Consider the following 144,179-nt stretch of genomic DNA (forward strand, 5'->3'; position numbering starts at 1 on the left):
TGGCTAATGGGTCGCGGGACTGAGCTATGAACGCCGGAACTTTGGCATTCAGCCATGAGGTCGACATCCGGTGTGCCTCAGCACTGTCTTGTCAGTGCTGAAAGACCTCCGGATGAAGGGACCACTCTCCCGAGGCAAGACCCTGGCGACTGAGAAAATCTGCCGCCCAATTCTCCCGGGATATGAACAGCAGAAATGACAGAATGGTTTGTCTCGGCCCATCGAAGAATGGGTGTTACCTCGAGCATCACCCTTCTGCTTTGCGTGCCCCCGACTGTGGATGTACGCCACAGCCGTGGCGTAGCCTGACATAATCCGAATGGGGCGACCTGCTAGAAGATGATGGAATTACAGAAGGGCTTGCTTGATTGCCCAAATTTCCAGAATAATGATCGGGAGACGTGATTCTGGAATGGACCGGAAAAGATCAGAATGTGAAGATATGCATCCTTGATATAGACGGATGCAACGTATTCCCCTTTCTCCAGTGACGTGATGACTGAACGGAGAAACTCCATTCTGAAATGACAAACCTTAACAGACGTGTTCAACAGTTTTAGGTCCCGAATAGGGTGCATGGTTCTGTCCTTTTTCGGAAACACGAACAGGTTTGAGTAAATACCCTTTGAACCTTTCACTGTGTGGGACCAGGGGGACGACTTAGTCTTTGCGGAGTGCATCTATGGCTTGGTAGAACGGTGCTGCACGCGCCTCCGTCTTTGGAGGAGACGACAGGAAAAAACGTGTTGGGGGAGGACACACATTCTATTTTGTATCCGGAGGTCACTAGATCTCTGACCCACTGGTCGTGAACGACCGCAAGCCAGGCTTGACCAAACAAGAGTAGACGGCTGTCTTTGGCCTTCGGATACCGCAATGAGTCATTGAGCAGAGAACTTGCGTTATCTAGAACCGTCCAGACCATGAGGGTCTGCTTTTCCAGGAATGAGTGGGCTTGTATAAAGGCTGGGAACCCATGTCCCTAAACGGGGGACATGGTGAACTGGAGGAAGGGGTGGTAGAGGACCAGCTTGCGGCGCTGTGAAATGGCAGGAACCGAACCTAGTGTTGGCTTCAAAAAGTCAGACTGAGCCTTCGCTGAGGAAGGAAATTACTCCTTCCTTCAGTAGCATCAGAGATAATTTGGTTCAGTTTTTTTCCGAACAATCACCTGCTGTGGTGAGGCAGGGAAGTTAAAGATTTTTTGGAAGCAGATTCTGCTCGCCACTCCCTAAGCCATAATGCTCTCCTGATAGTAATGGCATTTGCGGCTGCTAACGCAGCACAGTTAGCTGCATCTAGAGAGGCATGAACAACATAATACCAGGCCCGGGCAATCTGGTTAGCCAGAGCTTTTGCCCAGGCCACCATAGCTCTAGCTACCCATGTCGCGGCAAAGGATGGGCAAAGTGCTGCCCCAGTGGCTTCAAAGACTGACCGAGTGAGATTATCAATGTATCGGCCAGTGGGGTTCTTAATAGATGAGCCGTCAGACAAAGACAAGAGAGTTTTGGAATCGAGGCGTGATATGGGTGGATCCACTGCAGAGGACTCAGTCCACTCCTTTCTTAGAGTAGAAGCAAAGGGGTATCGTGTCTCAAGCGGCTTTTGCCCTGTAAATCGCTTGTCCGGGCGACTCCTGTGCCTCTGGACAATATCCGTAAACTCAGGGTGGTTAGCAAATACCCTGTGAGGGCGTTAGGTTCTTTTAAAAGACACTGAGTGATCAGAACTAGTCCCGGGCTCCTCGTCTACTCGCTTCAATCAGAGATTCTAGTGACTCCTGGTACTCTTGCGAGCCCGGGTCTCCAGACACATCAGACTCGCATTCTGAATCGTGTTCGCTGCGAATCCCTGATGAGGGGGAGCGGGAAACGGAGCTTGCGGACGCCGAGGCACGAGAATGCCTAGGGGACGAGCTATGGGGTAATTTCCTAGAAGATTGTACATCTTTTGTTGTGGCCCGGCTCGCTCTTTCAGGCGGGTTTCAATGTCTTTTGAGCTGCTGTTTCTGCTTCCTCTGCGCTGCTGCTGTGGTGGCTGCTGCTACGGTTCACTGTCCTCTATTCTGCCGGGGGACCGCTGGTTGCAGGGAGCATCTCACCATGCAACTTACATTTAAACCAGCCACTCGGCATCCACAAACCTACTTCCAGTTTCACTCCGGAAGTTCCTCCTCGTCATATGACCTCTCTGGCCGAGTCATCAGGGGGCACTTAGGCACGTCCCCACGCATGCGCCGGCTGGACACTCGGGAAACCCTGCACCAATATGGTACGGCAGCAGAGCTCCCCGCCGCTCACCCTGCAAGACCCATCGGTCCCAGCAGTGTTGGCTTAAGGACACCGCACCAGCGGCAGCAGGGGCCTCCCCGATGCCTGAAGCGGTCTGGCCGGGCTTGGACAATCTTCATCCTGATTCTTCAGGTATGCCAAACAGAAGGTTTCCGTCAGGGACAGGAAACCAACTGATGCGAGGGAGAGGTACCGCCCTTTTATCTGTAGGTTTCCTGTACCTGAAGGGCGGAACCCCTCTATCCATGGTGCTGTCATGGAGGAAGGAGAAAACAGGTCGTGTGCACATACAATTAGGTATCTGTATGTGATCATGCAGATGGTATCTAGAAAGGCCAGGCTGCTGAATACTTGTACAGATTTACATATTTCCATTACTTCACAGACCAGTTTTACATATTTTAATATTTTCTCTTTGGTAAAATTGAATTGAAATCATTTAAAAAATGAAAATCAAAAACATTTTATTTACATAAATAGTTTAGCACAGAACTTTACATAAACTACAGTTCACATTTTAAGTTATGCTGGCATGTAAGGAAACCCATACTGAGGTTTGTAATGTCACAGCAGAGGCTCACAGAGGTGAAGGCACAATGGAAATGTGACAAGTTTATTCTCTTGTGGAATAGTTTCTGTTTGAGAGCACTATAAAATAAATGTATAGACTATTGGACAGATTATTTACAAAGCAAATTTGCATGACCATAAATTTTTAAATAGGTTCAGACAGAAAACATTAGGTAGCAGCCAAATGTAAACCCTACACATGGCGCATATCAGTCACTGTCAAACTCTTCTATCCTTATCTCTTCATCTTCCATAATGGCCTGAGCAGTCATAGGTTGAGGTTGACTATTTGGAAGATCAGTTTCTCCTCCTTGACTGGAAGACAGTACTGAACTTGCTGACCTTTCCTGAGTCTTTGGTCTAATTTCACTTCCCCTTTCTTTTGTAGCTTGTCCATCAGGGGGGTCTTCTTCATCACCGCTGTCACCATATGGTACTCCGGAGTCCTTGTCAGTCAGGGCTTCAAGCCTCATCCTAAACCAACATTATATATAAGTCATGAATGGAATAATACAAAACGTAACAATATTTACAAATAGCATTGCTATAAAGACATTTAAATGGTTGTTCCCAAAATCACAATGTGGCCCTATAATGTACACATTTTGTATTAATTTGTGCCAATATAACTTTTTTTGCACATATCCCCAGAATTATGTCCCTCTCAGCTCTATTTACCCTTCAATTGCCATAGAAACCATCCTCTAGTAATTCCAGGGCTCCTGGTTGATCACGCGCAGTGGGGTCTGTGTCAGTTGGCCTCCATCTCTGACAATGCGTAATCTAATTTAAGAATAGTCTCCATGCCTCTGTGCACTGCCTACTTATGTATAGCACTCTGTATGGCGGATTTTATCTTTTGCCGACCACATCAGTATAGCCATCTGAGTGCTTTTAAATCAATGTTAGTTGGTTTCTAGCAGAGCTCAACTCTCCTGCACTCCTCTACATCAGGACTTGTAACTACTAGGCAGTGCAGAGCTGTTTGTAGACTGCTGCTGACAGATCACTGATGTGATTGCAATTACTGCTATGAATGTATATGGAGGAGGATAATCTTCTACCATATGCATCAACAAAGCTGTATTTGCAGTTTCATGATACTGATCCTCCTGTTAATTATTGCAGGTGTAAGGGAACATAGCCATCTTTCAGGCGAACAACTAACTTGTACATTAACTCGTAACTCATATTTACTGCAACACTTTTGTTAAAACTTGGTAGAACCTGATGCACAAATTCTCTACATAGCATTCTCTGAAGTCTCTCGTGCCCTGTGCTAGGTATGACAAGAACATCACTTTTACTGTGTTTATTTGAGAGTAAGGTGAGATATGGCATTCACAGCAGCTAAAATCAAATATTTAAAAAGCAATTTGAAAACCACATGACCACTCGACATCTGCAATTTGCAGTTGAAATGTGAACACAACTTCTGCCTTAAAACCAAGCACCTACAAGGGGTTGTTTACTTACATCTCCACCTGAAAGCCTTTCTTCAAATATAAAAAAGTACATTGTTTGTGGCCTAAGTAGCTTTATGGTTAACAGTTATGAATAAAAATCTTCCCAATAGAAACTGTGGCCGTGGATGGACACTGAGGGGGTAAGTGTAAATTGGCAGTAAAGCTTTTCTCATTTGCTGAAACAACGAGCTTGGCCACATTCATCTACTGTACTTGTGATTCTTGGTGTGGATTCTGCACAGAAAATCTGTTATAATCAACACTGCGTCACGTGCTTCGAGGTCTCAATACAGGCTCAGATTTTCAGTGTATTTACAACATTTTCCGGAATATAAGACGTACTTTTTCCCCTCTAACTTCTGGGGGAAAATGGGGGCGCGTCTTAAAATGCGGATATACCTTATCGGCGCGCCGCTGCGGGTTTCCGATGCTGCTGCTGCCGGTACCGAGATCTCCATCTGCACATGCGCCAACCCCCCCCGGCGGCCATTTTCCCAGAGTTCATCGCACAGGAAACAATGGATGGAACTGCCGGGACTCTGGCCTTTCACAAAATGTCGGCAGAGCAGCCGCACCCTGGACACAGCGCAGCAGCGTGCCGCACATCGGAACACACCCTCATCCCAGCCTGCAGCAAAGCTACACTCTTGCCCGACCCTGGGACCCCACTTCACCGGAGCCACCCCCCCCCCCCCCGGGTAAGCAATAAAATGCATGGATTATAAGAAACACCACCATTTCATTAAAAAAAAAATTTTTTTCCTATTTTTCTCCTCAAAATTTGGTAAAATAAGGTAATCCTTTGCAACGCAACCCACTGATACCAGTGCCCAAATAAATTGCTGCAGATTGACAACAAAACTGATGACAGAAACAATGACTGATATCTGAACCTAATCGATTTATCAAATTAATGAAACTTGGCTTAAACCAACACTGCCTAATGTCAAAGACAACACACTAGCAGATATGAGCACATCAGACGTGCTAATACAGCATGACAAGCTTTGTGATACCTTCCAAAATGTGTCTTCAATGGAAGCCTGCCAACATCCTGGATAAATGCAATTTGTGCTGCAGAAAGAAAAGAAATTACCTACATCAATACCCAAAAATGTAGCCAGGATCACTATTTACAAGGTCTGATTGACCGGTTAACAACAACTTTTGATGCAGAGTATTAATAACAACAAACAAAAGGAGGATAAGTGTTGAGGACAGGGATGTATACCAGGAAAAGGCAACGGTCGTGGCATAATCTTGTAGTGTACCTTGGTTTCTTAGAGGATTTGTCAGCTTTGCCAGGTATGGCACCACTTGGGTCTGAAGGCACATAGGTGAGGAACAGAAACTTGAGAACAGTTCTCTTGCTGCAAGTGTATTTTCCTGATACTGGCAGTAGAAATGAAGAGAAATGAATGTGGAGACCCCAGAAATACAGTTAGGTAGAAAAAATCCATAAAAAAACATAAAAAAACCAAAAAACATACTTTTAAGCATCAAATTACACAGAACAAAAATACAACAATATTGTAAAACAGAATACACAAGTTGTTAAACCAGTTTTTAGAAACGGCCTTACTACCTTTATAAGGAACATTTACGTTCAATTAACATTTTATAATAGGCTGTCCTGTATATTTACATGAAAAAAATAATACTATATCTAGTCACTGTAATTTTGGTAGCCTGCATTTTCACCAATTTTCACCTTTGCAGGCTCTATGTTTAGCTTACAAGTGACTGGAGGGAAATTTGCTGCTGCGATTTCTCCCATACACAGCACAGCACACAGAGAGGAAGAATTCCTGCTTTTCATTCCTTTTTAGAACAAAGATTACACAGCTGTACTGAACAGCTGTTTTCCTATTTTTCCAATTTTGTTCGTGCAGAAAAAATTGTAGTTTTCACTGGTACCATTTTTGGGCGCATTCAACTTACTATTCACTTTTTATTCCATCATTTTGTGGCAGGATAAATAAAATACAATAAATCTGGATGGTTTATATAATTATTGTGAAAACCAATTTATATATTTCATTTTAGATTTTACTACTTTTTCAGCAGAAAGTTTTTTTTTTTAGTGTGGGGGACCATTATACTCAGAGCCATAGCTTTTTCAATTTTCTTTTACAGAGCTGAATAAATACTTGCTTTTTTTTTTTAATGTAATGAGATGTACTTTTTGTCTGTACCATTTTTGGATGGATGCAACTTTTTGATCAATTTTATTTTACTTTTTGTGAGGTGCAGCAAGTAATACTTCACCATGACGTACATGTATGGCGAGAGGTATGCAAAGAAGTTAAGTATATATGCGGGGGGCATGGCCTAGCGCGGATGTGAGTGGACGCTAGGCAGAGGAGCTCCGCCGTCAGCTTTATGAAATATCCTTAATCAGGCCGTTCTAACACTGACCTGGGCACATCTATTGGCACAGTGAGTGCCCAAGAGTCGGGAGGAGACGCCGGGAGTGCAGAGGAGTGCCGAGATGGGGAGGAGGAGGCAGAAAGATATTGGGGAAGATGGCAGCGTGACTGCACAAGATGGCGCCGGGAAAGTGGAGGAGGCGCGGAGACAATCTGAGAGCTTTGGTAAAAGGTCACAGATCCTTCAGAAGCTGCAGCGCTTTGCAAGAGAGGAGGAGGGGGACACCGAAGAAGGTATAGTGCTGGAGGGAGAGGGGGTGAGCGATGAAGCCGCAGGAGATGCTGATAGCAGGAGAAGAGGGGGAGGGGAAGTCGCTGGCCCTGAGTGTGTGTCTGAGGAGGAAGACAGTGGAGCTGATGATGAGACCCCTGAGAGAGAGCCAACCTTGAAAGATGTCTTTATGGTGGTGTCGTTCTGCAAGAGCACACTGACTAGGTTGAATAGCCGGGTTGATAAGATTAAAGAAGAAATCACTGGCATTAAGGAGGCATTGAACAAAGCAGATACCAGGATGGGTGCTGTGGAAGAGAGGGTGAGCACCACTGAGGACTCTGTAAACAAAATGCAGAAAACTCAGACCCAGCATGCCCAAAAGATATCAGAAGTGCACTTAAAGCAGGACGATTTGGAAAATAGATCAAGGAGGAACAATCTCAGATTTGTGGGCTTTCCGGAAAAAGTAGAGGGCAACGACCCCACCGACTTTATTGAGCAATGGATCCTATCCAAGATCGACAGAGACTCGCTTTCCAGGGTGTTCGCGGTGGAGAGAGCACACCGTGTCCCCCTACGACCCCTCCCGCCGGGTAGTGCTCCCCGTACTATGCTGGCCAGGATACTGAATTGTAGAGACAGAGAGACTATCCTCCGGGAAGCCAGGAAGCTGCAGGACCTCACGTTTAATGGAAGCCGTATTGAAATATATCCGGACTATTCAGCAGAGGTCCAGAAAATGCGGATGAAATTTGGCGAGGTCAAGAGAGGAATGAGAGCGCTGGGAGTGAAGTATTCTATGATGTATCCTGCTAAACTGAGAGTAGCAGCGTTGGGGTCTGTTCAGTTCTTCCCGACCCCAGAAGAAGCCGTCAAATGGATGGAGAACAATCGTTCCAAGCTGGGAGCAGATAGAGACGGAGAAGGATGAAGTAGTGACTCTCGGACATATATCCTTTTTTCTTTTTGATGTTGTGCCCCGAGGCACCTGGTGTTTCAGAAACTTTTTTAGGGGTGTTGATCCCCGGGTGTTTTTTGATGATTATTGCACTATCCTTGTTAGAAAATGTTATGAGGCCTGATGAGTATTGATGAGTATTTTTGTTTTTGATGGAGGGAGTGATGGACGCCAAACGAAGGAGACTCAGTGGCTTTACATGGGTTTGAAATAATTGGGTGCTGGCTGTACCCTCTCTCGTTGGAAAGAGAGAATCAGCTAGATTGGGATGGAGGGAGGGGGGAGTGGAGGGGGACAGGGGGGGTCCTGTTATGGGGGAGTTCACATACTGCAATATAATATAGTGACCACAGGAGACCGATTATATTTTATATTTTTAGGACATAATGAGTGGTGATGTAAAAATTCTAAGTTGGAACGTACGGGGAGTATCAGATCCAAATAAAAGAGCGGCAGTTATGGCAGAAATTAGAAAGCATAACCCAGCTATCGCATGTCTATTAGAAACTCACTTGATTAAAGGAAAGGAAAATTGGTTGGAGAAAAAATGGGTCACTCGGGCCTATCACTCTATGTATTCGGCTTACGCAAGGGGAGTATCTGTACTGATACACTCTCATACTCATTATGAAGAAATTGATTCTTACATAGATAAGGACGGACAGTTTGTTTCTCTGCGTTGTCGAATTTCTGGAATATGCATAATTGTGGTGGCCTTCTATATCCCACCCCCATATTCGAAAAAGAAACTGCAGGAGATTTTTGAGTGGATTGGGGGGAGAGGGGATTGTCCAGTGCTAATATTAGGAGACGTTAATAATGTTATGAATGAGTATTGGGATCGGGCGGGTAATGGGGGAAATTGCCCTAGGAAAGACAGCATAACTCCATTTGGGACATATGTTAGCGAAATGGATATGATAGACTTATGGAGAGTACGTAATGAGGGGAAGAAATGCTTTTCGTGTTATTCGACTTCGTATCACACTTTATCACGCATAGATTTAGCACTAGGTAATAGGGGCATGGACAGAATGGTTGGGACGGTGGAATACTTACAGAGACTTATCTCCGATCACAGGGCAGTTGAGGTTAGTCTGAGATTGGGAATGGGGAAAGGGAGGAGAGCAGGGGGGACAATTCATCCGGAATGGCTCAAATGTTTAAACATGGGAACTATTAAAAATGATATTGTTGAGTTCTTTCAGTTAAACGAAGGCACTGCGGATCCATTCATAGTATGGGATGCCATGAAAGCTTACTTGCGGGGACTATTCATACGAGATATCTCGAGGCAGAAGACACGAACGAGGCAGGTAAACCAAGAGGCAGCAGATAGGCTCAGCAGGGCAGAGGAAGAGATGATAGTTAGACCCAATGCCGACACCCAAAACGCATTAAAAGAAGCACAAGAAGAAGTAAATAAGTTATATCTACAAGGGATAGATAAGAAAAGGGCATTCCGAAAAGCATTGTTCTATGAAGAGGGGGAAAAGGTGGGACACTTATTATCAGTGATTACTGCAGCGCAGAAAAAACCCTCACAAATATATAAAATTGTCACTAAAGATGGGGCAGTTCAGATATTGATAAACAAAACTTGGAAGAATTATTTACTGTGGAAGAGGTAGAGAAGGCTATCCTATCATTAACAAATGACAGGTCACCTGGATCTGACGGGATCCCGGGAAAAGTGTACAAAGAATTAATAGAAATTGTAGCGCCTAAATTTAAGCATGTACTTGAGGTGGCAGCAGAGAAGGGGGTATTGCCAAGATCTATGAGGGAGGCTGTAATCGTGGTGATTCCTAAGGAAGGGAAAGATGCCTCATCCGTAGAATCCTATAGACCAATCTCGTTATTGACATCAGATGTTAAAATACTAGCCAAAATGTTGGCGATAAGAATGTCTAGAGTTGTTCCAAAATTGATACATCCAGACCAATCAGGGTTCTTACAAAATAGATCTACCGCCATTAACCTGCGAAGACTGTTTTTAAATATTCAAATCCCAGCAGATAATAGGGGGGAAAGGGTGGTGGCCTCACTGGACGCACGGAAAGCATTTGACAGGGTAGAGTGGAATTATTTATGGGCAGTATTGAAATGTATGGGATTTGGGCACAGATTTATCTCCTGGGTTAAGTTACTGTATGTAGACCCGAAAGGATATATTAGGATTAATGGGGAGACCTCGGAGGCATTTGGGTTGTTCAGAGGAACTCGTCAGGGATGTCCATTGTCACCGTTATTGTTTGCTGTGGCGATGGAACCGTTAGCGATTAAAATTCGTAACTCCAAAGAAATACAAGGCTTTAGATATGGGGAATTGGAGGAAAAGATCGCCCTATACGCGGATGATATACTCCTGTTCTTAAAAGACGGCGGAGAAGCACTGACTGAGGTCATGGGCCTTATAGGGAAATTTGGATTCTTTTCCGGATTGAGAATTAATTGGGACAAGTCATGTATCATGGGGATTGATAGAGAGTTGGGATGTCGAGATGTGGGGGAGGCAGTTGGACACTTGAAAGTAGTTAAGGAGTTTAAATACCTCGGAATATGGGTATCTATGCCTGTATCTAGATTTCTCGAACTAAACTTGGACCCATTACTAGTTAAATTCAAAGTTAAGATGACAGCATGGTGTAAATTAGTACTATCAATAGTGGGGAGGATGAATCTAATTAAAATTATAATGATGCCTCAGTTGATGTATGTCCTCCATAATGCCCCGGTTTGGATCCCAAAGAAAAAATTTTACAAAATTAATACCATTTTTAGAGAATTGATCTGGGGGAAAAAACAAGCAAAAATTAAATTGGAAATACTGCAAAGGGGGAAGGAAGAGGGTGGGTTGGCGGCGCCAAATCCATGGATATACTTTGTAGCAACGCAGGGGCAGCACTTTAGGGGCTGGCGAGAGGAGGGGAACTTGAGCGTTATGGGGGAAATTTTGGCCCAACTGACCAACAAGAGAACATTGGTGCAGAGTCTAGAAGCAGGAAGCTTTGGGAGATTTGGGAAGGACATACCCACATTTGGACTAATGCACAAAATATGGCAGCATATCAAACTTCTTAGAAGAGTTGAGGAACTGACGATATACACACCTATCTGGGATAATGTGAACCTATCGGAACTATATAAACTTAAGGACTTTATCGATTGGGAGAGGAGAGGTTTGCAATATGTGTGGCAACTATTAGAGGGGTCCGAGATCAAGCCTTTTTCTGTCCTAAAAGAAGAGTTTGGACTCTCACGTAGTAGGGAATTTCGATATTTCAGTCTCAGGCATGCATTTCAAGCGCAGAAACAGACAACGAATATGACGGTACAGAGGGATGTGGTGTTGGACTATGTGTGTGCGTCCGGGGGTACGAGAGGTGTTATCTCTACCATTTATAGAGATTTATTATACTCTTACTTGGCTGGGTTTCCTCTAACAGTAAAATCTAAATGGGAGAGAGAAGTGGGGGAAATAGTAGATGAAACATGGGAGACTATTTTAGAGTACATACCTAAACTCTCTTTGAGTGAGCCAGGTAGGATATCCCAACTATAGATCGTACATAGAACATATAAGACCCCAGAACTTATGAGGAAAATGGGCTTGAGGGACAATGCGGAGTGTCCAAGATGTGGGTATGAACCTGCGGGAATGCTTCATATGCTCTGGTCTTGTCCAAGACTCTCGTCATACTGGGAGGAGGTTATAGGGCTTGTTGAGAAGATATACCGATGTGATATAGGAAGGGATCCAATAACGTGTGTGTTGGGATACGTGGAGGAGGTGTCGGTGGGGAGTGCCTATAAGTCCATCATAGCAAAACTCTTATATATTGCCCGTAAGCTGATCGCACAAAAATGGATCGATGCTGAACCCCCAACGATTGGGGAGTTTGTCACTCGTGTGAATAACGTAATCCGATTGGAAGAGAGAATTTATAGAAGACGACATACAGAGGCACACTTTGAAAAAATCTGGGCCATGTGGTTACAGTGGAGACAATCACATTGAGAAAGTCTGTATTGCAGTTGGGAAGGGGGGGGGAGGGAGGAGGGAGGAGGTTGTGTTTGTTTTTCTTCTTCCCTTTTTTTTTTTTTCCTTTCTCTTTCATGACGGGGAGGAAATTGAATGTCGTGTATTTTTTTTTCTGTATGCAATGGAGATGATTTGAAAGCTTTGCCTAAATGTAATTATAACGACATTTGAATATAATAAAAAATCTTTGGTTAAAAAAAAAAAAAGTATGTATGTATAAGAATAAAACATGTTGAACCTTTTTATTTACGAGAAGCCATTGTGGCTTATGTAGAGGTCGGAATCCAACTCCTGATTGACAACTCGCAAAAGCCCTGGAACTGTTGGCATGTATTATCCCTCTGCTCGCCACCGAAGAGCCATAAACATTCAGCGTGGATCGAAACTGGAGATAATAAAAACATATAAATAGAAACCACATACTCAACCCATCCCAGAAATATACATGACAATTGCGATCCTGAAAAAGGACAAAGATATGGACAAATTACAAAAATGTTTAATCCAACAGTATTATGATGGTATACAGCAAACAGTCTAGGAGTTATTGTGGCCCTTACCACACAGAGCACCAGTCTCACCTGTGCGGTGTCTGGTTTTGTAGCTCTGATAAACTTTCTTCAACGGGCCGGCAACGCTGGAGAGAGCGCAGGCAAGTATCAGAATTGCCATTTAAGACACAGCCCAAGCATGCGATTCAAAAAACCTTAGATCGCTCCAACATCATGTGCCATTTTGGACTTTCTTATACAGCAAATCTGTTAGTATCTCCGCACAGATCACTACGGATCTCCCTAAATATGAACATTACGGGTTTAACCAGATAGCACAGATTACAACGGTAACACTCCTTACATTCCAGTCACCAGTGAGACAATCGGAAGCACTGAGATACTCGCTGGCTCGTACAACGTCATCAATATCCGAGAAGAAATCCAAGTAGTTTTGGTGAAGATATAAGTTAAATAATTCACTTTGCATATGTGACTTCTCTACAACGGCCTGTGGGGCAGAAATAAGAGAAACATTACACAACTAATAACAAAAACACTAAAAACTAGACTGCCAGCAAGAAAAGGGTAACAGATTTTGTGTTATTCAGAGTCCAGGGATGCAAAATGGACAAGGCAAATCACAAAATATTCACCTGTATCTCCAGCATTATGACCCAGTCTCCATGACCCCTCTACACTGTACAGAAAATCTACCTATTCTTCACAATGCTCAGTACATTATTGCATAAGTCCTTCCAGAAAGTGCATGGTGGTATAACTCATCTAGTTAACCATTGGCCATAGGTAGAATCAGCTCTCACCGCAGTAATGACAATCCATGTACACCACAATGTGGGATGTGTTGGGATAAGTAAGGAATAGGAAATGAAAGCAAATTTCTGCTAATCCCCTCTGTAAAATGTGCACCATCATTACCTCTAAACAGAACACAGTCAGTAACCATTTTAGTTTACCCCGCGTCATATATAATAGCATTCATACTGGTAAAAAAATGTCTCACCTCTGGAAGTACCAGCAGCAGGTCTCGATCATGTTGTGATAAATGTGTAGGCAATTTATAGCAGGCCGAGTCAGATTCTGGAGCCTCCCCTGGAAATACAAGTGATTAAGTATATCACCAAATAAAGCCTCTATTCCCAATTCTCTAGTGCTCTGTACAGTTTATAGACTGGGATCATTTATACACAAATATACTGATGTTACAAACCGCATGGTAATGTCTCCATGCAGCTGATTTTCCTCCTATATGAAGATACTGCAGCCAAACTACAGCGTGTGCTGGTCAAAGGCCTAAAATCCTGATGAGACCCGCAAACACACAGGTCCTTTTCTAGTAATGGTTGTAAGGAGTAATCGCACATTTGACTACTCATTCACACTGTTATGATCGGCAGCACATGTGCTGCTGACCAGTGATAACTTTGGGAAATAAAACTGAAAAATAAGCATTTGCTCACTTGTCAGCTGATTGATGGGTTTGTTTATATTGGGCAATGATTAAAACGATCAAGTTTTCATTCTGCTGATCATTGGCCCTTTATTAAAAGCCTTCAGTCCTAAGGTCACTGAAGTTATTACAATATCAGTAAAGTAAGAATAACGCAACAAGAATAATCATCCTCATTAGCATTTCCCTCAATGGACTCAAAGCGCAGTCCTGGCCTGTGTTATTGATATTCTTTATAGATTTATTGCAGCATTAGAGAAACATTTAACAGAGTAAAATGCTTTGACTGATTCTTACTTTTACAGTGAAGTATTTTCCCCAATGCTCGGAACAAGAAAAGAGAAGCATCTTTGCCTCCGATGGCTTGAATTTCTTCATCTGCTTTGTCTCCAACATTAGATGATTTTTTTTTATTCTTTGATTTGGATGATGTTTTTGACATCTTTGAAGGTTTTCCTTTCTTCTTTGACCAGAATTCACTTGTCAATGAAGAATCTGTAATCAATGGAGAAATAGGAATAGCAGTTTCAGGCTACGATTACTGGTAATAAAATCAATTATTATTTCATTTTTTTAATTAAAGACATGAATTTCTGACAGGACTCTTTGGGTGTGCCTTTTTCCCCAACTCCAGACATTGTTTTAAGGACTGACTAAAGAAGACCTTTCATTAGTTTCAGCATGTTAAACTGGCCACAAAATTGTACAGCAGGTTGCTGTTCTGATTTAAAGGTACCGTATTTTTCGGACTATAAGATGCAGCGGACCATAAGACGCACATAGGTTTTGGAGGAGGAAATTAGGAGAAAAAAAAAAACAAGGAAAAAAGTGGTCAAATTTGTACTTAATATCCCCTATACTGGTAAATATGGCCCCTCATCCCCATCCTGATACACATGGCCCCTCATCCTTATCCTGGTAGGCAGGGCTGTGGAGTCGGTAAGCCAAACCTGCGAGTCAGACTCTTCAATTTCCCTTACACCGACTCCGACTCCCACACATATTGCTTATATTTAAGTGAAAAATTTATTGTATTTAATCATTTCTATGATACAATAATCAAGATATTTAGAGCATAATATCTATTTATTGGAATACAACTTTAGAACACAAAAAACTGTAATAAATTGTAAATATGTAATACACTGTGTAATATCGATTACATACATACGGTACAGACCAAAGTTTGGACACACCTTCTCAAAGAGTTTTCTTTATTTTCATGACTATGAAAATTGTACATTCACTGTGAAGGCATCAGAACAATGAATTAACACATGTGGAATTAGATAATTAACAAAAAAGTGTGAAACAACTGAAAATATGTCTTATATTCTAGGTTCTTCAAAGTAGCCACCTTTTGCTTTGATTACTGCTTTGCACAATCTTGGCATTCTCTTGATGAGCTTCAAGAGGTAGTCACCAGAAATGGTCTTCCAACAGTCTTGAAGGAGTTCCCAGAGATGCTTAGCACTTGTTGGCCCTTTTGCCTTCACTCTGCGTTCCAGCTCACCCCAAACCATCTCGATTGGGTTCAGGTCTGGTGACTATGGAGGCCAGGTCATCTGGCGTAGCACCCCATCACTCTCCTTCTTGGTCAAATAGCCCTTACACAGCCTGGAGGTGTGTTTGGAGTCATTGTCCTGTTGAAAAATAAATTATGGTCCAACTAAACGCAAACCGGATGGAATAGCATGCCACTGCAAGATGCTGTGGTAGCCATGCTGGTTCAGTATGCCTTCAATTTTGAATAAATCCCCAACATTGTCACCAGCAAAGCACCCCCACACCATCACACCTCCTCCTCCATGCATCACGGTGGGAACCAGGCATGTAGAGTCCATCCGTTCACCTTTTCTGCTTTGCACAAAGACACGGTGGTTAGAACCAAAGATCTCAAATTTGGACTCATCAGACCAAAGCACAGATTTCCACTGGTCTAATGTCCATTCCTTGTGTTCTTTAGCCCAAACAAGTCTCTTCTGCGTGTTGCCTGTCCTTAGCAGTGGTTTCCTAGCAGCTATTTTACCATGATGGCCTGCTGCACAAAGTCTCCTCTTAACAGCTGTTGTAGAGATGTGTCTGCTGCTAGAACTCTGTGTGGCATTGGCCTGGTCTCTAATCTGAGCTGCTGTTAACCTGCGATTTCTGAGGCTGGTGACTTGGATGAACTTATCCTCCGCAGCAGAGGAGACTCTTGGTCTTCCTTTCCTGGGGCGGTCCTCATGTGAGCCAGTTTCTTTGTAGCGCTTGATGGTTTTTGCCAATGCACTTGGGGACACTTTCAAAGATTTCCCAATTTTTCGGACTGACTGACCTTCATTTCTTAAAATAATGAAGGCCACTCGTTTTTCTTTACTTAGCTGCTTTTTTCTTGCCATAATACAAATTCTAACAGTCTATTCAGTAGGACTATCAGCTGTGTATCCTCTAGACTTCTGCACAACACAACTGATGGTCCCAACCCCATTTATAAGGCAAGAAATCCCACTTATTAAACCTGACAGGGCACACCTGTGAAGTGAAAACCATTTCCGGTGACTACCTCTTGAAGCTCATCAAGAGAATGCCAAGAGTGTGCAAAGCAGAAATCAAAGCAAAAGGTGGCTACTTTGAAGAACCTAGAATATAAGACATATTTTCAGTTGTTTCACACTTTTTTGTTAATTATATAATTCCACATGTGTTAATTCATAGTTTTGATGCCTTCAGAGTGAATCTACAATTTTCATAGTCATGAAAATAAAGAAAACTCTTTGAATGAGAAGGTGGTCTGTACTGTGTGTGTGTGTGTGTGTGTGTGTGTGTGTGTGTGTGTGTGTGTGTGTGTGTGTGTGTGTGTGTATATATACACAGTGGGGCAAAAAAGTATTTGGTCAGTCAGCAATAGTGCAAGTTCCACCACTTAAAAAGATGAGAGGCGTCTGTAATTTACATCATAGGTAGACCTCAACTATGGGAGACAAACTGAGAAAAAAAAATCCAGAAAATCACATTGTCTGTTTTTTTTTCATTTTATTTGCATATTATGGTGGAAAATAAGTATTTGGTCAGAAACAAGCAATCAAGATTTCTGGCTCTCACAGACCTGTAACTTCTTCTTTAAGAGTCTCCTCTTTCCTCCACTCATTACCTGTAGTAATGGCACCTGTTTAAACTTGTTATCAGTATAAAAAGACACCTGTGCACACCCTCAAACAGTCTGACTCCAAACTCCACTATGGTGAAGACCAAAGAGCTGTCAAAGGACACCAGAAAAAAAATTGTAGCCCTGCACCAGGCTGGGAAGACTGAATCTGCAATAGCCAACCAGCTTGGAGTGAAGAAATCAACTGTGGGAGCAATAATTAGAAAATGGAAGACATACAAGACCACTGATAATCTCCCTCGATCTGGTGCTCCACGCAAAATTCCACCCCGTGGGGTCAGAATGATCACAAGAACGGTGAGCAAAAATCCCAGAACCACGCAGGGGGACCTAGTGAATGAACTGCAGAGAGCTGGGACCAATGTAACAAGGCCTACCATAAGTAACACACTACGCCACCATGGACTCAGATCCTGCAGTGCCAGACGTGTCCCACTGCTTAAGCCTGTACATGTCCGGGCCCGTCTGAAGTTTGCTAGAGAGCATTTGGATGATCCAGAGGAGTTTTGGGAGAATGTCCTATGGTCTGATGAAACCAAACTGGAACTGTTTGGTAGAAACACAACTTGTCGTGTTTGGAGGAAAAAGAATACTGAGTTGCATCCATCAAACACCATACCTACTGTAAAGCATGGTGGTGGAAACATCATGCTTTGGGGCTGTTTCTCTGCAAAGGGGCCAGGACGACTGATCCGGGTACATGAAAGAATGAATGGGGCCATGTATCGTGAGATTTTGAGTGCAAACCTCCTTCCATCAACAAGGGCATTGATGATGAAACGTGGCTGGGTCTTTCAACATGACAATGATCCAAAGCACACCGCCAGGGCAACGAAGGAGTGGCTTCGTAAGAAGCATTTCAAGGTCCTGGAGTGGCCTAGCCAGTCTCCAGATCTCAACCCTATAGAAAACCTTTGGAGGGAGTTGAAAGTCCGTGTTGCCAAGCGAAAAGCCAAAAACATCACTGCTCTAGAGGAGATCTGCATGGAGGAATGGGCCAACATAGCAACAACAGTGTGTGGCAACCTTGTGAAGACTTACAGAAAACGTTTGACCTCTGTCATTGCCAACAAAGGATATATCACAAAGTATTGAGATGAAATTTTGTTTCTGACCAAATACTTATTTTCCACCATAATATGCAAATAAAATGAAAAAAAAACAGACAATGTGATTTTCTGGATTTTTTTTTCTCAGTTTGTCTCCCATAGTTGAGGTCTACCTATGATGTAAATTACAGACGCCTCTCATCTTTTTAAGTGGTGGAACTTGCACTATTGCTGACTGACTAAATACTTTTTTGCCCCACTGTATATATATATATACACACACACACACACACACACACTATGACTTATCTTGGCTAAGATAAAGCCTAGATCCTCAGGCTACATTCACACTATGGGCGTAGCCAGGATCAAACCTAGGGGTGGGGGGCAGGACCTCATACTGTTCCGCAGAATTTCATACTGCACATCTCAGCTGCTGCAGAACCTTATACTTCACACCACTACACTTGAAAATAAAGCCTGCACCTTAAGAAGATGTGGTGGTGAATGCAGTCTATTTATTCCAACTATCAGCTGATGTTGATGTTACTGAAGACGAGCAATGCCTGTCCTGGGCGTCCTTTTGGGCAGCTATGAGGTGTACCTGACTGGTGCTAAAAAAAAAAGGAGTGTTAGTCTGTGTGCTATCCGGTTTTCATTCTTTTTGGTACAGATATGATATGGATACAGATATGGATAAATGGATATATAGATAGAGCAGATTTCTAATCTGCTTTTGCTATTGAAAACATTATCTATGAGCTCAAAAACCTTTCAGGTGATGCCGTTTTTTAAAAAGCTGATCTGCTTTTGCAACTGAAAAACGTATCCTCAAAAAACGCAGGAAAAACGCTGTGTGTGAATGTAGCCTTAGATCAGGAATAGAACAGCCATTTATAGGACACTTCATAACTTTCCCAAATTCCTATGAAAAAATATTCAGCACATTCTGCATTGAACTACTGTACCCAATTTATTATATATTTTAGGAGTCGGAGTCGGTCCATTTTATACCGACTCCACCAAAATGAGCACCGACTCTGACTCCATGACTCCGACTCCACAGCCCTGCTGGTAGGAATGATCGCCCTCATCCTTATCCTTCCAGGAATGATCGCCCTCATCCCTATACTGGTATACAGGGTCCCCATCTCGTCCAAGTATGCACGGCCCCTTCCCTATCCTGGTATGCATGGCTCCATCCTTATCCTGGTATGATTGGCCCCATCCGAGTCCTAGTACACATGCTCCCATCCTAATTCTGGTATGATTGGCCCCATCACAAAATATAAAGAAAAAAAAAAAAAAAAACATTACACTTACCTTCCTCCGCTCCCTCGCAGCATCCATCATGCTCCGATTCCAGCAACTGCTTAATGCTTGTAAGCAGCGCAGGGACGTCATGCGGTGCTCACAAGCAGAGCACAGCGCCTGGAATACTCACCGGGACTGTTCATCGCAGACAGCAGTGAGTATTCATTACTCTTTAGTAGCGCGTAGTATCAGCCACCGGCTTCCTGCTGCTACCGGCGGTCACGTGTGCCGATACTTATGACAAATGAATATTCAGAATATTCAGGAAAGCTGAAGAAGTGTTAGTAATTACACTCACCTCAGCTCTACTGCCATAACTTTGTAATCACACACAGCTCTGCAATGAGATCAGTGATGAAAGCTGTCTGTTATTACATGTCTCACATAAGAGCAAACCTGTTTGAAAATGTTATGGGGGTGTAATCTTCCCTCCTCCCATGAGACATCTTACTTATGATTGGTACACGCCCCAGCCACATCATGGAATAGTTGGGTTTATCATAAGTCATAACCTAAACTTTAAATACAAATATCTATGCAACAGAGAGGAGAAATTATAAAATACAGTCTGGATAGCTCAGGATTGCAAATGATTCCTTATTTGAAGTAAAACATTGTTTAATAACAGGCAGGGAAATGTTTGATCTTGCAAAAAAGAATCAGCTGTGATCCCCTGCTGTAATGTCTGTATACTCTTTTGCTTTCTCCCCTACCCAGGAGCTGTGGTGTGATCAGACCATGTTCCTGCATGGTAATGTAAGGAGGTGGCAGGGAATCTCACGTTCCTCCTCTCTCCCAGGCACTGTTCACACAGGGACGGGGAACACAGAGCAGGGACTTGCAGTTGGGTTGCTTCCTGGTCGTGCTCAGAAGCCCAGGCAGCCTGCCCAAGGGCAGGTCGAGTGAGCAGAGTGACAAGCCGTGGAGATAAAGCTGTTGCAACAGTAAGGGGCCCCAAGCAGCGAACAGTGCAGATGGGCACCAGCTCGATAGGGCCATGCCATGACAGGGGCGGGAGCCACAGTGGAAGTGTTCCTGGCACCTTTTCTCATTGGAGCCAGACAAGGGGCTGATAAGGAGCTGGTGACGGGAGAGAACAGGAGGGACACAGACTGTCCAAAAGATACAGCCAAGATTGCCGGGCAGAGGAAGCTGCTAGTAAGAACAGGGCCTGTTCGGATGACTGGGAAAGAAAGAAAGATGACTCTGTATGTGATGTGTGCTGCCAAAGTAAAGACTGTTTTAATGTTAAGTTACACAGTTGAACAAGAACATTGGAGTACAGTGATTTAAGGGACTTATGTATCAGAAGCTGAAGTAACAGGGATCGTGGAGACTCCAGCAGCTGAAGAGAGTACAGTACTGCATGCAGAGCTGAAAGGACTTGTTTCATCTGTGCGGCGCCAGGGTGTGGGAACAGAACAGCTAGTTGCCATGACTACCACCCTGGCTGCCTTACAGTAAGACACAGCCATTACACAGCATTAGCAGGGGCACATTTAGCTCAGCACAGGAACATTTCAATTAAACACATCCAATTGTGGAAATTATTGCAAGATTTATTGATTAAAATCAACTTTTGTTCGTGGGAAAAAACCCTTTAAGTCATAAGTTCAGTCTTACCTTTAAGTGCTGAGAACTGAAGACTATTAATGGCGCTTCTAATATCCCCCGAACATCCGGAACACAAGAGCTCCAGAGCTTCCTTATCAGGAATAATGAATTTTCCTCCACTCTGAAACACAACAGCACGGTGCACATCACAATGCAGCTTTGTGGCGCATAGAGTACTTAGATTCAGGATATCATGCAGCTCCATAAAGACTATTTTATTTAAGATCACACATTTACTAAGAGAAATCTCAAGGATAACAATCTGCCTACTTATATGTCCAATGTAGAGAAAAAAATAATTTTGCTTTCCTTTCTAAACCGCTGCCACCGCTTTGTTAGCACTCTAAAGAGCTTACAGAGTCGTAACTTCTTCCCTGTAGCTGGGGCATGTCTGAGGAAAAGTCTCATTCGTCCTGAGTAGTCCAGTGGGCGGGCTGGACCATACTCCGCGCCTCATAAAAGCCAATCAGGCTCCTTTACAACCAATTGATATACAAAGAGGAGGCAGCAAAGCGAGATTAATGTGTGTGTGCTTTCAGAATTTTAATGGATGCTCAATTAAGCATTGCATTTTCCATGGCATTTGTAGGATCATTGTTGTATAGCGAAAAGGATTCATTTCCTGTGTCCTGCTGCAAGAGCTACACGAGATATCATTCTATCCATACTATCAGATATGATTTTTAACTATTGCTGATATATTGCTCTTGTGTCTATGTAAATTTTAAATATTCAATAAAAAGTGTGGAATATAAATGGATTATGAGGTGGTGTCTCAACCATGCACATACTGACCGTAGTAGCTTCTGTGGCTGCAATCCGGCTCAGCACTTTCATCATGCTGGTGGGTGCAACAGGATTGAAGCTGCAAGAGAACAGGAGCATTTAGTACACATGTATTTTCCAATAAATTGTATGACTGGTTTTCAGTGAAACATTAGTGACAGAAAAATCATCCTGCTATAGGGGTGGCCCACTCATCGCAGAGGGCTAGTATACATAATATATAGTTAAACTGAGGATCTGTCTGTGCACATCTGGTCTGTATAAAGCAGTACATGGCTACCCAAGAGCCCGTTCAAATTGCAATATTCCACACACTTTGTGGCCTTGTTGGGGCTTAAGGCCAGGACCAGGAAAGGCCAGGAATTTTTTTTGGTCGCTGGTCTCCCGCTGGCCACCACGCACGCTACGTGTGACAGGCGGGAGACCAGCGATCTGCTGGTAACTAATGTACACATCGGGTATCCAAGGGACACATTGATATCGTTGTCAGGATCGCTGGTGAGTCGCTATGTGTGACTCCAGCCTTAGGTCCGATTCCCCTCGGTTATAAAATTGCCAACGTAGTCAATGTGTGCTTTGTCGTGAATCATTTTCGAGTATATATGCCTACTGGAGGCAGACACTGAAGACAGACACAGACTGTTATTGATTTATTAATTTTGATTTACATTGATCATTTTTATGTTTTACTAGATTATGGCCCGATGCGATTGCATCGGGAGGATGCGATAGCATCACACCTCTTGCCATGTTAACCCTCAACACACACACTCCTCTCACCTTTCACCATCTCCACTCACTCTTTCACTCCACATACGACCCCTTCTCTCACTCCGTCTCTCATACTCACGCCGTCATCGCCGCTGCTCCACGATCCCCGACATCTTCTTCCGCCGGCGCCATCCTGGATCCAGACTTTGTCCACGCCGGCGACATGTTCTTGCGGCGACGCCATCTTGAGTATCGTGAAATCCCGTGATACTCAAGATGGCGTCGCCGGAAGAACATGTCGCCGGCGTGGACGACGTCGGGATCCAAAATGGCGTCGGCGAAATCTCGCGAGTTTTCCCAGTGTTCTCTAACCTTGTGCCAAAAACCTGCAGCCATGGGTTCTTCTAAGCAGCTGTCTAGCACTCTGAAAATGAAAGTGGTGGAGGCACACAAAGCAGGAGAACACTGTACTAAGACAGCAGTGTTACAAGTTCCCATTCCTCAGTTTGAAATGTAACTAAAGGGAACTGGTCACCAGAAAAACGCTGCAACCTGCAGACATGCGGTTAATCTGCAGGTTAACAGCGTTGCTATGCTGTCAGGTGCCTGGATGCAGCTGAATGCAGAGGGGAAAAAAATGATCTTTATTCAGTCACAGGGGCAGGGCGTGGTTACAGCGGCCGCTCCGTATACTCAGAGTGGTGACTGAACCGGCGCCGGCCACCCCTATGACTAAGTAACGAATACTGGTGGGAGAATAAAGATAATTTTCTCCCCGCTGCATTCGGCTCCGTGCCGGACAGAATCATAAAGCTGTTATCGGCAGATTAAACGCATATCTGCAGACTGCAGGTTAACAGCGTAATTCCCGAGGTGACTGGGATTCAGGTTAACTTGACACCGTCAATGGAACTGTTGCTTATAAGGACAAATGATTTTCCTTTAAATATCAAGGGTATAGTGTCAGATATTCTGATTGCGGCTAGGCTCACCTTTGCTGCTAAATGGAAGGGGATGTCTCTTCCCACCATGAGAGAAGTGGTGGACAAAATTAATATACATTGTCAATATGAACAAACTCTGGCGCACTCGTCAGTTACCAAGAAAAAGGTTGATCTAATATGGGAACCGTGGTTACTTAGTCAGAGGTTTGCCCCTTTGCATTGAAGATATATGTCTTTTCATATGATTTTTTTTTTTTTTATGCAAGTGTTGATATGTTTTCTGTTTTATACATTATGTCAATCTATGAGTATGCGCATTTATGCTTATGTTTCCCTTGTTTAAACCCCTACGTTGGGGGTGTTGTTACTTATATGGTTTCTTTTTCGAAAATATGCAATAAAAATGTATTGAAGTAAAAAAAAAAAAAAAAACGTAATTCCTGGTGACAGGTTCTCTTTAAGAAATGGCAGTTAACAGGAACAGAAAGATTTGGCAGACTCTAAGAGTTGTGGTACACTGTTCTACTATTCAGAGATGCCTGCACAAAGTTGGCCATTATGGAAGAGTCATCAAAAGAACATCTAAACCGGTGTTTCTCAACTCCAGTCCTCAAGACCCACCAACAGGTCATGTTTTCAGGATTTCCTTAGTATTGCACAGGTGATGCTGTTAATGCTTGAGCAGGTGATGAAATTATTACCTGTGCAATACTAAGGAAATCCTGAAAACTTGACCTGTTGGTGGATCTTGAGGACCGGAGTTGAGAAACACTGATCTAAACAAATCTGATGCATTTTGGAAACAAGTCCTGTTGACCGAAGAGGTTAAAGTAGAACTCGCAAAAGTATGTGTGGAGAAAAAAGGGCACAGAATTTCAGGAATAGAACATCTCGACAAGCATTAAGCATGGGGGTGGATCCAGGCGCGGACATATAGCCAGTACAGCTGCACCAGGGCCCGAAGTTGGAGGGGGTCCCTTGCAGGGTGGTAGTACTGACTGCAATCTGGCCTGTTGCATGGATCCCGAGGCTCCGAGGGGTCAATGGTCAGACTGTCCTAATCATATGCTGTGGGCAGGGAGAGATCCCTGCATCTCCACTGCCTACAGAAGATGGCAGCAGAGCTGCAAGAATCGGTCTTCTGCCTCCTGCCCGGTGCTCAGTCTCTGACACAGGCGCGCGTGACTTGATAACATCAGCACGCGGCGCGCTGCTTGATGTCAGCATGCAGCGCACGCATGTGTCAGAGAGAACGTTGCTGTCAACGAAGAAAGAAGCAGCAATGCCTCAGAAGAACAGAAGACAATTAGGGGGTTGGGGTCGGGGGGACAATGACGGGATGTGGGGGAAGAGTGAAAGAGGAGAGGGTAAGGTGCATAGGACACTTTGTAAAGAATTGAAAGGTGGGAGAAGACACGGTCAGGGACTTATAATGAATTGAGAATAGGGGGAAGATAAGTACCTGATAATGTCTTCTCCCACCCCCAAATTAATTATTATGCTATCAAGGACTTATCTATTTATATAAAACTCAAAATCTGTAGTAGCCCGCTTTATACAAATCCACAATTCTCGCCCAATTTGGGTGAAATTTGGCACGCCCCCTCTCCACCCACAGGAGCAGAATACTGTGCACGTTAAATCTCGCTACATAATAAGGAAAAAATGTGAAGGTGAAAGTAAAAGTGCTGAGGGGAAAACAACAGTTGTGACTTGACAGGGACGGATTATAGCAACGGCGCCAAAGAGTCGCTGCTAAAGGGGCCGCACCACCACACACACACACACACACACACACACCATACAAACCTCACACAGACAGCACACATACACCAACCCACAAGCACAACACCACACAAATGCCACAACACACCATACAAACACCAGACTACTCTAGACAAACACAACACAACACCCCACAAATACCACAACACCACCCCATAAATACCACATGCACACCACACACACACACGCAAGGACCACACCCGCATGCAATACACTCTGATGGATGCACCCTACGCACACTGAAGAACATTACTGAGCAGCAAAATTGGTCAGGACAAAAAATGCCTCATAGTAAGATTGTCATCATTGCTTACTATACAGGGAGCTTTCATCACTGAAGCTCCTGAGGTAAAGTGAAAGCTGAGCTCTGATTGGTTGCTTTGGGCAACTAGACAAGTCTGCCTGTGAGGTGGTTTTCATTACTGAGATGTGAGCTCCTTCAGGTCATAGTAATACTGTGTGAGGGCTGCTCTGTATTTACTATTCATCCTATTACATCTCTTATCAGTGTCAGGTGAATACTAAAGGGTCATAATACTAAGGACTGTTTTTTTTTTTGTTTTTTTTTTAAATGCCACCCAAAAAACGACCATCTATTGGGCAAGTTCATCCAAAAGCTAAGAAAGCAAAATTGTGTCAAAGAGCTGAGATAGGTGAACAACGTGACTCGCGGCTTGAAAAGAAATGGATAAGACAGGCTAAATGTAAGGCAGCTGAGACATCAGAGCACCGGGAATGTCGTCTTCACAAGAATCGGATAAGGCAGGCTGAAGCAAGGAATATGGAAACATCTGAACAAAAGGATGAACAGTTGTAATAGTTTATACTACATAACATGTATTGAATATGTAAAATCAATAAAAATGGTGAAATTAAAAAAAAAGTTCACATCAATATTACGACAAATTAGTAAAATGCCAAAATAAAAAAAAATTAAAGTGGAAAAGAAAATTTACTGTAGCACTCTGAAAATGTCAATTTCTGGGTGACGCTGAAAATTTTACTTTAGCCACCATAACCAACAATTTAACATATTTTCCACGAGCGAAGCCGTGGGTACTCTACTAGTATTGAATAGAAGGGACACAGGACAGAGGCTAAGACTATGTGCACACATTCAGGGTTTGCAGCAGAAAATTCTCTTGTCTATTTTCCCCACTAATTAGTAAGGGTGAAATACGTTGCAAGAATTGACAATATGTAGATTTTAATCTGCTGTAAATCTGCAAGGAAAAAATAAGAAACTTATGCGTGAGACTTCAGGGATCTCATTCACTTTGCTTGTACTGTAACATTTTGCATATTTTCTGCAGCAAAAAGTAGCATGTGCACCTTTCAGTTCATTGGAATGAGTCAAAGAGACTGAATAATTTATGTTCATTGGGTGGCAGAGATTATAGGTAATATGGGGCACAGAACGCCTTATCAGTTCATATTTGCATTGATGTGTGGCTAGTAGCATATTAATGGTGCAGTACATAGCTGTAGTCAGGGGTGCAGTGTGGGGGAGACACATACATTATATGTGACTTTGTTATTTTCATTGCTGCGGTGATTATCATGACGAGTTGTGGCAGGGAGATGTCAATATGAGGGTCTGACCAAATGGAGAAAAAGCAGCAGATAATGAATCTAATCAGACGAGACGTTAGCCGTTAATACCTGGATGTAAATATTATTCTGTATCTGTTCTGTGTGACTTGGAGTGATGCTATCTGTAAAATCCCTTAAGGGCCTGTCACACATAGCGATATCGCTGATTTTGTGACGCCACTGCGATCTCTCCAGCGATCTCGCTGTGTGTGACACGTATCAGCGACCGGCCCCCCGCCGGGTATCGCTGATCGTCGTGGGCCATTTTTTGATCGTTGGTCTCCCGCTGGCCAGCGGGCATCGCTGCGTGTGGCAGCGGGAGAGCAACGATCAGCGAGCTCCCAGCGCTGTAAGCAGACGCTGGGAGCTGGTATCCAAGGTGAATATCGGGTAACTAAGTGCGCGCGTCACTTAGCTACCCGCTGTGTACCTTGGATACCAGCATGCTAGCGCTGGGAGCTGGTACCCGATATTTACCTTGGATACCAGCTCTCAGAGCAAGCACGCTGGTATCTAAGGTACACAGCGGGTAACTAAGTGACGCGTGCGCTTAATTACCCGATATTTACCTTAGATACCAGCGTCCCTGTTTGGCAGCTCATCAGCGATCATGTAGCGAGGCACCAGCGATCCTGACAAGGTCGTATTGTTGTCGGGATCGCTGGTGCATCATTTAGTGTGACGGGGCCTTTAGGCTACATTCTCAATTTTGTGTGATATGTCTGTGTGAGGCCAGATTTTCTTTTTTTAAATCGACCGGCACATGGACTTTGTAGAATTTTACAGATTCATTCACACATCCGTGAAAATCATGGCTCTGAGAATGAGATAAGTGAGGCTCAAAGGATGCTTTGTTCTGGTCCAATTTTGAAGATCAGAATAAGACATGCTCAATGTGTCTGTAAAAGCGCGCAGCACAGACACACACACGGATACAGGACTGTAGCCTTATTATGTATAGCACAGTCTCCTAGTATACAGTGTACTCACTTATTATGTATAGCATAATCCCTTAGTATATAGTGTTTTCACTTATGTACAGTCATATGTAAAAGTTTGGGCACCCCTATTAATGTTAACCTTTTTTCTTTATAACAATTTTGGTTTTTGCAACAGCTATTTCAGTTTCATATATCTAATAACTGATGGACTCAGTTATATTTCTGGATTCAAATTAGGTTTATTGTACTAACAGAAAATGTGCAATCTGCATTTAAACAAAATTTGACTGGTGCAAAAGTATGGGCACCCTTATCATTTTCTTGATTTGAACACTCCTAACTACTTTTTACTGACTTCCTGAAGCACTAAATTGGTTTTGTAACCTCATTGAGCTTTGAACTTCATAGCCAGGTGTATCAAATCATGAGAAAAGGTATTTAAGGTGGCCACTTGCAAGTAGTTCTCCTATTTGATTCTCCTATGAAGAGTGGCATCATGGGCTCCTCAAAACAACTCTCAAATGATCTGAAAACAAAGATTATTAAACATAGCTTTTCAGGGGAAGGATACAAAAAGTTGTCTCAGAGATTTAACCTGTCAGTTTCCACTGTGAGGAACATAGTAAGGAAATGGAAGAACACAGGTACAGTTCTTGTTAAGCCCAGAAGTGGCAGGCCAAGAAAAATATCAGAAAGGCAGAGAAGAAGAATGGTGAGAACAGTCAAGGACAATCCACAGACCACCTCCAAAGACCTGCAGCATCATCTTGCTGCAGATGGTGTCACTGTGCATCGGTCAACAATACAGCGCATGCATAACGCCTTTTTGTATGACCAAACAACTCAATCTTTGTTTCATCAGTCCACAGGACCTTCTTCCAAAATGTAACTGGCTTGTCCAAATGTGCTTTTGCATACCTCAGGCGACTGTTTGTGGCGTGCTTGCAGAAACGGCTTCTTTCACATCACTCTCCCATACAGCTTCTCCTTGTGCAAAGTGCGCTGTATTGTTGACCGATGCACAGTGACACCATCTGCAGCAAGATGATGCTGCAGGTCTTTGGAGGTGGTCTGTGGATTGTCCTTGACTGTTCTCACCATTCTTCTTCTCTGCCTTTCTGATATTTTTCTTGGCCTGCCACTTCTGGGCTTAACAAGAACTGTACCTGTGTTCTTCCATTTCCTTACTATGTTCCTCACAGTGGAAACTGACAGGTTAAATCTCTGAGACAACTTTTTGTATCCTTCCCCTGAAAAGCTATGTTGAATAATCTTTGTTTTCAGATCATTTGAGAGTTGTTTTGAGGAGCCCATGATGCCACTCTTCATAGGAGAATCAAATAGGAGAACTACTTGCAAGTGGCCACCTTAAATACCTTTTCTCATGATTTGATACACCTGGCTATGAAGTTCAAAGCTCAATGAGGTTACAAAACCAATTTAGTGCTTCAGGAAGTCAGTAAAAAGTAGTTAGGAGTGTTCAAATCAAGAAAATGATAAGGGTGCCCATACTTTTGCACCGGTCAAATTTTGTTTAAACGCAGATTGCACATTTTCTGTTAGTACAATAAACCTAATTTGAATCCAGAAATATAACTGAGTCCATCAGTTATTAGATATATGAAACTGAAATAGCTGTTGCAAAAACCAAAATTGTTATAAAGAAAAAAGGTTAACATTAATAGGGGTGCCCAAACTTTTACATATGACTGTATACCATGAAGAAAGGCCTAATCATAAGCACTTCCTATTAACACCTACAACAATTGGGAAATATAAGCCACTTTATAGAAAATCCATTTTATTAAATATTACTCAATATTAAAAGTCATTGACAGAGATACAAAAATGCAAAATAATAGCTACCAGCAGCTGGTCACATACAAAATATCATGGATTGAAACATACTAGTGCACCAAATTACATACTTGGCATAAAAATATGGTTAAAGCTAACCACTACAACATGTCCTAAAAAATTTTTTTTAGCACTATAGCAAATATAAGTGGTTAAGATACCTACTGAATACATGAGAATTTAATTCAATCCAAATGAAATGCCATAAGGCTACATGGAAAAAGACTGCTGCAATGTGTCATAATAGCATTCTCCATAAAACAACCAAAGTGCACCTGTGCATACCTACTAACCTCATTAGCAGATAAAGCGCATATAAATTCAGGTCCTAAATACAACCATAAAGTGGCCTCTCAAGTGATTTATAGGGGGGTGATAATACATTTGGATCACATGGTTTTCTCTTTTTATGCACCCCAAAATTTTGCTTGCTCTGCAGCTGCTGCCAGACATTGAATGCATAATGCAATGTCACATGAGCTCTGAGATATACAACGACAACATCACTGGAATGGCACTGGTCCAAGAAGTATGTGATTTTTGGGGGGTTTCTGGGGCCACTTTAGCATTTAAGAATGGGTTGCCCAGTAGCGGACAAACCCCTATTTGGCAATATTTTAGGTGGAAATAAATTGATAGGTTAGAATAAAGAAGGCCTTCACCTGATATTGCAAACACACAAGTCATCCTGGATTTCCTTCGGGAACAGTCGTCTTTGATGGCTGTCACCACTCAGACTGTCTGATATTATGAACACTAGGGGGCAGCGACCAGTCTTTACAAATTTCCTGTAGTGGAATGAGAAAAAATGAGTTTAACTCAGCGAGGTGCATGAATATACAGCAAAAGAGCACACAATTTATATACTAACTTACCTGAGAATATCATGTAGACTTGAAGGATCCCTATAAAATTGGTTGGGCATATCCTGAAACAAAGTGGAAAAAAAATAAAATGATATTTGCCTAATTTTATGTAATGAACACACAATTGATCAGTATTACTCTGTGGAATTTAACACTAGAGGACATACAGTGCCTTGCGAAAGTGTTCGGCCCCGTGGAACTTTTCAACATTTTCTCACATATCATAAACATAAAGATACCAAATGTAAATTTTTGGTGAAGAATCAACAAGTGGAACACAATTGTGAAGTTGAATGAAATTTATTGGTTATTTTACATTTTTGTGGAAATTCAAAAACTGAAAATTGGGGAGTGCAATATTATTCGGCCCCTTGAACTTAATACTTTGTTGCGCCACCTTGTGCTGCAAGTCACTTGGGGTATGTCTCTATCAGTTTTGTACATTGAGAGACTGAAATTCTTGCCCATTCTTTCTTGGCAAACAGCTCGAGCTCAGTGAGGTTTGATGGAGATCGATTGTGAACAGCAGTTTTCAGCTCTTGCCACAGATTCTCAATTGGATTCAGGTGTGAACTTTGACTTGGCCATTCTAACACCTGGATACGTTTATTTGTGAAACATTCTATCGTAAATTTTGCTTTATGTTTGGGATCATTGTCTTGTTGGAAGACAAATCTCCGTTCCAATCTCAGGTCTTTTGCAGACTCCAACAGGTTTTTTTCAAGAATGGTCCTGTATTTGGCTCCATCCATCTTCACCATCTTCCCTGTCCCTGCTGAAGAAAAGCAGGCCCAAACCATGATGCTGCCACCACGTTTGACAGTGGGGATGGTGTGTTCAGGGTGATGAGCTGTGTTGCCTTTACACCAAACATATCGTTTGGCATTGTTGCCAAAAAGTTCAATTTTGGTTTCATCTGACCAGAGCACCTTCTTCCACATCTTTGGTGTGTGTCTCCCAGGTGGCTTGCTGCAAACTTTAAACAACACTTTTTATGGATATCTTTGAGAAATGGCTTTCTTCTTACCACTCTTCCATAAAGTCCAGATTTGTGCAGGGTACAACTGATTGTTGTCCTATGGACAGACTGTCCCACCTCAGCTGTAGATCTCTGCAGTTCATCCAGAGTGATCATGGCCTCTTGGATGCATCTCTGATCAGTCTTCTCCTTGTTTGAGATGAAAGGTTAGAGGGACAGCCGGGTCTTGGTAGATTTGCAGTGGTATGATACTCCTTCCATTTCAATATGATCACTTGCACAGTGCTCCTTGGGATATTTAAAGTTTTGGAAATCATTTTGTATCCAAATCCGGCTTTAAACTTCTCCACAACAGTATCACGGACCTGCCTGCTGTGTTCCTTGGTCTTCATGATTCTCTGTGCTTCAAACAGAACCCTGAGACTATCACAGAGCAGGTGCATTAATACTGAGACTTGATTACACACAGGTGGATTATAGTTATCATCCTTAGTCATTTAGGACAACATTGGATCATTTTGAGATCCACAATGAACTTCTGGAGTGAGTTTGCTGCACTAAAAGTAAAGGGGCCGAATAATATTGCACGCCCCACTTTTCAGTTTTTGTATTTAAAAAAAATATAAAATAACCAATAAATTTCATTCAACTTCACAATTGGGTCCCACTTGTTGTTGATTCTTCACCAAAAATTTACATTTGGTATCTTTATGTCTGAAGCATGATATGTGAGAAAAGGTTGAAAAGTTCCAGGGGGTCGAATATTTTCGCAATGCACTGTATATTCACTAATAGACACCATTGACACAGCGTGAAGATTTGTACATACATTGCTGGTTTACTTTGAGTAAAAAGATTAAAAAAATAAATAAAATAGGTTCACTAATTTTCAACATAAAATTTCATATTCTTGATTCACCACATAAAATGCCGTTTACACCTGCTCCTAGATTCAGACTTTTCACATATGCCTGCCAGTAATGTATGCTGGATTTGAGGCTTGCCTTCCTCAGATCTTATGAAATGACACAGCTTCATTCCTGTATAGATTTCCCTTTATACAGCCCTTGAGGGATCTCACCTCTCGAGTTCTGCTTGACATTTTAAAGTGCATGACACCCTACTTTCTCTGCATAGATACTCATCTTCTGTTTTCACTGCCCTACTCCCTGCTTACTGACATGTGAGTTTTCTTGCAATATACAGCCTTCTTATCTTCCTAAATGCTATCCTTAGCACAGAGAAGGGATGGTAAAAGCAAACAAAAGCAAACTCAACAAGGTGTACAATATGCACCACCATCAGATATGTGAAGGAGTGGATTCTGTAACATCAAAATGGTAGGAAACTTAAATAAAAACTATTCAAAATGTTTCTTAATTTTGCAATTATGAAGCAAATAAACAATAATAAAATTTAAAAACATGGCGTCCATACCGTTTATGTTTCTCCAGTATAGTTATATTTCCCTTTATTTCTAACCTGTATGCAAAGTATTATTAAATCCCTCACAATTAACAGTTTGGAGACAGATTTCTTTCCCCTTCTATACATTGGCCAGCTTTGGTGATGAGCAGTTTATTTTGACTTTACTTTATGACTTACGTCGATAATGATGAGTTTTCTGTCAGTAGAGGGCGACTCTCCCATCATCAGAAGTTTGTTATATTTGTTAGCCCGTAAAAGAAAATCCTGAAAAAGAGCGGACTGAGACTGACTGGTGAAAATCTGGAACCCCATATCTAGAGGAGAAAATGGAAACGGACCAACATTTACAAGCCATACTGGAAATCTGATTAATGTTTCAATTAACTTGATTAACAAAAGGAACCTATGGAGGTAAAGGATCATTAGTAATTTGGACACAAAATCCTTACTGATGAACAGCATCTGAACATCATATCAAAAATTATTATACTATCAACCTCATAAAACACAGATCAGAAGGAAACAATAACTGAAGTGTTCTGTCAGCACCAATGCGCTGCTGAGTGGACTGTCAATCCAAGTGCCGGAGCGGGGTCACAGCCACCGCCCTCCGTTTAGTAAGCGATGACTGTAGCCTCCCTAGCATGACAAAGACAGCGGCTCCCTGGAGAAATAAAAAATTCATTCCCCCCCGCCGCCCTCTCAGCACTGCGGCCCGTCATCTTCATAACACTACTAATCCACAGATTAACACTATCTCTGCAGGTTAACAATGTTATTGGACATGACAGGTTCCCTTTAAAAAATATATAATAAATATATATATATATATATATATATATATATATATATATATATATATATAGTTTTTTTTTATTTCTGATCATGTTTTTTTTTTTTAAATTCCATATTAGCCAATAGAACTTAGACTCATGCTTCCTGTTCTGCATAAAAGACTTTTCAGCAATCGGATTGTCACCACAGGCAGGATTATGTCGACAGGTACCACAATGTACATAATAGAGGTGGTTTTACAGCTCACTTCTTTCCTTTCCCTGTACAATGCCAAGATTACAGCATGCTCAGATAAGGCTTCTATACAAACAGTCTATCATTGCTAATGTCTATGGGAGGAACAGGATGTAGTAGCGTAATGGTGTTTTTCACATTGAATTTTGCCTGTCGTCCCTTGGTCGCGTCAGGATTCAGACGTATATGCCAATGAGGCCATAGAATATAGTGGTGTCGACAGAGCAATTGTGCACTCTGACATGCAGAATTTTGGGGGTATACGGCTACTGGAGGCGGTCACTCAGGGCAGCCATCAAGGCATTACTGCCATTACTGGTGTACGGGGACTGGTGAGCAGAAGCAAAGAGGGGGGCCAGACTGGGTGAGACACACTGCCGAACCTGCGCTGAGGCAGCACAGCCAAGCCACCACATAAATGGACTGGCAGACTGTGTGGCACACTGGGGCCCGGGCTAGTTACTTTACTTTATTAAGCCCCAGGTCCCAGGTACCTCACAGCCACAGCTACTTACGTTCTATGGCCGAACCAGACGCTGCCGGACCTCCCTCTGTTCCTAAGCTACTGTCACGCCCGGGTCCTTGAGGGCCAAAAATTGATGATGTGCGCGCGCTCGCCCAAACTAAATAGAGTCCCCTATAAAGTCTTATGATATATACACATGCATATGTCCAACTTTCATATCTCCAAACAGGCAGGAGAGCAGCTTCCATAAATGTACAAGAAACAGAATACAATAAGCTGCAATCAGAAATACAGATTATAAAAAAAAAAAACACAATCTGATGTCAGTTATTTTAATCATCTTTTTATTAGTTTTATGGCAAACAAAACAATAGGAGTACAGCGTGTATAATTATATGTTGTGCACTTGGGTGAATCATTCAACTGATAACAGGTGTCCATACATAGAACATGAATTTCGAATGCACTATTGTGTTTCACAATAACAATCGCCAGTGACTATAGTCAAAGATCAAATTTAGGAGTCATGCGTTTCCAGTTCCATGTCTGGGAATTGTCTAGAGCACCTATCCGCATGGTGTAGTTTTTAGGGTCCATTCCCTCTTCAGATGGAACGGTTATTCTCCAAGTTCAGTTGTCGCATATTTCTTCCGAATAGTTATAATAATACATTTTATTTCTGTAGCGCCGACATATTCCACAGCACTTTACATTTCGGAGGGGATTTGTACAGACAATAGACATTACAGCATAACAATAATCACATAGATTATAACAAATACCAAGAGGAATGAGGGCCCTGCTCGCAAGCTTACAGTCTATGAGGAAAGAGGTAGACACGAAAGGTGGGTGGTAACAATTGCCCTGATTGTATGGACCAGCCATAATGTTAAGTGTGTAACAGTACAAACACAGAGGGCTAATGGATGCATAAAGCATGTGGGAACATGATGCGGGGAACCTGGTTATGGTAAAACTTTTGGCTGTGCCACACAGGGATAGATTAGGTTAATATGTTGAGGCGATAGGCCAGTCTGAATAAATGCGTTTTCAGGGCACGCTTAAAATTGTGGGGATTGGGGACTAATCGTATTGACCTGGGAAGTGCATTCCAAAGAATTGGCGCAGCACGTGTAAAGTCTTGGAGACGGGAGTGGGAGGTTATGATTATTGAGGATGCTAACCTCAGGTCATCAGCAGAACGGAGGGCGTGGTTAGGATGGCATACTGAAACAAGGGAGGAGATGTAGGGTGGTGCTGAGCCATCCATGGAGGGCTTTGTGGGTGAGGGTAATAAGTTTATACTGAATTCTGGAGTGGATGGGTAGCAGGCCCGGATTGGCAATATAACCAACCGGGCATTTTCCCGCTGGGCCGCTGTCACGTGGGCCGCTGCTGCGGCCACTGTTGCTCCTGCCGCCGGCCCTCTGCGGGCATGGCGGTGATAGTTTCCAAGTTCCTCCCGCACTGCAGGGAGATAAGCCGCCACGCCCCCCCACGCACCCCATCCTCGCCTTAGCATGAGACCCCCTCCCCCCCGCAGCCACTCACAGCGTCGCACTCGCTTGCCTGCTCGCTCTGTTCGCAGGACCTGTGATGAGGTCACAGGAGGGGAGGAGTCAGGGGGTCACATAATCAGGAGCCTTTGTCCAGACCCCCGATCATGTCACCCCTGACTCCGCCCCTCCTGTGACCTCATCACAGGTCCTGTGCGCTCAGCCTTGCCTCTACCGTCTGCAAGACTCTGCTTTGCTGTTGTCATGGTGCTGGTTGAGGTAAGTATGTGTGGGGTCAGGATTTACAGTGTGGATGTAGCAGAGCCGTGTGTGTACGAGGTGTACGGAGCGGAGCCGTGTGTGTACGAGGTGTACGGAGCGGAGCTGTGTGTGTATGAGGTGTACGGAGCGGAGCCGTGTGTACGAGGTGTACGGAGCGGAGCCGTGTGTGTGTACGAGGTGGAGCCGCGCGTGTACGAGGTGTACGGAGCGGAGCCGTGTGTGTATGAGGTGTACGGAGCGGAGCCGTGTGTGTACGAGGTGTACGGAGCGGAGCCGTGTGTGTACGAGGTGTACGGAGCGGAGCCGCGTGTGTACGAGGTGTACGGAGCGGAGCCGCGTGTGTACGAGGTGTACGGAGCGGAGTCGTGTATGTATGAGGTGTACTGAGCGGAGCCGTGTGTGTACGAGGTGTACGGAGCGGAGCCGTGTATGAGGTGTACTGAGCGGAGCCGTGTGTGTACGAGGTGTACGGAGCGGAGCAGTGTGTGTATGAGGTGTACTGAGCGGAGCCGTGTGTGTACGAGGTGTACGGAGCGGAGCCGTGTGTGTACGAGGTGTACGGAGCAGAGCCGCGTGTACGAGGTGTACGGAGCAGAGCCGCGTGTACGAGGTGTACGGAGCGGAGTCGCGTGTGTACGAGGTGTACGGAGCGGAGCCGCGTGTGTACGAGATGTACGGAGAGGAGCCGCGTGTGTACGAGGTGTACGGAGCGGAGCCGCGTGTGTACGAGGTGTACGGAGCGGAGCCGCGCGTGTACGAGGTGTACGGAGCGGAGCCGCGCGTGTACGAGGTGTACGGAGCGGAGCCGTGTGTGTGTACGAGGTGGAGCCGCGCGTGTACGAGGTGTACGGAGAGGAGCCGCGCGTGTACGAGGTGTACGGAGAGGAGCCACGCATGTACGAGGTGGACAGAGTGGAGCCGTGTGTGTATGGAGTGGAGCCATATGTGTACGGGATGTACGGAGAGGAGCCGCGCGTGTACGAAGCATACAAAGCAGGCTTTTCCCACGGACACAGGAGTACACTGCGGAGCCCCGAGGAGCATTTTAAAACACACACATGACGTTCCACCGGAAGTGATGTGCTGGAAGCTGACTGGAAATTAGATAATTTCTTGAGGAGATTGTGACGGAACCAGGAATGCTTCAGATCCATCACCGTGTCCTCCTCCGACAGCGCAGACAGCAGGATCGCCTTGGAATCAGGGATGCCGGCTATGTGAGCGGATCATGATATGTCCTGCACCGGGAGGCTCAGGTGGGCACTACAATGGGAGCCGGGCTGCTATAGTATCTTTGTAGAATCTTTCTTTCTCTCTTTTTCTTTCTCTCTCTGTTCTTTCTTTCTCTCTCTGTTCTTTCTTCCCCTCTTTCTTTCCTCTCTTTCTCTCTGTTCTTTCTTTCTTTTCTTTACTTCTTTCTTTCTCTCTGTTCTTTCTCTCTCTCACTGTTCTTTCTTTCTTTCCCCTCTTTCTTTCTCTCTCTGTTCTTTCTTTGTCTTTCACTGTTCTTTCTTTCTTTCCCCTTTCTTTCTCGCTCTCTGTTTTCTCTCTTCCTTAGTGCCAGTCAGTGTGCCCATAATGCCAGCCACTGTGCCCTCAGTACCAGTCAGTGTGATCAGCAGTGCTAAATGGGTGCGATTAGGTGTGGACATGGGTGTGACTATTTGTGAAATGGGTGTGGCTGGGCGTGGCCAAAATTTGCAGCGGCGCGCGCGCGCCGCAGTCTTTGTCCGTCTTTCCCTTCTTCAAAAGTTGGGAGGTATGATAGGGGCGGCTATGACCAGGGGGTCTGGTTGCCCAATAGAGAGCAGTTCTGCCAGGAATTCTGTAATCATGCATACAAAAGGGGACAGAGCTTTGGGAGGAGTACTGTACCTAAAAGCAATAAATAGGACTGAGCTGAAATACTGGGCACAGCTGTGACTACATGTTATATAGTCGTGTTAATCTCCTCTCACTTCTTGTAAACTACAAGTGTACAAAGATATTATATAGTCACCATGTGACTAGTGGGCCTGTGTAACTTCAAATGCCAGGGCTGAATTTTAGTCCCAGTCCGGCCCTGATGGGTAGCCAGTGTAATGACTGGCACAAGGTAGAGGCATCGGTGTAACGATTGGTGAGGAATATGATCCTGGCTGCTGCATTCAAGACAGATTGGAGAGGGGAGAGTTTGGTAAGAGGGAGACCGATTAGAAGAGAGTTACAATAGTCGAGACGAGAATGAATAAGAGAAACAGTAAGTAACAGTAAGAGATTTAAACATTCACTGGCGTGATAACATGTCTGTACTGCAAACCATTCAGACATTTCCAACATCTAACATGAACAGAAAAGAGAAAAGAAATGGAGAAGGAGATGAGGTGATTTGGGGAGCCCTCCAGCAGGAGGGTGGATGGTAGAGTTGGCGGGTCACGCAATGTCTGAATGAGTCCGAGAGGAGGTCTAGCATTGTATTGTAGTGTGAAGTAATCATTAATTGTGTTGTTAAATCCTTTTCGAGTTTACACGACCATCACATCTGCGTGGAGGTCTGTCTCCCTACTAAATCTATATATTCCTTGGATTTCCTAAATGCCATCCATGGAGCCCAGAATCTTCTAAATTTGTCATGGGAGTAGTGTGCATATGCAGCTACAGCTGTGGCCAAAAGTACTGACACCCCTGCAATTCTGTCAGATAATACTCAGTTTCTTCCTGAAAATGATTGCAAACACAAATTCTTTGGTATTATGATCTTCACTTAATTTGTCTTAAATGAAAAAACACAAAAGAGAATGAAGCAAAAAGCAAAACATTGATCATTTCACACAAAACTCCAAAAATGGGCCAGATACTAATACTTGGTTGCACAACCTTTAGCCAAAAAAACTGCGACCAACCGTTTCCGGTAACCATCAGTGAGTTTCTTACAATGCTCTGCTGGAATTTTAGACCATTCTTCTTTGGCAAACTGCTCCAGGTCTCTGATATATGAAGGGTGCCTTCTCCAAACTGCCATTTTTAGATCTCTCCACAGGTATATAATCTTGCCTTAAAGGGATAGATTCAGATAAAAGGGACTGATACATCTTGGTCAGGACGCCCCTTGGTTGTTTAAGTTGTGTTAGCACTGTTTCAAAGACAGTTTGCTCCCTGGTTGGGACACCAGCTTGCAGATAAGAATTTATAGCTTTTTAAGCCTGGAGAAATGGAGAAAATTGATCGGGTGCTCATGAAAATTGGCCTGTATCTCCGAGGGAAGTGAACCATCCACAAAGAGTGACTCTACTCCATTTCTGATCGTGTGAAGGAAGTCTGCTGACTTTGTTCGAGTTTGGTTTAGGTAGAGCCCTGGTAGATCCATAACCCTGGCTAATGGTGATAGGAGTGGAATTGGAGTGATTAGCCCAAGCGTGTACAATATGTCTGGAAATTGCGTTTGGGATTTCTAGCTTATGTATAAACTCTTTGGATGCATGGAGTGCAGTATTGATAGGTATTGGCATTGAGTCGTCCGCTATTTTTGGCCACAATTTATGTTTAACCCCTTAAGGACCGGGGTTATTTTCATTTTTGCGTTTTTGTTTTTCGCTCCCTTTCTTCCCAGAGCCATAACTTTTTTATTTTTCCGTCAATATGGCCATGTGAGGGCTTATTTTTTGCGGGACGAGTTGAACTTTTGAACAACACCATTGATTTTACCATGTCGTGTACTACAAAACGGGAAAAAAATTCCAAGTGCGGTGAAATTGCAAAAAAAAGTGCAATCCCGCACTTGTTTTTTGCTTGGCTTTTTTTGCTAGGTTCAATAAATGCTAAAACTGACCCACCATTATGATTCTCCAGGTCATTACGAGTTCATACAACAAATATGAACCTAGCACTCAACTTAAAGGTATTTGTAAGGCGGTTTATTGTAGTACACGAAAAAAGACGTTTCGGTCAATGTGACCTTCTTCAGTTACGTGTGGTATATAGATTGTGTAGAGCTTATAGGCATCTATCAGAAAGGACGATGGTGCTTTAGGCATTGAGGAGAATGATCTCTCTAAGGTAATGAGCTTGTCAGTATATAGGAGAGGGGCAAACGTGCCTCCAGATGCGGTGTCCACCGGCAATCTCTCTCTACACAATCTATATACCACACGTAACTGAAGAAGGTCACATTGACCGAAACGTCTTTTTTCGTGTACTACAATAAACCGCCTTACAAATACCTTTAAGTTGAGTGCTAGGTTCATATTTGTTGATTTAACGGTTTGGGAACCTAACCTTAGCACCATCTTGAGTTGTGCTCACGGTGTTCTTTCTATTATGAGTTCATAGACGCCAAACATGTCTAGGTTCTTTTTTATCTAAGTGGTGAAAAAAAATCCAAGGTTTGCTAAAAAAAAAACAAAACAAAAAAGAACACCATTTTCCGAGACCCGTAGCGTCTCCATTTTTCGTGATCTGGGGACGGGTGAGGGCTTATTTTTTTCGTGCCGAGCTGACATTTTTAACGATACCACTTTTATGCAGATACGTTCTTTTGATCGCCCATTATTGCATTTTAATGCATTGTCACAGAGATCAAAAAAACGTAATTCTGGGGTTTTGATTTTTTTTCTCGCTACGCAGTTTAGCGATCGGGTTAATGCGTTTTTGTTTTTTTTTATTGATAGATCGGGCGATTCTGAACGCGGCGATACCTAATATGTGTATATGTAATTTTTTTTTTTATTGTTTTATTTTGAATAGGGCAAAAGGGGAGGTGATTTGAACTTTTATTTTTATTTTTTTAAAAACAGGATTTTTGGGTTGCTTACCGTAAAATCTGTTTCTCGGAGCCTTCATTGGGGGACACAGAGACCATGGGTGCATGCTGCTGCCACTAGGAGGCTCACACTATGCACAAAAAAAGGTTAGCTCCTCCTCCGCAGTATACACCCCACCAACCGGCAGGAATTTCCTCAGTTAGTGAGAAAGCAGTAGGAGAAGTAACAATAGATTGAAACAGAACAGACAACTGTACATAACCAACAACATAAGAACAGGAGTTGTAGAACATGGGAGGGTGCTGTGTCCCCCAATGAAGGCTCCGAGAAACAGATTTTACGGTAAGCAACCCAAAAATCCTGTTTTCTCGTTCGCCTTATTGGGGGACACAGAGACCATGGGACGTCCCAAAGCAGTCCCTGGGGTGGGAAACAAACTTCCATCAGGCCAGTGGACTCACCACCACTGCCTGCAGAATCCTTCTACCTAGGCTGGCGTCCGCCATTGTAGAATGTCACAAACGTGTGAACAGATGACCAGGTTGCAGCTTTGCAAAGTTGCAGCGCGGAAGCTCTGTGGCGCACCGCCCAGGAGGCACCCACTGCCCGGGTAGAGTGAGCTCTAATTCCCGGAGGGGCCACTCGATGCTTGATCCGGTAGGCCTCCAAAATTGCCGACCTGATCCAGCGAGCAATAGTAGCTTTGGAGGCCGGCTGACCTTTCCGCGCCCCATCTGGAATGATGAAAAGAGAGTCTGACTTCCTCAAACGAGTCGTTCTAGCTAGGTAGACCTTCTTTGCCCTGACCAAGTCCAAGTTGTTCAAGGAGCGCTCCCGAGGGTGAGTTGGACCCGGACAAGAGAACAATATCCTCATCCAGGTGGACAGTGGACACCACCTTAGGAAGGAAAGAAGGTGGAGTCCGTAGAACTACCTTGTCCTGGTGGAGCACCAAGAAAGGGGAACGACAAGGAATGGCCGCCAATTCCGACACGCGCCGGATGGAGGTGACTGCTACTAGGAAGGCTACTGTCCATGAAGGGAGAGATAGGGAAACTTCCCTGAGAGGTTCAAAGGGAGGACCTTGCAGAACCTCGAGAACCAGATTAAGATCCAATGGATATACGGGCGCATGGTAGGAGGAGCCGCATGAGCCACTCCCTGAAGGAAGGTCTTGACCTGAGGACAGGAGGCCAATGTCTTCTGGAACAAAATGGATAGCGCCGAGACTTGACCTTTTAAAGAGCTGAGGGCAAGGCCCGCATCAAGGCCTGCCTGAAGAAACGCCAGGACAGAAGGGGGAGAAAATGACATGGGTGGAATGTTATTGGCCTCACACCAAGTGAAATAGGCTTTCTGGCCCGGATCATGGTATGAATAACCTGATCGTTTCAAAACCTTGGTCTCAATAGCCACGCCGTCAAAATGAGCGGCCGAGAATTGAGGTGGCAAATCGGGCCCTGAGACAGCAGATCTGCCCTGTCTGGAACCTTCCAGGCCGCGTCCGCGAGAAGGTTGACGATGTCCGCGAACCAAGACCTTCTGGGCCAATTCGGGGCGATGAGGATGACTGGACTTCCTTCTGCTTTGATTTTCTTGAACAGCTTGGGAAGAAGGGGAAGGGGAGGGAACAGGTAGGGGAGCTCAAACTAATACCAAAGAATGGTCAGAGCATCGGCGCCCCTGGCAAGAGGATCTCGAGCCCTGGATACAAACTGTGGGACTTTCCTGTTGAGGCGAGACGCCAGCAGGTCAACGTCCGGAGTTCCCGAACGACGGCAAAGCTGATGAAATACATCCGGATGTAAGGACCACTCTCCCGCCGCGGGACCCCCGCGGCTGAGAAAATCGGCGGCCCAGTTGTCCATGCCGGGAATGTGCACCGCGGATATTGTTGGAACTGAAAACTCTGCCGAGTGAAGAATTTTGGACACTTCCGCTAGGGCTGAGGCACTCCGAGTCCCCCCCTGGTGGTTGATATCTGCCACCGCTGTGGCAGTCTGTCTGAATACGGATTGGCAGGCCCCTGAGAAGTCTCTCCCAGTGAACGAGAGACAGATAGATAACCCGTATCTCGACGACGTTGATCGGCAGAGCTGTCTCTAGTCGACCACAGACCCTGAACAGTGTGATTGCGAAATATTGCCCCCCAGCCGAGGAGGCTGGCATCCGTTGTCACAATCTGCCAGTGAATGAGAAGGAATGACCATCCTAGGGCAATGAGAGGTGACGTTCGCCACCAAATGAGAGACTGCCTGACCTGGTATGAAAGGCGAATTGGACGATCCAGGGAAAGAACAGACCTGTTCCACCGAGACAGGATGGCCTGTTGGAGGGGTCTGGAGTGAAATTGAGCAAAGGGAATCGCTTTGATCAGAATGTCGTCGAGGTACGGAAAAAGAACGAGACCTCTGATCCTCAACAAGGCCATCAACGCCGCCATGATCTTTGTAAAAACTCTGGGTGCGGTTGCGAGCCCGGGAAAGGTGGGAACATGTAGATAGGCATCTTGAATGTCTATTGAACATATGAACTCCTGCGCCTCCATGGAAGCGATTACCGACCGAAGAGACTCCATCCTGAAATGACGCAATCGGACCCTCTTGTTCAGTAACTTGAGATCCAGGATGGGACGAACTGCACCATCTTTTTTTCGGCACTACAAACAGGTTTGAATAAAACCCTGTGAAACGTTCTGATTCGGGAGCGGGCAAAATCACCCCGGAACTGAGGAGAGAGGTGATGGATGCGAAGAAACCCAGACTAAGGCAGGGTCTTTTGGAAGGACTCGAAGAAACAATCCCGGGGATGAGAAACAAACTATCTTGTATCCTGGGGATACAACTTCCCTGACCCAAGCATCCTATACTGAGGCAAGCCAGACGTCTCTGTAGAAAAGGAGTCGACCGCCCAGTTGGGAAGGACCCTCGGGACTTCTTTGATAGTCATGCTGATGTGGACCGACCAGATCTGGACCTGGAGGATCTGCCCTGGGATGAGTGAGATAGCCAGGAGGGAGTGGGTCTGAAGGAAACCTTCTTTCTATCCTGGCGTGCTTGCGGCCTCTGTTGATAGACCGAAAGGGCCGAAACTGACGCCTTAGCGGAGGCCTACGAGGCTTGGACTGAGGGAGGAGGGAACTTGTGCCTCCAGTGGTATCCCTAATAATCTGGTCCAGCTGGGATCCAAAGAGACGCGCTCCCTGAAAAGGCAGATTGGTAAGGGACCTTTTTGAAGACAAATCCGCCTGCCAAGCCTTGAGCCAAATTGTACGCCGGATTGTCATCACGTCGCTGGACGCCTGAGCCGCGCAAGATGCGGCATCCAAGGAGGCAGAGAGCAGATAATCCCCTGCATGGGAGATCTGGTTAGCCAGTTCGGCCGATTGCTCCGGTTGGGCTTTATCTAGGATGCCCTTGCGGAGATCCTCTGCCCAAGTAGCTATGGCCTTTGCTACCCAAGATGAAGCGAAGGCTGGGCTTAGCGCCGCCGCAGCCGCTTCGAATACTGACTTTGCTAGGGATTCTATAATTCTGTCATTAGAATCCCTTTAGCGACGCCACACCTGAAATCGGAAGGACCGTGTTGTTAAGATAGTCTGGACACGGGAGCATCTACAGAGGGGGAAGCCAACCAGTTGTCGGTGAGCTCTTTGAAAATGGATAGAGCACGCTGAGACGCTTCCCTCTTTGAAAGCGTTTGGTCGGATTTTCTCTCTCTCCCTGGTAAGAATCTTGCCAAACTCAGAGTGGGAGACGAAGACTCTGGAAGATGTTTCTGCCCGTCTGAAACCTCCTGATCTGAGCGTTTCGCAGGGGAGTCTGTATTTCGAAGGTGTGGTTAATCGCAGCAATGATGTTCTGTACCGTAACCTTCATGTCTGCGTCCTGGTCCGAATCCAGCTCTAAAATCTCTTCGGATGACGCATCCGAGAACGCTTCACCTGACTCGGGTGAGGAGGCACGGGAAGGCGACTGCTGGGAAGGACTATGTGGAGAGACCAGGTCAGGAGAGGATTCCGGCCGGAGATCCTGCCTGGGTCTTTTGCGGCTTCTGCTGGCTGGCTCAGATGGAACCCCTTGCGACCTGCTGGACCCTGCAGAAGTGTCCAGGGGTAACTTATCAAGAACGGCCACTAGGGACTGAGACACCCTGGTGAGGTCCGCCACTGATTGTGATAGAGAAGAGGCCTAGCCAGGAATGGGGGGGTTCACACTCACGAGGGGCAATAGATGGTTCCTGGACGGCATCGGCTGAATGGGATTACTGCAGTCTAAACCGAGAGGAGTGGGAAAGCTCTCTGTGCTGGCGGACGGGCACGTTCCGGTTTGCGGTTAGACATAATGAAAGAAAAGAAGAAAGAACCCCGAGGAGAAGCCGGAAGGTTGAGGGAAAGAGGGCAGAGGAGGGTGTCAGTCTGCAGTTACAGAGCTACTCACAGTCCGGTGGCCCGAAAGGCGATGTGCCCAGCTCGTCTGAGATGCAGGGCCGCAGTAGAGGATAACGAGGAACCCCTTTCCGCTGCCCGGTGTCTTCAAAGGCGTCCGGCTGACAGGCTGCAAAGATGGCGGCAGCCTGAGGTAAAAGGAACGCGCGGTTCAGGAGAAAAGATGAAGAAGGGCGGAGCTAGCCGCCAGACCCGGAGAGAAGACCGCCCGCTGCCCAGCTACAGACTAGGAGGGTGGGTGGTCCTAGAACGGGCGGGAGAGCAGCCCGCCTATAACAGAGGGCGGGGGGCGTGGCCGCGACGGCCGAGTAGGCCCGAAATGAAGCCGGGGACTAAATTAGTATCGGCGGCCGCCTGTCAGCGCGGGGCGGCGCGGAAGTCCTGCAGTGCTGCCACGGCCACCCAAGAAGAAACCACCGCCCGAACAAAGCCCTCAGGATAAGCCCGCATAAGGGCGGGGGCGGGGAGAACAAGGCCCGCACCGCAGCCGGGGCCTGGCATGTGGAGGAGGCGCAGGCAGCTGAGGACCCTGCGGCACTGCCCTGTGCCGCTCCGAAGAATCCTCCAGTGGTGTCTTCAATAAAGGTACCTTGTAAATCCAACGCTATCTGAGTCTATTTTCCCCCCGTGTCCGCACCTCGTCCGACCGACAGGCTCTGGTAGGCGAGTGGGTGGGAGGCGGGGGGGCAAGGACCATCCGTATAGCTGGCACGCACCTGTGCAAAGCTCCTGGTCCTGCTGCGGAGAGCTATGAGGATACGGGGTGGCAGTACACGCCGTACTCATAGTCTCTTTGTGGGACTACAGATGTGACTATTCACTCTGTATCCCTCCGGAAAACCTGAAAAGGAACGACGCACATCGAGGTAGATATGGGTCTAATGAAAGACCCGTGTCCACCTCCTACTGACACTAAGCTAAACTGAGGAAATTCCTGCCGGTTGGTGGGGTGTATACTGCGGAGGAGGAGCTAACCTTTTTTTGTGCATAGTGTCAGCCTCCTAGTGGCAGCAGCATACACCCATGGTCTCTGTGTCCCCCAATAAGGCGAACGAGAAATACTTTTTTTTTTAATTTTGTCATGCTTCAATAGCCTCCATGGGAGGCTAGAAGCATACCATACTTGATCGGCTCTGCTACATATAGGCGATGAGTAGATCGCCTATATTGCGATATAGCTAAAGGAACAAGAAAAGCGCAATAGGGTCTTATCCGGGTTATTGCAGAAAAGATAAATTAGAATTTACTCACCCTTTTTAGGAGAGATTAAAGGATTAGGATCAGTAATCTGCTTGCTGCACATCCAAAGGTCAACTCTGCGACCGCTTCAACATCAGATTTCGGAATAAATTCTTGGATTTTTGTGCGCTACCAGATAAAATCACTAATCCAGTGTTTAGGAGAAAGATTAATCCATTTATTTCCCAACGCGTTTCGAAATGTATACCATTTCTTCTTCATGTGTCATCCCCTGAAGAAGAAATGGTATACATTTCGAAACGCGTTGGGAAATAAATGGATTAATCTTTCTCCTAAACACTGGATTAGTGATTTTATCTGGCAGCGCACAAAAATACAAGAATTTATTCCGAAATTAGATCGCCTATATGTAGCAGAATTATTGCATAGCTATGAGCGCCAGTCACCGGGTGGTGCTCATAGCAAAGCAGCATCAACAATCATAGAGGTCTCCAAGAGACCTCTGGTTGTTATGCCAACGCATGACCTCATTTCCGGTCTGGTTAAACGCCGTTGTCAGCGATTCCACCTGCGCCTATTGCGGGCACATGTCAGCTGTTCAAAACAGCTGACATGTCCCGGCTTTGTTACGGGCTCAGCGCCGGAGCCCTCATCAAAGCAGGGGAGAAGTCCAATGACAGACTGTGTCCGTCATTGGACATTAAGGGCTTAAGGCTTCTCACCAAATCAACAATCACAGACAGGATTGCTGCTGTGTGGTATTTTCGTGGGTCAGGTACTCCCATTCCCCTTTTGTTCTAGGCAGTGAGAGAGTATTAAAGCTGAGCCTAGGCTTTGATCCCTTCCAAATGTATCTCCCAAATATGGTGTGTACTTTATGGAAGAATGTAACTGGGACTTTTAGGCTATGTGCACACGTTGCGGAATTGCCGCGGGAATTCCGCAACTCCGTGCCAGAGAAATACGCTAGAATTCCGCATGTATAATTCCCGCGTTTTAACTAGCGTTTTGCAAGCGTAATTAGCTTGCAGAATTCTAGCGTTTTTCAAGCGATCTGTAGCATTGCTTGGAAAACTGATTGACAGGTTGGTCACACTCGTCAAACAGTGTTTGACGAGTGTGACCTACTTTTTACTATCGAGGCTGCCTATGAGGCATCAGTAGTAAAAAAGATATTAAGTTAAAAATAATTAAAAAAATAAAAACATGGATTTTTGTGAGTACTCACCGTAAAATCCTTTTCTCCGAGACGCTCATTGGGGGACACAGATATTGTGGGGTGTATGCTTCTGCCGCTAGGAGGCTGACACTAAGTGAAAAAAAAGAGGTTAGCTCCTCCTCCGCAGTATACACCCTCACCCCTATTGCGGGCGGAAACCAGTTTGGTGCCAAAGCAGTAGGAGGACAACAAATCGGCCTTAATACAGGTACAACATGTCCAAAGGAAAACACCACCCTTATATCAAATAAGTAAACACATATTCATTTAAACAAGAGCCAACTGGCTAATAGGGTGGGTGCTGTGTCCCCCAATGAGGATCTTGGAGAAAAGGATTTTACGGTGAGTACTCACAAAAATCCATGTTTCTCCTTCGCCTCATTGGGGGACACAGATACTGTGGGACGTCCTAAAGCAGTCCCTGGGTGGGAGATTGACTCACCGATCCAAGCTACATGCACCTCCTGATTAAAGGTGCGCCACCGTTGCTTGGAGAATCCTTCTACCCAGGCTTGCATCGGCCGAGGCCTGAGCATGGATATTATGTTTGGCAAATATATGCAGGCTGGACTAGGTTGCTGCCTTGCAAACCTGTTCCGTCGAAGCCTGATGCCGAAGCGCCCAAGAGGCGCCCACCGCCCGGGTAGAGTGCTCTCTGATCCCTGCTGGAATCGGCGTGCCTCTAATGCAGTAGGACTCCTGAATAGTCAAACGAATCCATCTGGCTATGGTCGACTTTGAGGCAGCGAGTCCCTTCCTGCGTTCTTCAGGAAGCACGAACAGCGTGTCCGTCTGAGTAAAGGGTGCTGTCCGCGACACATACCTCCGGAGGGCTCTTACAAGGTCTAACGTGTGAAGAGCCTTCTTCCACACGGTGCACCGGTGCTGGACAAAATGAAGGCAAAACAACATCTTCATTGATGTGAAAAAGAGGACACGACCTTCGGCAGAAAAGGAGGGGCTGGTCTGAGGACCACCTTATACCTATGGAAAGTGAGGAACGGAGCTCGGCAGCATAGAGCCGCCAGCTCTGAAACCCGCCTGATAGAAGTGATGGCCACTAAGGGAACAACTTTCCAGGAAAGGTACCTCAAAGCGATATCCTGAAGCAGTTCCAATGGAGCTTCCTGCAGAACACTTAGGACTATGTTAAGAACCCAGGCGTCCATCGGCGCCATATAGGGAGGTATCAAGTGGGACACTCCCCGGATGAAAAGTTTTCACCTGCAAATTGGTAGCAACCCTGCAAATTGGTAGCAACCCTGCACTGGAACAGGACGGATAAGGCCGACATTTGTCTCCTGCGGAAACCTGGGGCAAAGCCCGAGTCTAATGCTCTACCGACTGAGCTATCCGGGCTCTCTGAGCCCGACTGGAGAAAAAGCAAGATGCTGGAGATCGAGAATCTTAGCGGAGAAACACCGCGGCCTCGACATCAAACAAAGAACACCTTCCAGGTGTGGTGGTAAATTCATGCTGAAGCAGGTCTCCGGGCGCTAATCGTTGTAGCGACCACCTTGCTCCCGAACCCTGCCTGGGTTAGAATCCAAGATTCAACGGCCCTGCCATCAAACACAGGGTCCCTGAGTTCGGGTGGCAAATTAGCCCTTGAGACGGTAGATCTGGGCGCTCTAGCAGGCGCCCAGGAACATCGGCGAGCAGCTGCCTTAGATCTGCGTACCACGCTCGACGAGGGCCAGCAGAATCGCCGGCCCCACTTCAGTCTTGATCCCTTTGCTGACTCTCGGGAGTAGTGACAGTGGGGGAAATAGATATGGGAGGCGAAACTGGTTCCATGGCAGAACCAACGCGTCCACTGCGAATGCCTGCGGGTCCCTGGCCCGAGCGACATATGTGGGCACCTTGGCATTCACTCTGGAAGCCGTCAGGTCCACATCCGGAGCTCCCCACAGTTGACAAATCTGTTGAAGAACTTTGGGATGTAGAGACCACTCTCCAGATGCAAGACCCTGCCGGCTGAGGAAGTCTGCAGCCCGAGGAAGTCTGCCGCCCAATTTTCCACGCCCGGGATGTGGACAGCCGAAATCACCGAGTGGTTTGCTTCGGCCCACTGAAGAACATGCTCCACCTCGCGCATGGTTGTTCTGCTGCGGGCGCCCCCATGACAAAATTATGTAAACCACCGCCGTGGCGATGTCCGATGGAATCCGGACGGGGCGGCCTGCTAGAAAGTGATGAAACTTCTGCAGAGCCAGCCGAATTGCTCGTATCCCCAATAAGTTGATCGGGAGGCGTGCCTCCTGTGGCGACCACCGTTTCTGGGTTGTGTGGTGTCGAAACACCGCTCCCCAACCGAGGAGACTGACGTCGATTGTCATTATGAGCCCATGACATGGGGGGAAAGTTTCCCCTAGGCCAGAGAGGAACTGGTTATCCACCATCCGAGCGACTGCCGGACTTGAGAGGACAGTTTGCACCGCCGATCGAGCGTGAAAGGATTCTTGTCCCAGGCTGACACGAGGCGTGCTGCAGGGGGTGAAGGATGGAACTGGACGAAAGTTATCGCTTCGATTGCTGCCACCATTTTCCCTAGGATCCTCATCGCGGATCGGATGGTATGAGGGACTGGTTGGCGTAGTGTCCGGACTCCCTGCCGGAGACTAGCGCCCTTTCCTGAGGGAGAATTATCAACCTTCAGCAAGTGTCGAAGATCATTCCTAGGAAGGAGATCCTCTGAGCTGGCACAAGGGATGATTTCTTTGCATTGACCAACCATCTAAGCGGCAAGAGTATCTAGCGTGATGTTGACACCTTCCTCACATGCCCATATTGACGGGCCCTTGACCAAGAGGTCGTCCAGATAAGGCAAGACGACTATGCCTCAAGAATGCAGTGTGGCCCTGACAATTGCCATAACTTTTGTGAACACTCTGGGAGCCGTGGCTAGCCCGAAGGGTAGCGCTACGAACCGAAAATGCTGTACGCTGATGGCGAAGCGTAGCCGCCTCTGATGAGGAGGAAAAAATGGGAATATGCAGAAATGCGTCCTGGCTGTCAATTGAGGCCAAGTATTCTCAATGCTCCTTGACCGCTATGACTGAACGGAGACTCCATCCGGAAAGGTCTGATCCTGATGAATTTGTTCAGAAGCTTTAGGTCCAAAAACAGGCCTAACAGACCCGTCCTTTTTGGGAACCGCAAAAAAGTTTGGAATAAAACCCCTGAGCTCTTCCGTGTTCCGGCACTGGAACAATGACTCCGTTGTGCAGGAGCGACTTGATGGCTCCCAATAGAGCCCTTACCTGGGTATCCTCCCTGGGAAGCCGGGAAAGAAAAAACCATCTTGGAGGGTATCTGACAAATTCTATTTTGTAACCTGAGGACACCAATTCTTTTACCCATGAGTCGTGAGCGATGTTGGCCCAGACGTGGTGAAAACAGAGTAGGCGGCCGCCCACTTTGCTGGTGTCGTCTGGTAAAGACCTAGAGTCATTTGGCCGATGATCCTTAGGATCTGGGTCCCCTCGATCTGGCCTATTGAGCACGTATTCTCCCCAATGAGTTGGCTCTATATGACCTGCCGCTCCCTATCCTGATTGGGGTGGCCTGAGGTGGCGGAATTGGGCCCCGTAGTCCACCCGGAGTCTTTTAACGCATGACCCCGGACCGGTCTCCTATTCGGGTCCCGGACCAGGCTCAGGCTGCTTAGCGGCCGCCACCTGACCAATGCCGTCACGCCCGGCCCACCATGTCCTCAACCATAGGGCTCTTCAGATAGAGATTGCATTAGCGGCAGCAAGTGTTGAACAATTGGCCGCATCCAAAGACGCATTCAATACATAATCTCCGGCTATCGTCATCTGACATGTGACCTCCGAGATCTCTGCAGGTAGATCCTGCTCCTGCGCGACCTTGTTTAATGTTTCTGACTATGATATCATAGCCTTGGCTACCCAAGTTGCTGCGAACGAGGGAGCGAGTGCAGACCCTGACGCCTCATATAATGAACGAGCTAGGCTCTCAATAAGGCAGTCCGTGGGATCTTTAATCGAGTAAACCCTAGGGACAGATAACAGGGTCTTAGTGGCCAGGCGTGAAACCGGAGGCTCCACTATCAGGGATTCCATCCATTGTTTATGGAGGTCCGGAGCAAACGGATAACGCGTTTCGAGTGCCCTTTAACCTGAGAAAAATGCAGTTTTGGACGTTCTCTGTGCCGCTGCACTATGTCCTCAAACTCAGGGTGAGAGGAAAAAATTCTGTGCGGCCGCTTCACTCGTTTACATGCCAGTTTATGCCCCGTAGCCGCTGCTGTATCATCCTCAATCCCCAGGGTCTGACTGACTGACTGATGGCTTCTATGAGGCTGTCCACTGTTTCACGTGACTCTGGAGTGTCCAGGTCAATGGGCTCGTCTGAGTCGCAATCTGAGGTCTGCTCGCTATCAACCACCGGTGACGGGGAGCGAGAAGCAGATCCTACGGATGCCGAAGGCACCGGATGGACTGGGCGACACCGTGTGGATTTGTTTCCCCCGGGTCTGCCTGGAGTGAGGGCGGCCCCTGCAGGCCGGAGGCTCCTGTGAGGTAGAGGTTCCCTCTAAAGGCGGCGAGACACTGTCCCTGCCCCTATCTGGGGCTTGAAGGGATTCTATTGCTCTCGCAAGTGACGCCATGTACTGTGACAGTGATCGGGCCCACTCCGGGGGATTTGACACATTGGTCGCGGTCGCAGGGGAGGGCTCCTGGGCGCGTTTGGATTCGCAGGCTTCGCATAAATGCTTGCTCTGCGCCCGCGGAAACGCAGCCCGACAAGAGATGCATGCCGCGTAAAAGAACGTGTGTGTCTTTGCTTTTTTCGGACATGCTGTATCTGTCCGCTGCTGGGGATATGGGGAAGAGGTAGCCCCTCGTTTTTTCCTATAGCATGGCCTCTCGGGCAAGCACTTACCCCAGTCCTGCTCCCCCCCGCCTGGATGTTTCCTTTAAATCGCACGCCGACATCTGTGGCACGCACCAGCCTGTAAAATCGCTCTGGGGCGGTACTCCCACTTTGCGGCCTAGCCCGTGCTCAGAAGTCGGGGCCTCGATTTTTACCGCCGCCGAGTGCGGGGCGGGCTGCCGGAAGTGACACGCGGCCCCGAGGGCGGAATTTCCGGCCGCGGCCTAGCTCGGCCGAAGCTGCGGCCTCAATTTTTCCCCTACCCGACCGGGGTGTGGGGGGTGTGGGGGGGCGCGGTACCAAAAGTGGCGCTACTGACCGGCGCAGTGTTCCTGTCCTGACGGATCCAGCCCCTCTCTTGCATGGCTAGTGGACGCCGCGAGGCGCTGCGGCTGTGGGCTCCAGCCCGAAATCTTCGCAGGAGCCCTCCCTGACCCTCTCCTCACCGATGATCCTCTTCAGCCTGAGCGCAGGTATGTGAGGGTGTCTTTGATAAAAAAATAGGAAGGTGCAGGCACCCTAGCTCCATCTAACCCCTTCAGGGGGTGAGGAGAGGGACCGTCCGCCACCTTGCAGCACCGCCATCTAGCGTTGGTGGAGCAGTGGGGGCCGCACAGACTAGTCATGTGCCTCTGTGCAAGCCCATGGTTTCAATACCTAGGGGTGGACAGGGCTAAGTCCCACGTCACGGGAAAGGATACGTGGAGGGATACTCGCACGTGCTCGCCCGTTGATGGTTTGGGGAAATCGGATCCTTTCAATAGGATGCGTTGCCCCTGTCTCATCTTCATAAAATAAAAAACAAAAATAGAAGTCTGGGGAAAAGTCCCAGATATGTCCTTCGGTGCGGGAAAGTATACCCGGAGACGATACTCAACGCGTGCTCGCCCGTTGATGGTTTGGGGAGATCGGAGCCTTTCAATAGGATCCGTCGCCCCTGTCTCATCTTCATAGTAAACTAGAAAAAAATAGTCTGGAGAGATCCAGACTGTGTGTGCTTCCATAGGACACTAAGCAAAAAACTGATTTCCGCCCGCAATAGGGGCAAGGGTGTATACTGCGGAGGAGGAGCTAACCTCTTTTTTTTCACTTAGTGTCAGCCTCCTAGCGGCAGAAGCATACACCCCACAGTATCTGTGTCCCCCAATGAGGCGAAGGAGAAAATGGTGTTTTTCTCACCTTCCGGCGTCCCGTGCAGCGTTTCCAATCCTCTCGATGCTCACGGCAAGTCCCATTCCCAGTGAGGCCTTGCGACAATGACCTTTGATGACGTCGCGGTCATTGTTGCAAGGCATCACTGGGAATTCCAGCGATTCCGCACAAAGAATGGGTATGCTGCGTATTTTTCCGCAATGTGATTCCGTCGCGGAAAAATATGCAGCATTAGCACAGCCTGTGGGGAATGCGATAGGATTGCATGGGATGTTTTGGTTTTTTTTTGTTTGTTTTTTTGAGTTTTCACGGCAAAATCGTGAGTTAAAAAAAACGCAGCAAAAACGCAAAAAGAATGCTACGTGTGCACACAGCCTCATAAGGAGCATTTGCGATATATAACTAAATTTAGGCAAGATGAAGCTTTTAAGTAAACTTTTGCGCCCCATCCAAGAGAAGAAAGGCGCTCTCCGTGACTTGATCGTTCCTATTGTAGAATTTAAGTGCGGTAAAAAGTTGAGGGTTAATAGCTAATGCCAATGAGGTCTTAATTTAATGCCCAGATATGTGATATATCGTGAGGTCCACTTTGCAGGTGGAATTTGGATGTTAAGCTCCAACAGGGCCTCCGAACGTGTAACAAAATACAATGTGAAAGCACTGCAATATGAGACCTAGGGGCCAGTGTGAAAATTGCACAATGTTTTTAATCCAGACCCCGACATGAAAGAATAACTTAAAAAAAAAAAAAAAACATAAAATACAACTATCTGTAAAAAAAAATAAATAAATGTAACAAAGTGTGTGCCTGCAATATTGCCAGGCAGGGAAGCTGCATGATAAATTACACAGCTAGGGATCTATAATAGAAGGCAGAAATGGTATGATAATTTGTATTTTTATATCGCCTACATGTTCTATGCCAAAATTGCTGATCATTAGTGGCCTGGCCATGTAACCAATGCGATGTATAACTGGACCTGGCACAACACTTATTTTGACAGTTTTCACACAATCAGACTCATTTTTCCCTGTAAGTGGCGCTGTGATGGCAACATTAAAAATCTAAATTGCGTACATTTTTTTCTTTTAAATATATTTTTAATTACCTCGGTCAAAAATGACTGGTGGCTCATCCTGTTTATATTCTTGCATTAAAGGGTTGATCCACTCCTGGACTTGGATGCCCATCTCTTTGGCAAGCACTAGGATGGTTGCAGTCTTTCCGCAACCAGGAGGGCCAGTCAGCAACAAAATAGACCCGCCCTGTGAAGACATGGAGATGTGTTAGTGATAAAGAAAAGGTAACGAATGTCCGACCTCTGGGGGCTCCAATGATCACTAGAATGGGGGTCCTGAGCGTTTGTGCTGTGAGGAGGAGTTCAAATGGAGGGACACGTCAAAGGCTCAACTCCTGCTCCACTCACAGCGGTCATGCTGAAACCCGCCATTATAATGATCTGCAATCAGCCATTTATTTCCCATCCTTTGCACAAGTAATAAACGTCAGTTATGGAAAACCAGTTAACATCAAGAAATTTGACCACAATCTATGGTATACAGAATGAAGATAAGCATAAAAAGAGTTTACAACAGATCCTCACAAAGCAATGGAAAACAATCAGACTAACCTTTTTTTTCTCAGAGTGTGCTCTTAGCCAAGTTTCAACCTCCTCCACTTTCTTCTTATGTACAGCAAGCTCTGTCTGCAAAAAGTGCACAGTGCTTTCATGAAAATCCTGGATGCTGTCCATATAATTTAAGAATCGCAGTACTTATTGGGACATCCTTGAGCATTAAATGGGTTGTCGCCTTTTCATATTTCTTATTAACAGGGACTCGGTCAGACTTTTTTTTGCTATGGAATTTGACAGCACCCTGACTAAAGTGATCTACTAGTTGCTAGGATGTGTGCTGCACTTTCAATAAAATCAGTGTTTTATCAGCAGGAGATTATCACTACAGAACTAGGTTTCTTGTGCCTTCTAGTCAACTCCTCTGTAAAACCCTGCTGCCCCCCCATCTCTTTTTGGCAGCTTTCTATTAATATACAGTGTACACAGAAAGCTGCGTCGGCAGGGTTATACAGAGCTCAGCATTCAGAGCACTGCTAGATCTGCAGCAGAAAAAACAGGGATTGTATCATAATAAGAGCATGTAGTCCAGCAAGTGACACATTGTTGAAATCATGGTCTCTTTCCCTACATCATACTGCTCAAATAGGAAAAACCTGCTGACAGATTACGTTTAAAAGGTATACACATTGGAGTTGTAGGCTCCATTTGGACCCTTCTGCGAGACTGCAGTGCCCTTATAATAACAGACCATCCATGCATCATATGGCCAGCCATTATTCTGAATAGCTAACATTTAATATTACATAGTGGCCGCTGAAAGGAAAGTTTTAGGCCAAACCTGGAGATAACAAGTAAGCATAAGCAGCTAAAGGGTTATTCCAAATAAAAAATAAGTCACTGCTTGAGATGAGCTCTAAGAAATACATGACAAAACGTCACCTTTTCCGAGTGACCTACCAGAACATTAGGCCTGTACTTATCAATCCACGGGTCATTCTGATACTGGCCTGACGTTGCTGCGACTCCATCTTTACAATGATTGGCAGAGAATGGATTTGCTCTTTTTTTGTTCTGAGATTTGTGCTCTAACGTGAATTCATCTCTTTTGCTAACACCTCGCTTAGAGGTCACAGAAGCTTTTGAGGTGACTTTATCCGAGCTGCCAAAGAAATCTTCAAAGGAGGGTTCTACCCAGTCAGTGATCTGGAAACAAGTCACATCAGAAATGTGCGCATGTAAGATTACATCATTATATTGTCGTTCTACAGTGCTGTCATTTATAGAGATCAGGCTACTAAGGAACGGACACGCTAAGACAAATATACATGGAATATTTCAGGAGGATTTCATAATGAAAACTGCATTCGACGCCTTCGATCGCCAGAGACGCACTCCACTGTTACATGTGTTCTACAATTGTATCACACATTGGGAGTGGATTTCAAGGAGTGTGTGGTATTTCAGTGCAAATCTGAAAAGTACCACAACCATCAGACATGTCCTCCACTTCCCACTGATCGCAACACTCATCTGGTGCGATAATAAGCATCTAACATCCACCAGAACTAATCCACAAGTGTCTCCAAAGTGATGGAACGCTTCACAGGAGGCAGAATAACAGGACGGCACATTTATCAAAGCCAACTGCGAATATACATCAGTATTGTACCGCACGGAACCCAAAATGTTAGACAGCAAATTGGTCAAATCATACTAATTCTGGGACTGCTTGTGTTACCCCAGAAAAGGGGGGTTAGGGGAGAATAGACATTTTGGTCGAACCTGTCCAGTTTTTCAAGCAGAATCAGCAGCAGGAAATTCTGGCATTTGTCTCCTGAAGCGGTTTTTTTTGTGATTTTTTTTGGACGTTTTTCTGACGGTTTTGGCAGCTTTGGCCTTTTTTCCCCCCATGATTTTTTTGTGTCATTTTTTTAACTATCGTTTTTTTTTTTCCTCATTTCTTTTCACTCCATTGAATAATAAAGAAAGCATTAGCATTTTTAAGTACAATGACAGAATGCTACAAAAAACGCCCGGGAGTCTTTAAAGCTTTCCTATAGACATATATTGTTAAGTACAGAGCGTCTTCCGAGTGGCAAATGACTGAAGAATGATCAGCTCACTTTTATCCACGTGGTGGTTTTAGAAACCTGAAGTGGTTAAAAGGCCTGAATGTATGCACAGAAGTTTTTGTTCTTTTTGTTTTGCTTTTTTTTTTTTTTTTTAATTGCACTTGATTATTCTTTTGAGCATTTTATGATAGATTTTTCAGCTGAAATCCACCTGAAAAAACACATTATGTGCACATACGCAGAGATTTACGACGGTAACTCCTACCTAAGGAGAGATGAAAAGAGACTATCAAAACCGAAGAGATGTTCAAGGAGATCGTAAGATGCAGAATCTAAAAATTCATAGAACTTTAGAAATCGACTCATTACCTTAGCAGAAGAGACTTTCCTTCTGCAAGATGTCTTTGACATTATAAAGTTGTAAAATTCCCATCAGCTCAGCACTGCATGATATTTGGGAACCACTATAAAAAGGAAATGAGACATTCATGTATAAGTGTGTTACTCAAAAACATAAAACAAGGAATATATCAGTATAAACAAGTTATCGCCGATGTACCGTACTGTGTACACAATAAGAACGGGGCAACAGGAGATGATTGCAGTGGCGTATTACGCATATGCCCACCAGCTTCATTCAAGTCTATGACACTGAAGATAAAGCACTATGCTGCGCTTGAGCGGCTAGTGTCAGATGTGAACAGCAGGGCTAACCTTGAATATGTTCAATGTCACAGATTTGAATTGATCGGCAGGGAGTATGACCAACTCTCCATTCATTCCCATTTAGCTGTAGTGTTGCAGCCAGGGTACAAATGTTGTTCATTTTGACAATGGGGAGAGGTCCAAACCAGTGGACACTGCGCAGTAGCAGAGACTTGCCTGCGCATAAGATAAATGCAGACACTGCCCATAAGATGGCGGACAGGGTTTGCGTAATTACTTGCGTGCATAGCGCATGCACTGGGATTACAGCACCCAACAGGTCAGTGGGATGCTGATGGAAGAAGGTACCATTATAATGAAGTCAGTGATTTCTTCTGGGTACCGCACGCCCTGGACCCTGGAAGAAATCACTAGCATATAACATTGTAAATAAATTTCTCTAGATCTTTTCCACAGCTATGATGCATACAGGTGAGACCGGTTTAACCATTCTATTACCTGCATGCCCATAGCAATAGATCAAAGGTCGTCCAGGGGGTTACAGATTCCCTGGATAATCAGTGGAAATCCAACTGCTCGGAACTCACAAGGAAGAGGTTCCAACAATTGTTCCAAGGCAGAGCGCAGTGGCCTCCTGGTGCTATGCGGAAAATGAGGTCACGTTGTATTTTCTATACATCCCCTGATTGGGAGCGATAACAAAATCCACTTTAGCACAAGCTTTTCAGAGAGTAGCAGGCCTTGGGATTGTTGATGGTTACAGAAGTCAGACCCTCACTCAGACAAAATTAAACTCATGTGAAGCGCGCGTCGGGGACTTTCTCAACCGTTCTGATGACAACCTTAGTGTTTTCTATGTGTGGGTAAGATGTTTCCCTATAACTATTTTGTAAATTATGCCTACTTTGCCTGAGATACCGTATGATATATACCGTACCTAAAGGGCTCCTCTTATCCACTTGTACATTTATATGACATTTGTCTAATACTAATTTCTTACAACTCATGGTTGTTAATTGTCTTTTCTACATATTTTAAATGCTTGTTAATTGCTCTAATAATATTTACTATTTTTGAACCATTTATATTACGCATCCTCTGGTTTCTAAGGGTGTGTGCACAAGCTGCGGATTCTGCTGCAGAATTTTCCATGTGGATTTGTCTATCTACTGATTTATTGCGGATTAGCCTGTGGTTTTCCACTGCGGTTTGACACCTGTCATGGAGTAGGTGCCAAACTGCTGTGGAATCCGCACAAAGAATTGACATGCAGCGGGTTTAAAATAGCAGAAAATTCCGCAAGGTGTGCACTGCAGTTTTCAATTTGCATTGAATTAAATGGTACTGTACAACGCAGCAGAAACTGCTGCGAATCCGCAACATGTGCACACACCCCAAATGTCTGCTTGGAGTGTTTTTTTTTCTTGCGATTATGTCCACCGATTCCAGAGTTCCATCCCATAAATAACAAGCAACTGAGTTTTTTTTTTACCTGATTGGAGGTACCTGAGCAAAGAGCTGTCTGCATGCTTGCTAGTTCTCAGGCTCCCTGTGCCCGTCATTCAGATTACCGGTCTGCCCGTACTTGCCTTGTCTCCCTGTATTTCAGCCATGCCAGCCAGCACTTGCCTGCCTCTATTTCAGCAATGCCAGTCTGCACACCAGCTGTGCCTACCTGTACACCAGACGTACCAGTCTGCACTTGCCGTGCCCATCTGTATACCAGCCGTGCCCACCTGTCAGTATATGAGCCGTGCCCGCCAGCACCTGCCTGTATACCAGCCGTGCCCACCTGCCTGTATACCAGCCGTGCCCACCTGCCTGTATACCAGCCGTACCTGCCTGTATACCAGCCGTGCCCGCCAGCACCTGCCTGTATACCAACCGTGCCCGCCAGCACCTGCCGCTCCTGTGTTCCTACCGTACCCGTCTGTACAAGCTGACCCTTTTCCTTCTGTGCCGTTCCAGCTTCCCGTCCCCTTAGCCATTACTCCAGCCACAACCCATGTGGGCCAGGCTGGAGTACCGGGAGTTTGATGCGGGCCATCACTCTCTATGGAATGGTTGTGTGAGATCAGTGGCCCAAAGTCACTTAACACTTTAAAAAACACCAGTTACTTATTGAAATCTGTGAAAATTGGCTGTTTGCCCACACTGATGCCAGTTCTCACACCCAGAACCCATTTGGGCCAGGCTGGAGGGACCGGAACTTTATGCGGGGCATCACTATGTATGTAATGCAGGTGTGATATCAGGGGCCCAAAGTCATTTAACCCTTTCAGTGCCCACTCTGTTGCCCAGTTTTGTGCCAGTTGCATCATTGTTGTAGCTGGAGTGTATTCTCCTCAGGGGCCCTCGCTGCATTGGATTTTATTGTTGTGATTCTTTTACTTTTGTTGTTAAATCTATAAAAACAAAACAAAAAATTACCAAGAAACTACTGAATAAGAAACCACAGGATCGTACACGTCACATGGTATCATGTTACCTCAGTTATACCAGACAGAGCCCTGCCAAGCTCAGTGCATGTGTATACGAGAGGGGTGGGACTTGTAGTTCCACAGGTGTAAAACAATGTAACTACAGAGCAGGCAGTGTCTACAACAGGCGCAATGTCACCTCCTCCAGCCCCGGCCGGCCCAATGCAGGCAGAACTCCATCCGGGCACTCACCTCCGAACCCCAAAACGACGCCGCTGGTACCGTGCAGTAACTGCTCACACCGCGGGCGCCACACATCAACGTCACCGACGCAGACAGACAGCAGCAGCAGCAGCTAAAGGTGGTGAAGCCAGCGGCGCCATGTTTGATGTGGGCAGAAATTTGCTTACCTAGTTCCTCTGTATAATCCATATCGTAAATATCGCGATATGGTTATTATCAGGCTAGGATGTTACTTATGTCTTTTTGTCCGTACTGTAATGATAGATAGGTCGAGGATGAAGGCCTCAGCTGTGACGTCACGTCGCCCCGCCTCCCGAATGTGTGAGGAGGATACAACGTGCGTTACCGGTGCTGCACGTGATCGAGCGAGGTAGTTGTGTGTGACCATGAGACGACCCAATATCCTGCTGACTGGTGAGTACTGGCCCAGTCCCCAACCTACTGCCAGGAGAGCAGATTACACCCATATACTGCCCAGTCCCCAACCTACTGCCAGGAGAGCAGATTACACCCATATACTGCCCAGTCACCAACCTCCTGCTGCCAGGAGAGCAAATTACACCCATATCCTGCCCAGTCACCAACCTCCTGCTGCCAGGAGAGCAAATTACACCCATATCATGCCCAGTCCCCAACCTACTGCTGCCAGGAGTGCAAATTACACCCATATACTGCCCAGTCACCAACCTCCTGCTGCCAGGAGAGGAGATTACACCCATGTACTGCCCAGTCCCCAACCTACTGCCAGGAGAGCAGATTACACCCATATACTGCCCAGTCACCAACCTCCTGCTGCCAGGAGAGCAAATTACACCCATATCATGCCCAGTCCCCAACCTGCTGCTGCCAGGAGTGCAAATTACACCCATATACTGCCCAGTCACCAACCTATTGCTGCCAGGAGAGCAAACTACACCCATATACTGCCCAGTCCCCAACCTACTGCCAGGAGAGCAGATTACACCCATATACTGCCCAGTCACCAACCTCCTGCTGCCAGGAGAGTAAATTACACCCATATACTGCCCAGTCCCCAACCTACTGCTGCCAGGAGTGCAAATTACACCCATATACTGCCCAGTCACCAACCTCCTGCTGCCAGGAGAGGAGATTACACCCATGTACTGCCCAGTCACCAACCTCCTGCTGCCAGGAGAGCAAATTACACCCATATCATGCCCAGTCCCCAACCTACTGCTGCCAGGAGTGCAAATTACACCCATATACTGCCCAGTCACCAACCTCCTGCTGCCAGGAGAGGAGATTACACCCATGTACTGCCCAGTCCCCAACCTACTGCCAGGAGAGCAGATTACACCCATATACTGCCCAGTCACCAACCTCCTGCTGCCAGGAGAGCAAATTACACCCATATCATGCCCAGTCCCCAACCTGCTGCTGCCAGGAGTGCAAATTACACCCATATACTGCCCAGTCACCAACCTATTGCTGCCAGGAGAGCAAACTACACCCATATACTGCCCAGTCCCCAACCTACTGCCAGGAGAGCAGATTACACCCATATACTGCCCAGTCACCAACCTCCTGCTGCCAGGAGAGCAAACTACACCCATATACTGCCCAGTCCCCAACCTACTGCCAGGAGAGCAGATTACACCCATATACTGCCCAGTCACCAACCTACTGCTGCCAGGAGAGCAAATTACACCCATATACTGCCCAGTCACCAACCTGCTGCTGCCAGGAGAGCAGATTACACCCATATACTGCCCAGTGCCCAACCTACTGCTGCCAGGAGAGCAGATTACACCCATATACTGCCCAGTCACCATCCTACTGCTGCCAGGAGAGGAGATTACACCCATATACTGCCCAGTCCCCAACCTCCTGCTGCCAGGAGAGCAGATTACACCCATGTACTGCCCAGTCCCCAACCTACTGCTGCCAGGAGAGCAAATTACACCCATATACTGCCCAGTCACCAACCTGCTGCTGCAAGGAGAGCAGATTACACCCATATACTGCCCAGTGCCCAACCTACTGCTGCCAGGAGAGCAGATTACACCCATATACTGCCCAGTCACCATCCTACTGCTGCCAGGAGAGGAGATTACACCCATATACTGCCCAGTCCCCAACCTCCTGCTGCCAGGAGAGCAGATTACACCCATGTACTGCCCAGTCCCCAACCTACTGCTGCCAGGAGAGCTAATCACACCCATATACTGCCCAGTCACCAACCTGCTGCTGCCAGGAGAGCAGATTACACCCATATACTGCCCAGTCCCTAACCTGCTGCTGCCAGGAGAGCAGATTACACCCATATACTGCCCAGTCACCATCCTACTGCTGCCAGGAGAGGAGATTACACCCATGTACTGCCCAGTCCCCAACCTACTGCTGCCAGGAGAGCAAATTACACCCATATACTGCCCAGTCACCAACCTGCTGCTGCCAGGAGAGCAGATTACACCCATATACTGCCCAGTCACCATCCTACTGCTGCCAGGAGAGGAGATTACACCCATATACTGCCCAGTCACCAACCTACTGCTGCCAGGAGAGCAAATTACACCCATATACTGCCCAGTCACCAACCTACTGCTGCCAGGAGAGGAGATTACACCCATATACTGCCCAGTCACCATCCTACTGCTGCCAGGAGAGGAGATTACACCCATATACTGCCCAGTCACCAACCTACTGCTACCAGGAGAGCAAATTACACCCATATACTGCCCAGTCACCATCCTACTGCTGCCAGGAGTGCAAATTACACCCATATACTGCCCAGTCACCAACCTGCTGCTGCCAGGAGTGCAAATTACACCCATATACTGCCCAGTCCCCAACCTGCTGCTCCCAGGAGTGCAAATTACACCCATATACTGCCCTGTCACCAACCTACTGCTGCCAGGAGAGCTAATCACACCCATATACTGCCCAGTCACCAACCTACCGCTGCCAGGAGAGTAAATTACACCCATATACTGCCCAGTCACCAACCTACTGCTGCCAGGAGAGCTAATCACACCCATATACTGCCCTGTCACCAACCTACTGCTGCCAGGAGAGCAAATTACACCCATATACTGCCCAGTCACCAACCTACTGCTGCCAGGAGAGGAGATTACACCCATATACTGCCCAGTCACCAACCTCCTGCTGCCAGGAGAGGAGATTACACCCATATACTGCCCAGTCAGCAACCTACTGCTGCCAGGAGAGCAAATTACACCCATATACTGCCCAGTCACCAACCTACTGCTGCCAGGAGAGGAGATTACACCCATATACTGCCCAGTCACCAACCTACTGCTGCCAGGAGAGCAAATTACACCCATATACTTCCCAGCCCCCAACCTGCTGCTGCCAGGAGAGCTAATTACACCCATATACTGCCCAGTCCCCAACCTGCTGCTGCCAGGAAAGCAAAGTGCACCCATATACTGCCCAGTCCCCAACCTACTGCTGCCAGGAGTGCAAATTACACCCATATACTGCCCAGTCACCAACCTGCTGCTGCCAGGAGTGCTAATTACACCCATATACTGCCCAGTCACCAACCTACTGCTGCCAGGAGAGCTAATCACACCCATATACTGCCCAGTCACCAACCTCCTGCTGCCAGGAGAGTAAATTACACCCATATACTGCCCAGTCCCCAACCTGCTGCTGCCAGGAGAGGAGATTACACCCATATACTGCCCAGTCACCAACCTACTGCTGCCAGGAGAGCAAACTACACCCATATACTGCCCAGTCACCAACCTCCTGCTGCCAGGAGAGGAGATTACACCCATGTACTGCCCAGTCCCCAACCTACTGCTGCCAGGAGAGCAAATTACACCCATATACTGCCCAGTCACCAACCTGCTGCTGCCAGGAGAGCAGATTACACCCATATACTGCCCAGTGCCCAACCTACTGCTGCCAGGAGAGCAGATTACACCCATATACTGCCCAGTCACCATCCTACTGCTGCCAGGAGAGGAGATTACACCCATATACTGCCCAGTCCCCAACCTCCTGCTGCCAGGAGAGCAGATTACACCCATGTACTGCCCAGTCCCCAACCTACTGCTGCCAGGAGAGCAAATTACACCCATATACTGCCCAGTCACCAACCTGCTGCTGCCAGGAGAGCAGATTACACCCATATACTGCCCAGTGCCCAACCTACTGCTGCCAGGAGAGCAGATTACACCCATATACTGCCCAGTCACCATCCTTCTGCTGCCAGGAGAGGAGATTACACCCATGTACTGCCCAGTCCCCAACCTCCTGCTGCCAGGAGAGCAGATTACACCCATGTACTGCCCAGTCCCCAACCTACTGCTGCCAGGAGAGCTAATCACACCCATATACTGCCCAGTCACCAACCTGCTGCTGCCAGGAGAGCAGATTACACCCATATACTGCCCAGTCCCTAACGTGCTGCTGCCAGGAGAGCAGATTACACCCATATACTGCCCAGTCACCATCCTACTGCTGCCAGGAGAGGAGATTACACCCATGTACTGCCCAGTCCCCAACCTACTGCTGCCAGGAGAGCAAATTACACCCATATACTGCCCAGTCACCAACCTGCTGCTGCCAGGAGAGCAGATTACACCCATATACTGCCCAGTCACCATCCTACTGCTGCCAGGAGAGGAGATTACACCCATATACTGCCCAGTCACCAACCTACTGCTGCCAGGAGAGCAAATTACACCCATATACTGCCCAGTCACCAACCTACTGCTGCCAGGAGAGGAGATTACACCCATATACTGCCCAGTCACCATCCTACTGCTGCCAGGAGAGGAGATTACACCCATATACTGCCCAGTCACCAACCTACTGCTACCAGGAGAGCAAATTACACCCATATACTGCCCAGTCACCATCCTACTGCTGCCAGGAGAGGAGATTACACCCATATACTGCCCAGTCACCAACCTGCTGCTGCCAGGAGTGCAAATTACACCCATATACTGCCCAGTCACCAACCTGCTGCTGCCAGGAGTGCAAATTACACCCATATACTGCCCAGTCGCCAACCTGCTGCTGCCAGGAGTGCAAATTACACCCATATACTGCCCTGTCACCAACCTACTGCTGCCAGGAGAGCTAATCACACCCATATACTGCCCAGTCACCAACCTACTGCTGCCAGGAGAGTAAATTACACCCATATACTGCCCAGTCACCAACCTACTGCTGCCAGGAGAGCTAATCACACCCATATACTGCCCTGTCACCAACCTACTGCTGCCAGGAGAGCAAATTACACCCATATACTGCCCAGTCACCAACCTACTGCTGCCAGGAGAGGAGATTACACCCATATACTGCCCAGTCACCAACCTCCTGCTGCCAGGAGAGGAGATTACACCCATATACGGCCCAGTCACCAACCTACTGCTGCCAGGAGAGGAGATTATACCCATATACTGCCCAGTCACCAACCTACTGCTGCCAGGAGAGCAAATTACACCCATATACTTCCCAGCCCCCAACCTGCTGCTGCCAGGAGAGCTAATTACACCCATATACTGCCCAGTCCCCAACCTGCTGCTGCCAGGAAAGCAAAGTGCACCCATATACTGCCCAGTCCCCAACCTACTGCTGCCAGGAGTGCAAATTACACCCATATACTGCCCAGTCACCAACCTGCTGCTGCCAGGAGTGCTAATTACACCCATATACTGCCCAGTCACCAACCTACTGCTGCCAGGAGAGCTAATCACACCCATATACTGCCCAGTCACCAACCTACTGCTGCCAGGAGAGCAAATTACACCCATATACTGCCCAGTCACCAACCTGCTGCTGCCAGGAGTGCAAATTACACCCATATACTGCCCAGTCACCAACCTACTGCTGCCAGGAGTGCAAATTACACCCATATACTGCCCAGTCCCCAACCTACTGCTGCCGGGAGTGCAAATTACACCCATATACTGCCCAGTCACCAACCTGCTGCTGCCAGGAGTGCAAATTACACCCATATACTGCCCAGTCCCCAACCTGCTGCTGCCAGGAGTGCAAATTACACCCATATACTGCCCTGTCACCAACCTACTGCTGCCAGGAGAGCTAATCACACCCATATACTGCCCAGTCACCAACCTACTGCTGCCAGGAGAGTAAATTACACCCATATACTGCCCAGTCACCAACCTACTGCTGCCAGGAGAGCTAATCACACCCATATACTGCCCAGTCACCAACCTCCTGCTGCCAGGAGAGGAGATTACACCCATGTACTGCCCAGTCCCCAACCTACTGCCAGGAGAGCAGATTACACCCATATACTGCCCAGTCACCAACCTCCTGCTGCCAGGAGAGTAAATTACACCCATATACTGCCCAGTCCCCAACCTGCTGCTGCCAGGAGAGGAGATTACACCCATATACTGCCCAGTCACCAACCTACTGCTGCCAGGAGAGCAAACTACACCCATATACTGCCCAGTCACCAACCTCCTGCTGCCAGGAGAGGAGATTACACCCATGTACTGCCCAGTCCCCAACCTACTGCTGCCAGGAGAGCAAATTACACCCATATACTGCCCAGTCACCAACCTACTGCTGCCAGGAGAGCAAATTACACCCATATACTTCCCAGCCCCCAACCTGCTGCTGCCAGGAGAGCTAATTACACCCATATACTGCCCAGTCCCCAACCTGCTGCTGCCAGGAAAGCAAAGTGCACCCATATACTGCCCAGTCCCCAACCTACTGCTGCCAGGAGTGCAAATTACACCCATATACTGCCCAGTCACCAACCTGCTGCTGCCAGGAGTGCTAATTACACCCATATACTGCCCAGTCACCAACCTACTGCTGCCAGGAGAGCTAATCACACCCATATACTGCCCAGTCACCAACCTACTGCTGCCAGGAGAGCAAATTACACCCATATACTGCCCAGTCACCAACCTGCTGCTGCCAGGAGTGCAAATTACACCCATATACTGCCCAGTCACCAACCTACTGCTGCCAGGAGTGCAAATTACACCCATATACTGCCCAGTCCCCAACCTACTGCTGCCGGGAGTGCAAATTACACCCATATACTGCCCAGTCACCAACCTGCTGCTGCCAGGAGTGCAAATTACACCCATATACTGCCCAGTCCCCAACCTGCTGCTGCCAGGAGTGCAAATTACACCCATATACTGCCCTGTCACCAACCTACTGCTGCCAGGAGAGCTAATCACACCCATATACTGCCCAGTCACCAACCTACTGCTGCCAGGAGAGTAAATTACACCCATATACTGCCCAGTCACCAACCTACTGCTGCCAGGAGAGCTAATCACACCCATATACTGCCCAGTCACCAACCTCCTGCTGCCAGGAGAGGAGATTACACCCATGTACTGCCCAGTCCCCAACCTACTGCCAGGAGAGCAGATTACACCCATATACTGCCCAGTCACCAACCTCCTGCTGCCAGGAGAGTAAATTACACCCATATACTGCCCAGTCCCCAACCTGCTGCTGCCAGGAGAGGAGATTACACCCATATACTGCCCAGTCACCAACCTACTGCTGCCAGGAGAGCAAACTACACCCATATACTGCCCAGTCACCAACCTCCTGCTGCCAGGAGAGGAGATTACACCCATGTACTGCCCAGTCCCCAACCTACTGCTGCCAGGAGAGCAAATTACACCCATATACTGCCCAGTCACCAACCTGCTGCTGCCAGGAGAGCAGATTACACCCATATACTGCCCAGTGCCCAACCTACTGCTGCCAGGAGAGCAGATTACACCCATATACTGCCCAGTCACCATCCTACTGCTGCCAGGAGAGGAGATTACACCCATATACTGCCCAGTCCCCAACCTCCTGCTGCCAGGAGAGCAGATTACACCCATGTACTGCCCAGTCCCCAACCTACTGCTGCCAGGAGAGCAAATTACACCCATATACTGCCCAGTCACCAACCTGCTGCTGCCAGGAGAGCAGATTACACCCATATACTGCCCAGTGCCCAACCTACTGCTGCCAGGAGAGCAGATTACACCCATATACTGCCCAGTCACCATCCTACTGCTGCCAGGAGAGGAGATTACACCCATATACTGCCCAGTCCCCAACCTCCTGCTGCCAGGAGAGCAGATTACACCCATGTACTGCCCAGTCCCCAACCTACTGCTGCCAGGAGAGCTAATCACACCCATATACTGCCCAGTCACCAACCTGCTGCTGCCAGGAGAGCAGATTACACCCATATACTGCCCAGTCCCTAACCTGCTGCTGCCAGGAGAGCAGATTACACCCATATACTGCCCAGTCACCATCCTACTGCTGCCAGGAGAGGAGATTACACCCATGTACTGCCCAGTCCCCAACCTACTGCTGCCAGGAGAGCAAATTACACCCATATACTGCCCAGTCACCAACCTGCTGCTGCCAGGAGAGCAGATTACACCCATATACTGCCCAGTCACCATCCTACTGCTGCCAGGAGAGGAGATTACACCCATATACTGCCCAGTCACCAACCTACTGCTGCCAGGAGAGCAAATTACACCCATATACTGCCCAGTCACCAACCTACTGCTGCCAGGAGAAGAGATTACACCCATATACTGCCCAGTCACCATCCTACTGCTGCCAGGAGAGGAGATTACACCCATATACTGCCCAGTCACCAACCTACTGCTACCAGGAGAGCAAATTACACCCATATACTGCCCAGTCACCATCCTACTGCTGCCAGGAGAGGAGATTACACCCATATACTGCCCAGTCACCAACCTGCTGCTGCCAGGAGTGCAAATTACACCCATATACTGCCCAGTCACCAACCTACTGCTGCCAGGAGTGCAAATTACACCCATATACTGCCCAGTCCCCAACCTGCTGCTGCCAGGAGTGCAAATTACACCCATATACTGCCCTGTCACCAAACTACTGCTGCCAGGAGAGCTTATCACACCCATATACTGCCCAGTCACCAACCTACTGCTGCCAGGAGAGTAAATTACACCCATATACTGCCCAGTCACCAACCTACTGCTGCCAGGAGAGCTAATCACACCCATATACTGCCCTGTCACCAACCTACTGCTGCCAGGAGAGCAAATTACACCCATATACTGCCCAGTCACCAACCTACTGCTGCCAGGAGAGGAGATTACACCCATATACTGCCCAGTCACCAACCTCCTGCTGCCAGGAGAGGAGATTACACCCATATACTGCCCAGTCACCAACCTACTGCTGCCAGGAGAGCAAATTACACCCATATACTTCCCAGCCCCCAACCTGCTGCTGCCAGGAGAGCTAATTACACCCATATACTGCCCAGTCCCCAACCTGCTGCTGCCAGGAGAGCAAACTACACCCATATACTGCCCAGTCCCCAACCTACTGCTGCCAGGAGTGCAAATTACACCCATATACTGCCCAGTCACCAACCTGCTGCTGCCAGGAAAGCAAAGTGCACCCATATACTGCCCAGTCCCCAACCTACTGCTGCCAGGAGTGCAAATTACACCCATATACTGCCCAGTCACCAACCTGCTGCTGCCAGGAGTGCTAATTACACCCATATACTGCCCAGTCACCAACCTACTGCTGCCAGGAGAGCTAATCACACCCATATACTGCCCAGTCACCAACCTACTGCTGCCAGGAGAGCAAATTACACCCATATACTGCCCAGTCACCAACCTGCTGCTGCCAGGAGTGCAAATTACACCCATATACTGCCCAGTCACCAACCTACTGCTGCCAGGAGTGCAAATTACACCCATATACTGCCCAGTCCCCAACCTACTGCTGCCGGGAGTGCAAATTACACCCATATACTGCCCAGTCACCAACCTGCTGCTGCCAGGAGTGCAAATTACACCCATATACTGCCCTGTCACCAACCTACTGCTGCCAGGAGAGCTAATCACACCCATATACTGCCCAGTCACCAACCTACTGCTGCCAGGAGAGTAAATTACACCCATATACTGCCCAGTCACCAACCTACTGCTGCCAGGAGAGCTAATCACACCCATATACTGCCCAGTCACCAACCTACTGCTGCCAGGAGAGCAAATTACACCCGTATACTGCCCAGCCCCCAACCTGCTGCTGCCAGGAGAGCTAATTACACCCATATACTGCCCAGTCCCCAACCTGCTGCTGCCAGGAGAGCAAACTACACCCATATACTGCCCAGTCCCCAACCTACTGCTGCCAGGAGTGCAAATTACACCCATATACTGCCCAGTCCCCAACCTGCTGCTGCCAGGAGTGCAAATTACACCCATATACTGCCCTGTCACCAACCTACTGCTGCCAGGAGAGTAAATTACACCCATATACTGCCCAGTCACCAACCTACTGCTGCCAGGAGAGCTAATCACACCCATATACTGCCAAGTCACCAACCTACTGCTGCCAGGAGAGCAAATTACACCCATATACTGCCCAGTCCCCAACCTGCTGCTGCCAGGAGAGCAGCGTGCACCCATATACTGCCCTGTCACCAACCTACTGCTGCCAGGAGAGTAAATTACACCCATATACTGCCCAGTCACCAACCTACTGCTGCCAGGAGAGCTAATTACACCCATATACTGCCCAGTCACCAACCTACTGCTGCCAGGAGAGCAAATTACACCCATATACTGCCCAGTGCCCAACCTACTGCTGCCAGGAGAGCAAATTATACCCATATACTGCCCAGTCACCAACCTACTGCTGCCAGGAGAGGAGATTACACCCATATACTGCCCAGTCACTTACCTACTGCTACCAGGAGAGCAGCGTGCACCCATATACTGCCCAGTCCCCAACCTACTGCTGCCAGGAGAGCAAATTACACCCATATACTGCCCAGTCACCAACCTACTGCTGCCAGGAGAGCAAATTACACCCATATACTGCCTAGTCACCAACCTACTGCTGCCAGGAGAGCAAATTACACCCATATACTGCCCAGTCCCCAACCTACTGCTGCCAGGAGAGCAAATTACACCCATATACTGCACAGTGCCCAACCTGCTGCTGCCAGGAGAGCAAATTACACCCATATACTGCCCAGTCACCAACCTACTGCTGCCAGGAGAGCAAATTACACCCATATACTGCCTAGTCACCAACCTACTGCTGCCAGGAGAGCAAATTACACCCATATACTGCCCAGTGCCCAAGCTACTGCTGCTGCCAGGAGAGCAAAGTGCACCCATATACTGCCCAGTCACCATCCTACTGCTGCCAGGAGAGGAGATTACACACATATACTGCCCAGTCACCAACCTACTGCTGCCAGGAGAGCAAATTACACACACATACTGCCCAATCACCAACCTACTGCTGCCAGGAGAGGAGATTACACCCATATACTGCCCAGTCATCAACCTACTGCTGCCAGGAGAGCAAATTACATATACTGCCCAATCACCAACCTACTGCTGCCAGGAGAGGAGATTACACCCATATACTGCCCAGTCACCAACCTACTGCTACCAGGAGAGCAAATTACACCCATATACTGCCCAGTCACCATCCTACTGCTGCCAGGAGAGGAGATTACACCCATATACTGCCCAGTCACCAACCTACTGCTGCCAGGAGTGCAAATTACACCCATATACTGCCCAGTCCCCAACCTACTGCTGCCAGGAGTGCAAATTACACCCATATACTGCCAAGTCACCAACCTGCTGCCAGGAGTGCAAATTACACCCATATACTGCCCAGTCCCCAACCTGTTGCTGCCAGGAGTGCAAATTACACCCATATACTGCCCTGTCACCAACCTACTGCTGCCAGGAGAGCTAATCACACCCATATACTGCCCAGTCACCAACCTACTGCTGCCAGGAGAGTAAATTACACCCATATACTGCCCAGTCACCAACCTACTGCTGCCAGGAGAGCTAATCACACCCATATACTGCCCAGTCACCAACCTACTGCTGCCAGGAGAGCAAATTACACCCATATACTTCCCAGCCCCCAACCTGCTGCTGCCAGGAGAGCTAATTACACCCATATACTGCCCAGTCCCCAACCTGCTGCTGCCAGGAGAGCAAACTACACCCATATACTGCCCAGTCCCCAACCTACTGCTGCCAGGAGTGCAAATTACACCCATATACTGCCCAGTCACCAACCTGCTGCTGCCAGGAAAGCAAAGTGCACCCATATACTGCCCAGTCCCCAACCTACTGCTGCCAGGAGTGCAAATTACACCCATATACTGCCCAGTCACCAACCTGCTGTTGCCAGGAGTGCTAATTACACCCATATACTGCCCTGTCACCAACCTACTGCTGCCAGGAGAGCTAATCACACCCATATACTGCCCAGTCACCAACCTACTGCTGCCAGGAGAGCAAATTACACCCATATACTGCCCAGTCACCAACCTGCTGCTGCCAGGAGTGCAAATTACACCCATATACTGCCCAGTCACCAACCTACTGCTGCCAGGAGTGCAAATTACACCCATATACTGCCCAGTCCCCAACCTACTGCTGCTGAGAGTGCAAATTACACCCATATACTGCCCAGTCACCAACCTGCTGCTGCCAGGAGTGCAAATTACACCCATATACTGCCCAGTCCCCAACCTGCTGCTGCCAGGAGTGCAAATTACACCCATATACTGCCCAGTCCCCAACCTGCTGCTGCCAGGATTGCAAATTACACCCATATACTGCCCTGTCACCAACCTACTGCTGCCAGGAGAGCTAATCACACCCATATACTGCCCAGTCACCAACCTACTGCTGCCAGGAGAGTAAATTACACCCATATACTGCCCAGTCACCAACCTACTGCTGCCAGGAGAGCTAATCACACCCATATACTGCCCAGTCACCAACCTACTACTGCCAGGAGAGCAAATTACACCCATATACTGCCCAGCCCCCAACCTGCTGCTGCCAGGAGAGCTAATTACACCCATATACTGCCCAGTCCCCAACCTACTGCTGCCAGGAGTGCAAATTACACCCATATACTGCCCAGTCCCCAACCTGCTGCTGCCAGGAGTGCAAATTACACCCATATACTGCCCTGTCACCAACCTACTGCTGCCAGGAGAGTAAATTACACCCATATACTGCCCAGTCACCAACCTACTGCTGCCAGGAGAGCTAATCACACCCATATACTGCCAAGTCACCAGCCTACTGCTGCCAGGAGAGCAAATTACACCCATATACTGCCCAGTCCCCAACCTGCTGCTGCCAGGAGAGCAGCGTGCACCCATATACTGCCCTGTCACCAACCTACTGCTGCCAGGAGAGTAAATTACACCCATATACTGCCCAGTCACCAACCTACTGCTGCCAGGAGAGCTAATTACACCCATATACTGCCAAGTCACCAACCTACTGCTGCCAGGAGAGCAAATTACACCCATATACTGCCCAGTGCCCAACCTACTGCTGCCAGGAGAGCAAATTATACCCATATACTGCCCAGTCCCCAACCTACTGCTGCCAGGAGAGGAGATTACACCCATATACTGCCCAGTCACTTATCTACTGCTACCAGGAGAGCAGCGTGCGCCCATATACTGCCCAGTCCCCAACCTACTGCTGCCAGGAGAGCAAATTACACCCATATACTGCCCAGTCACCAACCTACTGCTGCCAGGAGAGCAAATTACACCCATATACTGCCTAGTCACCAACCTACTGCTGCCAGGAGAGCAAATTACACCCATATACTGCCCAGTCCCCAACCTACTGCTGCCAGGAGAGCAAATTACACCCATATACTGCCCAGTGCCCAACCTGCTGCTGCCAGGAGAGCAAATTACACCCATATACTGCCCAGTCACCAACCTACTGCTGCCAGGAGAGCAAATTACACCCATATACTGCCTAGTCACCAACCTACTGCTGCCAGGAGAGCAAATTACACCCATATACTGCCCAGTGCCCAACCTACTGCTGCTGCCAGGAGAGCAAAATGCACCCATATACTGCCCAGTCACCAACCTACTGCTGCCAGGAGAGGAGATTACACACATATACTGCCCAGTCACCAACCTACTGCTGCCAGGAGAGCAAATTACACACATATACTGCCCAATCACCAAGCTACTGCTACCAGGAGAGCAGCGTGCACCCATATACTGCCCAGTCACCAACCTACTGCTGCCAGGAGAGGAGATTACACCCATATACTGCCCAGTCATCAACCTACTGCTGCCAGGAGAGCAAATTACATATACTGCCCAATCACCAACCTACTGCTGCCAGGAGAGGAGATTACACCCATATACTGCCCAGTCACCAACCTACTGCTGCCAGGAGAGCAAATTACACCCATATACTGCCCAGTCACCAACCTACTGCTGCCAGGAGAGTAAATTACACCCATATACTGCCCAGTCACCATCCTACTGCTGCCAGGAGAGCAAATTACACCCATATACTGCCCAGTCACCAACCTACTGCTGCCAGGAGAGCAAATTACACCCATATACTGCCCAGTCCCCAACCTGCTGCTGCGAGGAGAGCAGATTACACCCATATACTGTCCAGTCACCAACCTACTGCTGCCAGGAGAGCAGATTACACCCATAAACTGCCCAGTGCCCAATCTACTGCTGCCAGGAGTGCAGATTACACCCATATACTGCCCATCGCCAACATACTGCTACCAGGAGAGCAGCGTGCACCCATGTACTGCCCAGTCACCAACCTACTGCTGCCAGGAGAGCAAATTACACCCATATACTGCCCAGTCACCAACCTACTGCTGCCAGGAGAGCAAATTACACCCATATACTGCCCAGTCACCAACCTACTGCTGCCAGGAGAGCAAATTACACCCATATACTGCCCAGTCACCAAGCTACTGCTACCAGGAGAGCAGCGTGCACCCATATACTGCCCAGTCCCCAACCTACTGCTGCCAGGAGAGGAGATTACACCCATATACTGCCCAGTCCCCAACCTACTGCTGCCAGGAGAGGAGATTACACCCATATACTGCCCAGTCACCAACCTACTGCTGTCAGGAGAGCAAATTACACCCGTATACTGCCCAGTCACCAACCTACTGCTACCAGGAGAGCAAATTACACCCATATACTGCCCAGTCACCAACCTACTGCTACCAGGAGAGCAGTGTACACCCATATACTGCCCAGTCACCAACCTACTGCTGCCAGGAGAGCAAATTACACCCATATACTGCCCAGTCACCAACCTACTGCTACCAGGAGAGCAGTGTACACCCATATACTGCCCAGTGCCCAATCTACTGCTGCCAGGAGAGCAGATTACACCCATATACTGCCCAGTCCCCAAACTACTGCTGCCAGGAGAGGAGATTACACCCATATACTGCCCAGTCCCCAACCTACTGCTGCCAGGAGAGCAAATTACACCCATATACTGCCCAGTCACCATCCTGCTGCTGCCAGGAGAGCAGATTACACCCATTTACTGCCCCGTGCCCAACCTACTGTTGCCACAAAGGCAGATTACACCTACCAGTCCCCCAATCTACTGCTTCCAGGAGAGCAGAGTGCACCCATAAACTGCCCAGTCACCAACCTACTGCTTCCAGGAGAGCAGAGTGCACCCATAAACTGCCCAGTCACCAACCTACTGCTGCCAGGAGAGCAGATTACACCTATGTACTGCCTAGTAGAAAAAGTTATCTGATCAGCTCACCCATCCACGATTGTTCAGGATCACAAATCCAAGGAAAGGCAGTGCACGAAAAGGAAAGTTAATCCAGCACTTCAAATAGAATGCAAAATGTTATTCCATTAATATTCCATCGGTAAAAGCGATTCAATGGAAAATCTACATTCTGAAATGGATAAATGTGCCATCCGAGGATCAAGTCCAAAGACAAATTCAAAGTCCTGGTTGACTTGTTTTGAAGTTATACTACTTATTCATAACCACTTTGAAACGCATCAACCAGGACTGTGAATTTTTCTTGGGACTTTCCCCTTGCATGGCCCATTTATTCTTTTCAGAATGACTGAAGAATACTACACAAAAGGCTAAAGGAAAAAAAATGCCAGCATTTCCTGAGATATTTGCTTGAAAAATTTGGTGGGTTTGCCTTTGTTTAAAAAGTTTAAAGGCTTCTTGTGCACTTACCATAAAGGCACTGTTCACACTGCAGCCAGAGGCTCCCAGCAGACTTACATTACATGACATGCATACCTTTTCACGTAAAGTGAATATTTGCTTTGGAATTTTAATGTGGAAAGTTCTCTAAATCTCATCCATTCTCCTGAGACAGCCTTATTATGATGAATAGAACTGATTTTCAGTTGCAGGACATTCTGTAATAAAATCCTCACAATGTGAACATATGTTAACACTTGTCATCTTTCAGGTACACCAGGTGTTGGTAAGACAACTCTGGGCAGAGAGCTGGCAGAGCGAACTGGTCTGGAATATGTCAACGTCGGAGATTTGGCAGAAGAAGGTAAATTATATTATATAGAGGTGGTAATGTAGCAAGTAACAATGGATGAGGTGTGCATGGACCTCTAGAAAAAGCCTGCTAGTCTTTCTTCCTCACACATAGTGATCGGCAGCTGTATAAGTTTACAACCAGAGTCCATTATAAGGGTATGTTTTCTCAACAATATAAAGCCTCTTTCACATGTCTGTTTATTTATGGTATCGGAAAAACCGGTACCGGAAATGTCCTTGTGTGTAATACTTGCGGCACACGTGTGGCAACCGTGTGCCGCATCAGTACCACACGGATGGCCGGCAAGGAAGAAGCGCTACATTAAGCGCTGTTCCCCGGCGGCTGTTGCTGAAGACGCTCTCATCATTCTCCCCTGCTCTGTCGGCGATCGGCGCGAGCAGGGGAGAATGATGAGAGTTTTATTAAAGTCAGAACGATAACAGCAGGTGGGGGCTTTTGGGACTATTACTCCCATCAAAATACACCTGCTGCCACTAAGAACAGTGACAGCAGGAGCGGATGATGTGGGTATTCCTCACCTGCCGCCTGCACTATAACTAAATGAATGAAAAACCCGGCGTGGGTTCCCCCCCATTTTCTATAACCAGCCTGGCAAAACTCACAGCTGGGGGCTGCAACCCTCAGCTGTCAGCTTCAGCAAAGTTGGTTATCAAGAATAGAAGGGTCCCCATACAGTTTTTGTAAAAAAAAAAAAACGTCATGATGTCCCCCTCATTTTTGACAACCAGCCTTGCTAAAGCTCACATCTGGGGGTTGGTATTCTCAGGCTGGTAAGGGGCCATTGATATAGGCCCCCAGCCTAAAAACAGCAGCTGCCCAGAAAAGGCACATCTGTTGGATTCGCCAATTCTGGCGCTTTGCCCGGCTCTTCCCACTTGCCCTGTAGCGTTGGCAAGTGGGGTTATAGTTGGGGGGGGGGGGGGGGAATTGATGTCACCTTTGCATTGTCAGGTGACAACAAGCCCCGAGGTTAGAAATGGAAATATGACATCTCCATTACTAAGGAGAAAATGAACATTTAACTTTTTTTCACAAAATGGACCCCAAAATTTGTTGTGCACTTTCTCTTGCGTACGCCAATACCACATATGTTGGGGAAACGACTGTTTGGGCCCTCGAAGGGAAGGAGCACAGTTTCACTTTTTGAATACAAAATTGGCTGGAATCGATAGCAAATGCCAACTCACGTTTGGAGAGTCCCAGATGTCACTCAGCTGTGGGAAACCCCCCACAAGTGACCCCTCAAGGAATGTATCTAGATGTGTGGTGAGCACCTTGAAACCCCAGGTATTTCACAGAAGTTTATAACATACAATTGTGAAAGTAAATAAAAGTTTTTAGCCCCCAATTTTTTTATTTTCACAAGGGTAACACGAGGTTATGAAACCCAAAATTTGTTGTTCAATTTCTCCTGAGGACGCAGATACTTCATGTGTAGGGGAAAACTACTGTTAGGGCACATGGTAGGGCTCAGAAAGGAAGGAGTGACGTTTCGACCACAGACTTAAATTGAATGGTGTGCGCGGGTGTTGTGTTTTGAGAGCCACTGATGTGCCTAAACAGTGGAAACCCCTCACAATTGATCCTATCTTGGAAACTAGATCCCTCAAGGAATTTATCTAGACATGTGGTGAGCACCTTGAAGCTTTTGTTGGGAACAGTTTACGTACCATTTGGGATCACATTTATCCTGCGCTCTACACTGAGCACTTAGTTTGGGGCTTCCATCTAAGGGTCCAATTATATTTAGTGATGCACCAGCGATCCCGACCACGATGCGACCTGGTCAGGATCGCTGGTGCATCGCTAAATGGTCGCTAGTGAGCTGCCAAACAGGCAGATCTCTCCAGCGACGCAGCAGCGATTCGTCGGGGGTCGCTGTTACCTGTCACACCGCAGTGATTCTGACGGCTTCCACCTGCATCCATGTGTTCTGCGTCGCCAACGACGTCGCTAGTCTGCGCCGAACACGGCGATGCATGCCAGCCAGTGGGACGCCAACGACAAAAAAATGGTCCATTCCATTCGAGCACGATCAGCGATATCCAGCGGGGGGGGGGGGGGGTGGCGGTCGCAGGTACGTGTCACACAAAGCAAGATCACTGGCGAAATCGCTGTTGCGTCACTAAATCGGTGACGCTTTAGCGATATCGCCCTTAAATCGCCAAGTGACGTTATTCAGATGAAACCCCGAGGGGTCCATTCCCTATGATGAGCAACAGAGTTACTCTGGACTCAGTCTGGCCTCTGTTCCTCTTTTCAGAAGTGCACAAAACTGGCTTTTTTGCACGCCTAAAAAGACGGATCACAGGCCAAACTGCATCCACAGTAACTTCATCTGCCTCATTATGGGGAATCTTCCGCCGGGTGTTGTGGTGCAGGCACCGCTTCTGCAGTGAGTGTCGGATATGATATCGGCTGAATACCCGGTGGCGATCACGCACAGCTGCTGTGCGCACAAAATAGACAGGACGAACTCAGTATGTCCAAGGAACCAAGAGGAGAGAAAGGACTACCTAATATAAAGTGCACACTCCATTATAAAAAAAAAAAAAAAAAAAAGTCAATTTTATTAATACTCACACAGCAAACACGTGAATATAAAAACATTTAAAGAGATATGACGATGGGGTCCCAGACCCGAATACCAATAAGACATTATATGATTGTGATATGATATAAAAAAGGGCAGTATACAGCAATAAATGAGACAATAAAGAGGCACGATATGGCGTTATAGTGAGCGTGCAACAAGCAAACCCAGCAGTAATAAAGGTCTATTAATAGCAGATAAATAAATGAAGAACTGAGCTGATCATAGGTAAGGCGAACAATGAGGAAATAGTACCTGAAATACCAATAGTAAAAGGCAGTGGCTGTTAAAAAAAAATAAAATAGAGATACTGCCTAATATGAACGCATAAAGTATGCCAAGAGGAAGGATTGGTGGCAGTGACCAATAAATGCCTATCTGGAGAGGTACATATCACCTGAAGGGACGTGCCTGAGGACCAGGGGAATACCAGTCAGAGTTCTACATGCACAGGATCTGGGAGCTGACGCCACGCGTATCACTGCGTGGACCTAAGCTTCGTCAGGGGTGTTAAGAAAATTCAAATATATTTTTTTATATTGGAGTGTGCACTTTTCATTAGGTAGTCCTTTCTCTCCTCTTAGTTCCTTACTCAGCATTACTACCTATGTGGCACCTCCTTTTTGCATTTTATTGACTATTAATGCAATATTAGCGGTTCCCCCTTACCCCCGACATACTCAGTATGTCCAAGGTAAGGACTTGCACTGCATAGAACTATGGCAGCTCATGTGCACTAAGTGATATACTACAGGTCGCTCATTGCGCATCGTTTAAACAAGCATTTAAATGACCACCGATCAGTAATAGTTTACCGATCGGCAGTCGTATCGTGCCGCAGGGTGGCCCGTGTAAACAGACTCTAAAGTTTAGTGAAATAGATCTGGTTTGTCGCATGCATATATAATCATCTTTTAAATCTAGAGTTCTTGTTGTGTTCTGAATGAAGATCTATCAATCAGATACAAGTTGTCTCTCTGGTGTATTGTGCACTATGTGTATATCAGAACATAAAAGATGAGGGGTTTTCAGTCTCATTGTGAGTCCAGCCTCCTCCTTCCATGAATGGTGTTAGGTACATGCTGCTGAAAACTGTAATTACGAGGCGACGCCACCAAAAACCGATAAGGCCGGGTGAGGATGAGAAAATGCTAAAATACTAGTAAATTCCAGTCTGTTGTGTCTGTGGATAATTAGTCAGGGGCTGGGTGTTATCCTTTAATTATACAGATTATCTCAGCACTTTTAAGGGTCTGTCACACTAAGCGATATCGCTAGCAATATCGCTATAACTTGTGACGTTATAGCGATATCGCTGTGTGTGATACTTACCTACGACCCGCTGCTTATCGCTGATCGCGTGAGAACAGGCTGGACTGTTTCTCGTCGTCAGCTTCCTGCGGCGCTTCCTGTGGAGAGACGAGCGTGGAGCCGGGCGGGAGGACGCAGGATCGCCTGGTGTGACAGGTAAGTAGCGACCCCCGACCCCTGCGATGTCGCTGGTGAGATCTGCCTGTGTGGCAGCTCACTAGCGACCACTTAGCGATGTACCAGCGATCCGGACCGCGTCATATCGCTGGTCGGGATCGCTGGTACATCGCTAAGTGTGACAGTACCCTTACACTGTAGAGTTATATTAAGTAAATTCACCAAGCAGCCATTCCATTAAAACTACTGCCAGGTGATGTGAAAAACATCCATTATCTCTGTAGAGTGGCAGTTGTCAAAAGGCTTGATAAAGTCAGCAGCAAATAAGTACATTTCAGTCAATACATTTTGGCATAATCATTTCCACAATTGGATTTTTTAAGGAAAAAATGTTCCTGTGCTGAGATAATCTTATAAATGGGCCCCTGCTGTGTACTGTGTAATGGCCGTGTCTGACTGTGCAGGAACATGGTCTGATCATACCGTAGCTCCTGAGCAGGGGAGGAAGCAAAAGAATATCTGGCAGCGTCTGACTATAAACAGTGAGAACTGAACAGAACAGCATAGCTGCATTCGCTGAGTAAATAGGAGCTGAGCTGCAATACCCGGAATGAATGAACACTACCTGCTTGTACTCGATGCTTTTCATGTCCTAAAGAATGGAAGTTTTTCAAAGCAAACTATTAACCAGTTCATGACCTTGGACGTATGGATACATCATGGCAGTTGTGCGCGCGATCATCGTCAAGTGTACAGCTGACACCCATAGTCACTGTTGCACCGCTCCCAACTTCCGCCGGGGATGCAGAGCTCCATTGGGACGTGTCTCCCCAGCCGGAGTTGACGCATGCACACATCGTGCACGGTAATCGCTGCGGACATCAGCTGGCGATCACCATGTTTGTCTGTATTTTTTGTTGGGTTATTCTGCCCCCCCCCCCCCTTTTTTTCATTGCACAATTATTTGTGAAGTAATTTATTAATAAAATTTAAATTGTTTACATTACATACATTGTGTCATATTATAGGCTTTCTTTCCATTGAGGTTACACAACGATCCTAATATTGGTTGTTAGTTGTTTTTTTTCATTGAGTGATAGCAATCGCAGCATTTAGAAGGCAGAGGAATGGAGGCCCCTCTGCCTTCTGGTTGGTACACCCACAACGTCATTGCGGGGGCCCAATCGTTGCCGTAATGGCAACATCCGGGTCACCATAGCTAGCAAGCTTGCTACACCATGCTCAGAGCTCATTTATTGCTATGCTTTGGAAGAAATAAGTGAAAGAAAAAAAAAAACACAAACTAATAATAATAAAATATATACATATTATACATACAAATGAATATCTTCATGAATATAAAAAAAAGTACTCGTTTGGTATCGCCGCTTCCGGAACCACCCAACCCATAAAACTGTCCCACTAGTTAGCCCCTTCAGTGAACACAGTAAAAAAGAGAGGCAAAATAACGATACTTTATTATTATAACTCCAAACAAAAAGTGGAATAAAACGCGATCAACAAGACAAATATAAATAAAAGTGGTATCTCTGAAAACTTCCTCTTGTCCCGTGAAAAACAAGCCTCGATACAGCTCCATCATCAGAAAAATAAGTTATAGCTCACAGAATAAAGCAATGCAAAAATAATTGTTTTTCTCTATAAAATTGTTTTTGTATAAAAGCGCCTAAACATAAAAAAAATATAAATGTGATATCCCAGTAATCGTACTGACCCAAAGAATAAAGCTGCCTTATCAATTTCACCACTAGCGGAACTGCATACTAGAAAAAAACAATTCTTTAATTGCTGTTTTTTGTTCATTCTGGCTCCCAAAATTTGGAATAGAAAGCGATCAAAAAATGTCATGCGCCTGAAAATGGTACCAATAAAAACTTCCCAAAGATCACAGTAAGGCTCTGCTCACACTTATTCTGCACTCAGCACTTTCATCGGGGTTTCCATGTAAATCTCTGAAATATGTGATTCAGATGGAACCCTCGGCGGAAGATTCCTTATAATGAGGCAGGTGGAGTTACTGTGGACGTTGCTTGGCCTGTGATCCAGCGGTGTCCATCGTTTTAGGAGTGCATAAAAGCGTGGAAAAGGACAACGATGAACAGAGGCCAGACAGTCCATAGTAACCAGGGCTGTGGAGTCGGTAAGCCAAACCTGCGACTCCGACTCCTCATTTTCCCTTACTCCGACTCCAACTCCGACTCCACGACTCCGACTCCCACACATATTGCTTATATTTAAGTGAAAAATTTATTGTAGTACAATGTGAACCTCAGACATTTAATCATTTTTATGATCCAATAATCAAGATATTTAGATAGAACAGAATATATATTGGTGTACTACCCGGCTTTCATTCTTTTTGGTACAGATATGATATGGACACAGATATGGATATATAGAGCAGATTTCTAATCTGCTTTTGCTATTGAAAACATTATCTATGAGCTCAAAAACCTTTCAGGTGATGCAGTTTTTTAAAAAGATGATCAGCTTTTGCAGCTGAAAAACGTATCCTCAAAAAACGCAGGAAAAACGCTGTGTGTGAATGTAGCCTTAGATCAGGAATATAACAGCCATTTATAGGACATTTCATAACTTTCCCAAACTCCTATGAAAAAATATTCAGCACATTCTGCATTGAACTACTGTACCCAATTTATTATATACTTTAGGAGTCGGTCCATTTTATACCGACTCCAACTCCGACTCCGACTCCACCAAAATGAGCACCGACTCCACGACTCCGACTCCACAGCCCTGATAGTAACTGCTGCCTCATTATAGTGAATGGATCCCCAGGGGGTTTCATCTGAATCGCGTCACTCGGAGATTTAGATGGAAACCCCAAAGTAGGTGCTCAGCTTTAAACTCGGGATAAATGTGATCCCAAATGTTATGTAAAATGTTCCCAATAAAATCTTCAAATCAATCCACAAAAAATAACAAGTCCCCGCTGATGACCATCATCTGTTATCAGAAATATAGGGGGCTTCCACGTTACTGGTAGTACAAAGCCTCTAGAAAAGTGAAATGGCCCTTGCCCCCAAAAGAAATTCTACGCGCTCAAATCCAAATGTTCCCTTCCCCTCTGAGCCCCACAGAGTGCCTAAACCTCATTTAGTAAAAGACTGTCACTTCAAAACATAAACCAGTTGTGTACAGGTAGTTACTAAGAGTAGCCATCTCCATATATAACCAACAAAATAAAGTAGCATTCTGTAGCACTATACATGCAAACATGAAATATATAAAATTTGAATTGCATTACTGCACTAGAAATTATGAAAAATTAAGAATACTTGGCGCATAAATTGACCAATTCATACCCGGCAGTCGCATGGGTGCCGTTTACTTAATAAATTTCACTTATTGTGTTTTATGTTTTTGTAGGCAACTTGTATGAAGGGTTCGATGAAGAATATGAATGTCCTGTTCTTGATGAAGACAGAGTAAGTAGTACTATTTTATTCTTATACATGTGAACTTCATTCTGTACATCTGGGGAAAAAAACAATAATTTGACCATTGGGACATGTTGGACTAAGGTGTTTCTTGTAATTAGCATCACAGGTGACTACAAACTTGTAACTCAATCAGTGTGCATATATAAAAGGTGAAAAGTAGTCATGTGCTGTTTGGTATCATGGTGTGTACCACACTGAACATGAACCAAAGAAATCTAAGGAGTGAGTTGTCTTAAGAGATTAGAAAGAAAATTATAGACAAACATTTTACAGGTCATAAGGCTACTTCCAAACAGCTTGATCTTCCTGGTACTACAGTTGTGTTTCATTTAGATATTTAAGGTCTGTGGGACTATAGCCAACCTCCCTAGACAGGCCACAAGATGAAAATTGGTGACAAATTAAGAGATAATACGAATGGTAATCAAAGAGCTCAGAACAACTGCCAAGGAGATTAGAGGTGAACTCTCAAGGTAAAGGTACATCAGTGACAGATCGCACCATCCGTTTCTCTCTTGTTGAAAGTGGAATAAATGGAAGACAACTCAGGAGGAAGCCACTATTGAAAGCAAATCATAAAAAGCGAGACTAGAATCTGTCATAATACATATTGATAAGCCACAAAGCTGGGAGCATGTCCGATAAACAGATGAGACCGTACTGGAGTTCTTTGGCAAGTCACATCAGCTCTCTGGTCACAGACGCAAAAATGAAGCATGCAAAGAAAAGAACAGAAGCTGGACAGACATCTGAAAAGAATAGAGGCTGGACAGACATCTGTCTTGGATGATTGTGAATCCTGCATTGAGCAAGGGGATTGGATCAGATGACCATGAGGTCCCTTCCAACTCTACCATTCTATGATTCAATGAACATTGTACCTACTGTGAAACATGGAGGCAGCTTGGTTATGTTTTGGGGTTGTTTTATTGAATTTTAGCACAAGGTGTCTTGAATCTGGCTAGGGTGCAATGATATATCAAGGCATTCTGGAGCAAAATGTGCTGCTGAGTGTCAGAAATCTTGGTCTGAGTTGCAGTTCATGAGTCCTTCAATGGATTATGACCCAGAACACAGCCAAAACATCCAAGAATGGCTAACAGTAAAGCAGTGAACTATTCTGATGTGGCTTCTATGAGCCCTGATCTAAATCACATTGAACATTTGTGGAGGGAGCTGAAACTTTTTGATATTTCTGATGATCCACAATTCAAAAGTAATGTCTCATTTGTATTAGTTGATATTCATTCAGTACATTTAAATTGAAACTTTGTGAGTTTCAAGTCATTTGTGACCTTTCGTGGAGTTTTCTTTAACAGAATATACAAACGTGGACAAAACTGCTATTCTCAGAAAATCTGTTTAATCCTAATTCATGTTGGTAAGAGTGAAGGTTTCAGTTGTTTCCTTTCTTGCAGGTGATCGATGAGTTAGAGGACCGAATGAGTGAAGGAGGTATCATCGTAGACTATCACGGATGTTCCTTTTTTCCTGAAAGATGGTTCCAAATAGTATTTGTGCTGCGAACAGACAATTCCTTGTTATATGATAGACTGGAAAGCAGGTAAGTGCAGAAAAATGCTAAACGGAACACATCATAGATTAACCCCTTCACCACCTTGGTATTTTCCGTTTTTGCGTTTTCGTTTTTGCTCCCCTTTTTCCAAGAGCCATATTTTTTTTTCCCATCAGTATGAACGTGTGATGGCTTGTTTTACACTGGACAAGTTGTACTTTAGAACATTATCTTTATCTTTACTATGTAGTGTACCGGAAAACAATGCCCAAAAAAGTGCAATTCCACAATTGTTTTTTTACCATATTGACTAAATGCTAAAAATGACATGCCATTCTAGTTCTCCAAGTCATTACGAATTTGCAGATGCCAAACATATATAGGTTCTTTTTTTTATTTAAGTGGTGTAAAAAAAATCCAAAGTTTGTAAAAAAAAAAAAAAACAAATGGCGCCATTTTCTGGATTTCAAGTTGGGTGAGAGCTCCTTTTTTGCGTGCTAAGCCGTCTTTTTTTTTTTTTTTTTTTTTTTTTTTTTTTTATTTATACCGTTTTGGGGTAGATACGAACTTTTGATTGAATGGTATTGCAATGTTGTGGCGACCAAGAAAAGTAATTGTCTTATTGATTTTTTTTTTTTTGTTGTTGTTACACCATTTACCGATTGGAATAATTCTGTTTAAATTTTGATCGGACGTTTCTGAACTCAGCGATGCTAAATGTGTATTTTTTATTCTTATTTTGAATGGGGCAAACTGGGTGATTTGAACTTTAATATTATTTAAAAAACTTTTTCAGCCTGAGCTCCAGCACAGTTCCCACTGAAGAGGCTGCATCTTCCACACGATTCTTTGCACACACAGACTGCTCAACTTTCCTAGTTGACCCATGCAGTCTTCATTCAGAAAGAGACCCCCGGTACTTTTCTCACAGCTACAGCTCTCATTTTGGCTGGTCACTCACCAACAGCTCACTCGATTCTGCTCCAATCAGCAGGCTGACACACCTAGTAAATACAGACCCTGGTTCTTAGTCAAAGCAATTCAGTTGCATCTAATCAAGACCCGCAGTGCTAGGATTTAACAGTAGCTTACCTGGCTTAAAGATTACACACATTGTTCTGCCTGCACAGACTACCCACGGGCTCCGCTGCCTGCACAGTTTCCCCATGGGCTCTGCCCACATCCTCTTTAGCCAGTACATACAGGAAAGGAATTTTTTGACTGAACAATAGAATGCAACAAGTCTTTGACAACTCTCACTTGGTGGGACACAGAACCAAAATCTGTGTCATGGCCATTGGATAGTTCATGGCGTTTCCAAGTATACACCTTACCCCAAACCTCTTCCCAGGGACTAGCACATGTGGAAGTGTGGCCCTGGTTCTTAGTCAAAGCAATTCAGGTGCACCTAATCAAGACACCTACAGTGCTAGGATTTTAAAATTATCTGTATCTATACAGTGGGAAAAAAAGTATTTAGTCAGTAACCAACTGCGCAAGTTCTCCCACTTAAAAAGATGAGAGAGGCCAGTAATTGACATCATAGGTAGACCACAACTATGAGAGTCAAAATGAGAAAACAAATTCAGAAAATCACCTTGTCTGATTTGGCAAGATTTACTTTTCAAATTATGGTGGAAAATAAGTGTTTGGGCATTAAGAAAAGTTCATCTCAATATTTTGTTATATATCATTTGTTGGCAATTACAGAAGTCAAACGTTTTCTGTAAGTCTTCACAAGGTTGGCACACACTGTTGGTGTTATGTTGGGCCATTCCTCCATGCAGATCTCCTCTAGAGCAGTGATGTTATGAGCCTGTCGCTGGGCAGCACAGACTTTTAAATCCCTCCAAAGGTTTTCTATGGGGTTGAGATCTGGAGACTGGCTAGGCTACTCCAGGACCTTCATATGCTTCTTACGAAGCCACTCCTTCATTGTCCTGGCGGTGTGCTTGGGATCATTATCATGCTGAAAGACCCATCCACGTTTCATCTTCAATGCTGTTGCTGATGGAAGGAGGTTTACTCAAAATCTCACGATACATGGCCCCATTCATTCTTTCATGTACACGGATCAGTTGTACTGGTCCCTTTGCAGAGAAACAGCCCCAAAGCATTGTGTTTCCACCTCCATGCTTCACAGTAGGTATGGTGTTCTTTGGATGTAACTCAGCTTTCTGTCTCCTCCAAAAACGGCGAGTTTTGTTTCTACATAACAGTTCTACTTTGGTTTCATCAGACCATAAGACATTCTCCCAAAACTCTTCTAAATAATCCAAATGCTCTAGCAAACTTCAGACGGGGCCGGACATGTACTGGCTTAAGCAATGGGACACGTCTGGCACTGCAGTATCTGAGCCCCTGGCGGCGTAGTGTGTTACTGATGGTAGCCTTTTTTACCCTGGTCCCAGCTGTCAGGGTCACATGTGTCTGGACGCAGCGAGTACCGCAAGGCGAACCCATGACGCGTGACCCTGGATACACCGCCTCCAGTAGGGCGAATTTAAATAATAAAAGACGTGCAGCTGGATACACCGCCTCCAACTGGCGAATTTAGGTATTACTTGTTATACATACAGTAGTCTGGAAACCCCGCCTCCAGTAAGGCGAATTTAAATAATAAAGGGGAACCTGGGTAACATTAACAATGGTGGGCCCTGCAATAGGGAATAGGGAAGTGGAGACCTCCTGTACTCCCCTGAGCCAGTGTCCCTGCCCTCCTAACGTTCCCTATGCCGGTTCCGCACCGGGCGACGCACAGGAACCTAAAAACCCTAGCTCGCCCTGAACCTAAACCCTCACTAGGGAATTGGTCGGTGCGGAAACTAATCCCACCACTGCACTAAACACACGAGGGAAAATGACAATACAGGGGAAACACCACTTAGCTTTGCTCTGTTGCGTACGCTCCTAGCAACAGAGCCCACCACCTGTGTGCATCTTCTCCTCCACCCGGATCAATCACCATAACTGGGTCCTTCACCATAGTGCAGCCTTGGAGCAGAGTCCACCACCAGTTGCAGCTGCCCAGTAAACACAGTCCCAAAGATGAGTTCAGCTCCTGCTCAAAAAGTCAAGCATGCTTGAGTCCAGCTCTCAGCAACCAAGTCCCGCATGCTGAGTGCAACTCTCTCCATAGTCGTCACTCCACCAAGCCATGCAAGCACTTCCTGCCGACACCATAAACTGTGACTCCACCACGCCATGCCAGCCCTTCTTGCAGACCACATAGCTGCCACTCGTCCCCTCTGGCTGGGCTGCGCAGGACTCATGTTCAGCTCCTTCCTCACCCAGGCTTGCTTCCCAAATGACGAACACAATAACAGTGATTGAACGCACCTGGCTCTCTTTTATAGAGCCTCACACCTGATTTGTAATTAAGTGCACATTAAACCAAAGAAACTAAAGTGCACTACCGCTCACCACCACCGGGGCAACTTAGAATGAACGACACCACGTGTAATAATTCTAATGGCCACTGGGGGCAATCAACCCACTTTGGCACCAAGCCAAAGGAAAAAAAAAATCACTTATCCATTTAATCTGTCAGATCCACGCTGGATCATGACACCAGCTCTATGCAGGTCATTCACTAGGTCCCCCCGTGTAGTTCTGGGATTTTTGCTCACCGTTGTTGTGATCATTTTGACCCCACGGGCTGAGATCTTGCGTGGAGCCCCAGATCTAGGGAGATTATCAGTGGTCTTGTATGTCTTCCATTTTCTTATTATTGCTCACAGTTGATTTCATCACACCAAGCTGCTTGCCTGTTGCAGATTCAGTCTTCCCAGACTGGTGCAGGGCTACAATTTTGTTTCTGGTGTCCTTTGACAGCTCTTTGGTCTTCACCATAGTGGAGTTTAGAATGTGACTGTTTGAGGTTGTGGACAGGTGTCTTTTATACTGATAACAAGTTCATACAGGTGTCATTACTACAGGTAATGAATGGAGGACAGAGGAGCCTCTTAAGAAGTTACAGGTCTGTGAGAGCCAGAAACCTTACGTATTTTTAGGTGACCAAATACTTATTTTCCACCATAATTTGAAAAATAAATTTTGCCAAATCAGACAAGGTGATTTTCTGGATTTGTTTTCTCATTTTGACTCTCATAGTTGTGGTCTACCTATGATGTCAATTACAGGCCTCTCTCATCTTTTTAATTGGTGGAACTCGCACAATTGGTGGCTGGCTAAATACTTTTTTTCCCCACTGTATATGTACGATATATAGATAGAGGTAGATAGAGATAGATTGATATAGATATATCTATCATGATCTTTATTAAGAAATAAATCAGATTAGCAATCTTGCAATTTTTACTGTGTCCATTAATCTTCTTTAGACTCCTACTTCCTGTCTTTTCAGAACATAATAAACAAAAAAAAGCATACACTGAACATACAAAATCTCATCTGTTATTCAAAATATATTTTAAAACCATATAAATAGATATACATGAAAAAGTGCCAACAGTGCATGTTAATGAGTCCAATAGATCAAATAACTGGCACCAACAGGTGGCCGGTAGGGAATTATAAATGAATCACTCCCTTAAAACTGTGGATTATAATCCCAATTATATATAACCATATAGTGCAAAAAGGAATTATGAATCATTAATTGGAATCCACATTATACACTAGAAGTGATAACAGCGTCCCTAGTGCAGGCTGCTACACATACCAGAGTAATAAAGAGGGTAGCTGCTAATCACAGAGAGTAATATCAAATAAACATAGTAATAAACCAACCTACCAGAGCTCCTGTATTGGTGCCACTTCCCCAACGACCGCCTATATGCAGTAAAATGGTGTTTATTAAGGGACCTTATTCCCTCATTACCATTTTAAAACTACAATGGGGAATAAGGGAATAGCAGCAGCGATTCCCGCGAGTGTCAGCAACACATGACAGATGACATCCTGACGTATAAGCTCCAGACAGTTTTGCGAACAGTCGGGGCCGACAAACCTTTTCAATATCAATGTCAATCGCAACAGTGGTATTTAAGTTGTTGCAAGGGGATCACAAGACCCCTTTTAGTAATCATCAGACCCCCGCAAAGAGAATTGCGTGTTCCGATGGATACCGTGGTACCCTGAGGTCATGTGATGACCCCAGGGTACGGTAGCCTGTGATATCCCGCAATAAGCGGAGTCTCACCAGCACAGTCAGTGAGACATTGATGAGCTCATACACTCCTATACATAAATGTACTATATATTAAGTATACAAAATAAAATTTATACTGTTTTGTCCCAGATTGGGACAAAGTTAAAAAAAAAAACACAATAAAAGTGTGCACATCACCAAAATCCATTTCGCCACTAAACAAAAAAAAGTGCATGTAATTTGTATCGCCGCTTCCGGAACGACCCGCTGTATAAAACTGGTACATTATTTATTCAGTTTGGCAAACTCCGTAAAAAAATAAAAAACATACCAAAAATGTTGCTTTTTCATAATACTAACTCCCAAAAAAGTGAATAAAAAGCAATCAAAATGTCATGTTAAAAAAAAAAAAAATTGGTAGAAATAAACTCCAATCCGTCCCTCAAAAAAACAAGCCCTAATATGACTCATTTGGCAAAAAAATAAAAAAGTTATAGCTCTCCAAATATGACGCAAAAACAAAATAATTTTTGTAAAATATTATTACTCTGTCGCCTCATTGGGGGACACAGAACCATGGGTGTTATGCTGCTGTCCACTAAGAGGCGACACTATGCATAATCTGAAAAAGATTAACTATGGCTCCTCCTCTGCAGTATACACCCCTGGACGGCGGCGGCCTTCTCCAGTTTTTACTTAGTGTCGCATAAGAGGCACACCTAAAGATTTTTTTCCCTTTCTCCGTTTTTTTCCTGACGGACGACAGATGAAGAAAAGTGGGTCTCCTGTGAGACCCCCAGCATGGTTCCTTCCTCGGCCCCTATTATAGGGTGCCCGGTTGAAGTTGAGGTGGCTATTCCCCATGTCGCTCCTTCCTCGGGTACTGGTTCGAAGTCGAGACCCCCCTCCTTCCCCAATTCCCTTGGGTTCTGGGTTGAGGTCGAGGCAAGGATGAAGCCCCCTGATGGTGACAGCAGCACCCTCCCTAATCCCCCTCTGGGGGTATTAGGTTGAGACCCCTCAGGTAGGACCTGTACAAGGCAGCATTCTGCGGCTCCAAGGCCAGGGACCTCCAGCCCAGCTGCGGGCTCCTGTAGGGGCCGGGGGAGAGTGCACGCAGGCATAGCACACACAGGGCTCCTGTGCCCCTGTCTCTGCGGCAGCGCCAGCTCCATAGCGCTTCAGGGGGACCCCTCACAGGGCCCGCTCCTGTTACAGATCCGACCCCCTCCCGGACATCCGCGCTGGCCTGGAGCCCTTCTGGGCATCAGACTTCAAATTCAGACCGCGGCTTCGGCCTAGCTGAAGCCACCGCCTCCTCCCTGCCCCCCGGATGACAAATATGACACCTTACAGTGTCATAGAAGGGGCGGATCGAGACAGGGCGCGTTTTTACATAGCTCTGCGCGCCCTTTTCAGCTCTCCGCCCCCCTTTCTCTTCCTCCTCCGTCCTCTCAGCGGCCATTTCTGGGTCAGAATTGCTGCAGGAGAAGGCATTGTGACATCAACAGCACGTCAGCCAGTCTTCGGGGGGCACAGGACTGTGAATCTACGGCGCTGGACCTAGGGGAACACTGGTGGGGTAAGATCACAGCTGGGTTTTCTTCTCGGCTGTGAATACATATTCCCTATAGGTTTCCTCTGCATAGCCACCCCTGTAGGGCCCTCTGCATAGCCAGCCCTTCTGCACTCGGTGCACTATGCCGGGCTCAAGGTACAAGAGAACCAGGCAGGACTGCTTTTATGCTTTCTGCACAGCCTGTAAAACCACTCTCCCCAGTGGCAGCATGTACCCGCACTGCCGGGATTGTATCCAAAATACTGGGTCAGAACCCCAAGAGGCTCCTACCAATGCTTCAGCGTCTGCTACCATGCCGGAATGGGCTACTCAAATGTCGCAGTCTATGACGCAGTCCATAGATAACCTGACCTCCACATTACTGCAGGCTCTGCAGGGTCATGTCTCGGCTATGAGTGTTACCCAGCAAAGGGACAGCTCCACTCAGGGACAGGCCGTTTCTGGCTCTCCCAAACGTAAGCGGACCCACTGGTCGCGTTCATCTGCGTCATCCCATAGCACACGGTCATCCCCCTCTAGGGAGAGACACCGTAGTTCCAGGTCACCAAGACCGTCCCCTACTAGGGACAGACAACGCAGATCTCCACAGCGATCCCGGACCACAGGAGTCCTCCGCCCCAGTTAGCCCACCAGGGAACGCCTCAGCGATACGCAGGATTCGGAAGGCATCTGTGACTCCGACTCAGACAACGAAATGGAGAGGTCTCTGGTCCCCGGTACCCCTAGCAATGCAGCGCTAGTTGAGGACATTATCGGGTGCTGGACATTTCTGATCCACCCCCGGAAGCCCCAGAACACAAGATTTGCTTTGAAGGTGTTCTGAAACCGCCTAAGGTCTTCTCTAATCACCCGGAATTTCAGGCGATACTTACTAAGCAGTTTTCGCAGCCCGAGAAGAAATTCACCAATCGCAAATATTTGGAGGCAAGGTACCCTTTCCCACAGAAGGACACCAAGGAGTGGACAGATCTGCCCGAAGTGGACCCTCCAGTCTCTAGGCTAGCAGCACAGACCCTCCTGTCATTGCCAGATAGCTCAACCCTTAGAGACGCAGCAGACCGGCAGGTAGAACGCATGGCTCATTCAATTTTCGAAGCGGCAGGTGTCTCCCTGGCTCCCGCGTTCGCTTCAGTCTGGGCAGCCAAAGCCATTCTGGCTTGGGCCAAAAATTTGCAGGATGGCCTCCAAGCTTCCAATCCTGAGCTGTCGGACCAAGCGGTTCAAATAGCAGTGGTAGCAGATTACATGCTTCATGCCGCTCTGGATTCCGCAAGAGGTGTAGCGGGAATAGCATCAAACGCCATCACAATCCGGCGTATCCTTTGGCTACGGGAATGGAAAGCGGACGCGGCTTCGAAAAAGGCCCTCACACACCTCCCGTAACTCAGTGGGCGACTTTTCGGTGAAAAGTTGGACACAATGATATCCAATGCCACTGGGGGGAAGAGTACCTCTCTCCTTCAACTAAAACCTAAACGCACGTTCAAAAGGCGTAACCAAACACGATTCTGATCCTTAAGGAATTCTTCAGGCTGGTCCGTCTTGCGTCCAGCACAAAATCGTAACCGCTCTCCACGGAGGGACAACCCACGGGCGGCGCAGAGGCCGGACAGGACCTGGCAGCCGAAAGCAGGCCAGGCAAAGCCCAAAGGAGGAAAACCTCAGACTTTCTCCTCATCATGACTCACGAACTCCGGAAGACACCCCACCCGTAGGCGGATGACTTTTACTCTTTCAGCAAGTCTGGCTGCCTATTACAGAAGACAGGTGGGTCAGGGAATTAGTGTCTTCCGGATTCAAGATAGAGTTCACTTCCAGCCCACCGAACCGGGTCTTCCTCTCTGTTCCCCCCAAAGCCGCCATTCAAGGCTCGTGCCTTCCGCCACACGGTTTCCTCCCTCCTTCAAGCAGGAGTCATAGTACCGGTTCCCGCAACCGAGCGCTTCCGAGGGTTCTACTCCAATCTATTTGTAGTCCCCAAAAAAGTAGGCAGCATACGGCCCATACTGGACCTGAAACAACTCAACAAATATGTACGGGTTCGTCATTTTCGCATGGAGTCCCTTCGGTCCATCATTGCGTACATGGAGCAGGGAGAATTTCCCGCCTCCATAGACATACAGGACGCATACCTGCACATACCGATTGCTCCCGCCCATCTGAGATTTCTCAGGTTCGCTATCGACCAGGATCACTACCAGTTCGTGGCTCTCCCATTCGGACTCGCCACGGCTCACAGGACGTTTACAAAAATCATGGCAGCCACCATGGACGTTCTACACTCCAGAGGCATAGCAGTCGTTCCATACCTGGACGACCTTATCAAGGCTCCCACCTTCAAGGACTGCGAGGTCAGTGTCTCAATCACAATCAACACTCTGAGTCGCCTGGGCTGGTTAGTCAACTTGCAAAAGTCATCGACTACCCCAAGTCAGTCTCTGACATTCCTGGGGATGCTATTCGACACCTCCAGGGGTCTGATGCTCCTTCCCAGGGACAAGGCACTGGCTATCCGTCTGGGAGTTCGCATACTCCTCCGCAATCCCCCCCCCGATCTCTCCGGTTTGCCATGAGAGTCCTCGGCAGGATGGCAGCAGCAATGGAGGCGGTACCATTTGCCCAGTTTTACCTCAGACCCCTTCAACTAGCCATCCTCAAGTCCTGGGACAGGAATCTTTCTCCCTCGACAGGGAGTTGCGGCTAACATCGAAAACCAGAAGGTCCCTGCACTGGTGGCTCAAGCCAACCTCGCTTGCAAGGGGAAAATCCTTTCTCTCAGGTCAATGGAAGGTTCTGACCACCGACACAAGCCTGACAGGTTGGGGTGCGGTGCACCTACATCACAGGGCACAAGGCAAGTGGTCAACACTGGAAACGACCATGCCCATCAACGTCCTGGAGATTCGGGCCATCTTCCTGGCACTGAGAGCCTTTCATCACTTGCTGGCAGCCTCTCAAATCAGAATACAGTCGGACAATGCCACGGCGGTGGCATATGTGAATCACCAAGGCGGAACCCGCAGTACCCAGGCGAGGAGGGAAGTGGCACATATCCTCCACTGGGCGGAAGACACGAGGTCGGTACTCTCTGCGGTCCACATTCCGGGTGTGGACAACTGGGAAGCCGGCTTACTCAGCAGACAAGGAATGGACTCGGGGGAGTGGTCTCTCCATCCTGAAATTTTTCACCAGATCTGCCTTTGCTGGGGGACCCCGGACGTGGACCTAATGGCATCCCATCTCAATGCCAAGGTCTCCAACTTCATGGCCAGGACACGCGATCCACGGTTGCTCGGAGCAGATGCCCTGGTTCAGGACTGGACCCAGTTCCAGCTTCTGTACATTTTTCCACCCCTCCCTCTGATCTCCAGAGTCGTGAGGGAGTTCCAACCATCCTGATCGCGCCAGACTGGCCCAGACGTACATGGTACGCCGGCATTGTACAACTTACAGCAGACGCCCCCTGGCGTCTCCCCGACCGTCCCGATCGTCTGTCACAAGGCCCGTTCTACCACCAGAACTCAGGGGCTCTCAATTTGACAGCGTAGCCCTTGAGACCTGGGTTCTAACCCAGGCAGGGCTCTCACCGGACGTCATTAAGACCATGATCAGGGCACGGAAGCCAGCCTCCGCCAAGATTTATTACCGTACCTAGAGAGCTTTCTTTACCTGGTGCGAATCTCGCAGCCAGATTCCACTCCCTTATTCCCTCCCAAAGGTACTTGGTTTTCTTCATTCGGGCCTGGACGCCAGACTATCCCTAGGCTCGCTTAAGTGCCAGGTGTCAGCGCTCTCAGTGCTTTTCCAGAGGCGCATTGCTAACAAGCCGCAAGTAAGGACTTTTCTCCAGGGAGTTTCCCGATTAGTTCCCCCCCCCCCCCCCTACAAACGTCCACTGGAAACGTGGGACCTCAACCTGGTCCTGACAGCATTGCAGGCACCACCTTTCGAACCCCTTAAGGAAGTCCCACTCCGCATTCTATCACAGAAGGTGGTTTTTTGGTGGCAATCACCTCGCTACGCAGGGTGTCTGAATTGTCAGCACTCTCCTGAAGACAGCCCTTCCTAGCCTTTCACCAGGACAAGGTGGTTCTCCGTACAGTCCCATCCTTCCTTCCGAAGGTTGTGTCCAACTTCCACCTCCAATGAGGAAATTTCACTGCCATCTCTTTGCCCGGTTCATAGAGTGGAGAATGCTCTGCATACGCTTGACCTCGTCAGGGCATTGCGTATATACGTGTCTAGGACTGCGCCCTTCCGGAAATCTGATTCCCTTTTCCTTCTTCCGGAAGGCATTCGCAAGGGTCTGCCAGCTTCCAAAGCTACCCTTGCCAGGTGGATCAAGTCCACCATACAAGAGGCTTACCACCTTAACAATTCTCTTGCGGCCGGTATCACTGCACACTATGCGGGCGGTAGGGGCCTCCTGGGCCATTAGGCACCAGGCTTCGGCACAACAGGTGTGTAAGGCGGCCACATGGGCTAGCCTACACACAGTTACGAAACACTACAGAGTTCATACCCAGTCCTCAGCGGACGCGAGCCTGGGTAGACGGGTTCTGCAGGCGGCGGTGCCCCAAGTTTAGGGACCTGTCGGCACAAAATTCATCCATTGCTTCCCACCCAGGGACTGCTTTGGGATGTCCCATGGTTCTTTGTCCCCCAATGAGGCGACAGTAAAGGAGATTTTTGTGTACTCACTGTAAAATCTTTCTCTTAGCCTCTAATTGGGGGACACAGCTCCCACCCTGTTGCCCTTACGGGCCGTTATGATTGAGTCCTCATATTCTTCTTTGAGCTCGTACATAGTGGCCTTCTTACAGGCATGGTTATGTTTCTGTTATGTTCCTCCTAATGCTTTTGCACAAAACTGGAGAAGGCTGACGCCGTCCAGGGGTGTATACTGCAGAGGAGGAGCCATAGTTAATCTTTTTCAGATTATGCATAGTGTCGCCTCCTAGTGGACAGCAGCATAACACCCATGGTTCTGTGTCCCCCAATTAGAGGCTAAGAGAAAGAGATTTTACGGTGAGTACACAAAAATCTCCTTTTTTAGTCTGTAAAAAGAGCATTAAAAAAAAAGTAATATAAGTCTGGTATCGCTGTAATAGTACTGACCCGATGAACAATTTGATCACTTTGACCGCTCGGTGTAGCTGTATTGTTTGTTTTTTGTTCATTCTGTGTCTGAAATATCTGAATAAAAAGCGATTAAAAAATATTATGTACCCCAAAATGGTACCAAAATAATCTGCTACTTGTCCCTCAAAAAATAACTTCTGTTCGCCAAGTTATAGCTTTCAAAATATAGCGACAAAAAAACCACTTTAGCAAAACCTAAAAAAAACTATAAATCTGGTATCACTTTAATCGCACTGATCCGAAGAAAGTCCACCTTATCATTTATACCGCACTGTCAACCGTGCAAAAATAAAAATGAGAACTATTCTTGTACTGCTGTCTATTTGTTCATTCTATCACCCAAAAATCAAAATAAAGCTCGGCTCACATTTATCCTGCGCTCTCCACTGAGCACTTACGTCGGGGTTTCCGCGTAAATTCCCCAGAACTGCGATTCAGACAAAACCCTGATGGAACCACTAACCTATGAGGCAGATGGCGTCACTTGGGAGTGGTCTGTGTTCTGGCGGTGTTCCATCATTTTAGTAGTCTTTTTAGCGCACAAGTGTGGACGACTACAGATTTGTGCACGCCTGAAAACATGGATACCATCGGAAGAGGCGGTCTCCATCTGCCTCATGGTGGGTGGTTCCGTTGGGGCTTTTGTCTGAATCGCATTTTTGTGGGATTTACATGGAAACCCCAAGGTAAGTGCTCAGCATAGAACACAAGAATGTGATCCAAGCCTTATGTACCCCAAAATGTTATCAATAAAAATCCCAATTTATCCTGCACAAAACTAGCCCCCACTCAGGTCTTTCACTGGAACTGTAAGGAGTTCCCACTTTACTGCTAGTACAAAGAGTCTAGAAAAGCAAGATGACTGCCGTCCCCTCAAATAAAATCCAGTGAATTGTGCACTCCCTAATCCAAATGCCCCCCCCCCTCCTTCTGAGCCCCACTGTGCCTATACCATAGTAAGCAGCCACATGTTTGCCATTATTGTAATGGAGAGAAGACACTTTTTTTTTTTTTATCAAATAGATTTTTATTAATCAGAATTCAAAATACAGAATATACAGTAAATCTTCCACAAACAATAGATTTACAAATTGAACATCCCTGTTCTCCCCCTCCCATCCCCCCCCCATGTAGACAGCTTATATAACTCTTTTCTCCATAAGATTTCTCTTACACCGTAATTTACCATTAGTCATCCTCTTTACCCATATTGTCAATCAAACCACACAAAACAGAAATGTTCCTATGTCCGGGTATTAATGGTCTATCCACAAAACCAGCATTGTAAAATATAGCACATTCCCATCAGTTGACTGTACCGTATTGTAGCCAGGGATTCCACAACCTCTCATAGGTTTTAGAATTGCCTCTTTTAGCATATATCCTTTCCTCCAGCCGGATGATACAAGACACCTGTTTCACAAACTCTCTCCCAGAAGGTGGTTCTTTCCTGATCCAGTTCCTCGCAATCAGCTTCCTTGCTACATATAGTAGTCTGGCTATAGCAAGCTTTGCACTATTAACTATTTCAATTTCCTCCACATATCCCAGTATGCAGACCAGTGGGTTTTTGGGTATAACACTTCCGTAAGCCCCTTCTATTCTGTTAATGACATTAAACCAGAACACAGCTTGGGACAAGTCCACATATGAAGAATTCCGGCATCAGACCCCCCACATCTTGGACAGTCAGAGTTGTCCCTCAGCCCCATTTTAAACATCAAAAGGGGGTACGGTACACACGATGGATCACATAAAGATGGGACAACCTAGCTGGTAAACTCATAGTGAGTTTGGGGACATATTTGGCGTGGACCTCCAACTCTCCACCTGGATCCTTAACTACCTCACGAACCGACCTCAGTTTGTAAAGGTTCGGGACAGTGTGTCAGACACGGTGATCTGCAATACAGGGGCACCTCAAGGTACAGTGCTTGCCCCTTTTCTCTTCACACTGTACACTGCGGATTTTAAGTGCAACTCATCTAGCTGCTACTTGCAGAAGTATTCTGATGACTCTGCAATAGTAGGCCTCATCACAGGAGGAGATGAAAGAGAGTACAGAGATACTAACCAAGCTTTTGTGGAGTGGTGTTAGAGGAACCACCTTAGGATTAATTCCAGGAAGACCAAGGAATTGGTGGTGGACTTTCGCAAGGGAAAAAATCCACCAGTAGTGGTGAACATTCAGGGAAATGACATTGAGATAGTCGACACCTATAAGTACCTTGGTGTGATCCTCAATAATCTTGACTGGGCCCATCACTTGGATGCAGTGTACAGCAAGGGCCACAGTAGGCTTTATCTGCTCAGAAGGCTGAGAGCCTTCGGAGTTAGGGGGGCACTCCTTGCATCCTTCTTCAACTCTGTTGTGGCATCAGTCATCTTCTTTGGTGTGGCGTGCTAGGGTAGTGCCATATCAACCAGGGACAGGAATAGGCTGGACAAACTGATTAGAAGGGCCAGCTCTGTCCTGGGATGCCCCCTTGATCCAGTTAAGGAAGTAGGCGACAGGAGGATACTGGCCAAGGTGAGCTACATGGTGCAGAATGATTCCCATCCCATGCATGAGACCGTGACAAAGATGTGCAGTACTGTCAGTGACCGGCTACTTCATCCTAAATGTGAGAGGGAGCGCTATCGAAAGTCCTTCCTTCCTGCTGCAGTTAGGCTGTATAACCAGCACTGTCCAAAACGGAGAACAACCCAAACAGTGAACTGATAGATCCAAAGTTGTGTTAGTCCGGTTATATCTTTTTTTTCTCGTATATGTACCTACCTACTGTCAATGTAATGCATTTATGCATCTGTATCTGTACTTGTTCCTGCCTTGCTGCTGTAATGCTCTGAATTTCCCCATGGTGGGACGATTAAAGGATTATCTTATATTATAGGACGCTGTCCCATACCTCGTCAGTCATCACTCCAATCTCTCCCTCCCATTTGGATCTTGCTTTAAGTGGGAACCCCATTAAATGCGTATGCAATATATCTTTGTAGGTGTTAGAAATTACCCCTTTTGTAAGTCCAGCACCACCACATATACAGTCCAACACTATGTCAGATTGTATCTGCAGGTTTCTGGAAAGTTTTTGAGCCGTATTGGCATGCCGTACCTGACAGTAGTGGTACCATTCAGAATCCGGCAACTGAAACTCACTCTGTAATTGCACAAACGGTCTCAGCTCCCCGTTATCCATAATTTGAGACATTAATGTCAGCCCCCTGCGTTTCCAGCCTTCCAGTCTCCCAAGTTTCCGAATCTCTGGGAGGTTACTATTATCCCATATAATTGTGAATCTAGTCAACCCGGTCACCCCTCTCACCTTCTTTAGTCTGTTCCACAGGTCTTGTAAGAGTCGCAGCGTGGGACACCCATCTCCCATTACACCCATCTTCCCATTCTCTAGGCCAAGTATCAACGGGCTTCTATTTAGTACGTATTCCAGCACTCTTCTGATGACGCCTGCCTTCTCTTGATTAGACCACCCTCTGAGATGTTGACTTTGGGCAGCTAAAAAATACAGTTCCGGATTTGGTAGTGCCAGTCCCCCCTCATCCTTTGGTCTTTGCAAGGTTTCAAGCCTTATTCTAGGTTGTTTCTTACCCCATACGAAGGTCCTAAACAGTGAATTTACCAATCTGAACCTTTTCTGCGGTATCAAGATTGGGGAGTTGTGTAATATATATAAAAGCTTGGGCATTAAAACCATTTTAAGTAGATTAATCCTTCCCACCACCGACAAGTGTAATTTGTTCCAAGTATCCACCTTAGTTCTTAGAATTGCCAGTAGAGGTACTAGATTAGTATTAAGGTACTCAGTCACCGGTAGGGAAACCTGTATCCTCAAATATTTAAACATTTCCACACATTGTAGTTTGTTGGCCCCTATGTCTTCCTGAATCCATACCCCCTCCTTGTCCACTTTAAATAGCCTCCATCTTTTTTGAAAATGTACATCTTTTAGTTACCGTATATACTCGTGTATAAGCCGACCCCCCCCCCTAATTTTGCCACAAAAAACTGGGAAAACTTAATGACTCATATAAGCCGAGGGTTAATGGTGGTCCAAGAAGATGCTCCATAGAAACCCCCCCATATGCTGCTGCACAAGGGTTAATGCTACCCCGTAAGATGCTCCATAAATACCCCCCATATGCTGCTGCACAAGGGTTAATGCTGGCCCAAGAAGATGCTCCATAAATACCCCCCATAATATGCTGTCCCATAAGATGCTCCATAAATACCCCCCATAATATGCTGCTGCACAAGGGTTAATGCTGGCCCAAGAAGATGCTCCATAAATACCCCTTATTTGCTGCTGCTGCAATTAAAAAAAAAAAAAAAAGACATACTCACCTCTCCATCGCTGGGGGCCAGGTACCGGTGTCCTGAGTCCCCGGCACTGGCGATGTTTACCAGTCCCCATTCCATCGCCATCCACCGCTCTGTCTCCCGGGTCTCTGCAGTGACGTTCAGCAGAGGGCGCGCACTGACTACGTCATCGCGCCCTCTGCTGAAAGTCACAGCAGGAGGACCCGGAGATAGAGCGGTGCACGGCAATGGAACGGGGACAGGTGAATATTGCTCTGCCCCCTCCTGGCGCACGGTCTTCTCTGCAGCCCCTGCTTCTCCCTCTGTCGTCTTTTTCCTGCGTTCAGCGGGCACATGGTACCACTCATTAAACTCATGTATATGCACATATTCATGAGTTTAATGAGCGGTACCATGTGATGGCTGAATGCAGGAAGAAGATGACAGAGGGAAAAGCAGGGGCTGCAGAGATGTGCCAGGAGGGGTGTGGTCTGACACCCCTGCTCCCCCTCCCTCGCCCACCCCCTGGTATATGACTCGCGTATAAGCTGAGGGGGGGGGGACTTTCAGCCCCAAAAAAGGGCTGAAAATCTCTGCTTATACGCGAATATATACGGTAATCAGTTCTCAGCATTAGCAGTCCCAGTTGACAGTTTGGGGTAGGCTCACAGTGCTGTATATTCTCTCATGCGAGAGAATCTGGCCCACTATTTACAGTATCACACGAGAGAATCGTATCACAGGTGTGGGAAAGATGGATAACTTAATTTCTCCATTCTCTCTGTGAGCCTACATCGGACGGCACTCAGATGACATCCGAGTGCAGCCCAATGTTTCACACGCACCCATGGTCTGAATATCTGAGCCACTCACAACATGCCAAATTATTATGAGAAATTAACCCCTTAACCCCCAAGGGTGGTTTGCACGTTCATGACCGGGCCAATTTTTACAATTCTGACCACTGTCCCTTTATAAGGTAATAACTCTGAAACGCTTCCATGGATCCCAGTGATTCTGACATTGTTTTCTCATGACATATTGTACTTCATGTTAGTGGTAAAATTTCATTCAAATAACTTGCATTTATTTGTGAAAAAAAAAAACAGAAATTTGGTGAAAATTTTGAAAACTTTGCCATTTTCCAACTTTGAATTTTTATGCCCTTAAATCACAGATACGGCACACAAAAAGCTTACCGTATTTTTTGGACTATAAGACGCACCGGACCATAAGACGCACCCCAATTTTCAGAAGGAAAATAGGGAAGAAAATAGGGGAAAAAATAATAATGTCAAATGGGGTCCATCTTACAGTCCGAATTCAGCATACCTGGGAAGGGATGCGGCACAGGTGGAGGAGTGGTCATTCAGTGATCCAGGCTGGTGCGGTGGCGGTGGGTTGTGCTGGGGCAGCTGGGCTGTGCTGGGCTGGGGCAGGTGGGCTGTGCTGGGGCAGCTGTGCAGGACTGGGGCAGCTGGGCTGGGGCAGGTGGGCTCTGTGGGGTGAGGGTGGCGGCGGGCTGTGCTCCGGTGCAGGGGCGGCGGCTCCGCCGGCATTTCCTTGAAGCTCGGAGGCCCCTGCACATCCGTTGCTGGCTGCTGCCATGTTGCAGTGGCCTCCGGGAACATGGACGCCGGTCCGGGGACGGCGCATGCGCAGGTTCAGATCTCGTCCCGAGATCTCGGGGGACGAGATCTCAATGCGGAAATTTGAATCTCGTCTCCCGAGATCTCGGGACGAGATCTCAACCTGCGCATGCGCCGTCCCCGGACCGACGGCCATCTTCCCGGCTTCCCTGCTTCACAGGAATTTTTTGAATATTTAAAAAAAATGAACATTAAACTTTTTTTCACAAAAAAAATACTTCAAGTTCAATTTTTTTTATTTTACCAAGGGTAAAAGGAGAAATTGGACTGCAAAAGTTATTGTGCAATTTGTCCTGAGTACGCTGATGCCTGATATGTGGGGGGAACCACTGTTTCGGCGCATGGCAGAGCTCAGAAGGGAAGGAGCGCCGTTTGACTTTTTCAATGCAAAATTGGCTGGAATTCAGATCGGACGCCATGTTTTGTTTGGAGAGCCCCTCATGTACCTAAACAGTGGAAACTAGATCCCCCAAGGAACTTATCTAGATATGTGGTGAGAACTTTGAACCAACAAGGACTTCACAGAAGTTTATAATGTACAGCGGTACAATTAAAACATCATATTTTTTCCACAAAAATGATCTTTTCACCCCCAATTTTTATTTTCCCAAGAGTAACAGGACCCTAAAAGTTATTGTGCAATTTGTCCTGGGTACGCTGATACCCCACATGTGGGGGTAAACCACTATTTGGGCGCATGGCAGACCTCAGAAGGGAAGCAGCGCCATTTGACTTGTTTGGCTAGAATTGAGATCGGACACCATGTCGCGTTTGGAAAGCCCCTGATGTACCAAAACAGTGGAAACCCCCCACAAATGACACCATTTTGGAAACTAGACCCCCAAGGAACTTATCTAGATGTGTGGTGAGCACTTTGAACCCCCCAGCGCTTCACAGAAGTTTATAACGCCCGGGCGTGAAAATAAAAAATCTTATTTTTACCCACAAACATGATCTTTTAGTCACCAATTTTTTTATTTTCCCAAGGGTAACAGGAGAAATTGGACCCCAAAAGTTGTTTTGCAATTTGTCCTGAGAAGGCTGATACCCCATATGTGGGGATAAAACACTGTTTGGGCGCATGGCAAAGCTTGGAAGGGAAGGAGCACCATTTGACTTTTTCAACGCAGAATTGGCTGGAATTGAGATCAGACACCATGTTGCGTTTGGAGAGCACCTGATGTGCCTGAACAGTGGAAACCCCCCCAATTCTAACTCCAACCCTAACCCCAACACACCCCTAACCCTAATCTCAGGCCTAACTCTAGCCCTAACCCTAATGGGAAAAAGGAAATAAATACATTTTTTTTAATTATTTTTCCCTAACTAAGGGGGTGATAACGGGGGGTTTGATTTACTATTTATGACGGGTTTTTATGTTTAGCAGCTGTCACACGCTAAAAGACGCTTTTTATTGTAAAAATAGTTTATGCATCACCACATATTGAGAGCTGTAATTTTTTCCATATTTTGACCCACTGAGTCATGTGAGGTCTTAATTTTTGCGGGACGAGTTGACGCTTTTATTGGTACCATTTTCGGGCACGTGACATCTTTTGATTTGCTTTTTATTACGATTTTTGGGACGCAGAATGAACAAAAACCAGCGTTTCATGAATTTCTTTTGGGGGGTGCATTTAAATTGATAAAGCGGTTTTATTCTTCGGGTCAGTACGGTTACGGCGATACCTCATTTAGGTCTTTTTTTTTATGTTTTGGCGCTTTTATGCAATGAAAACAAATTTATATAAGAAATAATTTTTGCATCGCTTTATTCTGCGAGCTAACTTTTTTTTATTTTTTTGCTGATGACGCTGTGTGGTGGGTCGTTTTTTGCGGGACAGGATGATGTTTTCAGCGGTACCATGGATATTTATATGCGTCTTTTTGATCGCGCGTTATTGCACTTTTTGTTCGGCGGTATGATAATAAAGCATTTTTTTGCTTCGTTTTTTATTTTTTAAGAGGTTTGCTAAAGGGGTTAACTAATGGAACAGTTTCATAGGGCGGGTCGTTACGGACGCGGCGATACCAAATATGTGCACTTTTATTATTTTGTTTTTCTTATTTTCAAAAAATGAATTTATTAGGGAATTATTTTTTTTTTAATTTATTTAGCGATTTTTATAAAAATTATTTTTACACTTTATCAGCAATCTGTCACAGGCACTGCACAAGGCTTCCTCGTGCCTGCGCTTTGCAGGGAAGGAGCCCCCCGCAGCAGCGCTGCACATTGCGCTGCTGCGGGGGGGCTCAGGGAAGCTCGGAGGGAGCCCCCTCCCTGCCAATGCTTCCCTTTAACCCCCGATACACTGCGATCGTGTTTGATCGCGGTATGCAAGGGGTTAACGTGTCGGGGGCGGTCCGTGACCGCCCCTGACACATAGTGCCGGGTGTCAGCTGTGATAATCAGCTGACACCCGGCCGCAATCAGTGGCGCTCATTCTGTGAGCGCCGCTGATCACTGTGACGTACTATCCCATCCCTGGGAATTAAGTCCCAGGGCACATGGACGGAATATTACGTCATATGGCAGAAAGGGGTTAATCACTGATCTGCACTACCCCATATTATAACATTGGACCAAGTGCTTTTCATCTGGCTGGAAAACCTGTTTATTCCCAGTTTGATATTGGAAGAAAATTCATACCAATGCAAGCAACTAGTGCTGAGTGACCCTGCTAGGATAACGTCTTATCTGAGCACGCTCTGGTGTTATCCGAGTATCTGGGCGTGTTCATATATTATATTTGCATCTCTGCGGCTGCATGATTTGCGTCTGTTAGGGAATTCCCACGTGTTGAGGCTGTCTAACCACTGCAAATAATGCAGCCGCAGGGACTCTGACGTACTATCCGAGCACACCCAAGATTATCTGAGTACACCCGAGCATGCTCGGTTAACATAGTAACATAGTTATTAAGGTTGAAGGGAGACTTTAAGTCCATCTAGTTCAACCCATATCCTATCCTAACTTGCCCTAACATGTTGATCCAGAGGAAGGCAAAAAAAACCCATGTGGCAACAGTAAGCTTCACATTGGGGAAAAAAATTCCTTCCCGACTCCACATACGGCAATCAGACTAGCTCCCTGGATCAACGCAATATTAAGGAGACTAGTGTATATACCCTGTAATATTATACTTTTCAAGAAAGGCATCCAGTCCCTTCTTAAATTTTAGTAGTGAATCACTCATTACAACATCATATGGCAGAGAGTTCCATAGTCTCACTGCTCTTACAGTAAAGAATCCGCGTCTGTGAGTATGCTTAAACCTTCTTTCCTCCAGACGTAGAGGATGCCCCCTTGTCCCCGTCACAGGTCTAAGAGTAAAAAGATCATTAGAAAGGTCTTTGTATTGTCCCCACATATATTTATACATTGTAATAAGATCACCCCTAAGCCTTCGATTCTCCAAACTAAATAACCCCAAGTGTAATAACCTGTCTTGGTATTGCAGACCCCCTAGTTCCCTAATAACCTTGGTCGCTCTTCTCTGCACCCGCTCCAGTTCAGCTATGTCTTTCTTATACACCGGAGACCAGAACTGTACACAGTATTCTAAGTGTGGTCGCACTAGTGACTTACAGTGCCTACAAGTAGTATTCAACCCCCTGCAGATTTAGCAGGTTTACACATTCGGAATTAACTTGGCATTGTGACATTTGGACTGTAGATCAGCCTGGAAGTGTGAAATGCACTGCAGCAAAAAAGAATGTTATTTCTTTGTTTAATTTTTTTTTTAAATTGTGAAAAGTTTATTCAGAGGGTCATTTATTATTCAACCCCTCAAACCACCAGAATTCTGTTTGGTTCCCCTAAAGTATTAAGAAGTATTTCAGGCACAAAGAACAATGAGCTTCACATGTTTGGATTAATTATCTCTTTTTCCAGCCTTTTCTGACTATTTAAGACCCTCCCCAAACTTGTGAACAGCACTCATACATGGTCAACATGGGAAAGACAAAGGAGCATTCCAAGGCCATCAGAGACAAGATCGTGGAGGGTCACAAGGCTGGCAAGGGGTACAAAACCCTTTCCAAGGAGTTGGGCCTACCTGTCTCCACTGTTGGGAGCATCATCCGGAAGTGGAAGGCTTATGGAACTACTGTTAGCCTTCCACGGCCTGGACAGCCTTTGAAAGTTTCCTCCCGTGCCGAGGCCAGGCTTGTCCGAAGAGTCAAGGCTAACCCAAGGACAACAAGGAAGGAGCTCCGGGAAGATCTCATGGCAGTGGGGACATTGGTTTCAGTCAATACCATAAGTAACGTACTCCACTGCAATGGTCTCCGTTCCAGACGAGCCCGTAAGGTACCTTTACTTTCAAAGCGTCATGTCAAGGCTCGTCTACAGTTTGCTCATGATCACTTGGAGGACTCTGAGACAGACTGGTTCAAGGTTCTCTGGTCTGATGAGACCAAGATCGAGATCTTTGGTGCCAACCACACACGTGACGTTTGGAGACTGGATGGCACTGCATACGACCCCAAGAATACCATCCCTACAGTCAAGCATGGTGGTGGCAGCATCATGCTGTGGGGCTGTTTCTCAGCCAAGGGGCCTGGCCATCTGGTCCGCATCCATGGGAAGATGGATAGCACGGCCTACCTGGAGATTTTGGCCAAGAACCTCCGCTCCTCCATCAAGGATCTTAAGATGGGTCGTCATTTCATCTTTCAACAAGACAACGACCCAAAGCACACAGCCAAGAAAATCAAGGCCTGGTTCAAGAGGCAAAAAATCAAGGTGTTGGAGTGGCCTAGTCAGTCTCCTGACCTTAACCCAATTGAAAACTTGTGGAAGGAGCTAAAGATTAAAGTCCACATGAGACACCCAAAGAACCTAGATAACTTGGAGAAGATCTGCATGGAGGAGTGGGCCAAGATAACTCCAGAGACCTGTGCCGGCCTGATCAGGTCTTATAAAAGACGATTATTAGCTGTAATTGCAAACAAGGGTTATTCCACAAAATATTAAACCTAGGGGTTGAATAATAATTGACCCACACCCATGTTTAAAATTTATTAAAATTTAACTGAGCAACATAACTTTTTGGTTTGTAAGATTTATGCATCTGTTAATAAATCCTGCTCTTGTGTGAAGTTTGAAGGCTCTAACTTATTTGCATCTTATCAAACCTGCTAAATCTGCAGGGGGTTGAATACTACTTGTAGGCACTGTATATAGAGGTAAAATTATGTTCTCATGAGCATCTATGCCTCTTTTAATGCATCCCATTATTTTATTTGCCTTTGCAGCAGCTGCTTGACTCTGGCCACTAAATGTGAGTTTGTCATCCACCCATACACCCAGGTCTTTTTCAGAGACTGTTTTGCCCAGTGTTTTACAATTAAGCACATAATTATACAACTTGTTCGTTCTACCCAAGTGCATGACCTTACATTTATCCCCATTAAAGCTCATTTGCCATTTATCAGCCCAAGCTTCTAGTTTACATAAATCCTCCTGTAATATAAAATTGTCCTCCTCTGTATTAATTACCCTGCAGAGTTTAGTGTCATCTGCAAATATTGAAATTCTACTCTCTATGCCCCCTACAAGGTCATTAATAAATATGTTAAAAAGAAGCGGGCCCAAAACTGACCCCTGTGGTACCCCACTGCTAACCGTGACCCAGTCCGAGTGTGCTCCATTAATAACCACCCTTTGTTTCCTATCCCTGAGCCAGCTCTTAACCCACCTACACATATTTTCCCCTATCCCCATTGTTCTCATTTTATGTATCATTCTTTTGTGTGGCACCGTATCAAAAGCTTTTGAAAAGTCCATGTACACCACGTCCACTGCATTCCCTTGGACCAGTCCGGAACTTACCTCTTCATAAAAGCTTATCAGATTAGTCTGACAGGAACGGTCCCTTGTAAACCCATGTTGATATTGGGTCATGAGGTTATTCTTCTTCAGATACTCCAGTATAGTATCTCTTAGAAAACCCTCCAGGATTTTACCCACAGTTGAGGTTAAACTTACTGGCCTATAATTTCCAAGTTCAGTTTTTGTCCCCTTTTTGAATATTGGCACCACATTTGCTATACGCCAGTCCTGTGGTACAGACCCTGTTATTATGGAATCTTTAAAGATTAAAAATAGTGGTCTATCTATGACTGTGCTTAATTCCTGCAGTACTCGGGGGTGTATCCCATCCGGGCCCGGGGATTTGTCAATTTTAGTGATTTGTAGACGCCGCCGTACTTCCTGCTGGGTTAAGCAGGTGACATTTAATGGAGAATTTTTATCCCTGATCATGTTATCCGTCATGGGATTTTCTTGTGTAAATACTGTTGAAAAAAAGTCATTTAGCATATTGGCTTTTTCCTCATCCTCCTCCACCATTTCACCCAGACTATTTTTAAGGGGACCAACACTATCATTTTTTAGCTTCTTACTATTTATGTAGTTAAAGAATATTTTGGGATTATTTTTACTTTCTCTGGCAATGAGTCTCTCTGTCTCAATCTTTGCTGTCTTGATTTGCTTTTTACAGAATTTATTTAATCTTCTGTATTTATTTAATGCCTCATCACTACCTACTTGCTTTAATTCTCTAAATGCTTTATTTTTATCTCTTATTGCGCCCCTTACAGCTCTATTTAGCCATAGTGGTTTCCTCCTATTTCTCGCACGTTTATTCCCATACGGTATATCTTTTTCACAGGTCCTATTCAGGATGCTAATAAACGTCTCCCATTTTCTTTGTGTATTTTTATGTCTCAGGATATCGTCCCAGTTAATTGCACCAAGATCATCTCTCATCCGTTGGAAATTTGCCTTCCTGAAGTTTAGTGTCCTTGTAACCCCTCTACTACACATCTTATTAAAGGATACATGAAAGCTTATTAATTTGTGATCACTATTACCCAAGTGACCCTCAACCCTTACATTTGATATGCGGTCTGGCCTGTTGGTTAATGTTAGGTCTAGCAGTGCCCCCCTCTTGTTGGGTCCTGAACCAGTTGTGCAAGGTAATTGTCTCTCATCGTTGTCAGAAACCTATTACCTTTGCTGGAACTGCAGGTTTCGGTTCCCCAATGTATTTCAGGGTAGTTGAAGTCCCCCATAATAATGACTTCTCCTTGAGTCGCTGCTTCATCTATTTGCTTTATGAGGATATTCTCTGTAGCTTCCATTATTTTTGGAGATTTATAACAAACCCCTATCAGTAATTTATTATTTTTCCCCCCTCCCCTTATCTCTACCCACAGGGACTCTACATTTTCATTAGATTCATGTATATTATCACGAAGGATGGGTTTTAAGGATGATTTTACACACGCCTCCCCCTCGCTTATTTGTACGGTCATTTCTGAACAGACTATAGCCCTGTAAATTAACCGCCCAGTCATGGCTCTCATCCAGCCATGTCTCAGATATCCCCACCATGTCATAATTATGTTCCAATTCCTCCATCTTGTTGGCGAGGCTTCTGGCATTAGTATACATGCACTTTATGTATCTCTCTGTACCTCTATTCTTTCTTAAATTATTAACTGTTCTAACCTCACCCCCCCATGCCACCTCCACCCCCAATGTCATTATTTGTGCCCAGGTCTCTATCTGCACTGTCTTCCACTGTGCACCATGACCGCTGGATCCTCTCCAGCCCCTCCCAGTAATCTGTCAACCCGATCAGCGATGTGTCGGACTCGAGCGCCAGGTAGGCAGCACACCGTTCGACGATCCCTTTCTTTGTGACAGATTGCCCTATCTGTTCCCCTAATAATTGAGTCTCCCACTACCAGAACCTGTCTGGCCTGCCCTGCTCTCCTATTTCCCCCCTTACTGGAGCAGACACTCCTCCTGCTTTCAGAGGACATGCCTTGCTGCAGCAGTGCTACTCCTGCACTAACACTCCCCTCATCTGCCAACTTAGCAAACTTATTGGGGTGTGCCAGATCAGGACTAGCCTCCATGGTGCTCTTCCCTCTACCCCGCCTTCTAACTGTCACCCAGCTAGCTGCTTCATTGTCCTGCAGCTCCAACCTAGCATCCCCCCCCTCATCTATCCCATTGAGCGTCTGCTCAGTGAGCAGAAGACTCCTTTCCATATTGTCTATGGATCTCAGTGTTGCCAGCTGCACATTTAGATCCAGTATCTGGGCTTCCAAATGCACAACGTGCTCACATCTCGCACAGCAGTATGCACCCTCGACCGGCTGGTCAAGGATTTCATACATGCGGCAAGACGTGCACTGGATGGCATTGGCAATAGTGGAGCACATCCTAATGGGGATTGCACCAGACAATAAGATAAGCAAAAATAAATTTAAAAAAGTATTAATATAACAGCAATTCAGTAAGACCTCCCTTGGAAACTCCCTGAATCTAAAGTCACTGAATTTCAAGTCACACACTTACCACAGTTCGCACTTACACTCCAGTCACACTCAGCTCGTTCACACTCGCTCGGGAAAAAGATTTAAAAGAGTTTTGTTTTTTTTTGTTTTTTTTTTTCCCTTTTACCAGCACACCACCTTGCTGCTCAATGCACTTCCAAAAGACATTATCCAAACACATTCGCTCATCACTACAAGCAACTAGAAGAATGCTTCCCTCTCTGAATTTGGTGTTTGACATTTTTTTTATTTATTTTTTTTCAGGGGATACAAGCAGAAGAAACTGCAAGAAAACGTTCAATGTGAGATTTTCCAAACCATATATGAAGAGGCTGTGGAGTCGTATCGACAGGACATAGTTCACCAGCTTTCCAGTAACACACCAGAAGACCTGGAGCAAAACCTGGAACAGATTTTACAGTGGATCCAGCAGTGGATGAAGGATAACAACTGAATTGTGGCAGCTGACTGCTTTTATCTGTGTGATTCCTTTGCTTTAGAACATAACCTACTCTGCAGTGTGTTTCAGCATTCATTGCTATAGCTGAAGACATATGAATTGGACCTAATGTACATACTGTAAATTGTTATTATTACAGATATCCAAAGGTTAGGGTTTGGAGGAATAGACTGAACCCCTTACTATAGACTTCTATAGTATTCCTCTTTTTATGTTCCCTTTCTACACCATTTGATGGTAGTAAGCTTTGTTTTTTTTTGTACGATAAAGAAATAATCTCTAATATTTTAATTCAATAGTTAAAACGTCCTTATTTGGGTAATTTGTTGAGTTAAGCAAAAAGATTTGCAAGACCCTGTCCCAGCAGCAATGTCAGTCATCTGTGATAGCCAGATCATAGGAGAAATAGGCTCCAAGAAATTGATACAACTTCTGCTAACATAGAAAAACAGACAAAAAACATTTCTAATAAAACCCCCCAAATAATTTGCATGAATAATTCAGATTTCAAAGCAGCAGGATACCAAAGGAATCTGTCACCCCATTTTCGGCCTATAAGTTGTGGCCTCCGCTATCTTGGGCTTATCTACAGCATTCTGTAATGCTGTAGATAAGCCCCCGATGTTACCGGAAAGAGAAGAAAAACAAGTTAGAACATACTCATCGGGGGGGCGGTGGGTGTCGCGGTCCGATCCGGCGCCTCCCATCTTCTAGAGATGACGTCCTCCTCCTTAATTCTGCCGCGGCTCTTGTGCAGGCATACTTTATCTGCCCTGTTGAGGGCAGAGTAATGTACTGCAGTGCGCAGGTGCCGGGAAAGGTCAGAGAGGTCTGGCGCCTGCGCAGTAGCCGCAGCAGATGTAAGGAGGGCGTCATTGTATGAAGATGGGAGGCGCCGGACCGCGACACCCATCGGACCGAGCCGAAACCCCGGGTGAGTATAATCTAACTCGTTTTTCTGATCTTTCAGGTTACAGCGGGGGCTTATCTACAGAATTACAGAATGCTCAAGATAAGCCCCTGATGGCGTTGGCCGCATCTTATAGGCCAAAAATGTGGTGACAGATTCCCTTTAAGAGTTTATTCAATGAATTTTATTATATCATTGTTGTTGCAACTCCAGTAAGGACTTTACACTATTATTAGAGTTGAGCGAAACGGGTCGAACAATTTCAAAAGTCGGGTTTCATGAAACGAAACCCGACCCTAGGATGAGGTCGGCCACGAGGTCGGCGACTTACGCGCCAAAGTCGCGTTTCAAAAGTTTGGCTGAAAAAGAGCGCTAAACAATCAGGATCCATGGACACTGTGGGCAACGTGATGACATAGGCAGGGGTCGCCACCATCTTTCAGAAGGGCATGCAAGTGATTGGCTTGCTTTGGTGAGCGTCACAGGGGTTATAAAAGGGCGTGCACGCCGACCGCCATCTTACTTCTGCCGATCTTAGCATAGGGAGAGGTTGCTGATTCTGTAGGGAGAGCGTTAGGCAGGGAAGAAGACAAAAAAACTGCTTCTGCTGCTAGCGATTTTGCCTGTGCAACACACCAGTCACTGTGTGTGCAGTGCAAGGGGAGGCTATATTGTGGTGGATCAGCGGTGTTGGTTGTTAGGCTGCCTTCTAAGGCTTCCTGACAGCTGAATTGCTGTTTACCCACTGCTCTGCAAACTGCTTTTTTAAAAGCAATCCCAATTTTTTTTTTGTCCTGCTAAGGTACTGAGCGTGCATTTATTCACACCATACAGCGGTGTACGCTCCTCACACAGTACCGTGTAACGGCTGTTATCACAGCCACAGTGAAGCTATCTGTGTGTCACTGTGGAGGACTTGTTCCGTTCTTACAGACCTACACTCTAGAGAGATTCCTATTCTGCCCAATTCTACAATTCACTTTTTTCACACCTGTGCCATCGAGCCTGTGACATAGCGCTGTGATATTCAGTGGGCCTCACACAATCCAAGTGTCCAGTGTCCACAAGTGTCTGCAGAAATTCAAAATCTCCCTTATCCTGTAGTCACTTTTTTCACACCTGCTGCATCGAGCCTGTGACATAGCGCTGTGATATTCATTGGGCCTCACACAATCCAAGTGTCCAGTGTCTGCAGAAATTCAAAATCTCCCTTATCCTGTAGTCACTTTTTTCACACCTGCTGCATCCAGCCTGTGACATAGCGCTCTGATATTCATTGGGCCTCAAACAATCCAAAAGTGTCCAGTGTCTGCAGAAATTCAAAAATTCAAAATCTCCCTTATCCTGTAGTCACTTTTGTCACACCTGCTGCATTGAGCCTGTGACATAGCGCTGTGATATTCAGTGGGCCTCACACAATCCAAGTGTCCAGTGTCCACAAGTGTCTGCAGAAATTCAAAATCTCCCTTAGGCTGGTTTCACATTCGCGCTTTTTAAGCGCACGCATGGCCGGGGGTAGCTCCGCCCCCGAGCCGGCTCTCTGCCCGGCGTGCCCGCCCCTTCCTTGTAGCGCCGCCTCCTAGCGCACAGCGGCGCCTGCGATCGGCGCACCCTATCTTTAGCATAGGGTGCGCAGATCGTGCGCAGGCCGTGCGCTAGTTGCGCTTTGACCTGCGCTGCGCACTTTTGACGGTGCGCCGTGCGCGCCAAAATCCGAAAAGTTTGATTTTGGCGCGCACGGCGCACCGTCAAAAGTGCGCAGCGCAGGTCAAAGCGCAACTAGCGCACGGCCTGCGCACGATCTGCGCACCCTATGCTAAAGATAGGGTGCGCCGATCGCAGGCGCCGCTGTGCGCTAGGAGGCGGCGCTACAAGGAAGGGGCGGGCACGCCGGGCAGAGAGCCGGCTCGGGGGCGGAGCTACCCCCGGCCGTGCGTGCGCTTAAAAAGCGCGAATGTGAAACCAGCCTTATCCTGTAGTCACTTTTTTCACACCTGTGCCATCGAGCCTGTGACATAGCGCTGTGATATTCAGTGGGCCTCACACAATCCAAGTGTCCAGTGTCCACAAGTGTCTGCAGAAATTCAAAATCTCACAGAAATTCAAAATCTCCCTTATCCTGTAGTCACTTTTTTCACACCTGTGCCATCGAGCCTGTGACATAGCGCTGTGATAATCAGTGGGCCTCACACAATCCAAAAGTGTCCACTAGTGTGTACCTTGTTTTACATTACTACATAGTTTGTTGGATTTTTTCTACATTTCTACCAAAAATGAGGAAGGCTGGTGGAAGAGGCCGTGGAATTGGGCGGGGGTTGGCAGCTGGTAATGATGGTGTTGGTGGTGGATCTGATGGTAGTGGCAAAAGCAAAATAGGACCGAATGCAGGAGGTGTTGAGCCTGCGTCATCGTCTGGCTCCATAAGGCTTCGAAGGCTTATTTTTTTAGGAGTGGGCAAACCGCTTTTAACGCCAGAGCATCAGGAAAAAGTTTTGTCTTACATTGCTGACTCAGCCTCCAGCTCTATCGCCTCCTCTTCTGAAGTTGTAAAAAGTAAAAGCACTGAGTCGTCATTGGAGGCTCATGTTCATGAACCACACCTTTCCTTGTGTCCTTCACCACAACCACGATTGAAGGATGACGCAGGCCATACTACAGATTACTCCATGGAGCTGTTTTCACATACCATGCCTGGATTATCAAGTGAAATGGTGAATTACCAAGGCCAAGATGAATCTGACATGGAGTGCACTGATCCACAGCCGCTGATAGATGATTCTGCTGGTACATTCACTCAGAGCAATACATTGTCCTCGCAGTGTACAGAGCCAGATTCTGACCCTGATGAGACTCCGGTGCCCCTTCCCGCACACTATACCACCATACACGGTGACACAGAGGAAGGTGCACATGACATTGAAGAGGAGGTGATGGATGACCCAGTTGTTGACCCAGATTGGCATCCATTGGGGGAAGAGGGTGCTGCTTCCAATAGCTCAGATGAGGAGCATCCACAGGAGACATCAACATCGCAACAGCTGTTATCTGGCAGGCCCGGAGCACTCCAAAGACAGGTTCCAAAAATCAAAAGAGTTGCGGGACAGCTTGTCCAGAGGGTCAAAACATCACAGCGTGCTAGGCCGCAAAATGTCTGCCAAAGTAGGAAGAGTGCAGAGTGGCACTTTTTTGAACAAAATCCTCATGATCAGGCAAAGGTTATCTGTAAGAAGTGCGCAAAGACCTTTAGCCGAGGGAAAAATCTGAAAAATTTGAATACCAGTTGCATGCTTAGACATTTAACCAGCATGCACTTGCAAGCGTGGACACAACACCAAACCTCAAGTGCCACATGTGCAACTGATCACAAAGAAGGTAGTCAGCAACGCTACATTGTTTCCCCCACTGTAAGCCCACCGGTTAGCACAGCAGCAAATGTTGAGGTGTCGTTGCAAGGCCACAGCAGTCGGAATCCCACTGTTATATCAACGAAATACTGAATCTAGGCCATCAGAAAGAACAACTCCATCACCATCATCAACCCTCTCTCAGTCCGCCCTGTCCACCGCTACTTCTACCATATGCAGCTCTCAAGTCCAGCTCACCCTCCCAGACACTATGAGTAGGTCAAGAAAGTACTCGGTCTCTCATCCGCGTACACTGGGTTTGAACGCCCACATTGCCAAACTAATCTCGTTTGAGATGATGCCCTATCGGTTGGTGTAAAGCGCCGCTTTCCGCGAACTCATGGCCTATGCAGTACCACGCTATGACCTACCCAGTCGCCACTTCTCTCGCAAAGCCATCCCAGCCCTCCACCATCATGTGAAAGACCGCATTGTCCATGAACTCAAGCAGTCAGTGAGTGGAAAGGTGCACCTCACAACTGATGCATGGTCCAGTCGGCATGGCCAGGGCCGTTACGTGTCCATCACTGCGCACTGGGTTAATGTGGTGGATGCAGGGTCCATAGGGGACAGCGGTGGTGGGACAGTGCTGCCTAGCCCACGGTATAGGAAACAGTTGGCTGTAGGCGTTCCACCCTCCTCCTCCAGAAGCGAAAGCTCGTGCACAGAGCGCAGTCGTACGAGCACTCCATCTGCAGCTGCCACTGTTGCACACGAGGTGTCCCCCTATCGAGCAGCTAGTGGAAAGCGTCAGCAGGCTGTGTTGCAGATGATGTGTTTGGGCGACAGACACACCGCTGAGGTGCTGGCCGAGTACTTGAAGCGACAAACTGAGTCATGGCTGGGCAGTGTACATCTTGAGGCAGGCAAGGTAGTTAGTGATAACGGCCGTAATTTTGTGGCAGCCATAGCCCTTTCAAAACTCAGCCACATACCTTGCTTGGCTCACACCTTGAACCTGGTGGTGCAGTGCTTCCTCAAAAATTATCCGGAGTTAACAGCCCTGCTCCATAAGGTGCGAAGACTGTGCGCGCACATCCGCCGGTCGCCTGTACACTCCGTATGCAGAATCTGCAGCGATTGCTCCACCTTCCCAACCACCGCCTCATTATCGACATTGCATCAAGGTGGAGCGGCTGTGCGAGCAGAGGCAGGCCATAATGCATTTGTGGGAGGATACACGGCCAGGCACTTTGAGAGCAGACATGGAGTTGACAGGTGTGCAGTGGTCGAAGCTGAAAGACCTCTGTAAAGTCCTTCAGTGTTTTGAGGAATGCACACGGCTGGTAAGCGCAGACAACGCCATCCTAAGCATGAGCATCCCACTTATGCGTCTGCTCATGCAAACTTTGACGCACCTTAAGGAGCAGGCGTCTGCAGCCAATGTTGACGAAGAGGTGGAGGGAATCCTTGATGACATTCAGCCATTGTCTGCTCAGGGACCTCTCCTGGACGAGGAGGAGGATGATGGGGATGATTACTTAGGGGAGGAGGATGCATCTCGTGGGGCAAGTGAAAATGTTGGCGTGGCAAGGTCTGGTACAGGGTTTGTGCGTGACTGGAGGGATGTGGATTTGCCAGAAAGTGCTCCTCCAACCAGCACTCGCAGTGCATCATTGACACCGGGAACATTGGCCCACATGTCAGATTATGCCTTGCGGATCCTAAAAAGGGACCCCCGCATTGCCAAAATGATGAACGATGACGACTACTGGTTGGCCAGCATCCTGGATCCACGCTATAAAGGCAAATTACAAAACATCATGCCACAGGAGAACCTTGACCTAATATTGGCTAATAAGCAACTCTGGTAAATCGGTTGCTTGAGGCATTCCCAGCACACAGCAGCGGTGATGGTTCTCACACGAGCCATACGGGCCAGGGGCAGCTTGGCAGAGGTGTTCATGGTGCACACAGCAGAAGTGGCGTTGGAGACGGGTTTCATGACAATGTTGTGGACTGATTTTTCAAGTACCGCTCACACAACTGGTAATACAGCATCGATGGAAAGTGACAGGAGACAGCAGTTGTCAACTATGGTTACAAACTACTTTTCCTCCCATATCGATGTTCTCCCACACATGTCATTTCCCTTTGACTATTGGGCTGCTAAACTGGACACCTGGCCTGAATTGGCACAATATGCCTTACAGGAGGTCGCTTCCCCAGCTGCAAGTGTGCTATCGGAAAGAGTCTTCAGTGCAGCTGGATCAATCCTGACAGAAAAAAGGACCCGTCTGTCAACCCAAAATGTGGATGATCTAACCTTCATTAAAATGAACCATGCATGGGTTTCCAAGGATTTTGTCCCACCTTCCCCTGATGACACATAGGGTGACAGAAAAATGGCTTGCTTTGGTCCACCTCTTCCTGGGACTTGACCTATTTCGCCTTTTGCATCAGCTGAATGTCCAACATCAGCATATGCCACTTTCTAAAACTCCCTAACTGTGCTGCCTCCCCCCCCATGGCCGGGGTCACCACCTAGCGCACGACACCGTGCGAGTGCCGTTGCCCTGGACAGGTGGGTAGGCCGACTCTTGGGCGCGGGCACTGGCACAGGGTCCCTCATAGTGCAATCAAGTGTCTCTGACGGTGGTGGTGCACACCCGCCGTCAGACACACCGCCGTACTATGAGGGGCCCAGTGCCAGTACCGACGCCCACGAGTGGGCCCCCCTTGCTTGGGCAGGGCCCCAGCATTTGCAATCTTTACCTCTCCCTGCTCCTCCGCTGTGTAGTCTGGGCCGTCAAATCCATACTGTGCCTGACACCGTCTGAGCCTGCCTCCTGGTGTATTGACATATTTTGAATGTGTACGCTATCCATACATGTTATCCGGGGATACGGTACCCTTTCTCACCTTTGTGCAATCACGTGCAATCCATACTGGGCCTAACACCGTCTGAGCCTGCCTCCTGATGTATAGACATATATTTTGAATGTGTACGCTATCCATACATGTTATCCGGGGATACGGTACCCTTTCTCACCTTTGTGCAATCACGTGCAAGCCATACTGGGCCTAACACCGTCTGAGCCTGCCTCCTGATGTATAGACATATCTTTTGAATGTGTACGCTATCCATACATGTTATCCGGGGATACGGTACCCTTTCTCACCTTTGTGCAATCACGTGCAAGCCATACTGGGCCTAACACCGTCTGAGCCTGCCTCCTGATGTATAGACATATCTTTTGAATGTGTACGCTATCCATACATGTTATCCGGGGATACGGTACCCTTTCTCACCTTTGTGCAATCACTTGCAAGCCATACTGGGCCTTACACCGTCTGAGCCTGCCTCCTGATGTATAGACATATCTTTTGAATGTGTACGCTATCCATACATGTTATCCGGGGATACGGTACCCTTTCTCACCTTTGTGCAATCACTTGCAAGCCATACTGGGCCTTACACCGTCTGAGCCTGCCTCCTGATGTATAGACATATCTTTTGAATGTGTACGCTATCCATACATGTTATCCGGGGATACGGTACCCTTTCTCACCTTTGTGCAATCACGTGCAATCCATACTGGGCCTAACACCGTCTGAGCCTGCCTCCTGATGTATAGACATATATTTTGAATGTGTACGCTATCCATACATGTTATCCGGGGATACGGTACCCTTTCTCACCTTTGTGCAATCACGTGTAACCCATACTGGGCGTGAGAACGACTGGCGAGCTGTTAAGCAAGCTACAGCACCTGTGGTTTTCACACGTAAGTTTTTCATTTTTTTCAGGAATGACGGTTAGGCCTAATTCCGGAACTGCGGTTGACCTGCACTTACTGGGAAATCATCGTTCGCAAGTAATAATTGTAATCAGTGATCCCCATCACTAACGTTGTTCAGCGGGTTATCTGCACCTGTAAGCGACAAATGCTTTTCAGTGTAGCGCACATGCAGCCACGGACATGTAAGGGCATGACACACCAGTTATTGGCCAATCTCATGTGCCAGAGCCTCACGTGTCCCTCTAGTAAGCCAGACTCGGACCACGGGGCATGACGGAGTCTCGTTCGGAATTAAGCTTGCAATGTGTGCATCTGTTCTGTAGCTGGCATGGTTGAGGTTGCCCGTGTTGAGTCAAATTATGCCGTAGGCTCCACTCCTGGTGGTGCCCTTCTGGACATTCCTTTAAGGTTCAGCTTTGCAACCATACTGCCCACGTAAAACAAACACTTTGCCTTCATGAACGCTGTTTGGAGGGTCATGACTCGTGGGAATAACGCCGCCCAATCAGTTAACCTGCTAGAGAGATCCTTCGTTGCTCCCAAGCATGACATCACACTCCCTAGGAGGAAGGTAATGCCACTGTGGCGACCGTACTCCTGGGGGCGACACAAGTGCATTGATGCCCAGCCACTGCTCGATGAATCTGCTGGTACATTGACCCAGACCACTACATTCCCCTCGCACGCTACCCGGCCTGAATCTGACCCTGATGAAACTCAGGTTACCCTTCCCATATACAGTTCCATCTTACACGGTGACAAAGAGGAAGCTGCAGATGAAAGTGCAGGTTCGGCCCACCCGCCATCAGACACACCACCGTACTATCAGGGGCCCTGTGCCAGTGCCGTCGCCAACGAGTGGGCCCCCCCTGCTTGCAAGGTTGAAATACTGTGCAGTGAGATGGAAGATGGGGACGACGAGGAGTCCAGACTAGTACAGGGATTCCCTAGCGAGGAGACTTATTTGATTGTTTTCAATGTTGGGACAGCAATTTTTGGGGAGCACTATACTCTGGAGAATGATAGATGGGGCCCACCATACACTGGAACATTCCAAAGGTGGACATCAGACACTGGAGCAGCATTTACAGGGCCCATTATACACTAGAGCATTAGAAATATGTTTGGAGCATTATTTGGGCCCATAAGACAGTGGAGCTTCATACATGGGGACCAACATATACTGTAGCATTATGTGGAGCTCATCATATACTGTTTCAAACATTATATGGGACCAATGATTCTGTATGGAGAAATAGATGGGCCTCGTCATGAGATGTAAAAAGTGAAGTATTTTTCATTGTACTATACCGCTATTTCTCTGCCGTATCGGAGCATGATGAGTTGTGGTATTATGTGTTAAAGGGGCGCTCTTTCGCCCAGAGCACATGAAAACCTGGAGCCAGCCCTACCCCCAACAACTTTAGCCAAATAACCCCCATTTTTCAGTGCGTAACTTGTATTATGAAGTTAATTAAGGTTGACCAGCTTAAGTAAGAAGAATTGATGCTTTTGGCATTCAAATGAGCACTGTAGGTGTGTTTCCTGTCCTCCTCTCACTGCCGACTTTTATTCCCCATTGACTTACATTGGGTTTCGTGTTTCGGGACGACCCCGACTTTTCCCTATAATCGGCCGATCTTGCTCGACCCGACTTTTGGAAAACTCGGGTTTCACGAAACGAAACTCGACCATAAAAAAACAAAGGTCGCTCAACTCTAACTATTATGTATGATGTGAAAAAAAGGTGCAAATTTTGAACATTATTTCAAAAGTGACAAGAAAAAAAAAGTGCTTAGTGGGAGAGATGTGACCACACACCGTTCAGCAGATCTCTCTCTCTCGCTCTCTATCTATATATAAAAAAAAATGAATGTGTGTATCACCAACCAATAACGAAGCATCTCTCATTTCACCAGAGCTGTTCAAATGAAGCTGAGCTGTGATTGGTTGCTATGACCAACAGTTTTCCCACTTGACATCACCTCAGCAGACACTGACATGGTGGGAGAAATCTAGCATCCCTAGGAACGTAAGCTCCCAGCCATTGTCTGCGCCCCTGAAAGGAGCAGACAGCACATGTCAGAAATGAAACCCACCCCACCGGTGCCTATCACACATCCTCCATCCCGTAGGCACATCTTCCCTCTTAAAGGGATCATTGGTATAGAAGTCAGAGCAAATCCATTCAGCGGTTTGGTTTTGACTCCAGGCCTCTCTTAAAGGGATCCCTGGTATGGAAGTTAGGATCGTTCCACTCAGCTCTGTCTTTCTGACCCCAGGGTCTCTTAAAGGGATCATTGGTATGGAATTTAGGGCAAATCCACTCTGCACTTTGGTACTGACCCCAGGCCCTTTTTAAAGGGATCTCCGGTATGGAAGTCAGGGCAAATCCATCCAGCACTTTAATTCAGACCCCAGGCCTCTCTTAAAGGGTTCCCCGGTATGGAAGTCAGGGCAATTGCCTTCAAATGCTCTGGTACTGACCCCAGGCTTTCTTAAAGGGATCCACGGTATGGAAGTTAGGGAAAATCCACTCAGCGCTCTGGTTCTGACCCAAGTCCCCTCTTAAAGGGATCCTCGGTACGGAAGTGAGGGGAAATCCACTCTGCACTTTGGTACTGACCCCAGGCCTCTCTTAAAGGGATCTCAGGTATGGAAGTTAGGGCAAATCCCTCAGTGCTCTGATTCTAACCTCAAGCTTCTATTAAAGGGATCATTGGTATGGAAGTCAGGGCAAATCCACTCAGCGCTCTGGTTCTGACGTCAGGCCTCTCTTAAAAAGGGATCCCCTGACGTCAGACCTCTCTTAAAAGGGATCCCCAGTGTGATGAACAAAGCAGGATTTAGGGCTCCAATGTTGAAATAGCAAGGCCTTTTAGTATGATAATGAGATAAGGCCCAAAACAGAACTTCAAAGCTTGAGTAGAAGCCACGCCAGCATGGGGCAGGAAGGGGCCTCGGGGCTTCAATTAGAATATACCTGTCAGCTAGACACAGAAAATACACATCCATTGTCTCTCCCAGCCGCCCCGACTCCATCCTAGGATCATGGATTATGAGCACATCTTTCGAGTTATGGACTTATGAAAAATATCCGAATGCCCCTGATGAAATCTCGCATCTGGCAGTGCGACTCTTGAGGCGGTGAGGGTTCTGGGGCCTGAGATACATTGATTGGCTCTCCACAGCGACCCAATGGGGCCATGTTTGCTCTCCACACGACAGGGAAAACAAACCGCATTCACTGGTACCTCTCATGTCCTGATCCGATCATGCTGTTGAAAGTTACCCACTTTCTTAGATATTGGGAATAAGTTCTGCAGGGAGATAAAGGGTGGAGATTATTAGCCCACCCTCTGACACAGGGGGAGGGACCTAGCGTGCTTAAGAACTAGCAGCCCATGGCAGAGAGTCTCTCTCACAGAAGAACCAGACGATGATGATCTAAGAAGGAATTGGGGACAGATCTTCCAAGGGGAGCAGCGGCCCATGCTTTGGGGTCTGTCCGGCAACTAAGATTCTTGTACCTGTGGACTACAGAGCTCCCGGCACCCACATGCAACCTACAACCTGGTAAATTGACCTCCAGCTTAATATCTCTAAGTCTTGTACCCTTAATGTTATATTTTACTCTGACTGCAAATCCATTGTAATCCCATTGTATAGCTTACTGTATATTTCTGTAATTATCTAGTGCGCCCTTAAGGCAATTAAACCATAAAATTAATCTTGGGCTGATGCTTTTACTCTGATTACGAATCTTAGAATACCCAGCGGGTAACAGGACATCCTCCCCGGCGGCCATTTGCTCTAGGTGCAGTTCCCTTACTGACCTGAGAGACAAAGGGGGTGCCGGAGAGCTGTGCATGTGCAGTTACGTCACATTGGTGACGTGGGAGGAACGGGTCCTGTTCCTCCACACCCAGTATGGAAGTTAGGACCGTTCCACTCAGCGCTCTGGTTCTGACTCCACGCTGACAGGATGATGTGGGATATTAGTGGTAGTTGTTCAGTGCCTCTGGCTGATGGGATGATGTGGGATATTAGGAGTAGTAGTCCAGTGGCTCTGGCTGACAGGATGATGTGGGATATTATGGGTAGTAATCCGGTAGCTCTGGCTGACGGGATGATGTGGGACATTAGTGGTAGTAGTCCGATTGCTCTGGCTGATGGGGCGATGTGGGATGTTTTGAGTAGTAGTCCGGTAGCTCTGGCTGACGGAATGATGTGGGATATTAGTGGTAGTTGTCCAGTGGCTCTGGCTGACGGGATGATGTGGGATATAGTGAATGTGGCTATGCGGAATGGGCGGTGCTCTACACTCAGCTATATATATATATATATATATACACTCACTGGCCACTTTATTAGGTACACCTGTCCAACTGTGTGTTAAGACTTAATTTCTAATCAGCCAATCACATGGCGGCAACTCAGTGCATTTAGGCATGTAGACATGGTCAAGACAATCTCCTGCAGTTCAAACCGAGCATCAGTATGGGGAAGAAAGGTGATTTGAGTGCCTTTGAACGTGGCATGATTGTTGGTGCCAGAAGGGCTGGTCTGAGTATTTCAGAAACTGCTGATCTACTGGGATTTTCACGCACAACCATCTCTAGGGTTTACAGAGAATGGTCCGAAAAAGAAAAAAAATCCAGTGAGCGGCAGTTCTGTGGCCGGAAATGCCTTGTTGATGCCAGAGGTCAGAGGAGAATGGGCAGACTGGTTCGAGCTGATAGAAAGGCAACAGTGACTCAAATTGCCACCCGTTACAACCAAGGTAGGCAGAAGAGCATCTCTGAACGCACAGTGCGTCGAACTTTGAGGCAGATGGGCTACAGCAGCAGAAGACCACACTGGGTACCACTCCTCTCAGCTAAGAACAGGAAACTGAGGCTACAATTTGCACAAGCTCATCGAAATTGGACAGTAGAAGATTGGAAAAACGTTGCCTGGTCTGATGAGTCTCGATTTCTGCTGCGACATTCGGATGGTAGGGTCAGAATTTGGCGTAAACAAAATGAAAGCATGGATCCATCCTGCCTTGTATCAACGGTTCAGGCTGGTGGTGGTGGTGTCATGGTGTGGGGAATTTTTTCTTGGCACTCTTTGGGCCCCTTGGTACCAATTGAGCATCGTTGCAACGCCACAGCCTACCTGAGTATTGTTGCTGACCATGTCCATCCCTTTATGACCACAATGTACCCAACATCTGATGGCTACTTTCAGCAGGATAATGCGCCATGTCATAAAGCTCGAATCATCTCAGATTGGTTTCTTGAACATGACAATGAGTTCACTGTACTCAAATGGCCTCCTCAGTCACCAGATCTCAATCCAATAGAGCATCTTTGGGATGTGGTGGCACGGGAGATTCGCATCAGGGATGTGCAGCCGACAAATCTGCGCCAACTGTGTGATGCCATCATGTCAATATGGTCCAAAATCTCTGAGGAATGCTTCCAGCACCTTGTTGAATCTCTGCCACGAAGAATTGAGGCAGTTCTGAAGGCAAAAGGGGGTCCAACCCGTTACTAGCATGGTGTACCTAATAAAGTGGCCAGTGAGTGTATATATATATATATATATATAGATAGATAGATATATTTATTATAATTTGTTATAACTAACCGTAGTTAGTTAATATGCCCGAGCAGCGCCGGACTCTTCAGCTAGTGTATATATATAAAGCTGAGTGTATATTTGTGTGTCTATCAAGCCAAAACCACTCCACATAGCCACGCCCACTCTGCATAGCCACACTCACTCCACACGCAAAGCCCTGTACACGGCCCACGTTGTTAGCGCACACGGGTGGAGACACATTCAACTTGAAAGCCACCCTGCAAAACTCACTGGTTGCGACGTCCCAGCCGCTGCGAGTTACAGTCAGGGCCGCCTTCAGAGTATCAGTGTGCGGCAGGCACAGGCCACATCTAGCTCTGTCGTGTCTAGAATGGAGTTGCTCCTGTGAGGCATGACGTCAAGGGATAGGGATTGGATTACACCGCTGTGCCCATAACAGGAAGTTGCTGTGAGGGGAAAATAGTCGAGTGATCGGAAAATGACAGGTGTGAGGGGGAAAATGAGAGAAGTGAGGTGCTGCTGCAGTATGAGGCTGTGTTTAGAGAAGGGTGAGGCGCTGCAGGTGGAGGCTGTGTATAAGGCCACATTCACACTTTCAGTGTTTGGTCAGTATGTTACCTCAGTATTTAGAAGCCAAAACCACGAGTGGGAGAAAAATACAGAAGTGGTGACGTGTTTCTATTATATTTTTCCTATGATTGTTTTACTCCAAGTTTTAGCTTACAAATACTGAGGTAAATATACTGACCAAATAACGTGTGAACGAGGTCTAAAGGAGAAAGTGTGGTGCTGCAGAAGTAGGCTGTATATACGATACACTATTGCAATTAGTGCAATTTCTCTCGGGATCAAGTGTTTCCAATTGTATATGGAAGAGGAGTGTGAGGTGCTGCTGGAGGAGGCGACTATAAAGGAGAAAAGCTGTGCTGCAGAAAAAATGCTGTGTATAAAGGAGGTGCAGGAGGAGTCTGTGTAAAAAGGAGCATGAGGTGCAGGAGGAATAAGGCCCCTTAACTGCCGCCGTTAAAAGTCATAACGGCAGTGATTAAGGGGTTAATATTGAGTTCAAAAAAACAATTTTGCTTCTACAAAATGGCGCCGGATGTGTTCCGTGTACCAGTGCCGGAGCATTACTATGTTCAACAGCGACAATTTCTTTTTCTTGTGTGTGTTCCCACGCTGGTCCTCGGGACACAGTGGGCTGTGCATGTGCTGATTGAGAGCACCGTTTTGTTGAAGCAAAATTTTTCATTTTTGAAGACCTTAATATTAAAGGCGCAGTATTTAAAATAGGAAGCACGTCACTGAAGGTTCAGTGACCTGTCTTTTAAGCCCAGAATGATCATGATGAGGCCAGAACACCAAAAAAGATCCGCATAGCAGCATGCCCCAGAGCACCAGCATCTCTTTCTCCAATCCAAGTATTTTAATCGGTGTAACAGTGCCAACCTAACAATGCCTGTAGTTTACTTAGCAAAATCCTGATGACAGGTGCGCTTTAAAATTATATATACAGCTCCAACTAATGCCACTCTAAATTAGTCCTGTAAAATTTCTAACTAAATCGTATTACACTCCCACAAGGTTAAAATCTGCTTTCTCTAAGAGAAAAACTATTACGCCTCAATGAGCAAGACTTACAGCAAGATGAAAGGGAGGCAAGGCTTACAGAAATGAGTACAGAAATGGAAGAAAGAATGTCTCAGCAGAGAGAAGCACGACTTGCAGACATGAGAATAAGCGCTGCTTCCTCAAGGACCATTGAAAGTAGTAGGGATCGATTTGCAATCTCCATGCTTTTCTCATGGTCAACTAATGGTGGCCTGTTCAAGAGTTGGAACTGCTAAAAATCTGTTCATCTTTGCACCGGAAGGAAAAACCAAAAATGTTGTTTATAAAAAGGCTCTTGAATGAGTTGAAAATAAAATATTATCAATACTTGGGTAATCGTTTAGCTAATTTGTGTTGCAAATCTGTGGTGTTGAATGTGTGATGTGAAATGTTTTTATGTGCAATATAGTTATGATAGTTTGTTATAGCTAACCACAGTTGGTTATTAGGCCCGGGCAACGCCGGACTCTTCATCTAGTTGACTATAATTTTACACCAGGAATTACCGTACAATATTGTACAAATATGGTTGCTGATAGTAGGAAAAGATTTTGAATTCTTGCACATAGTTGTCCAAAGATGTGCCAAATTTTAAGAGGCGTGGACCTTTCACTTAACTTGTCTCCATATGATCCCTGTATCATTATCCTTTTTCCATCAAACTGTACATTTGGCACAGTGCAGTCAGGAAAGTGGCCTTCTCCTGGAATTCGCCAAACCTAGACTCGTCCATTAGATACCACACATTGAAGCATTATTTATCACTACACAGACCACATTTCCACTGCCTCATAGTCAAATTGAATCAGACTTTACACCGTTCCAACAGACACTTGGAATTGTGCTTGGTTCTGCTTCTAGTACCCAGAAACCCATACTTTTTGTACTGATGTTAAAGGGGGTTGTTTGACAGAAAAATATTTTTTTCTTTTATGCATGGATTAAAAATATTAAGCAGAGGTATATTCACCTTCGAGCACTTCTACTGATCCAGTGCAGACCCCTCTGGATGTCTTCCTCGTTACTGGAAGTGGTGTCTGCCCTGATAGGAAGTCACATCACCGATACAGCCTGTAAGGGTGCTTTCACATTGTGTTCTGTGTCTCCGTCGGTGAAATCCTCCACAAAAAAGGGGTTCGGACGCATGCGCCAACAGGGCCATAGAATTTAATAATGTCAGAACGAAACGTGCTCTCCGCCGTGCATCCTTTTCGCGAGTGTGCACCTACAGAAGCCAGACACTAAGACGCAGGTGCCTGCCCATAAGAAACAAGAAGCTAATGCCTATAGAAGGGCGGACTATCGCAATTGCAGGTGTGTGACATCCACTAGACGTCACAGAGCCCCGTGACACTGACGAGAGGCGATAAGCACGCAAATGAGCACCAGAGGCAGGAGTTTTCTTTCAGGCACTGCACGCCTCAGAGCCTGAAAGACCGGATTAACATAAAGCATTAAAAGATGATTTCTGAAGAACAAAACTGCACATCTGTGGCATACAGGTATGACTATTTTAATTATTCTAGAACGTGTATGCCCATATTAATAGCTTGGGTATGATTGCAGACGTGATCATGGGAAATTGCTGCTGGGGTACTTGAAATCGTTCCAGAGGGTTCCGATCCAGCTGAAGACTGCCACATGGTCATAAGTATTCAGACCCTTTGCTCATTATTGAGTAGAAGCGAGTACAGCCATGAGTTTTCTTGGGAATGATGCATCAAGTTTTTCACACCTGGATTTGGGGATCCTCTGCCATTCTTCCTTGCAGATCCTCTCCAGTTCCATCAGTTTGGATGGTGAACGTTGATGGACAGCCATTTTCAGGTCTCCAGAGATGCTCAATTGGGTTTAGGTCAGGGCTCTGGCTGAGCCGGTCAAGAATGGTCACAGAGTTGTTCTGAAGCCACTCCTTTCTTATTTTAGCTGTGTGCTTAGGGTCATTGTCAGAAGGTGAACCTTCTTCCAAGTCTGAGGTCCAAAGCACTTTGGAAGAGGTTTTCATCCAAGATATCTCTGTACTTGGCTGCATTCATGTTTCCTTCAATTGCTATCAGTTGTCCTGTCCCTGAAGCTGAAAATCACCCCCACAGAATGATGCTGCCACCACCATGTTTCTCTGTTGGGATTGTATTGGGTTGGTGATGAGCAGTGCCTGGTTTTCTCCACACATACCGCTTAGAATTATCACCAAAAAGTTCTATCTTCGTCTCATCAGACCAGAGAATCTTATTTCTCAAAGCCTGGGAGTCCTTCATGTGTTTTTTAGCAAACTCTATGCGGGCTTTCATATGTCTTGCACTGAGGAGAGGCTTCCGACAGGCCACTCTGCCATAAAGGCCCAATTGGTGGAGGGCTGCAGTGATAGTTGACTATGTGGAACGTTCTCCTATCTCCCTACTGCATCTGTGGAGCTCAGCCACAGTGATCTTGGGGTTCTTCTTTACCTCTCTCGCCAAGGCTCTTCTCCCACTATTGCTCAGTTTGGCTGGATGGCCAGGTCTAGGAAGACTTCTGGTGGTCCCAGACTTCTTCCATTTAAGGATTATGGCAGCCACTGTGCTCTTAGGAACCTTGAGTACTGCAGAAATTCTTTTGTAACCTTGGCCAAATCTGTGCCTTGCCACAATTCTGTTTCTGAGCTTCTTGGCCAGTTCCTTTGACCTCATGATTCCCACTTGGTCTGACATGCCCTGTGAGCTGTGAGGTCTTATATAGACAGATGTGTGCCTTTCCAAATTAAGTCCTATAGTTTAATTAAACACAGCTGGACTCCAATGAAGGAGTAGAACCATCTCAAGGAGGATAACAAGGAAATGGACAGCATGTGACTTAAATATGAGTGTCTGAGCAAAGGGTCTTACGACTACATGATATTTCAGTTTTTCTTTTTTAATAAATTTGCAAAAATTTCTATATTTGTTTTTTCATTAATGAGAAAAAAAATGAACTTTTTTTGAATTTACCACATGGCTGCAATGAAACAAAGTGAAAAATTTAAAGGGATCTGAATACTTTCCGTACCCACTGTACCTCCCTTAGAGTTAGCTCCCTTTGCCAATGGCCATCCCATTTGGGGTAAGGTACCTTCTCCAAACTAAAGTGAGACAAGTCTCCTGTGTGAACCGTGACAAAGAGCTTGCATGCTTCTGAATAAGAACTATTCCTATTGTTGATATTAGGCCGGGATCACACATGCAAGAAACACGGCTGAGTCTCTCATGTTAATACCTGGCACTGCCGCTGGCACTCAGGAGCGGAGCGTGCGGCCGCATGTATTGCTATGCAGCTGCATGGTCCGATCCGAGTGCCAGTGGCAGTTCGCTGTATTAACATGCGAGACTTGGCCGTGTTTCTCGCATGTGTGATCCCGGACTTAGCCACATGCTCAGCAATGTTTGATTTTACTGGCACTATGTCCTATGTAGTAAGCCTACGTAGGCGTCATGGTATAAATCAGCCTCCTATGGGTCGGGTGACCGGGGTCAATGAAAGGTCACCCGATCCGCACACACAGGACCCTTTATACTTCACCACAGGGGGGGTGGCTTAGCCCCCACGTGGCTACAATCGCTCTGATTGGCTGTTGAAAGTGATACAGCCAATGAAATTTGATGAAATATTACAATCCAGCCATGGCCGATGCTGCAGTAGCATCGGACATGGCTGGAGACACTAATCTGACCCCCCCCACACCGGCTGGTGGGGTCGATCGGCCCCCGCCACGGACTGACAGCAGCGATCGGCCGTCGTAAGTCGCAATCTGCTCCCCCTCCCCTTCCCTCCGCTCCCCCCCACAGTCCGATCACCCCCCCTCACCCTCCACGGTGCCTCCGAGTCCTGCTCTGACTTCCCGGTGTCCTGCCGTCCCGGATCATGGACGCCACCATCTTTGAAAATGGCAGGTGCATGCGAAGTACGATTGTAATATTTCACCAATGAAATTTGGTGAAATATTACAATCCAGCCATGGCCGATGCTGCAATAGCATCAGCCATGGCTGTAGACACCGATCAGACCCCCCCACCAACTGACTGCGCCAATCGGCCGCCACCACCGACTGATGGCAGCGATCAGCCGTCACAGTCATCATCAGCTCCCCTCCCCCTTCGCTCCGCTCCCCCCAGCCTTCCGATTCCCCCCCTCACCCTCCCCGGTACCTCCTGTCCCTCTGGTCATCCCGCTGTCCCGCTGTCTCGGATCATGGGCACCGCCATTTTGGAAAATGGCGGGCGCATGCGCAGTGCCCCCACTGGAATCTGCTGGCTGCAGATTCATTCATTTATTTTGATCACTGTGATAAACTCTCACAGTGATCAAAATAAAAAAAAGTAAATAAACCCCCCGATTATCACCCCCATAGGTAAGCTCAAATAATAAAATAAAGAAAATATTTTTATTTTTCCATTAGGGTTAGAATTAGGGTTAGGGTTGGAATTAGGGTTAGGGTTAGAAATAGGGTTAGGGTTGGAATTAGGGTTAGGGTTTGAATTAGGGTTGGGATTAGGATTAGGGTTGTAATTAGGGTTAGGGTTGGAATTGGGGTTAAGATTACGGTTAGGGGTGGGTTGGGGTTGGGATTAGGGTTAGGCTTGTGGTTAGTGTTAGACTTGGGATTAGGGTTAGGGGTGTGTTGGGGTTGGGGTAGTGGTTAGGGTTATGATTAGGGTTGGGATTAGGGCTAGGGGTGTGTTGGGGTTGGGGTTGTGGTTAGGGTTATGATTAGGGTTGGGATTAGGGTTAGGGGTGTGTTGGGGTTAGAGTTGGAGTTAGAATTGAGGGGTTTCCACTGTTGAGGCACGTCAGGGTGTCTCCAAACGCGACATGGCACCATTTATTCCTGCCAATTTTGCATACAAAAAGTCAAACAGTGCTCCCCCCCATTCCGAGCCCCAACGTGTGCCCAAACAGTGGTTTACCCCCACATATGGGGTATCAGCGTACTCAGGAAAAATTGCACAACAACTTTTGGGGTCTAATTTCTCCTGTTACCCTTGGGAAAATAAAAAATTGGGGGCTAAAATTATTATTTTTGTGGGAAAAAAATGTTTTTTTTATTTTCATGGCTCTGCGTTATAAACTTCTGTGAAGCACTTGGGGGTTCAAAGTGCTCACCACACATCAAGATAAGTTCCTTGGGGGGTCTAGTTTCCAAAATGGGGTCACTTGTGGGGGGTTTCCACTGTTTAGGTGCATCAGGGGCTTTGCAAATGTAACATGACGCCCGCAGACCATTCCATCAAGTCGGCATTTCAAAACGTCACTACTTCCCTTCCGAGCCCCAACGTGTGCCCAAACAGTGGTTTACCCCCACATATGGGGTACCAGCGTACTCAGGGCAAACTGGACAACAACTTTTGGGGTCCAATTTCTCCTGTTACCATTGTGGAAATAAAAATTAGCTGGTTAATATATCATTTTTTGAGGAGAAAAATTATTTTTATCTTCACGGCTCTGCGTTATAAACTTCTGTGAAGCACCTGGAGGTTCAAAGTGCTCACTATGCATTTAGATAAGTTCCTTAGGGGGTCTAGTTTCCAAAATGGGGTCACTTGTGGGGGAGCTTCAATGTTTAGGCACACAGGGGCTCTCCAAAGATGACATGGTGTCTGCTAACAATTGGAGCTAATTTTCCGTTCAAAAAGTCAAATGGCGCTCCTTCCCTTCTGAGCCCTGCCGTTCGCCCAAACAATGGTTCCCCCCACATATGGGGTACCAGCGTACTCAGGACAAACTGGACAACAACTTTTGGGGTCCAATTTCTCCTGTTAGCCTTGTGAAAATAAAAAGTAGCGGGCTAAAAAATCATTTTTGAGGTAAAAAAAATATTTTTTTATTTTCTCTGCTCTGCGTTGTAATCTTCTGTGACGCACTTGGGGGTTCAAAGTGCTCACAACACATCTAGATAAGTTTCTTAGGGGGTCTAGTTTCCAAAATGGGGTCACTTGTGGGGGAGCTCCAATGTTTAGGCACACAGGGGCTCACCAAACGCGACAAGACAACCGCTAAATATTCCAGCATATTTTCCATTCAAAAAGTCAAATGGCGCTCCTTCCCTTCTGAGCCCTGCCGTGCGCCCAAACAGTGGTTTATGACCACATATGAGGTATCGGTGTACTCAGAAGAAATTGCCCAACAAATTTTAGGATCCATTTTATCCTGTTACCCATGTGAAAATGAAAAAATTGATGCTAAAAGAAAATTTTTGTTGGAAAAATTAAAATGTCCATTTTTTCCTTCCATGTTGCTTTAGTCCCTGTGAAGCACCTGAAGGGTTAATAATCTTCTTGAATGTAGTTTTGAGTAGCTTGAGGGGTGCAATTTTTAGAATGGTGTCACTTTTGTGTATTTTCTGCCATATAGACCCCTCAGAGTGACTTCAAATGTGAGATGGTCCCTAAAAAAAATGGTTTTGTAAATTTTGTTGCAAAAATGAGAAATCACTGGTCAACTTTTAACCCTTATAACTTCCTAACAAAAAAAATTTTGTTTCCAAAATTGTGCTGATGTAAAGTAGACATGTGGGAAATGTTATTTATTAACTATTTTGTGTCTCATAATTCTCTGGTTTAACAGAATAAAAAATCAAAATTTGAAAATTGCAACATTTTCGCCAAATTTTCGTTTTTTTCACAAATAAACACAAAAATTATCGACCTAAATTTACCACTAACATGAAGCCCAATATGTCTTGGAAAAAACATTCTCAGAATCGCTAGGATGCGTTTAAGCGTTCCTAAATTATTACCTCATAAAGGGACACTGGTCAGAATTGCAAAAAATGGCCTGGTCATTAAGGTCAAAATAGGCTGGGTCATGAAGTGGTTAACTTACATGTTGTGCAAACAATGCAATAAACAACATATCTAGAATCACAATTGATGAAAGAGGTAATGGTATAAGGAGTAGTAGGTGGAATAATAAACGTACGTGTTTTATCAATAGTAAGCTGACACATTGCATCTAGGTTCTGCGCATTCATGAAAGCCTTTTGTAGTTAACCATGTGGAGGGAGGGGAAGGTGATTTCAGCATACTGGGCAATAACATATTACCTAAGCTGAGGCCTCTCTTAGCAACAACTCTGAACCCATTATTCAGGATATCCTGTAGGGTAGCATCCTGATTCATATGTTAGGTACTGTAAAACAATCCTTTTGATGGCATTGCACTGGGGGCTGAATGCTGTCAAAAATGTAATCGAGCACTCACTGTTAATTTGGAAGTCTCTTTTATATTATAAATCAGCTCTAGATATGCAAGACACTTTGGACAGGGCATGTTTGATGTCAGAGACACCGCACTACACTTGCTCATAGAGCCAGTGCACGTGTCCTGAGTACAGAAGCAGTGCTAAGAGTTACCTGGGGAGCAGGGCAGCAGAGGTGACAAAGCGTGCTTCAACTAATAGTGTCAGAGAAGCCAGAGAACTCAGATTATGGCAAAGCAGAAGTCATGCACTGTACAGACCAGCGAGGTACAGGAGGGATAAACAGATGGGAGGTCAGACAAAGCAAAAGGTCATACACAAGATATCAGTACAGTACCAGGGAGGAGACAGAGCGGATAATCAGGGCCAAGCAGAGATCAAAACCAAACAGACATAGGAGGTACCAGGCAGAATCCAAAGCGATATCCAGGGAACAGACCGAGTCATACACAGAGAATCAAGCCACCAGAACACAGCACTAACACACTCAGGGGTCACCACACAATGCCAAGGGCGAAAGTATAACTGACAGGGATGGGAGCGTCCTGAGGCTATAAGAAGCCTCCCCAGAACCAGGGAGAGGCCACAATCATAGCCCCAGGTGTGCAGGTAAGCCTGCATCGGGATCACAACCTTTAACCCCAGAAATGCCAGTCATCAGCACTGGTTCCAAACATTAACCCCACGTGTGCGAGTCAAACCCGCACTGAGATCATGACATTTGACAGTTGAACTGATATAAGTAGATTAGTCTCTTAGATATAATAGCGCCTTTCTGACGGAACGCATCGTCGGTGAAGCATATACGCCTGGTGCGTGTGAATTCCCCAGAATGTATAGCCTGAGTGACATGGTATGCATGGGAACTTGTAGATAAAAGGATAGTATTACCTGCATGCATCCTCAGATGAGTATGTTCACTCATCACTAGGTGACAGATTCCCTTTAATTTCCAATAAACGTCAAATTGCATGTACCTATTACCCCTGAATTACGATGATTTAGGAAGGAAGCAAAATTATAATGAAGCTTGTATTTTCCCAGTGTATGTTGCCACATATTTGGAGAGCGCAGGGTTAGTGTACTTGGGATAGGTCTATTCACCTGTTGGTGTGAAAAGATTTCAAATCCTAAGAGTGACTCTATCTCTCCATCAAACACCTATTTGGTTTTCTAAAGCTCAGACATGTCCTAATGACCCAGATCCACAATACCAGACCTGTTCTGGAAGAGTTCTCCATAAAATAAGCTATTACATTCCGCTGTAACTGGGCACATGTCCATTTTTCATGAGGAGTTTTTCAACGGCATTGGCATCCTGAGATCATGATCGTTGTGACGAGTCGTTTTTCTTCTTAGAGTGGACGCTCTGGGCCGTGGTACCCACCCACCTAGGGCGAGCTGACCTAGTGAGAACCCACCCCCTGTACAGGGAGTGTCAGGGGCAAGACCAAGGGGGTGAGCCACCACGGCAGCTGGACCAGATGGCCGGCTCAGGGAGACACTTTTGAGTGCCTGGTAACAGGACGAAAAGGATATGAAACATAAGCAAGGTCACAGGGTTTCTCCAGCAAATGTGGTTACACACTTTAATCAGATACAAAGCAAAAACAGAGAATTAGGTGCAGGGCACAAACAGTGAAACACGGCAAGGGCACGCCAAATGTTCCAGACATAACACATGCAGAAAACATACCGGAGTCCAGAGCAGGGTATGTGTTAGGGGTCACACCAGAGTTCCTAGGAAGGGTGCGTGCTGGGACACGCTAGAGTCCAAGACAAGGTGAGTGCTAGGAAACGCCAGAGTCCAAGGCAGAGTGCGTGCAAGAAGACACGCCAGGGTCCAAGGCAGGTGCGAAGGCATCGGACTCCAGAAGACTGGCAAGGACTGACAGGATCCAGGCATCAGGATGTAGTCATCTGGTTCCGGACCTCTGGCAGCGGTTGGCAGGCTTCGGGAATCTGGCAGACAAACCAGGATGTGAGGCAGGATGCGTGCTAGGAGACACGCCAGGGTCAGGTTCAAGGACAGAAGCCTGCACGTGCTGTGGGCACGTCAGGGACAGATACAAGGACGGAGGTCTGCGCGTGGAGAGGGACACGCCAGGGACATGTAGAAGGACACGCCAGGGACAGGTACAAGGACGGAAGCCTGCGCGTGTAGTGGGACACGCCAGGGACATTTACAAGGACAGAGGCCAGCGCGTGTAGAGGGACACGCCAGGGACAGGTACAAGGACGGAGGCCTGCACGTGCAGAGAGACATGCCAGGGTCAGGTACAAGGACGGAAGCCTGCGCGTGCTGTGGGCACGTCAGGGACAGATGCAAGGACGGAGGCCTTCGCGTGTAGAGGGACACTCCAGGGACAGGTACAAGGACGGAGGCCTGCGCGTGCAGAGAGACACGCCAGGGTCAGTTTCAAGGCAGAGTCCTGCGCATGCAAAGGGCACGCCAGGGTCAGGGTTCAGGGACGGAAGCCTGCGCGTGCTGTGGGCACGTCAGGGACAGATACAATGACGCAGGCCTGCGCATGTAGAGGGACACGCCAGGGACAGGTACAAGGACGGAGGCCTGCACGTGCAGAGAGACACGCTAGGGTCAGGTTCAAGGCAGAGTCCTGCGCATGCAAAGGGCACGCCAGGGTCTGGGTTCAGGGACAGAAGCCTGCGCGTGCTGTGGGCACGTCAGGGACAGATACAAGGACGGAGGCCTGCGTGTGTGGAGGGACACGCCAGGGACAGGTACAAGGACGGAGGCCTGTGCGTGTAGAGGGACACGCCAGGGACAGGTACCAGGACGGAGGCCTGTGTGTGCAGAGAGACATGCCAGGGTCAGGATCAAGGCAGAGTCCTGCGTGTGCGAAGGGCACACCAGGGTCAGGGTTCAAGACCAGGGTTAGGGCCTGTGCATGCAAGAGAGCACGACAGGGTACATGGCAAAGCCTGCGTGTACTTTTACAGAAGCAAGGGGAGGTATGCCAAGGAGCAGGCGAGGACCTGCGCGTGCTTTAGAGAACACGTAGAGCACAGTGCAGAAACAGCGTGAGGTGCAAGGAAGCACAGAGAGCACGGCTGGGGCACTGGCTAGCTGGACGGGCTGCAGCACTGACAGATGGGCAAGACTCCAGCGAACCCGGCTAAAGCATAGCAGGCGACACAGCTGTCACTGACCAAAGAGCACGGCTGAGGCACAAGCAGGCGGGCATGGCTAGGGCGGGCACGCCTGAGGCACAAACAGGAGGCTAGGAAGGCCAGGCGCATGCAAAGGGCACACGAAGCAACAAGACAAGGCAAAGCAAGAAACAAGGCAAGGCAAAGCAGGGAGCGGAGCACAGAGGGGAACATAGGCAGAAACAGGCAAGGCAGAGAACACCGGAAGGACAACAAGTCCAAGCAGGACAAGGACGATACATGGCACAACGGACAAACATAAGACAAGGCACGGGACAAGAGACGGAGTACAAGCACGAAGCGTGTGCAGAGATGCACGACAGGGCAGAGTGCAGGGGCACAGAATAGAGGGAGCGACCCAGCAGACAAAGCAGCCATGCAGGGAAGCAACACAATTCTCAGGCCCTGACCATAGGGAGGGGCGGTCTGATACAGCACCATAGCACCAGTACTTCTCGGTCAAGACCAGGGAGGGACTTTGGGTTCAGATCCACCAGGATCATAGAGAGCATCGCTAGAACAGCATGGGTAGAACCATAGAGTAGGTCACATGATCAGGAGTTCCAGGAATACAGCGGATTGCAGAACCAGAGCAGGGCTGGAACATAGGAATGGTCACATGATCTGGGGTTTCCAGGAATACAGCGGATTGTAGAACCAGAGCAGGGCTGGAATATAGGAAATGTCACATGATCAGGAGTTCCAGGAGTACAGCGGATTGCAGAGTCAGACTGAGACGGATGGTTACCCAGCAACAGCGTGCAGCCATGAGGTAAGGCGCGCGTGCACACTGCTCCAGGCAACTTGCGGCATAACAGACATGGCGGACATGACAATCGTGTGGTCCTGATGGTTGTAATTCTCAGCCAAATAATGACCTTAGTCTGCCGACTGTAGTGACCTGCTCAGAAATTAGCAACAATTAGGTGATAAAAAACAAAGTTTTTGCAATTTTTAAACCTTCTAACATCCTAACAAAATAAAAGAACATTTTGCAAATGGTGCTGATGTAAAGCAGACATGAGGGAAATGTTATTTGTTACCTTTTTGTGTGTGGATTAAAGAGATCATTGAAAGTTTGAAAATTTGCTAATTTTTGAAATTTGTCAAATTTCAGATAATTTTATAAATAAACACAAAACATAACTTTAAACTTACCATTAACATAAAGTAGAATGTGTCACGAAAAAAAATTCTCAAAATCACTGGGGTATGTTGAAATGTTCCACTTATTGCCACAAAGTGACACTGGTCAGATTAAAAAAATTTGACCTGGTCACTAAGGAGTTAAAAAAGAACAGCTATTGAGACACACTCACACATAATGTCCCAGGATGTTTTCTAAGATACGCAAAGTGTGTAACAGCACTCCTGTGATCAGTGTCCAAGTAGGATCCTATCCCCTAAATAATTGTAGATAAAACTTGGCGTTCTGTAATAAGAATGTGTTGTGCTGGAACTGAGTAATTACATAACACTTTCTTGTTATTTCTAATGTCTCGTTTGATTTTTCTGCTTGGTGTATTGATCGTCTCATTTATGCTTGCATGTAATATTCTGATCTCTTTTTGATTCTCCATCTTCATTTCCACATGGATGTGTGTCTACACATATTCCTTTATGTAACTGTCAAATACATTGGGTTTTCTTTTGTAAATTTACTGGGCTGATTTTTATATCTCCATGAAAAAAGTGCTTGAGAATATCAAAACTTTGGAAGAAAGCATTATGAAAACCAAAAAAATCAAAGTTGTCCAGAGACACTTTAGATTACAAAAACAACAAAGTTTACACTTGGAGCAAAGATTTTAAATCAAATACTCCTAGAAAATCCAGCTTCAAAAGGCATGTTCCTGATCCAGGACGGAACAAATCCGTATGGTTTACTTCTGATTACAATTCTTCTGACCCTGATATGGGTAATTCCTTCTGCAATTCTTCCAATCAAACAGCTGATGTTCGCCATAACTCTCATGTGCTTACAAAAAACGGAGATGCAGGAGGAAGAGAAAAACGCACATGGAAATGGTATCCAACACGCAACAAGAGAACTGTGTTCTAAATTTCCCTTCTAATATTGTTGTTTTGACTCCTTTGATATTGCCCCAGACACAAGTTGAATTTCTACATAAAGGATTGAACTTTGTTCCAACGAAAAAATTCAATTTATTCCAAACCATTAAAGACGTGAACAAGTTTACAAGACTTCTCGCAGTTAAGAGACATTTTTTTTCAGAGGATGTTGATTCTAATACATCTGCTACTCCTCACTCAAATTTTTGTGATTCACACACGGCTTCATTAACGTTTAAGGAACAATTTGCGGTGACTACACTTTTTTCTTTGCAAGATCCTGATAATTCGGATTTAATCCGAGAAGAGGACGTTCATATAACCCCTCAGAATTCATCTTATTATCCGCTTCAATCGCGGGTCCCCAGTCAGGATTTGTTCCAATCATTGGTAGAATGGGATTTAAAAAATGTAGATAAAAATACCTCCAACTCGGATTTTTATAACAATCTAACTTCAAATCAGTCCCTAGCTATCAAAGAATTGCAGAACAATCCAAATATCTTAATTAATCAGACAAAGGGGGCTGTACAGTTGTACTTGATTCTGATTTTTATATTCAATCTGTATATAATATACTAAATGATACATGCAGGTATTTTCGCTAAAGTTCGGACCCTTCTCTTTCCTACAAATGTGAGCTATCTAGGTTAGTACAGGACGGTTTAAAAATGAATATTTTGAACACTAAAATAGCCAAATGGCTATTACCTGATCATCCAGTCATTCCCATATTTCATGGGTTACCTAAAATCCACAAACCAAATTTTCCCCCTCCACTTCGTCCTATCATTGCCAGATCATTGGCTCCCTTAATGAAAATGTAAGTGTTTGGGTAGATGAATTTTTGCAACCTTTGATTGTTCGTGTCCCAGGCTATTTAAAGGATTCTTTTTCAGTTATTCATGCAGTTGAAAAATTTTCTTGGCAAAATCATTTTTGTTTTTTCACCTGCGATGTAACCAACCTTTACTCTTCTATTCCACCTTCTCTGGTCATTCGGGCTATTGCTCACCATATGGATAATTATAGTGATTATTCCAGTGAATTGAATGCTTTCATCATCAGATCGTCCACATATCTGCTAACCCACAATTTTTTTTATGCTTAATAAAACTTTTTTTCTGCAGATTTTGGGTGCCCCATGGGGTTAAATTTTTCACCATCTCTTGCAATACTTTACATGGCTTGGTGGGAGGAACAATAACGTTTTCATGATTTAAATCCATTTTGTAATGATATTTTTTGGTCTGGCAGATATGTGGACGATCTGACTTTTGTATGGCAAGGTGATCCAGCAGACCTGCCTGCTTTTCATTCCTATCTTAATTCAAAGAATTTGAATTTATTTTTTACCATTAGTGACACTGGCACTCAAATTTCTTTTTTGGACATCACTTTATTGGGAGATCCCATTTCAGGCAAGGTTCATACTACTATTTATAGAAAAGAAACTTCAGGGAATTCTTTCCTATTGTCATCATCTTGCCATCCCCAACACACAATCAGGGCTATCCCCTATGGGGAATTTAATAGGGCAAGACGTTTCTGTTCAAACGATAACCATTTTTTCCAAGAAAGTAAAATTATTGCTAAACGTTTAAAGGAAAGAGACTATAATTATTATAATGTAAATAATGCATTTCATAAGGTCTCCAGTAATTCTCGGTTTTTCAAACAGAATAACAGTCATAACATCACTCCAGATAATTCAGTAGTTACGTTTTCGACTCCATTTAGTCCCCAATTTAATCAGATTAAAGAGATTGTCAAAAAATATTTGCCAGTAATAAACCAAGATGATAAACTGAGACAAATCATACAATCGGGTTGCAGATATGTTGCACGCAGAGGTAACAGCTTGGGCAATTATTTGTCTCCTAGTTTATTAAAATCCAATACGAATTGCAGTTCATGGTTGAGAACAACAGGTTTTTTTCAAATGTGCATCTTCCAGATGTAATGTTTGCATTTATGCCATTGACAAAATAAAATCTATTTTTTCATACGATGGCTTTACACAAAATATTGTTTCTTTCATGAACTGCGACGCTCAATCTGTTATTTATTGTATCTGCTACACACAGTGCAAAATTCAATATATTGGTTGCACAATACGAAAAATAAAAAAAGGATAGCAGAACATTTAAGGAACATTGAATTAAAAAACGCAGCCTATTCTGGAGCGGTAAAATATTTTTGTCAGAACACATCAGGGCGATATTAGCTCATTTGCATTTTATGCATTAGAAAGGGTTAATAACCCTGAACGGGGTGGTGATAAACAAAACTTACTTAATATACGAGAAGCATTTTGGATATTAAAACTCGATACGAAATTCCCCAATGGCATGAATTTTCATAATGATTTATTTTATATTTATTGAATTACCGCATTTGTTGTATATATTTTTGTGTGTATATTTTTACCGGTGGCTTCTTTTGTTTGTTGATTGGTTGCACATTTTGATTGGTCTATGACCTTTATATAATTCCTGTGTATTTGTTTTTAATATACCTATGACTAAGGCCGGTTTCACATTAGCGCATTTTCAGCGCGCGCACGGCCGGGGGTAGCTCCGCCCCCGATCCGGCTCTCTGCCCGGCGTGCCCGCCCCTTCCTTGTAGCGCCGCCTCCTAGCGGACAGCGGCGCCTGCGATCGGCGCACCCTATCTTTAGCATAGGGTGCTCCGATCGTGCGCAGGCCGTGCGCTAGTTGCGCTTTGACCTGCGCTGCGCACTTTTGACGGTGCGCCGTGCGCGCCAAAATCAAACTTTTCGGATTTTGGCGCGCACGGCGCACCGTCAAAAGAGCGCAGCGCAGGTCAAAGCGCAACTAGCGCACGGCCTGCGCACGATCTGCGCACCCTATGCTAAAGATAGGGTTTGCCGATCGCAGGCACCGCTGTGCGCTAGGAGGCGGCGCTACAAGGAAGGGGCGGGCACGCCGGGCAGAGAGCCGGCTCGGGGGCGGAGCTACCCCCGGCCGTGCGCGCGCTGAAAAAGCGCTAATGTGAAACCGGCCTTAGGGTGCTTTCAGCGCACCAGAAACGCGTCAGGTTGTTTCACTCTTTTAAAATGGCTCAATAGCCAAATAACGTTTTCTATATTTTATACATGGGATGGTGTGCCATTTTCCTACTCTTCATATTTCTGCTGTGCTCACCAGCTCTACGAGCACCCACCTGTGTAGGATTGGACTCAGCCCCAGAGTGGTTTCATTGTGGATACGACGAAAGCTCCCAGACCTCTTTTCCTGCATTGTATGTTTTGGTTATTTTTCATATATATATTTTTGCTTTACGTGCAGTATTACTTATGAAAGTTATGTGTTGACCAAAACTTCTACATTTATACTTTGGAATGCTTGCATCAATACAGAATTGCCAAGCCCCGCCTACACCCCTCAAACTTTCCACAGTCCCACCACCCACTCTTCGAAAAACTCTTCTTCCCCACCTCACCAATCACACAGTAACTGTTCCCATGGAACCATATCACATACATAACCATCAGCTTTTGTTTTGACCAACGGATTTTTAAGCCTGCCACCACGACAAGGTAGACTC

The 144,179-nt window shown here is 46.4% G+C and overlaps 2 protein-coding genes across 3 annotated transcripts; one reads left to right on the forward strand and one right to left on the reverse strand.

Annotated features, from left to right (window-relative positions):
* Positions 1 to 2,741: 2,741 nt before the first annotated feature.
* On the reverse strand, positions 2,742 to 61,169 carry RAD17 (RAD17 checkpoint clamp loader component). Of its 2 annotated transcripts, none has more exons than XM_073584023.1 (17): positions 61,031 to 61,169; positions 57,904 to 57,998; positions 56,420 to 56,665; positions 55,517 to 55,591; positions 54,995 to 55,151; positions 33,131 to 33,267; positions 30,556 to 30,608; positions 30,343 to 30,468; positions 21,859 to 21,928; positions 21,073 to 21,184; positions 14,236 to 14,433; positions 13,492 to 13,580; positions 12,832 to 12,978; positions 12,215 to 12,361; positions 5,602 to 5,722; positions 5,347 to 5,404; positions 2,742 to 3,338 (listed from the first exon to the last, which is right to left on the reverse strand). In XM_073584023.1, the coding sequence occupies exons 2-17, from the start codon at positions 57,943 to 57,945 to the stop codon at positions 3,074 to 3,076; spliced, it is 2,043 nt and encodes a 680-aa protein (XP_073440124.1). In that variant the 5' UTR covers positions 57,946 to 57,998; positions 61,031 to 61,169; the 3' UTR covers positions 2,742 to 3,073. The 2 variants fall into 2 exon arrangements, with proteins under 2 accessions (XP_073440124.1, XP_073440123.1); XM_073584022.1 differs by lacking the exon at positions 61,031 to 61,169 and adding an exon at positions 60,873 to 61,008.
* Positions 61,129 to 113,190, forward strand: AK6 (adenylate kinase 6). The gene is made up of 5 exons (XM_073584024.1): positions 61,129 to 61,277; positions 77,160 to 77,252; positions 84,697 to 84,755; positions 86,189 to 86,334; positions 112,704 to 113,190. The coding sequence occupies exons 1-5, from the start codon at positions 61,250 to 61,252 to the stop codon at positions 112,891 to 112,893; spliced, it is 516 nt and encodes a 171-aa protein (XP_073440125.1). The 5' UTR covers positions 61,129 to 61,249; the 3' UTR covers positions 112,894 to 113,190.
* The last annotated feature ends 30,989 nt before the right edge of the window (positions 113,191 to 144,179 follow it).

The sequence above is a fragment of the Dendrobates tinctorius genome, unplaced genomic scaffold, assembly GCF_039654945.1.
Source record: "Dendrobates tinctorius isolate UK_male_01 unplaced genomic scaffold, ASM3965494v1 ptg000083l, whole genome shotgun sequence".
Classification (NCBI taxonomy): domain Eukaryota; kingdom Metazoa; phylum Chordata; class Amphibia; order Anura; family Dendrobatidae; genus Dendrobates; species Dendrobates tinctorius.

What these genes read in the sequence shown, in the direction of transcription:
- RAD17 (XM_073584023.1), bottom strand. Translation starts at nt 57,945, where the DNA reads ATGTCAAAGACATCTTGCAGAAGGAAAGTCTCTTCTGCTAAG. An exon ending in GAAAATACTTCACTGTAAAA is followed by an intron (nt 13,581 to 14,235) that starts GTAAGAATCAGT and finishes TTGTATTTCCAG; the next exon opens with GGGAGGCTCCAGAATCTGAC. An exon ending in GTCTCACTGGTGACTGGAAT is followed by an intron (nt 12,362 to 12,831) that starts GTAAGGAGTGTT and finishes TATTATCTCCAG; the next exon opens with TTTCGATCCACGCTGAATGT.
- AK6 (XM_073584024.1), top strand. Translation starts at nt 61,250, where the DNA reads ATGAGACGACCCAATATCCTGCTGACTG. An exon ending in ACCCAATATCCTGCTGACTG is followed by an intron (nt 61,278 to 77,159) that starts GTGAGTACTGGC and finishes GTCATCTTTCAG; the next exon opens with GTACACCAGGTGTTGGTAAG. An exon ending in TATGATAGACTGGAAAGCAG is followed by an intron (nt 86,335 to 112,703) that starts GTAAGTGCAGAA and finishes ATTTTTTTTCAG; the next exon opens with GGGATACAAGCAGAAGAAAC.